At 40.0% G+C, this 144,179-nt stretch overlaps 2 protein-coding genes across 3 annotated transcripts; both read left to right on the top strand.

Moving 5' to 3' along the window:
- Window positions 1-48,686: 48,686 nt before the first annotated feature.
- Window positions 48,687-121,690, top strand: edil3a (EGF like and discoidin domains 3a). Of its 2 annotated transcripts, XM_040195851.2 has the most exons (10): window positions 48,687-49,225; window positions 70,616-70,645; window positions 76,917-77,045; window positions 88,240-88,353; window positions 94,332-94,513; window positions 99,825-99,980; window positions 101,067-101,211; window positions 101,406-101,590; window positions 113,163-113,318; window positions 118,940-121,690. In XM_040195851.2, exons 1-10 carry the CDS (start codon window positions 49,162-49,164, stop codon window positions 119,087-119,089), a joined length of 1,311 nt encoding a protein of 436 aa, XP_040051785.1. In that variant the 5' UTR covers window positions 48,687-49,161; the 3' UTR covers window positions 119,090-121,690. The 2 variants fall into 2 exon arrangements, with proteins under 2 accessions (XP_040051785.1, XP_040051786.1); XM_040195852.2 differs by lacking the exon at window positions 70,616-70,645 and having other exon boundaries at window positions 48,723-49,225.
- Window positions 121,691-137,397: 15,707 nt separating this feature from the next.
- On the top strand, window positions 137,398-140,330 carry LOC144386315 (uncharacterized). The gene is made up of 2 exons (XM_078086999.1): window positions 137,398-140,035; window positions 140,173-140,330. Exons 1-2 carry the CDS (start codon window positions 137,404-137,406, stop codon window positions 140,274-140,276), a joined length of 2,736 nt encoding a protein of 911 aa, XP_077943125.1. The 5' UTR covers window positions 137,398-137,403; the 3' UTR covers window positions 140,277-140,330.
- The last annotated feature ends 3,849 nt before the right edge of the window (window positions 140,331-144,179 follow it).

The following is a 144,179-nucleotide window of genomic DNA, read 5'->3' as shown; positions in this document are numbered from 1 at the left end:
AATGACATGTAATGTAATGTAAATTCTGATTATGAGGACTTGATATTTTTATAAGATTTGCCCACACTGTGTGCTGCAAATATTACATATACATACACCTATATATATATATATAGTAATCTATTTTTGACTATTTTAAAGTACTTATTATAGTATTTTATATTTAAACCCTTAAAGCAAAGATCATTAAATATCTGAGATCTATCAAACTATCATTCATCAGTCATCTATGTTAAACCCTTGAAGTTGGCAACATCATGAAAAAATAAGAAACTGACAGATAAAATACTTTTTTTTCAATATATCTGTTCTTGGGTTGATTTGTACATTAGCAGTATGAACAAAATGAGATCCATAATATGCAATGCATATAGGCAATGGGTAGTGAACAGTGGTTGAAAAAAAGCTATTTGCTCTGGGCTACGTATCAGATGTAAGACACAAACAAATACAATTACAATGAAAAAAAACACACATTCTTAGATAAAGTGCACGCACAGAGGCAACCACTTACACAAGCACTGGATTGAACTCAACACTAACGCAATCACGAACAATGCAGCACTGTAGCCTGAGGACATGAAGTAGACATTTGTTGAAACCTGATGGTATTTTGTGTTTCCTTGCTTACACAAGCGCTCTTTTAATAAGTCTTTTAATAGTAATTATTCCCATCACTGAAGTTCTCATAATATCTTTAAGCAGCAACATGCCAGTATCTTCAACATGTCTCCTTCACATGTAAAGAGTCAAAAGTTTTTATATTACTATTTGTAATAAAAAAATACACAATTTAGCAGTGATTGGAATTAGAAAATAAGAAAGAGACCGGTAGTGATACACTACCATTCCAAGTTCATCTGATTGTGAGGAAAGCAATAATTGCAGTTGCAGGGGGCTTTTTATGTTCTGCTGTGTTGAAGGGAGTGACACAGTGATCGAGCAGCCATCTTGCATGCGTTTGTTGTATGGTGTGGTTTGTTTTAGTCATTTTATTTGCTGTGATTTGATTGGTTTCTTTTAAGTATTATTATTTTATTTCGTGACTAATTACTTTATGGTTAACACCTTTACACTGACCTCCCGAATGTTACAAGTTAGTACCACATGGTCTATTTTCTTTGTTGGTTTTGTTTGATATAGATATTAAGTGAACAAAATGTAATCTTTTTATTGACTCATTTGAAGAGTTAATTTAATAAACCGTTTTCACCACAGTAGTCTCTGGCTGCAGTTTATTCTGGCTCTTCACCGTGTCACACCAAGGTAACAAAAAGTACTAGCATTTATGCTGCTATTAATAGTACCACTAATTGTACTACACATACTACTACTACTACCACGAATAGTATCATGCCTGTATTTTCAGCAATTTAAAAAACAATTCATTTCAGCTTCTACATTTTGAGCAATTTTTGAAATTCCTTTTACTTTTCTCATTTCTGCATTTTGAGCATCTACTATAATCCCCAAAAAAGGCTGACATGAGCCTTTGTTAAGGGTTGTACTCAAGGGAATTTCTTGTTCACATGGACCCGCACAGTCTCACAATCCTATGATGTGTGTTATTGGTCAGTGTATGGGATGAGGTTTCTACGCTATGGTTAGCTTGACTCCACGTAGGCGGGGAGAAGAATAACACAGAGAAAGTGTTGGTTTGCAAGAGTAGGCGACTGGGAGCCTTCATATGAAGCTGCTTTTGAATCAAAGCGCAGACTTAACAACGTGACAACGTAGGAAAGAGAAAACAAAAGGCATAACAATTAGATCATAATAGATGCTTGTTGTTCGTCTGTGCTTGTGGAAATGGAATTGCATCAGCGAGGGAAAGGGGGTTGAAGGGATGCGCCATTGTATCACATCCAGGAGCATATAACACAGACGACTTGCCACTGATGTCACAGGTGGAGGATCATAATGAATCCTATTTACCTTGTGGAATCATCGTGTACCTGCCAGGTCTTACAATGGGTAGCTCTTTATATTGATACTTGGCTCATAGAGAAAACAATAATATAAAAAAATACAAAGTACCAAGTATATAACAAATTTCCAAAAATGTCCTATATAAAGAAATGGGATTATCTATTTTAACTGCCTGATTGTGGCAATGTTTCGAGCATGCAGGGGATTGAGTGTGTCCAGTAAAGAGAGGAAAAGCTGTTGCACTGTTTGAAAACCATAACAGTAACGGCTTGGACAGCCAGCTAAGCACGTTGCTGGGAGTGTTAAACAGTCTGATATATAAGTGGCATTTATACCGACAAACAATTTAGAAATATAGATTAGAGCTGTCAATCTATGTTATTGTGGGCGGGATTAATGCAATAAAACCTTTTAATGCAGCTTTGTTTACTTCCGGTGTGTATTTGGCCCCGACACGGAACCACAGCGTGCTGCAGACTGTTTGATCGGAGAGAAACGAGACGGTCGTTGAAGACGGAGAGAGCTTTTTGCAAAGTGAGACAAATACAGGCGCGACATACAGTGAAGAACTGTGCAGAGGAATTCCTCCATGTGTCAAACAGAAGGCAGCACACCGTTTGCAGAGGACCATAACTGTGTCCCTACAAGACAGCGGTCTGGAAAATGTCTAAATATACACGCTTTCTAAGTAAGCAAAGTTATTGCTAATTAATGTATAAGACAGACATAATATTAATACACTTGATTCTGATCTGGTATCTGTGTTGTGCAGTGACGTGCGGTGAGCTTGGTGGCTGGGGAGGCACTGACTCTTTCAAAGTCAGTGATTCACAAATATATGAATTGAATAAAGTAGCATAAATTCACCATTCAACTGGCTGCTTGCACTTCGACTACTGGTCATGTTTAATATCCTGTATCGTAACAGCTATATTCTTTTATAATACTGGGGAGATGAAATCAAGCGTTCTGATTGGTTGAGAGTGAGTCACGGGGCGCACTGAATCGAGTCGTAATGTGAGGTTCCCTGTATACATTGACCTGAGCGTCCATATCAGTGCGCTGATCAAAATAACAGTTATATTTTGCGCGACCGTTGATTGTCATTTCAGTTTTTCGCAAGAACAGCCCAGAAACGGCGCAAATGAGCAGTTTAGGGAAATAAAACTGGTGCTAAGCTAACAAACGTGAAGTTCCCAATGCTGTTTGTCTGTTTCGTAGTAACAGCAAAGTACAGGGATTTTCTGTAGGCTGCTAAAAATGTGATACACAACGTTTGGTGGCTACAACTTGTTTTGTGCTAAAAGGCAGCTTTTTACTTACTTGCTATTTAAAGTACAGCCTCTCGTAACTTATTGCTTAAATGTTCTTTTATATATTTTTAAATATCATTAAAAATAGGGCTGGTGTTTTATTTTTGTCGTGTGCATGCTCTTACCTTTACTTGTAAATTATGTTAAGTCCTTTCGCCTGTCCTTCTGGAAAAACATCAACCAAGGCCTCTTCTATCTTCTTTTAGTTTCTTCAGTCTCTTAGTCACAATAGACATTATTGCTCGGGGTGAAAGTCGTCTTTGGTTCGATTCAGACTGTATGTTTCCAGTTTTCAAGGACCGATAATGTGCACTTGACGTTCGCTACTTGACTGTTTTAGCTAACACATGCTAACTATGCTATCAATCTGTAACACGTGAAGAAAAAACAACAGCAGAACGATCGCGCGTGCTCACACACGCCCCCTTCAGGCGGGCATAGGTACTGACTTCGCCTCCGCAGCAGTGACAAGCAGGAAGCGGCCAGTCCAGCTGCCTCCTTACTGCTTTTTAACTGCCCCGTTATGGCAGATTAGCAAGACCAAAATACGTGAAATGCAGGACCCAGACTATGGAATGTTAGGACATGTGATAAAACCGTGTACAAACATTGCATTGTGAGGTATAGAGACATTGAATGCACGTGCTCCAATTGAGCAAAAACATGAGCAGCTCAACCGGGTTTATGAGGGATTGCGCAACCCGAGAGGAGGCGCAGCCCGTCGCTGCCTCCAGTGACCGCACGTCACTGGTGTTGTGCATGTAAACACGGGTATTCAAGAAAAAAAAAGAAGAGAATGAACACACACCATTCATCTGCATTACCAACAAATCACGTGTACACGATTAGAGTTTGCCAGCTAGCCACTCTTCCAGCATGCATTTTTGACTGCCAAGTTGTTGTTTTTTTAGTGGCATCAACATCGTTTGCCCTAATTATCACGGCTTGGAAAAATAAATCAGCTTCACCAGAAGCAAACAAACACAATGAAAACAGTTCATGTTTGATTTGTTTTTTTCACCTGTCACTATATCCTGCAGGCCTCTTTGTTTTTCATTTTGCAACTCAAAATAGCTGCCTTGTCTACATCCCACAACCTTAAATTGACAGATCATGGAAAAATGTTTTAGTTTCTGATTGAAAACCAGAGCAGCAGCTGAACTTAGAGCAGAAAATATCAGGCTCATCGGGGGATAAATACTTTAATCAAAACCCTTTTTCTATCAAACTGGCTCACTTCAGCAGGCAGAAACAACAGGCTGTCATCAACAACTCCTATTAGGACATACTGCTCTGATTGAAAGTTTCCCTTTATGTTTGTCTTTTTGTTCATCCACTATTTGTTTATGGAAGTGATAGCAATATTTCATTCTAAATCTGCCAATTTTCTAATTATCTTACGCCCTTTCAAAGCCGGTGCTTCCAAATGATTTATGTAGTCGCCCTGTGCTGATGCAGCAAAGCTTTATTTCATTTCCGAAAGAATTCCTTGTGGGCTTGTGCAACAAAAAGTCATTTTTAACAAAGAAAAAATAGTTCTTCTTCTTACCACTGTTGATCTTCTTCTTACCCCGGGGATATTTGATGAAAAGTTTTGTAGCAATGGTTGTGTGTATTTTTCTCATGATTTTGCTGTTGACAAGACTGAAAGCTTCTTCAGAAAGCATTAATAACACCGAACAAGCACAGGACAAACCTCCAAATATGTCTCAGTAGATGCATTTGTCAGGGTTTATTGAAGACGTTAACTCAACGGATTATCCACTACACATACGTTCACAAATAGAAAAGTATGAGCCTGTCATCAAGGCAACAACTCAACCGCACGTCTTGTTTTTTCTCTCCTCCCAACCAAATAGGAATAAATGAGAATGCGTCAGTCCGTGGTCAAGCTCACATTAGAAGAAAATGTAACCTTCCCAGAAATAGGACATTTTTCATTAAAGTCATATTTGACATCTATAGCAGATAAATTGTTATTGATTTTTCTCGGCTATGTGCTGAGACCACTTTATACCCACTGCTTTTGCTCTGTCTGGGGCGGCACATTGAGATTGACAGAGGCTTTATGTGTCCAGGCAGCCAACTTGGGGACATAATAAATCAGACAATAAGAAATTAGTCTTTTTATTGGCCAAAAAAAAGACTCCCAAGGAGAGAACATGAAAGTGGAAGATTCAAGTATAGCATTGTAAACCACTAAGCTTGTTAAAGCTGTGACAGCTCACCTGGTAGAGGCCAGAGACCCAAATCCATTCAACAAGAGTAACAGGAACACTTCCAGTTGTTTGTCTTTCACAGAGAATCCATTAAAAAGTTCCCTCTTCTCTGGTTTACAGTGCATTCTACTTGTACCCAATAAATCACGTCTCTGTCTTGGGCTTCTGCCTACTGTGTTCTCCCATTTGTTGTGAGTCGTCTCAACAATGCAGCTGATGCAGAGTTATCATATGATGCAAGGGACGATGATTGGAAACATCAATCAAACACAAACAAATACAAAACATTTACCTAACGCTTCAAGAGCAGCAGGAAAAAATATAATAGCTGGAAAACGTAACAATGGATTTATTTAGGCATTCTTGCAAGAAGAAAATACGAATCCCATTAACCCCTCTCAGCCTTGCTCTTTATTGTATGAAGGCCATTATCTAGAGTTTGCTCATTAGGAGACAACCAGAAGAGACTTTTTTTTCTGCCGACCAAAACCCCCTTAAAATAACAAATAACAAATTGCTGGTCAGTTTGCTCTCTGCTTACTTAAGGCTGCACTTAAATAAAATGAAATGCTACAGATGGAGGATCTGCTTCACATTACAGTTATGTTTGGGTACATTCTGCATAGATTTTTGGACACAGAAATGTCTACGAATCCATTTTATATTTCTCATTTTCTGATTGATAGTACTCATGAAAATTCCTGTCATTGATTCAAATAGATTATCGATTAAAAAGCATACAAAAACATGATAGGTATACTTATTTACTTACATTACATATAAAACTGATCTTTGGTGAATGTATGATCAAGTTGTGGTGGAACCAGGAAAAGTAGAGTTTCTAATCATTTTATGATACATATTTTAATTAAGAAGTTTAACTGTAGAATTATTTTAAGATTTTAAGATATGAAAAAAAGTATATTTTCATGGGGATAAGAATGTTTCATAAGTGTCTTCTTCTCCTAGGTAAGGCTCACCAATTGTTAATTGTTTCTGTGTCACACTTCTTAGGTAAAACACAAAAGACTGAGAGCACGTAAGGTGCATAAATGACTGAAATGAGATTTTACAGTTCAAAGTGGTTCCCAAAGCAACATGGTTTTAACTGAAGCAACATTAATCAAATTTCCCACTTGTGTTGCAGATCCAGTGAGAACTTTCCCATCAGCTGTCATCTCTGGCACACATCAATTTACACATATTAAAGATAGTAAAATAAAAGTATAATTGAAGCAACCAAATGCTATGTATCATTAGGCAGTGCAAACATTGCGACATTACACTTTTCATGTCATGGGTGCGTTGTTCCCAGTGCTTAATTCACCTTTCAGAAAAGACGTGACTCAAGAGGGAGAGCGTGAAATTGAGCCTCAGCCAAACTCCATTCTACACTCTAATGTGGACAGTGAATTTGGATGAGTAAGTATCCAATTTCAGAATCACCAGAAATCCACCATCTCACTGATTACGGAGGCATCAGTTTTCTGCCTCTCATTGGTCGCACCCTCGGGGCAGAGATTAAATGTGAAATTATTGGACATCTGTCATATTAAAGAAAGTTTAAATGTCCCTGGATCTTTTGAGACTGCCAGAAATAAAATTACATCGACATGACAAAATGGAAGCAGGTGAGGCGGCCGTGGATCCTGTCAGTGCTGCAATATCGAAAAGTCTTTAATCCAATGTTTTACAGTAAACCCCCCCCTCCCCCTCTCCCTTTCTGTACGTCTCTGTCTCACTCTTTCTGCCTGGCTGCATTTCACTCAAATGCACATTCAACTTCCCCTCTCCTTTGGTCGCTCTTTGTCTTTCTGGTTAATTCTTCCATGAATCATCCTTTGAAAGTGACAGGATTGCTTTCGATTGTGATCTGGCAGCTTCTTCGTTTTAATAGTCTTCATTCCTTGATTCAGTTCTCTTCACCCAACGTACATCAAGCCTTTCTTCTGCACAAATGCAGAATGAGGTGGATTTTGGGTGGACCTTGGTTTAAAGGTCTCCTCGATTCACAGAGCAAATACTTCAGGCTCTGTCTTTCCTTCTCGCTTTATTGAGAGCTGTCTGGAGTCTGCTTAACGGGTGTGAATATGTTGCATTGAAGATCTGTTAAATGATTAAACGCATCTCTAACAGGCCATACCTCGGGGGTCACTCAAATAGTCTTGATTTAAGCTCTAGCATCATTTTGTAATGCTGGATTTATTAAAGGTGGAACGTGCCAGCGTATGCTGTGCTGGTTCTAGAATAACATCAACTTTGCAAGGAGATTGCCAGTCTGCTCTCCGTTTATTCTACTTTTAATAGAGAATTGAAACTGTTGCTTGATCGTGTAAGACACCCTGATGAGGAATGCTTTATTTGAAGGCATTTGAAGCCACATTTCAAAAAAGCCTTTGGACGCATGCGATGGCTGAGTTTACAGCTGATTAAGGAAGGCAGTGCAAAGGTGATTCATCATTATTCTGACAAGCAAAGGACAAAATAGTAGTGAGAGCCCACATTGATGAAAAGAACTGAACTATACATGTTTTCCTTTATACACACCACAATGAAATCATTATTGCAAGATTTTAGATTTTCATGTAAATTAGAGGTATTGTTGTGCAGCCACGTTGTAATTTAAATATATCAACATCCAACACCACTTTGTTTCTGAAAAGCACAGACAATATTTTAATTACCTCGCTCACATTCCTCCTAGAAGTTTGCAAACTAATTACTCTCCTACTTCATCTGCCCCGGGAATCTGCTTCATCAGCCACCCTCAGTCTTTACCCTCACGCTTCTCAGTATGTTTAACAGCAATCAGACAAAATGAGTTCTTCAAAATTACAAGTATGATTGCAAAATAAAACGGCATCCTCTGTATCAACTTGTCCCCATTCGTTAAAGATGTTCAGGAGATTTTTAATATAGAGATACTTTCATGATGCTGATGGTGATGCCTTATTACGTTTGGCTTATTGTGTGAGGTAGAGAATAATATTTAGCTGAAAGATTAAATTAATCATGAAATAAAAAACTGCAGCACTCCAAAATGCATGATTTATTTATTTACAAAAAAAGGTCTATCAATCAGGTCTATGCATAATTAGTCCCTCTATTACCTGCTGATTACATCAAGTCCAAGTATTTTTACCACATTGAATCCTTATAGAGGTTTTGCAGGAAATCACAAGCAACATTTCAGAGTTGATTTGAATGATTAAAAGATATATACAGTATATATATATATGTGCGTATTCCATCAGCTGGTTGGGGGGAAGGCAGGTTAAAAACCAACCATACGTTGGACCCGTGTCCGTGAGCCTATCGCATCATTTAAAGACTGTTCTCCTTTCTGCTGCTGTCAGTTGTCATTTCAGCGTCCATCAGATGCTCCCCTGCTCCACCCGGACTCCTCCAACCAGCTGCAAAAACATGCTCGTCATAGGATGCTTCAACTGTCTTCACCACCACCACCGCAGTCTGAACTCCAGGGGGATTATGCTTTATCTGACCTCATCATCCCACCCCCTGGATTATCCTACGGATGGATGGAGCCCAATACCAAGGACCTTTAAACAATTTATATTTATGCGTGTTTACTAAAGTGTTTTTTAATTTTTTATTCTAATGAAGTCTCACCTGGTTGAAATACACAAATAAGTAAAGTTTTCCGCTTCGTGGAAGTAAAGAGAATGAGTAGATCTCTCCAGTGTGGCACATCATCCCCTCTTAAGGGTATAGACACAGTGGGTGGATGTGTGCCAGTGGAAGACCATGAATATTCTCTGCATGTGAGTTTAGCTAATAGACCCTCCCTGGAATCCAAATGGCTACTGTAAATTGCTCTCAGAGAAAATTCATCACAACAAAATCTCCAGAAAGAACATAGCGCCACTGTATTTAATCATTATGCTTTTTTTCTCTGTGTAAGACGCAACAATAGCCAAGAGTTGTTATTTTTGCAGAACAAAGATCATTAGATGGATGATTAGCACTTGTGTATATTGGGGTCACGGGAGACCAAGTATCTCTGCAGTACAATGCCATTAAGATCTTATCGAGGATTAAGCCTGTGACTTCTGTTCACTTCCAGCTCATTCTCTCACTCACTGCTGTCACTGGCAATTTGCAGAAAGAGAGAGGATGACTTTTACCGTGCCTTCATTGTGCAATTAAAAGGTTATTAGCATTTTCAATTCATCCCCATTGGCACTTTTGAGCCCCCACCCACAAATGGGACACCCTAAAATACATAAAAGTAAAAATAATCAAAGCAACTGCAGAACGTCCCATCAGTCCGTTAAAACGTCTCAAAGTCCCTCACAGACAAATTATTGCTGATGCCCGGTGGTCTCTTAACAGTTCCTTTTACATAACTAAATGTGTTCTATCAAAAGCCCTAATGCACATATAATATAAATGTATATTATATGCAGTACCGGGCAGTGAAGCCTGTCGCTTCACAGAGAGCAGTGATCTGACTCCATCTGGTGTGGGGGTCCCTAGAGCAAAGCAGGCCCCCTTTGAAACCATCTCTGTTTATTGATGAAGTGGGCTTGCAGGGTGACTGGAATTTCAGGGGTCAGTTGTCTTTCGGAAAAAACAAACAGCAGGAGTTATGGACCCCTGATATGTAGTTGGAGGTGGGGGAGAGATGAGGCTTGGGGTTTGATGTATACTCTTGAGAAGGCCGCTTTGAGGTATGTTTTTCTCAGTAGGACGCATATTTTAGGCATCCTTACGAAGTTGCATCTCAGTCTAATTATCTTCTCTGAATAGCATCTCACTGTCCACGCTGATGTGTGGAGGGCGCCATTTGTGCCAGTCCCGGAAAACTGATGTGATATATGTCAAAAATCGGACTGGAGAACACGTCTTACAAACGTTCAACGACACGTGTAATATTCCTACACAGCCGTCATTTTCCTTCACTTCCATAACAAACCACACGTGTTAATTGCGACGTTGCGCATTGACCTCTTATAAAAGGCTGCTTATCATTGTGAAAGGATAATTATCAGTCCTCATATATTCAGTGTGAACACGGATCAGAGCAGAACGACAGAGCAATGATGAATTATTGTTTTTTTATTCAGTACAGATCAAATGAACATGTGTAAAATGCTACAAGGTGCGGTTGAGGTCATTGGAACTTACAGGTGACTAATTGATTTAATCGTTTTGGGGTCATTCTGCATGAACAGCAAGTCCACATCAGAGTTTGACTGGCAGCTTTAACACAATCCAAAACGAACCACACTAAAAAGGAAAAGGCATCAGTTTGTTTATGATGCATACAGAAATGTATACATATATATGGTGAATGTATATCTTTTAGATTTTCATTCTTTTCATCGGAAACATATGAACACTTGAAGAAGAACACTTCTACCATGAGCCCAAGTTCCCTTTGAAGTTCTTTGCTCTGCATCATTTATACGTTGATGAACACAAGAACAGAAAAATAGGTCTCTATTAATATTCTGAAATGAACAACATGCGTTTGTATGCCAGGCACTTATTCGCAAATAATGATGAGAAATAATGAACATTTTTCTCATATAATTTTCGTATGTATTTGTGTATATAAATCCTCTTCATAACTTCAACTTTTACCATACAAGTATTTTTTTTGATATTCAAAAACTTAGTAATTTAATATCATTAAAAGACAATTTCACCATTTACCAATTTGTAATATTTCATCATGTCATATGAAGGACACATATGTAACGTATTGAGCAATTATCATTTTTTGTATCATATTCTTAAAAGCGTGAGTCTGCAGAGGATTTTCTAAGAAAAAGATCGAATAATTTTAACTTTAAGGTTATGATTGTAGAGAACAGATTGTATTCAAATGCCACAGGGGAGCAGACTTCAATCGAATCAGGAAAATATAGTCAGTATTTCCTCACTGTGGTCGGCAAAGGATACTGGAAAAGAGAACACTGTTTTTTTGCCTGACAGTTCTAAAAAAAACAGTCACTGGAAACCTTTTTAAGCGTACAAACAACGAGTCAAAGTAATGCAAAAAAACAGAAACAAACCTTTTTTCTGTAAGCAAACCCATTCTGGCAGAAATATCTTCATAGTTTGTCTAATCCTTCCAGCTTCCTTGGGATGACCCAGGAACAATTCGTCAAGCTATTTTTCAACGTCAGTCTCCAAGGGCCACAATTTACCCAGAAAGCCAAGCAGCGCTGTGATAGGGGAGTAGATCCATGTGTTAAGATTTGCTGCTGAGCCAAGTCGGAGCCAAACTGCTTGTTCCCGCGGCACACTGGCTACTGGGCCTGGAGAAATTGGACGGTAAATTTTACCCAAAGTTGCTGAGCAGCTGTGACAACAGCTGATATGTGGGAAAAGCTCACTAAACAAATGTTGTTCTGGGCTAAGAATCCTAGAAGCCACTAAAGGAATATATATTTTCTCACTTTAGCTGTAATGTTTAATTCATCCCTGCAAATTTCTACATGGCCCTGATTTTTAGTCTATACCTAATAATGAATATGTTTTACTTTAGTTGCTTTATTCAGGAGTTTTACCTGCTCTGCCACATGTAGTGCTGCAAAGTCAGCTCCCAACAAGGGATAGGAAGTAAAACAGAATTTAAGCAGCATACATCGTTTTGGGGCACTAGCAAGGTAAAATTCCCCTTTAGTGAGAGTTTATTTGCCACATTGTTAGTTAAATATGAATGTGCGTGTATTCATTTGCAGATGAAAATGTGACAACCTAAACTTAGAATAGAGTCCTACAATCTGATACAATATTTCAATTGCATACTAAATGAATGGATGAAGGTATGGTGAACATGTTGTGCCTCCTTTTCCAACTAACAGATGAACATTCTTCTTCAGTGTGAGATGAAGATGAAATACAGTAACTGTGAAATGAGTACTTTTTTTTAAATCTTAAGAACATTTTAAAGTTAGTATGCCCTTAAAAAAAGTACCTCTTTGTAGGTCAAACAAGTTCTACCATCTCACTGACTACTATTTTGTGAAACTAATTTCAAGCAAGCAAGACTAAAGGATTTGGGATTGTTTTACGCTGCCTCGCTTTGAAGGTTTAAAGCATCACAGCAGGAAAATGGGTTGTAAAACCTCAACACATCCACCCGCCCCTAATCGTTAGACTAATGTTTTCAATATTTAAAAATATAATGTAAGACATACATGAAATATATATTGTCATGTTAGGAGTTTTTGAACACAATCTAATTTGATCTCATTCGAAAATGAAAACCTTTACTAGATGGAAAATATCTAGAGAGGCAACGATTACTCTGTTGTATTGATATAAAAATCTCTATTTTAAAATTCCTCCTCACATTATGCTATTTTGTTCAACCCACATGTCATTTCATTAGAATAAAAATGTGCAGCTTACTCTAATGAATGGGGTTAGAAAAAAAAGTATTTTAAGCCATTGCTGCTGGCATGTTCTAGTTAAGATTTACCATCACTGTGGTGAGCACCATTAATCAACAGCTTTGCTCTGGGTATCTTATTGTTGTTTTCATGTTATTGTCATCAAAACTCTTGTTGTGCCTTTTTTCTTTAAATTGGATTTAGATTAAAAAACGGAATCTCAAGGGATAATAATAATGTCCTTTCTTAACATTTTGAAGCTGCGATACATTCAGCTCAAAACTCACAAAAGTGGGTTTGCTTTGCAGAAAGCTGTACTGCTGACATCTCATCTCTCCCTTTTGTATTTGGAACAACAAGCCTCATCTTCTAGTTGCTGTTGTTGAGGCTGTATGTCCCTTGAGGTGCTTCTGTAATTCAGCATTGTGCTTCTCCAACCACTGGAAAACAATCTCACTTTTTCTTGTTCCTTTTCTTTACAGTATAGTTCTAGTTGAAGGGGAGAAAAAAAAGAATTCTGACACCGAATGTGAATCATAATTGGTTGTTCTGTAGTAATTAATATCATATAATGCATCATATTAAACAGCATCTCATTAATATTAGTTTGATATGCATACATGTGTACTCCTGTTTGTAAACTCTGACCCAGAAGAAGACAAGGGACATTGCCCTGCGCTTGTGAGCCACAACTATACCACAAGCACTTTTCAATTGTAAAAGATGTAAGACAACTCAAATCCAAAATCAACTTCCGCTCAGTATTTTTTTAGCGCTGTCTCTGCATCACTTTGATCACCGCTGTAGCACAGAGGAGAGGGCTGGACTAACGACACCTGTGGTCGGCTGTGGAGCTGAGATAATGATCATCATTAGTTTTACAAACCCAACATATCCATAAATAGCAATAACAAAATTGCAGACCAGACTGTTTGTGCAGATATCACCAAATTCTATTTTTATTCAATACAGGTACTGAAGGTTCATCGGAGACGCCACGCTGGCTGTAACACACTCTAGCTTCCTTCTTCCGTCACCTTTCCTAACACATCTACACTACCTTCGTTTAAAGTCTCGAGACAGCTCCAATTACAGCCTTCACACAGTCCCTAAACTCCATGTCCTTATTATCACTTTAATCATAATGCAGGCCAAAAATTGAATGAATGATTGTGTTGACCTAGCAAACATTCTCTAATGATATCTATACACTAATTGTCCTTTTCATTTTGTGAGCAATCAGTGCTGTAAACTTACAAGTAGCCTCCTGTAGTGACCCTCATAATGCGCAAAGCTGCATGATGGATGCACGAGCACTGTTGGCATATGACTAAGTGCATCGGAGGATTGAGAGGGAAAGAATATGCAGGGCCCACTTAACACACAAGCCCCTCGATAGCTTTGTTTGAAAATTATTTGTGTTATTTGTGTTGTATTTAAATAACCGTTGATCAGCAAGTTCACTTCTATACACCAGAATTGATGAGAGGTTTTGCATTGACGTTGCATTGAATGTGGGCGTGTAGAGTTGGAATATCATGCTGATTCCTGTGTGCACATTTCCATGTTAATGGAATGAATGAATTTATAAAATAATATTGCATATTAGCATGGATTCGGAATGTTTTATAAATGAATAAAAGGTAGTTTATAAAGTATTCACATAAATGAGACCTCAACATGTTTATAGACTCTATTTAAAGTAAAGGCATACAAATCAGGATACAGGGACCTAGTTATATAAATATACACCTATGTATCTCTGGAATGTTAAACAGAATTATTGGTCTTTAAAGCACCGTTATTGATTATGAGCTTTGCCTTATCTGTAGATTGAAGCACCTTATAGTTGGAAGGCAGCCGGGAGTGAGTGGGAAAAGCATCATAACTCTACGCCAGCAACAGATGTGTTTGCTTTAGCATGCACATACATTCACACACAATTACACCCGTGGGAACACTATTCACTGTCATAGAAAGAAAAAGAAGATGTATTGTTTTGTTTTGTAAAAAAATGGACATCTTGAATGCTTGAACTGCTCAGGCAAAACTGTAATTTGTTTTCTGCTAGGCTGTCACAGGTAAGCACTTGATCCGAATGTTATGCTCTATTGGACGGAAAGCCACCAGAGGGGTTCTCCACTCAGCATGCCAGTGGATGTCAGATACATGGCACAGGTCCACAGCACTCGCTATATTTGGCGTGCACAAAGGTGAACCCCTGACTCTGCTCTTTTCCACTGCCCCTGCTTAATATTTCAAATGCCGCAATCTCACGTCTTTGGCCCGCCAGTAGAGTGCAGGATCCTGAGCTGAGAATTGAGCAATGACTTGACGCCCGAGAGCTGCCCCAAGCAGATTGATCACGGCTTTAGCTGCAGAACTGGCACCTCACTTTTACAAATACCGCTGAAGAGAGATGGATACTTCTCCTATGCTCACTATTTCCATTATACATCTATTTGTCACCGCATTTTTTCGCCAGAGTCTTTATTTTAAGATTTTGAGAAAATAATATTCATTAGCTCAGCTCAGTGTGTATGTGTGTGTGTGAATGTGTGTCTGTGCAAGTTTTGTGATACACCGGCTACCAGTAAAAGGTCTGCATTTCAGCCAAATACATGCATGTTACATATATGTATCAATAATTCTCATGTACAGTATTATATCTATATATATTAAATAAATACAAATGAACAGCTTTACAGGCTTTTGTTGAACCCAGCTACCTAAAGCTAAGTTATTTGTATTGGTCCTTGTGGAGACGAGTGATAAAATGTACTGTACCATGATATATCTGACCCTTGATGCTTGTTTTCACAGCTGAAGGCATTTCCCTGCTTTCCAACTTGTTTTGCCTTTGATTTATCGAGTCGACACGCATGTTCTGATACGAATTAGATCGTGGCCCACACAGCAGTGCAGACCACACCTGCAGCTGTCACGGTCACAGGTCAGAAGAGTCTCCTGCTGTCAGATCAATAACTGGTTTCCCAGGAGCAGAGCACATCCACACTTGATCTGGCTGGATCCGACATGTGGAGAGGAGTGATTATGGTCCCCTTTGAGATTTACATTTTTAATCATACTAGATAACATGACCACATTTCATCGTTTCTCACCTCACTATATTGGTTAAATGTCACTATTAATATAGATCATGATGTTATTGACCAAGTCATGTTTTGGATTGTTTTTTGTTTCCATGTTTCTTGCAGCACTCTGTTGTTGTTGTTGTTTCAAAGTCACAAGGCATACCTCAATTTTAGTATTGTACGTTAAGTATGCTTTAGGACTTAAAGTGTATGGTTGTCTATTTTATTTCAAATGTAAATATACATTTTTGGCAAGGTTTTTAAAGTTACTTTCCAAACAAATGTTTTATCACTAACTTACGTATTTTTCTTCTCCTTCCTCTTATTAAAAACTGAAATTAAAGTGAGTTGTTCTTGTTCCGAAAGAGCTGCAAATGATCGTTAAATATTCCAAAGTATAGTCCCTAGATTTCAATTCAACAAGGGTTATCCAGCAGTGCAGGGAAATTGTTGAATTAAAATATTTAAAAATAACTAAATTGGCTTACTGTTATTTTTTGTGGATTTTATCCACAGCAGAGATTTAAAAAAAATTCTTGCTAGCAAAGCATACCGAAAATGTTGAAGCAGCAGTAAGCATTTTAAAACCAAAGACAAAAAAAGGAATGGAAAGAACACAAACAAAAGCACTGTGCCCTCAAGCAACACATCATACCCAAACAAGTGTGTAGTAAATGATGCACATATCCATGAATGATTAGGTGTAGGCGTGGCAAAGTGTTTGAAAATAATACGGAACTATCAATCTTGGTATATAGAGCAGCAATGCTATGGATAATATGATTTTAGTTTTCCGATTATTATATGCCTATAAAAGTGGTACTGATCAGGCACAGTTCAAACTTGTACACACAAATAGAAACACATTTTATTGTGTACTCAAGAAGAAACTGGCAAATGAAAACAAATCAGCCATCAGCCCCAAGAATACTTGATAACTGCAGGTTGTCGCCGTTTGGACCGTTCATTCAATAAGCTGATGTACTGGATTTCAACTGCAAAAAATATAATGTGCTGACGGGTTACACAAGAGAAGATCAAAGCTTTATTGATTCATCCATGTGAAAAGTCTGCCAAGTTTCCAAGAAACAAATATGTTCAGACAGAATATATTTAAGTGTCATTGTTACGTTCCAGCTCCCAAAAGGGAGGGGAACATGACAACCCACTGCTCCGGCCCACCGGTGCCAGCAAAAGGGGTATGGAGTTGCAGTGCGAGAAAAGGACAAACACCGGATATAGTATAACTCTTTTATCAAACCAAATAAATACACATAAATAAACAATAACTTTCTGGGAAATGGGGAGAGCTGGCAGGACCAAAACAAAGAAATAAACAAAAGGTCCCCACCCCTAACCTATACTAACCCCCCCCAATCGAAAGACACTCTACCTGGCACACGGTCAAGGCGCCCTAACCCAAACTTACAGGTGGTGGTCCGCCCAGGTCTAAACTGGTGTTTCTAGACAGAAGTAAACCTACGGGTGATGTATACCCCGGGGTAGCTCTAAATCTACTCCCCACTCCCTGTGAACAAAAGAGAAAACAAATAATTAGTCAAACGACACAACAATCGCTCTCTTCTGCTGCCACACGTTTCCAAAAGGAACACAAGTTATCTAACACTGAATACAAACGAATGTCTCCTCACACAGGGTACAAACCAAAAGCAACATGTGTGAATATGTAGCAAGCATCCCCCGAACTGGTCCAAAACTGGGCTTTTTAAAGAGCCCAGCCAGCTGCAACCACTGACGAGGGGGGGGTGGAGCTTCGGGTCCCAATCCTATCTGGAAAACAAACACACGCACACACACGTAATCCCCGAATTGGAAACATTATACGAACCCAGATTTCTGGGGACGTAACAGTCATGTATTAATAGTTCACTCAGTGAACATACAAAATCACATTGTATTGCAGTAGAATGGCTACTAAATTACACTGATGAATACAACTATCTTATTTGCAGTATGATTAGTTGATTGCTACAAAAGAAATGAGAGGAGATGGAGGAACAGAAAATTAATCAAATGTCCCATGGTCATGTTTGAACCCAGGACAGGCCTCAAGAGAGCTTGTTAGGAGACAGATTTTTATAGAAATTAAGCAAATGAGGAATAAGAATCCTCTGCTGTGTAGTTGCACCACCTGAGTTATTCCAACCATTTCAAGTTTGCTTTAGGTTTTGCTCATATCGTTTTATCAATTTTAAAATTACATATTCAACAAAGTTTACTTTGATTCTAGGAAAATGTAGAGAAATAGGGATAGTGGGGTTAAAACAAGCACAACAAGTCCACCAGCTCCAGTGTTGTGAACTAAACACGCACCCGTTTAACAGTAATGTAAATAAAAAGGAATAGTGGTTTCAATAACCACAGATAGTTAGACCTCGTACATACAGTAAGTATATCGAATTTGAAAATGACAATAATATGATATCATGCCTTTTATGATTTAACATCACTCCATAGCTGAATGCAATTCATTTAAACCTGCAAGTTAAAGCAGTTGAATTCCTTTTTTCAGTAATTTGGCTGCTTCTACTTATATATGAAAGTAAATAGTTCAAGTTACAAATTTTCGTCATATTCCAAACCTTTGACTAAGGACATTTTTTTCAAATGGACTACGTTTTGTTATTAGCTCTATGAACAGCAAGCCGCTGTGGAGCCATTTATATCCTGGAAGGATAGTTTGAGTAACAGATCCATAAGGTTGACGGTTTAGCAAATGAGCAGCATTTTATGATTTCATTAGTTGGCTTTTCAGCTACAATGTTACAATGATGACAAGTTCAATATTTTTCTGGAAAAAGAACAGTTATTTTATTAAGTTTGCCAGAACCCTTTTTATCCATAACAAGCGCTCATCCAAACCAGTGGCTTCGTTGGAATTGATGAGGGGGGAATTATTTGTATGTAGCCCCTTAAGGATGTGGTGTTTGAAAGGTTAATCTCTCTAAAAATCTTGATTGAAGTCAAATGATTGGAGAAAAAAGAACTAATCTGCTGTGGTGTGTGTGTGTGTGTGTGTCTGTGTGTGTGAGAGCGTCTGCCTCAGTGCTTGTCAACAAAGCGTAAACTTTTTCCATTACAAGTTTAGAGTGAGCAGAGATGGAAGGGGAGTTTCATTACCAGCACTGAATTAAGAGAAACAATGCCATTATAAGCACATCAATGGAACTATATAATGTACCTGTCATCACTAAAGCCCAGCGGAGTGAGACACGTTATCTGCACATACCTTGATGAGACATAACAAAAAAGGCTATGAGCACTTGCATAGAAGGAGGACTAACTTTTGGAAGCACTGTCGCTCAAAGTCAAGTTGTCTTCTTGTCCACTGTGTCTCTCTTTCCAAATGATTTGGTCAAGTATTGCTCTGTCGTGTATTGCTTCATGCAAGGCTGGTTGCCAGTTGCCCCTTGAGTGACGCCTCTGTCTCTCTCTCTGTTCTCCTTGTCTCTCAGATCAGCGGGCCTCTCAGGCAATGGTGAGAGTGTGTGTGTGTGTGTCTGTGTGTGCGCGTGCGTGCGTCTTATTACCCAGCAAGACACTGACACATTCAAATGGTGTTGTGTGGTCTGTTGTGAGGAACCGGCCAATTCCCTCCTCTGGTTTCCCTTGTGATCCCTTTGTCTGCAGTAAAACGAAACAGTTGTTGTCTCTGCGACTTGAAAACATCACTCTGAGCAACCCGGTCCTGCTACCGACCCGATAAATACCGACAAACGGTTGGCGCCCTTCGGTGTCTGATACGAATTTGTCGTACTTTCTACTTACTCCAATGCAAACTCATCCATTGGTCCAACTGTCGATTTTCCTTCGCTTTTCCGGGGTTGGGTGGCGGTGGCAGCAGTTTGACTCAGACTTCCGTCTCATCCGTGACATTTCCGTTGCTCAGCCCACCAACGGAGCGAACCCGTCTTGGGGGACTTGGATCCGTGAGCTCGTTCTTTGGTTGGAATGTAAATCATCATCATTTTTACATGCTTAGAGCGAGTCACATATGGGTAAGAAGGTCAAATAAATAATGGTGTTTGAGTGTTAGGAAAAGCCCTATATAAATGAAATGCATAATTATTATTATTAATGTCAACCACACTCTTTTCCTAGACATAATTAAGTAGTTTTGAAGCCTGTAAATTATGGTTTGGGGATCAATAGTGTTTAGTGTGAATTACCTCAATGTACAGCAGATCATTGACCAAGTGTGTGGTACTTTATTTAACCATGTATATGTAATTTATTCACCACCTTTGTTGGTACATTCATATCCTATTCGTATGTACTATGTAACAGTATCAAAAGCATGGACATAATAAATGTGTATAAACAGACCGTCTACAGAGACTTATTGATTCTAGACACATTCATTATTGGTATTTATGCCTAAGGTATTGATGAAGTTCTCTCTCTACTGCAGAGGTGATTTGTATTTGAAACTCAATTTTTGTGAAGGTCAGGATAATTTATTTTTTACAAGGATATACATTCTTTATGTATTTGTGTAATGGAATATGCATCACTTCACACCAGAGGAATAAAAAGGTGCAGTGGTGAGATTTCCCAAATCAGGTTTTGTGGTAATAAAATTATTTGGATTTGATAAATGGATTGAACTTTTAATCAATTAAAAATGTGCTAAAAAACACTTGCAGCATCATCAAACTAGTGTCACCTTTTAATTGTTGAATATATTTTTTTTTCTTGGTTATAATAATTCAACTGTCATTTTGTTATTTGCGATGCCACAATGTGCGTTCATCATGTATTATATAAGACAATGGTGCATTCAAACAAGAATATTGAGTTGTAAGTGTATAACATATTATATAATTAATATATATATTATTTTTCTTAATTTGAATTATACAATATATCTTAGATTGAGGACAAGCAGTTCATTTTCCTCCATCTCCCCTCTTCTTTTTATTACAAAGGATTATTATATTTGACAAGTTTAGAACATATTACCTGTTTCTGCTGATTCACTCTTCTTCTGGGAAAAACTCAACACTGCCCTTTACAATAAAAACTGTTTATAGATTCCACTGCATTTTCTCACTCAGAATGAGTCAGTCACAATATGAACCAATGAAGTTGATGCTCATGAACTCTCATGCAGTGTAACTTTTTCTTTCCTCAGCATAAAGACACAGCTCGACGTATGACACCATGTGTATAATATATCTTAGATTGAGGACAAGCAGTTCATTTTCCTCCATCTCCCCTCTTCTTTTTATTACAAAGGATTATTATATTTGACAAGTTTAGAACATATTACCTGTTTCTGCTGATTCACTCTTCTTCTGGGAAAAACTCAACACTGCCCTTTACAATAAAAACTGTTTATAGATTCCACTGCATTTTCTCACTCAGAATGAGTCAGTCACAATATGAACCAATGAAGTTGATGCTCATGAACTCTCATGCAGTGTAACTTTTTCTTTCCTCAGCATAAAGACACAGCTCGACGTATGACACCATGTGTATAATATACCAAACCAAACCATAAAATGTGTTATTAAGTTGATAATTACTATAATTTAAATTCAAGACATACACGGTACGTACAGAATACCTAGAAATCATGATGCTGACATCGACGATCTGATATCACCTTTCTTTTTCTCATTATGTCGCTGTCGTCCCAAATACAGCAATATAAAATGCATTCATCAGGAAGATCAGACCTGGGGAGCGGATATTAGATATATATGGAGTAGAGGAAATAAAACAATAACTCTGTCACCGTTCTAGGGCAGTGGGCTGGACTTTATCAAAGGAAGATGAAGCGATGAAGTACAGCATTCAGAGTAAATCCAAAGTGAATGATCTCGTCTGACTTAGTGTTTGATAAAATTAGTTTAGAGTTTAATCATTCCATGAATGCACTTCTGGCTGAATATGGATTTTAAAACTTCTTTCCACAAAAATAGACATGAATATCTTTCAATTTAGCAAAGTATTCAGTTTTGTTTTCTTTCATAGAAAATGCATGTAATGAATTTTTCCATTCGAGGCCGACAATAACCCATCTAAAGACAGAATAATCTTTAGGCCAATGAAATTAAATGGGATTGTAGCGGATTATACAGGAAATAAAGCGGGGAGTAAAATACATTATGTGCAGATTACAGTAAACCCCATAATCTGTTTGTCCTAAATTGGCTTTGTTCATTGGAAGCCACAATCCGTTTGTCCCTTCTGGGACATTGTTCCACTGATCATCAAATCACATCACCTCCGCTTGGCAATGCAGATCAAACATTATTTATTTTCAGTGCGCTGGCTCAATATACTACACAGTTTACAATTCCTCTGTTCCGGTCATCCATGAGTGGCCTCGGGCATGATGAATCAAAGTAATTTAGTATCTGGTTTATGTTGAACATCATTAATGCCAGCCCACTGTTGAAGACCTGCAACTGTTTTGCGGCTGCACTTACCTTGATTTGTGCGGTAGGTTTGATCGTTCGTCGTTACAGGAAGACACATTTCATCCACACATTGCAAACAGACAGCAACTGTTATCATGACTGTGTGGGCCAATAAAATGGGAGATGCAACATTTAGATCGTATTTTAAAGACGGCCGGGCTATAATTCAAGCCAAGTCCTAAACATAGAACATAGAGAAGCATATTAACATTGACGTTTCTGTGTGCTTTTGAAAATTCTGCATTACAACTTTAAAATGTGGCATTTTGACAACAAAAGTGTTGATTTCAAGCTGACAACTATATATCGATATATTATCAAGTAAAAGTTGGAATTCATTACACGTGAATTATACTATGAAATTGTGAGCTTATTATTGTGAAAATAAATAATTCATTTCTTTCTGAATCCACAACAGACACTTGATCTTACATTTTCTAAAATGTTTTTATTCACAAATTGCAGCACTGAATGTAAATGAGCCACTCCCTAATTCTCAGCCCCCTCTGTGTTGTTTTCCTTCACACACAAAAGATTGCTGTGGACTGTTACATATGTGGCAATTCACTTTGCCACATAAGTAACAGCCCACCTGGAATTCAAGGTTGACAAGCAAATAAGTGCCATTCAGCCATTTGCACTACAGGCAACAGCCACCAGTCATATTGCAGACATTTTCCAGCCATACATGAATTGTTGTGATATTCTTTTTTTACAAAAGCAATTGTTGGTGATCACCTATTAATGTCAGGGAACCTTGTGATGATCAGTACATACGTTTACCACACTTAAGAGAGAGGGACACTGACATGCAATCTGCCTCCTGCTAATAAAAGTAAGTTAAATGAAGAGTGTTGCCTGCATACACCAAAGATGTATAGAATTGGAAAATGGGTTCTCTTAGGCAAAGGCAGTGAAGGAATAAAATTGCCCCAGAGGTATTGTCGAGAGGGTTCTCCTATCCTGACAACATTTACATGTATAAGACATTTTAACACTGTGGAAAACGAAGGTGGAAAATATAAAAAACATACACGGGGAAATTCTGCATCTACAAAGCAGACTGGCAGAAAAACTTGAAAAATGAGAGCGGTAATAGGCAGGAGTGAGCATAATATCCCACTGCAGTGGATGCAGACAAGAGCTTTTTGTAGAAAAACACCATTAGCAGTTGGCTGCTCTTCAGCGGGTTACGGGTTCAAGGAGATGCAGGGCAGTGCCACCGGGCTGATGGGTAATCTAACATGAAAATATTATCGCGTAGGAGGCCACAGTTGGTGCTTTTCCACGCCATCTCTGCTCCGCTCCTTTCAACTCTGCTCCATTACCGAACACAAAGACTTCTCCCTTTGTCAATGTTGCGATCCAGACGGAGAGAAGCACACGGAAGTCAGGGACGGGAGCCGGTTTAGGGTGACAAAAGCAAAAGAGCAAGAGCATTAAAAGTCCCATTTCACTGATGCATTTGTTACTTCTTAGGTTAGTATAGCGTGGCACACAGTTAAGCCATATTCATTCAGCACTGTGACTCATGAACCATGTAACTTACATTTTCTTTATTGCATTCTCCTGAGTTGAGTTATTGCACATGTTAATGGGGACTTTATCAAAGACATAATGCACATATATGAATTGTTCGTGAACAAACAAGTCTATTGCAGATTAATAGGTTTTTTTAAATTATGCCTTTTCACAGTTTGTTGCTCATGTTTTCTGCTTTCATGAATTTGGTAAATAATAGTATGAAATAAAATAATTGCTATAAAAAGTATTATTATCATTCACACTCCTAGCACCCCTGTGTAGATATGTATCTTGTGTATTTGTTAATGCATGTCCTTTAAGGTTTTTCATGTTTTATGAGTTAGTGTTTTGGCAACACATTTATGTTAAAACTCTAATGCTAATGTCGAAATAAATTAAACTAAACCCCCAATTCTCAGTCTGAGTACTTTAATCACTAGAGCAGGGGCCAAAGCTATTATGTTAGTATTGGTATTCTAATAAGGTGCATTGACTGATATAAAAAAGTCAAAGCAGGGAAAAATACTTTTCTTAGATTAAGATTAATGCAATGATAAAAGGAGAATAAAATCACTCATTTAAATAACCTTGCTTAAAATAGTAGAGAGCTTCATTAATCTTCATGCCATTCCCAAGGATAAATGGGAGATGTAATTAGACCTAATAGGAATTTCATTTTCCCTCTATGTTGTGCAGTTATTATTCACTATCTGTCCGTAATGGAAAAGGGAAAATTCGGGATTACCCAGAAATAGTCAGAACTTTATTCCATTAAGTAAGGTTCTCATTCATTTTCTCTAATTTTCTAGCCTTAATGGAAACGTTAGCGTTTTAACTGCCAATAAGTACAATGGAAGATCGGCCTTGTAATGCAAAGGACTTTTGACGGGGACTGAAAGAAAAGTTATGGTCCATAATTATTTTAGTTTTTAAACATTTCTGAAGGTACAATTTGAGTACAATTTAGCATCACAGGGAACAATAAACTTAAAATGTACATATTTAAATGCAAACTGTAAACATTTCAGATAATTTGATATGAAAGAACATAATTTTTGCAGTCTCTCAGAAAAAAGTTGTTCTTACAACATGTTGCCTTTTGCTGATAACTTCTGTTGTTAAATGCACTTCAAATTTCTCTCAAAAATAATAATTAGAATTGGATTACCAACATTTAACGATAATAACCCACTCTACAGATATTGGAATCCGCCACTTCAATTATGACTAATTAAATTACGAATGATAAACCCTTATATTAATACAAAATAATGATGCCATTCAGCTTACACAAAAGCCACCATTAGCATATCTAATAGGATTTCAGTGAAGTGCACATTTTTGGATGGCAGGCAATTTTTAAAAAGTATTGAAAACAAAACAAAAAACGAATTAAATATATTTTAGATTACATACTAATTCTAAATAGAAAATATATTGCATAATAAAACTACGTTTATGAAGAATATGACAATTGGTGATAATACAAATGATGAATCCCTCTTAAATGAAAAAGGAAGTAAGTAGAGAAGATGCAAAGGACAGGGGGGGGGACGTCACTCCCTCCCTCCCTCCCTCTGCAGCTCTTCTACGACCAGCCCGAAAATATGAAATACAGGATTCTTTAAGTTGCTTATTGTAATTGGATGCTCTCTGTTGCCTCAGGAATGAGAAGATCGTAAAAAGAAGAGATAAAACCTTGTAGACTGAGCCTCAACAATGTGAGTGTTATCTGCTCTGAGGACGTCCAGACACATTAAGTCATCTGTAGGTTACAGCAGTCCTGGTTGTTTCATAGACGTTTCAGTATTTAAATGTCTGGTGGTTGTCCAGTACATAGCGTAGAATTACAATAAGGATATAACGTTTGATTAACGTTACTTAGCCATAATTTTACCCAGAAGATCCTATTGAACAAGTGAAAGCATGATGGATTATAGTTATCAAAAAGTAATTCAAACAACGCTTGTATATACGTTTTGTACTGTGATACTACTTGTTCATCACCTGCAAACAAACAAAAGTTTATTCTACGGGGTATTGTCAGAGGTGTGTTGCCCTCTACTCGTAAATGACAATTCGGACATACAATAATGGAAAATGCACTTCTAAAAAAGCAGGAAATAAAATGAGATTATCCCCAATTAGAATAGGGCACTTCCGTTGCCTAACCTGTGTGGTTGTGTTTATGTGCAATATTGTTATTTTTTACTTTATTCATCAAAACTTCAAACAAACCAAACCTTTCATTTAATAATTGGGTACAGAGACCGGATTTTGCAGGGTGCAACCCTTCTAGCACCATTAATTCAGACTTTAATTAGACAGAGAGACGTTTTCAACACGCATATTCTTATGGAGTTAACTTGAGTTTTTATTACGAAAGAAAAAATAGTTTAACAAAAAAGTTGTGTTGTGAGTGATAATGAGTAAAGAGAAAAGCATGGACGTACACAACGCTTCAAATAATCAAATTAAGATATTTGGTTGTTTTCCACATTAAGAGTCACCCTTTCTAACACCTGTTTTCTATGCATTTGCTGAACATTGAAATTGTGTTTTCCCCTTGGGAGAAGGAAAAGAGCCAATTCTCACACAAATTTGTTAAAATTACATTTCTTGCATACAATGACTCCCAAACGCTTCATGGTTTAACTCTGGGGCCCCTGCTGCTCATCCATCACCACAGTCGAACATTAGATTTACAAGACTCCGTATTACCTGCGAGATTTCTAAAAGTGATAAATTATGTTGGAAAATATCTTTTATTCTCCTCCCGCCCGAAATATTCGATACTGTCTTGTGTAATTTAACTTTTAAAGCTTTTTAAAAAACACGTTTTATTCCAGCTAGCTCTCCAAGTGTCACTGGGAATTCAATAATCATGCTACGTGAATGCTTTTCTAAAAGAAAGAACACATGTGTGAGTGGCACATTTTCAAAAATATATTATGGCATAAGTTAATATTGGACAGGCATCCGTCATAAAGACACTGCTAAGGCGAGTGAGGGAAGAAAACAATTGAAGCTGGGGAATAAACTGGTCCAGAAGTGGATATGCTTTTTTTCCTTTTGTCTTTCAGATCATGAGACATTTCGGGGTAGGGTGGACTGAAACACTCGTTTGGCCTGAGAGAACTGAGTTATGGTGTGATAGTAATAGTAATAGTAGTACATCTACAGTAAGTATATTTGTAAGATACCAACACTGTCTCATATTAGAGGCTTCATCTGATTTTGCAGCAACCCGCGACTATAAACTGAAGCTTTGCTCAGCTGAAACAGATGTGCGGGAAATTCCAGATCACAAGTTTGCACAACATGATGCAAACTGTGTGACGCGCTCCCTGTATCACACAAAGCAAATACTACAGCAGCAGATTGCATGATAGAAGGTCGATGACAGTACGCTAGTTATCTACAAGATCCACGAGAGCCAGAACACCATGTCCCTAATTCATTATAAAAACAGTTATGATACTTTATAATTTGCTTGTAACACAGTTTATTTATAGTTATTAACATTTGTAATATGCATGATGCATTAATAATGAACAGAAGCTACTCACTGACGACGATCTTTTCAAAAACGCATACTAAACCGCAGAGGTCATTATCAAATGCTTTGTAGTCACTGTGATTATCGGTATTAACAATTAGGAATATTTGATATTTCATAAAAAGATTCTCACATATTCGCACATGTTTAATGCATTATAGACGTGGTAGAAAGGGTTTCCCATGTGTATTGAAAAAAAAAGGATTACGATAAATGTTTTGGCGTTGGATTACCACTGAGATACTCATGCCGACATCAACCAGCGTTCACAAGTGTGCTGTCCCGCTGTAAAACTATTTTTGATAACCAATATATGCATAACCAATATGCATAAGCCTCTTTGAGCTGTCCCTGCTTCTGTACAGCTGCACAGAGGAATCCTTCCCGGCTACCACAGCTAAGCCACTTTGCTCACCTCAGCAGGGAGGGAGGCAGAGAGAGAGAAGGAAAGGGAGACCAAGGCGGAGAGGGACAGAGTCACTCGCTGTTAAGAATTTCTACCCAAAGGCGATTAGGCTCCGATGAAAGAAATCACTATAGGGACGATATATAAAGCAACGGCAAAAGAAGTGTACCAAAAAAATGATTCCTTTTAGAAGTGACCGATTTATTGAACACATGCTTCTTTCTTAGCTGAGTTCTTGTTGAGATTTTTAGCAATGCAGCAACAGTCCACTGTGGACACACACCACTAGTAACCACACATCTCTTCATGTGGCAGGGAATGTCTTACATTCATTCCTGTTATGCATTTAGACTGCCTAGTTACATGTCTAGCAAAAAAGACCACACCAGCCTGAAATACATGAATGACAGCTTGCTTTAATGAGTGGTGCATATTATTTTGTATGCATTGTGGGTGTGTTTGTGTGTATAAGACTCTCCAGAGAGCCTCATCGTTATTAGGATTCTTTTTGTGGCACCCTCAGCATTACAGTGATGCTTTCTTTCAACCCTTTTTCCTACTCCAATCCCTCACCTACACATTGAGTTTGCACTCTATAGCTGACTTAGGGGTGCTGTAAAGACTTGGTTCTGCACCCCTCTGCTCAACACCACCCTGGAGCATTGCTCTAATCTACATCAGGGTTCAGTTGGGGGCGGACAGCATTAGTCACCAAAGTGCTCTGATGTTGGTTACGACCCGTAGCTGTCATTACGGGAGCATAACCCAACAGTACAAAGGAGTACAACGTTGTTCGGAGCACAGGAGGCATAAACAGCATCAACATGTCAGTTCTTTGTTGTGTGTCAGTGACCAATGCAACATGACCAAAACTGCTGAGGGGTCAGTCCATTATGTTACTTGAAATTGTTTTTGTCTGGCAGCTGGACCGTCAACTTCTGGTTTCTATTCTCATACTCTGCATGCCTCCAAAATACCAAGTAAGCAGTCGGAGGGTAATGAACGGCAAATTCTGCCATGGAGGCTTTGTGCTACTTCTGTTTGTAAGTGCAAAATGTTATTGATGGATTTAATTTGATGTTCTTGGATTTTTCATTGCTGGTTGCAGTTTCTCATAACTCTATCCCCTTCATGACACAAGTCATCAAACCAACAGAAAATAAATAAATAATTGATCAAGGTTTACCTGATTAATCTTGTACGAAAAGGTATGTCCTGTTTTAAGTTATTCACAATCAGTGATACGAAAGAAGCATTTCAGAACACTTTGGGCTTCCTACGTGGTAATCTGATAACAATTAAACCACCTCATTGCAGCCTTCGTCTGGTTTCTGTCAAATCCAAATCATTTTTAAACACTTGCTCCCCTTTAAAGTTAATCTGATGCAATTGTTCATACAGTTAAATAAAATTCTGATTCACAAGACATCGGATTCCTTAGTCAAGCTAAATAGAGACCTCTATATCTTCTCTAGCTCTAGCTTCAGCAGAGTAAGTCCTTGTTTGTAAAATACCATTTTACAATGCTTTTTCTCTGTATTTACTTCAGTGTATACCAACCAGTACTAAGGGACCAGCTGTTCTAACTTTGTCTGTTAGGAGTTAGATATTAAACCTGGTTTATTACATTGTTCAGTCAATGTTTTTCACTCGTCCGCTAAGTGAACCGTTTTAGATAAACCAAGATACAAAAAAAATATCATTTCACTTTCAGGTTGAACATTTTTGTAACAGAAATAGGCCTTCTGTATAATGTAGCGTTGACCTACGCTTCAAGCTTTTTTTTTACATTAAGTAGTTGGGAGAAAGAATTGTTCTTTTGTTCTAATTAACTGTAATACAGCGATGACAAAAATAAATCCATGGACTAATTTGTTTTAGGCATGTGGAGATGGGGAAAGATCTTCAGATAGAACAGTCTGTGGGGGTAGAAGCCCTGAAAAACTGCATAAATTACTAGTATACATTGTACATAGAAATCTTTAATTTCATTGTATAACATGACCTAATTTTGTGTACCTGAGGGACCTGGCAGCATCTTTCACTCCCCTCTATCTCCTTTTCTAGCATGCAGAGGCAAATGATGCAGCCAAGCGCTGAACAAGGACCCGCTGATGAACTGAGGCAGAATGCAGGTTAACACAGGATAAAACTGTGGCACGGAAAGTTGTATTCTGAGTAGGGCTGTCAACAAAAACGCATTAATCTATGTGATTAATGTGGCCGAATTAATACCACCACGTGTCAAACAGAAGGGGGGTGAGTGGCCAACGGACCACTTAAAGCACCGCTATGCTAAACTAGCTGCTAGACTAAGCTAGCTGCTAGGCTACTTCCATCTCAACATCTCAACATTACCCTGCGCGACACACAGTCTGCAGAGGACCACCACTGTGTCCCTAGAAGATTACAGTACATAGTGTAGATTTAGTCTTTAGAAGAAAAACAAATATTCATTAAAACAACATTGTAACAACAACATTCATTAATCGCCATTAATCAAGATATAATGCATTATATGCATTATAATACATTTCAAAATGTGCGATTAATTTATTAATTAAAAAAGAAAATCTATTGATAGCCCTAATTCTGAGAACACATTAACGGTCAATAATATATTATATAATCCATCCACATAGGCTAACTGTAAGTATTTTTGAAATTACTCATTTGCCTCACTATAGTGATATTTTTGGTACTTTACCTGTATTTTGATGCTAACACCTTTGCTCTTAGTTACTGTTAATAATTCTCATTATTATTTCTATTCATTTTAAAAATGATACGAATACCAATATTTCCTCGGAGAAGCTGACACAAATATACAGCAACAAACCAACATATCTCTGTGGACCAAAATGTATTTCTGACACCTGATATCTCCACATACCCGGGAATTGGCAAAATCTTGGCAAGAGGGGCCTTTGGTGGGACCATATTCAGACTGTGGCGGCAGGTGTTATTAGGAAGCACTGAAAATACATGTTTGCTTACTATTTGGGTTTTCAGACCCACAAGTTGTTACAAAAACAAAGATAAAAGAGAGTGGATGTTAGGTTCCATGTAAATTCAGTTGCTCAGCACCTCCTGGTTATATAAATGCATTATTTGATCGAATGTTTGCTCGAAGAACTTATCTTATAAGATAATAATTTCCATATGTTGTTCAGCTCCATTAGGTAAAATCTCTGTGAATACAGGTAAAAATATGAAGCTTAAGCTCAATATTGCACAATGTGTAGCTGTGTGTCAGCAGTACAACAGTTCCACTTAACGTGTGCCTAGAAATTACACTTCAAACCGGAGAGTAAAGGACTAAGAACTTGGCAATAAACATGGTAATTTAAGTGTAACCGTCACTTATCTCAAGGAAAATAAGGGTGCACCACAAATTGACTTATAGCATCGACAACACCTCTACAACAAAGTAAGGCCTGAGTTAGCAGTTACAGCCGGCATTTAGGCACGAGGTTCAGTGCCAGAGCTGCAGTTGATTTTATGCCTTCCACCCACAACTTATAAAATATTAAAGGGCTATTTTGATTAGAATAACATAATCATCACTTCTAGCATTTACATATAAAGTGTATGCTCAATGGAATAATGCATCTGCCGAGGGGCAAGATAATATTGTTTACAGAAAAACTGTTTATTTTTGTGGGCCCTCGTTACTGCGTGTGTGTTTGTGACTCATATTATGGTCTTTTTCAATTAAAGACTAAAAGCAAATCTGAATTTGAATAATATAAAAAATAGAAGTTCACATAAATAGGGGATTATGTCTAATTCAGCTTTGGAACATTAAATAAACTTGTTATTCTGCCTAATTGCTTTGTATGTAACCTTGCTAATGAGTTTGAAAGTAGTCTTGCTTTCATAAGGTACATGCAAGTCAAAATAATAGTGTTACATAGCAAGTACAACAAATAAAATAATGACATCAATACAATTATTACATTCAGATTATTCACGAATGATACCAATAATAGGGGACCACCTTGTGATCAGGGAACAACAACCAAACTATAATCAAAGAGTCTCAATATTTTGATGTTAACCATAAACAATAGTGAATGCAATCGTCATGCAATTAAAACTGAATTATCCAGTTCAAAGTGCTGTGTTACCAATATTTATTTTGCATCAACAATATTGCAATTGACTGTTTGCCTATTAATTTATTATATTTTGATGGCTACTTTATATACTAATATCGTATACTTAACTCTACAGTCACACATCATAAACGATTTGATATTGCCTAAAAGCCATTGATTGTCATGCTGTCTGGACAACATGGCATAAAATCCCTTCCCATAACTCATGTATTCCATCCTTTTTTCTTCTGATGTCTGTGCTAATGACACAGAGATTATCTTTTATCATCTGGGGACATTTCTGTCTGTTTTATTTTGATGTTAGCTTTTCTCTCTCCTTCTTATGTCACAGAAGCTCCTGTCTCCATGTCATCGATCATAATCTCTCATTTCCAGCCAATTGTTGAGCCATGGGAATATATGAGGTCATCACAAATTGAACTGTATCAGCTGGAAGACACATGGTCAATTTAATAAGCACTTTGATACCCAGCTATGATGGTTTCATCAAAAAGCTTCAGGGGGAGTAAATTCAATTTCCATTTTATTGTATTTCACGTGTTTTTGAAAATAAAAAGGCCCAGGTGCCAATGGAAGGTGTGGGCCATCGCTGCATGTCTCGCATTCATGATTATTGTCGGTTTGATTACACTATGAAGTCTAATAAAAGTTCTGCAGTGGTGGAAACTGGACGTTTTTTTTTCTGTGTTCAAGACCTCAGTAACGGATGTGATGTGTGTGCTTCCATGGGCACTTGGGTGACACATATACTGGCAACTAAAAGGCTTCTGTGTCACGGTGTAAAACCCGACCTTTTGGTTGTTTAGGTTAGTACCTCTCGGCCTCGATCCACCGGGGCATCATCAACAAAGCCAGGTCTCTTATCCTATATATTGGGATTTTTTATTCCCTTTTTATTTATTGACTTGCTTATTGGCTGTAGGTGAGAAAATGTTTTTTTTACAGAGTTTCTGTAATATGTACAGTAATAGTGGTTGAAATGTATATAGTGCTTACTGCCATACATGGAGGACAAATACAGATATTGCAACATGCTAAACTAACTTTCCCAAACATCTGTTGATGATGCAAATTTGAGAAAATACCTAATGATGTATTCCAATGATCATAAAATCTGTCCCTTATTGTATACACAGCAAATACATCTCTGCCAGATGAGAGATCAGTTGAAAAGCCATTATGCTGCCAATGTATAACTAGCTATCTCTCACCTAGCGTGTTGCCTCCATTTTATAAATGTGAGAGTGTCTGCAGTTTTTATGACACATGACAAATAGGCTGCTATAAAGGTGTAATGCCATATTAATGGCAGCTCCGAGTGGAAAGAGGCCTTTTAGGATGATAATTCACGATAATTTGATCAGTCTTTGACAAAGGCAAGCATGTTCAAGGTGATCAATGTTGCACAGTTTTTAGTTTTGTTATCAAATATGTTCTGCTTGTTTGAATACTAAACATTGACTTTTCAGACCCTCATCCATTGTAGCAAAGTCATTTTCCACAATAGCGTAGATCTTATATCTACAGGATTGTGTTTTGTGAACACTTACGGCTGTGGAACTGAAGTATATTGGGTTATATTAATTCTTTATGACATATTGTAAGTTGTCGTGATGGCACATGAAGTTAAGGCACACATTTATGGGATTCATCATGTCTTTGGGGTTTTGTCTGTTTAGTCATGATAAGAGGTTTTTCCTCACACTTCTGCGGCTGCTTGAGCCAATGATCATTTAATGATGCAATGTTTGGGTACTTCCCTGCCAATGTCCCTGGCCGTGGCAAAGTACCAAACAGTTGGCAAATTGTTTTCCATTTGTGAATTTCGTGAAAAAATAGTTAAGACTCACAGATGGCAGAGCGTCGAGCCCAAACCAAGCTGATCGGATCCGCATCGGATGAGTTCTTAAATGTGAGTAATGAGTATTTTGCAGCATTAAAACTTAATTTAAATTGTCAGGGAGATTAACTGCATGTGCAAGACTTACTGTCAGTCTGTTACCATTATTCCATATGCTATAACATTTGTCTGCAGTTGATTATCGGTCTTGTCTTATTTGATTCAATCTGATACATTATACCTGAAAGTTCTGGGATCACATGTTATATAATGACTCTCAACATTACAACCACGTCTGTTTCTTTCTATCACGTAATGCCACTTATATGAAACTTTTTTTTTTATTACTAATTTGTGTTTATGTTCAAATGTTATCAATGAGATTGACATTGAGGAGGTTGACTCGAACACAGAAGATACACTCACATTCATTAAAACGCAGGCAGCACAATAAGTCCAAAAAGCTCATTCATGTACTGTGATTTGTTTTGGTAGGCTAGTGCGGTAAGTATAAATGCAGTATAAAATGAAAGGTGTTCCAGCATTACGCACGTCACAGCAAAGCCCTGCATCTTCAACAGGTACAAAAATAGGAATATGTGTGTGCTGTGTGCAGTGCTGTGTGTGTGTTTGTGCTTCAACACTGATGATTAGTCCCCTCAGGGGTCGATACTAGGTGAAGTCTGGTGGGTTCTCAAACGTTCTCGCTAACCAACATAACTTTGTTTTGTGCCTAAAGACAGCCAACGCCTTTAGCTTTTTAAGCCAAATCAAGACAAGGAATAATTCATAAATAAGTAATAACTTCAACAGATCATAGACATCTCACATTTAGTTGACGTGTTTTATGCTTCCACAGTAAGTCTCTGCTCTAGCTGCACTTTCTTTCTACTTTTTTTGTGTATAAAGAGCGTTGAGTTTCAGTTGATTTACTGGCAGCAGTCTGCTTGTGACCCTTTGAGACGGTCATAATAAATCTGTTCAGATCATAATAACAAATGGTGACAAGCACATCGCCTCATCAGCAAAGGAGAAAGGGAGTTCTAAAGGCTTATTGGTTTGCGTTTCTCTCGACCCCTCTAAGTATTACCACAGCTCTTACATTGAGAAATGCAGGATAGTGCGTAGAAGGCTTATCCCAAAGTATCTCAACCCAGAAAAGACTAAAATATTTCTCCATCTCTTTATTTCATGATTCACGTCATTTGGCTATCCTAGTTATTAAAACAATGTGTTGCAATAACTTTATTTATCTAACCCTGCATTCATTAAATATCTAGCATGTAAGACTCTGTTATCACTCCCATCGTCTGGTCTCAATTAAACCCATTACTCAACACTGTCCACAACAGATATGTTTCCTTTCATATCCTGGGAAATATGCCAAAAGCGGGTTGTGAGTTTCTTTAAAAATCATTTTAGAAATTGAGGTCCATATATTTTATAGTTCACAGCCTCCACAGGAACGGTCTCAGTGGGGAGGGCAGTGTGGGATACCGGGTGGACACTGATTCCCAGATGTTGGCCGTCTCTCTTTGGGTGTGACCGGGGTTAGCCAAGTTAAAACAAATGTGCATGACATTGATGTCCCGGGTAGGTGCAACAACAGAGAAAAGAGTGTTCACATTCGGGCAAAATTGTATCAGCATATTCATTAAATACTATTTAGGCCTCAATTTTTGCATCATGCTATGGCTATTGTTTCAGCTTGTTCAACTTCTGTTTTTTTAATTTCCAAGATAAAGATGGTATGCTATAGGGAATAAGGAAGTAAAAATCACAACATGATTTTCGAAATGATAAAAGTTGAAAAAGTAACTTATTTCATTTTGACACGCTATTTTTAACTCCACTGTCAGGCACTCAGACTTTGATATCTCCAGTCACCATTCACTATTAATCTGAAGGATTCCTAAATGTGCTTACTATGATCATTCATTCACCACTGCTTCAAGAGAAACCTAATTTGTATAAATGCCAACAGCATAAAATGAGATGTTAAAGTATATCCTTCCATACAAATAAAAGAGCTATCTGGTGCAACTGTAAGACATCAAGGACTCAGTCATCTTATATTGGGTTCATTTTGCAGTCCCCTTTGATTAAACAACTGACTGCATCAGTTGGAAAGCTAATTCCCTCTATAACATGAGCTTGCATGAGCGCAAACCCCCAGGAACATCTTTCATATCAACTTCCCTCTATTCCGTATCCAAGACATTGAGAATTACCCCATGTGGTATCTGACTGGGGAACGAGCACTACACCAAAGGCAGATTCATTTCCATATCCCACATCTCCTGTTTACACTGCTCTCATGTATCTGGACTTGATAGGTCTGAGCAATATTAATCAAGTAAAAAACAGAAAAATGTAAAGCAAGATGCTCGAAGTCCAGCATCTTCTGGTCTGTGTGGTGGAGGCTCACATCTTGAGTAAATATTGCATGCAGATAAATTGTACCAGTAAGCAGAAAAGGCAAAGGGAGGCCGTGCAGCTTGTAGAAAGCAAGTTTCTTGGACTCAGCATTTTGGCTTTGCCTGATGTGCTGAATTATACAGTGCACTGGTGTTTTGAGTGAATCAGTCACATGTTTGCAAGCAGCAATGTTAGTTTGAATTTTTTTTTTACAAGGCATTGACAACATCCACACTAAAAAAGAAAAGAAAAACAACAGAGTGTGCTAGAGGGGTAGATGTATAAAAATGCTCAATACGGGCAGCTTCGAACCGACATTGTAACATTAAACGGACTGTAAAACACCCAGCACTTGAGGCCACTCACTTTAGAGATCTGCCGTGCCTCAGGTCATGAGGTTCATGGTGGCAACTCTGCAAAGCTCTTAATGAGCGTCTCCACACTGAATCTGCCGTGGAAGGAAAGCCATTGCTCCACCGACCTCTATGGGCACCCAATGTCAAAGTCGCCACCAACCCACTTGACTCGCTGTCGAAACGGACTCCTACACAAATCAAAGCGGCTGTCTCGTAAAAAAAATGACGTGTTGTTGTTTTCAAGGTCACACATAATCATGTCATGTACAGAAAACAAGCTGGTGCCTATCTATCAACAAGTTATATGCTTTGCAAATAATGGATAACAGCAGAATAATTTACACATGAACTATGTGAAAGTTTGTTCCATAGTACTTCTTGCTACAGAGAATTTGCTTTTACTTTAATTTGACATAACATGTCACATAGTTGTGCCGTAGCACGGACCGCATGCTGTGTCAATGTTCAGTCTAACATGCACAGAGCATTGCATTAAATCCCTCAAACCACACACATCTGTCTTTCAGATGTCCTGAAAGACAGATGTCCTGAAAGTGAATTGAACAGCTAGAAACCATTTAAAATAGTCCTTTGGAAACACACAACATTTTTGAAAAGCAAGATAAACTAAAATATTCCCTAATTTAGATGCTAGTTGTTTAACACTATTAGTGACATACAAGTGAAATAAATAGTTTGTTATACGACTAAATGTAAATGGCACAGTTGGCACAAAATTATCCCAAAACCCTAATTCTGAAAATCTTGCCTAAACTGTACTAAACTTGTCACGGTGTGGTTTTAGGTCCTGTCTTATTTAGTAGTTTTCTGCTTCTTGTCTCCCTGGGTAACATCACTTCCTGCCTTGTCCTGTCATCGATTGTCTGATTGTTTCCACCTGTCCCCCCCCCCTGCGTTGCGTTTGAGTCCTGCCTTCCTGCCCAAACCCTGACAAAAATTAATCTCTAAAAATGTGTCAAAATCATCCTTTACATAGAGAATGTTTACATATTGTGCTATGATCTTGCAGAGGTTTCACCTGATATTTACACAACTGGACAAAACAGACACCCTTTATTATGACATCTGGATTGTTTGAATAGTCCTCGTGGTTGCAGAGACATACTCTTTTTATCATAGGTATGCAGGCCTAAAAAAAGTCTTGATTCAAGAGAGGTCAATAACATTCATCCCTTGTTATCCTGGAAATAAACGTATTATGCTTCACTTCCTGGTCAGTCTCTGCATCTGGGTCCAACTGCACTAGTATACTAGTATTAGTATATTTAAGCCCATTAGTTTCCTATAAGATACAAAAATACCACTATCAAGTTCAAGAGTTCGAAACCACCGTCCTTTTCACCAGAATTCTATGGCATTGTTTACATCGTAATTAGGTGCCTAGGAAATAAGTCTTTGCTAATCTGGCGTGTACTTCCAAAGGGACACTTCATCCCCCAAGTTAAGCCTTTAAGGCAGCACTTCCTCTTAGGCTGTAGTGAGCTTGTTGGGGGAACTCGACAGCCTAATGCATGCACAGCACTGCTGTGGCCACAAAGACACACAAGGCATCAACATGATATGACATGATAAAAAATCCAATTAAAAGAGACTTTTTGCACAGTTCATTCATTTTGTCAGAACTAAATGTTGAGAGGTTCTAAACCAAAATTCCCAGGATCCATCAAATTGAATTCGCAACAACCGGTTCTCAGGTGAAGAAACAACAGAGGCATGTGGCACCAATGTGAATGAGAGTGCAGATTGTGAGGCTTCAATCTGTGTCACAGACGGACAACTTGTGCAGGATATTCCAACTCTGTGGTGATGTGACATTATGCATGCAGGCCGCCTGAAAATGAGGAGAGTACATGTTTCCCAGGCTTGAACTGGCACTCAGTCACGAGTGCCACCTCATTCCCTCGATGAGCCTCCTTGAAGCGGTGCGCTGCCCAGATCCGATGGTGGGTTTGGATTGAGATACATGAATGTATTATACAATGAACAAGATACTCAAACATGGCGCCTCATTTGTTGCACGGAAATCTGTTCAAAGTGAGCGAGCGTCATTGCTTTAAGGATATTTAATATTAAATTAAATTAAAAAATAATGAATAACTCCAAATTCTGCATCATAAACATATGGATTGGATTAGAAATTTAACATTAGTTACGAGACAATTCATTTCAAAATCAAAAATTAAATTTAGAACGCCACTCCATTTTGTAATACGGGAAAACTTTGTCAATTAAGTTTAATGATCTCAGAGTTGATATGGAGTTTGTGGCCGTGGTGTTCATTGCCATATGTATTTCATATAGACATAAATGTTCGGACAAATTTAATAAAAAAGAGGCAATAAAAGGGTGAATTAATGAACGAGGGATGAACAAATGAGTACAAAGAATATCAAAACATTCACAAATGGTAATAGATCATACGACCAGGTAGAATCTCTAACTTTTAATGTGAATAAATGTTAACAACTAATTTGTTGTTTTGCATTAACATTCTGCACTGATGCACAGTAATTAGGGTTGAATTATATTCTTCATCTCCCTCTCTGGTAACTCTTGGTCTCCGTTTCCTCCAGTATATATATATCTATTATGCTCAGAGAATGACATCTGGTGCTAACAAAAACACCCTATGGTAATAACTATACTAATTTCATTTAAAATTGTTTCATAGAGTTAATACTAGTTCTTGCATAGTCTATTTAATCCTCTATTATTTTGAAGTAGCACTATGTCAGGAGAAAAGGGGTACCGAACAGTTATAAATCACTGAATAAAAGCAGTTAAAACGACTTCAATTAAACAATATAGACAACAAGCGTGTTATCATGATGAAGTAACAAACAGACATGCCTATATATGTATATATATACACATACAGTTAACAGTATATATATATACACATATATATATATATATATATATATATATATAATGTATATATATATATATACATGTGTATGTATATATATATACACATCTATAGGTGTACCTATATGCATAGGACAAATTAAAAGATACAATTAATCAAGATTTCATCACTAATCATTCCTCCAGATGCAATGAGGCACCACATTTGTTACTTGTAGCCTCGAGCACAAACGGACTCGGCGACATCACATCAGATTTACCTTGGTTTCCTGCTAAACAACAAAAAGCTTAATTCTATTTTTCACATTGTTAAAGGCACTTTGTAACATTTGAAGCAGACTTTGATGTTTAAAATAGGTGGAGTAAACCCGCCTACAGCACTTGCATTGTTAGTACGGAGATCGCACATCAGCTGAATGGTTTTCTCCCTTTTCATGTTTTTTTTCCCTTTGGTGTTTTTCCAGAAATAACTAAAGGTATATATTGTTATTTTCCACTTTTCCTGCTTCCTGCAGACATGCACACTTTCTAGACATTTTCCATGTTTAGGTTTAGGTTTTCACCTTATTTTAATTGTAAATGACAGAAGTTATTTACAGCAAATGAATGTCAAAATGTAGCCTGCATATATATAGTATATATTCAAAGAAATGGTGTAAATCACAAAAAAGATACACTACACTACACATACAAAATTAAGTAACTACAGTACGCACTGAATAATAAGCACAGTTACTTATAACAGGTAAAAAGAAAAATGAGAGGGCATTGATGAGCTGTTAAATATTATAAAGCGAGAACATGCTAATTACGTGAGGTCGTTAACATAATGGTTTAAAATATTTTCAAGAGGCTGAGCAGAACCATATAAAGTGTCTCAGTTCATTTTTAACAAATCTGCACTCTGATTATTTTGACAAAAAAAGTAAGATGACACTGCTGGTGGGAACATCGTAAACTAGGCCTACAGCAAGACCCGTAAATTATTCATTCTCCCCTTTTAATAATCTGGGGAAGGAATCAGTCAAACTAAAGAGAGCAAGTGAACTTTCAATACTCCCTTTTTAACACATCTTATTATTTTCATCTCAGATGAACTTTACACGTGCGCTAACATGTTTTATAGATTACACAGAATTCCGATGTGACCGCGTGGTCTGGTCGGTCGACCATATCTAACACAACTATGTGCTAAATGTTCAGGTTCAGTGTTACTCAGAACACATGTAGATACATCGAGACAGACAGACTGTATTAAGGAATACAAAATAAACAAGAGTGAGGGGACTTTAAATTTTCCAGTTTGAGGAATGTACATTACTGTGTAGACAGAAGATCATTCAAACTGAAATCTACACAGGTGCCAATGACAAAGTGGAATTTGAGATAGATAATAAGATATTCTGACATAATGGAAAGATTAAATGTGCTTTATTTAAACTAAACTTTAAAACCATTAAAGGACATATTAAGAGGTGACAGCTAAACAGAATGATTACTCACCAGTTGTGTTCGCAGTGGGATATTTAACATATATTTGTTTATTTTCCTCAACAAATAAAAAGAGCTTTGGGGATAAGAGCTGATCTCTGCTTTGCACAAAGTAGCTCAATATAGCCAAAATTCTCATCATTAAAAACTTGTTTTATCCCATCAACTGTTTGACTCTCAAGTTTGTGTTGCAATTATAACAACTCATACTCACTTGTGTTGAATTATCTCCATGTAAACAGTGAATAAACTACTTCTATGACCCACAGGAAATCAAAAATGAAAACCTTTTTTGTTTCCCCATATAGACTACATACGTAAACCTAATGAGTTTTAGTATCCTCTTGGTATATTCATAGTGTATGTCACTAACTTAAACACACACGCTCACACACTCAAATGTCAGCAACACGTCTGACGCCAAAAACCTTTAGTAAATTCCAAAAAGTGGATTTACACTTGAATGGTGAACATCAGCGAGATCCCTCAGAAAAACATGCAGACCATTAGGTCTGTTAGAGTTTTAGTGTAAACCCCCAAAGCGCTTCAATGCAGTGTGATAAATTATGACAACTATGTGCTTAAGCCCGTAGTTTAGTCCTCATACATATGCAGATCATTATTATTGCCTTGCTGTCATTATTTGTGGCATCAATCAGGTGTATGGATCAGGTCTTTTCTAACCAATAAGCACAAGAACACAATTTCATTGTTAGTCTACCATCTTGCTGACATCTCATTGTATCTCTACCTCCAGTTTGCTCGTGATGCTGCAATGCATCCCTCCACCTCCCCATCTTCATCTGATCCATCAGCTTCATCAACTCATCGTTCTATCAGCCTCATTGATTACATTCTCCCTGTAGGGTCCAAACGCCGAAGACTGGGAAGACTTTATCATCACATAATGTATCTGTTAATGTAAAAAAAGCAGAACATTTTATCTTGACATTTCTTTTTAGTTGTCTTATACCACATCATCAATACAATTTAAATGTTCATAATGTAATGATATACTGTATTTGATGGTTAGTTTCCTACAGAGAGAAGAAGAAAACAAGAGAAAAAAGAAAGCACCACACGAGAGCCCCGCCTGGCTTCCCGCCGGTGAAGCATTTGAGGTCTCACCATTTCATTTTTTCGAATAGATTATGAATCACATCAAAGTACCACTTACTGTGGCCTTATTACACTGTAAAATGATTGCAGTTTTTAAGAAAGTAGCGCTGAATTGACTCGGGTGCTCCTGTGTTTGCCTGAATAAATAGCATCTAATATAAAGTGATTATTGGGTCATGGCTTGCGGGTGTGATCCATAAAGCTTCCAGATTTGATCCGTTAAGCAGGATCCCGGCTTTCAAAACGGTCTCGACTTCATACAATATACAGGCTGAGTCCCACTCTCCACAGTCACGTCACCTTTCTCTGTGACCTGTGTTTTATTCTAATCAATTGGAACAGCCTTGCATTTGTGTGCGCATGTTCGGTGTTCTTATGGTTTCTGATGTCTTTCTTTGCAACTGGGCTTTGTCAGAAGTCTCATGACAAGCTTAAAAATATCCTTACATCTGATAGGAAAAGCATAATTCCTAACGGCGGTTTTGCTCCCACCAGAGCGCTAATTCATTCGCAGTGTCCTCTGTTGCCGTAGCTGTTTTTTAAATCTCCAAGGAGTGAAAAAAAATGTTTGGGGGGGAGGCTTACGCTGCTCAAAGATGACTCTGGGATTGGAATGGAAAAATGTCAAGTGTACTGCTGTGTAAAGAGAAGGATGAGTACATTGAAAATCCTCCTCTGCCTAGCATAGATTTTCTCCCTGCCTGACACAGGCGCAGCCAAGACGATCCCCTGCATAACCTCTGAATTATTTACATACTCCGTTGGGGTTGCATAAACATTACTGTTATATGCCTGGCTGGGTAATATTATATTACAGTATTCAGCCGCAGAAACATGGGATGTTGGAAAAGCCCATAGAGAATAGTGTTTGCAGCATCTGCAGGGTCGATATATTGATGCAAACCCAGGGACCGATGGTGCTCTCATGTCATTGCTGATTCTAACTGCGCTTAACTCATTGGTCATTCAATACTTTTTTGGCCAAGGCAGTCAATAGTGATTCTTTAACACCTATCTTCCCACTGTCTCTACAAATACATCTGCAGTGTGCAGTATGTGATGGGAATTTCATTTTTTGTTTGTTCAAACCAAAACTGTTGAGAGAGAGGTTATAAAGTGAATAAAAATCTGTTGAGGTTGATCATCTGATATGAAATGGCGTCTTTTAAAGGATGATCGTCTCAGGTTACGCTTCTCTATCAATACTAGGAATGTTTCTGTAGTAATACAAGTACAAGGGCATTGGAGTGTTGAACATACCAATGAGCTTGTTTGAATCGTAAATCATTATAAAGAGAAAAACCTTGGATTCATTTTCTAATTCAAAGCCCTGGTCATTCAGCTTCCTTTGTATGTCATTGGCTCACATGTACTTTTTGCTGTGGTTGTGGATCTGTGTGTTTGTGCGGTCAGAGGCAAATAAACATGATTTCATACTTTTGACCGAACCTAAGTATTGGCTATATTTTGGAAGAAGATATCTACAGGGTAACCTGCTCAATAGCCTCACTCCACAGTCCGGGTTCAATGCTGTTGGCTTTAGGAATAGACATTATTAAAAAACCTTTTCAGTGGCTGAAAAATGTGAAAAACTTTGGTTTAAAACATGCTTTTTCTTAGTGAATGGTTGGCCCTCAGGTGTCGCTCTTTTCAGCTGGAAAAGCTCATTAAAGTAATTTCATACTTGCCTACGGGCTTTCTTGGGTCCTGAGCGGGTCACCGCTACCACATTGTTGCGTCACACACCCACGTTGTCCTTACTGTCAGAAACACGTCTGAAATGGACTTCAAAGCGAAGGGACACTTCAAGGGCAAACTTATACTGTATTATTCACTACAGTGAAAACCAACAAAGAAAAATAGCAACTCAATTATTTACACCAAAGAATGGCCGGGGATTTTATGGTGTGGTGGATGCCACAAGTTTACCAGGTCTTTGATGATCAGAGTGGTGAAAGAGGGGGATGGACGGTCCTCCTCATTACTCACTTCGCTGCATTATAAATCCTCCTGTCCCATGCAGGAGGACAGCATATTGATGTTTTGAAGAGAAATATAGTGGCTCTCGGGCTTTTGCTCTGGTTGATTTGTGGCATTGTGGTGTAGAAGAAGATAAAACTCAGACTCACAGTGTTCTCACTGTTGCCTGGTTTGTTTGTATCAGAGCACAACAGTAGTTGCAGTAGAGGGTATTGTGATGGCGGCTTTTGCTTACGCAGGCTTTGAAGTGACGTCTGCAGTGAAGGGTTGACTGTCATCTCTGTAAATTGTTCTTACAGTAAGTCCCAAGCCTCAGCCAGCGAAGAAATTTGTCCAATCCGAGAGGAGAAACGGTCTCTAAACTGCTGCGGCGTTCAATTCTGTCCCTCATCTCAGCAGTCAAATGACGTGAGCAAAATCTGAAAGTGTCAAAACAAACTATAATCCAAACGGACTTCTGGAAATCTAAATAAACAACGTTGTTTGTGATTGAAAGCTGAAAAAAGCCCAACAAGAACTCAACATCTGTTAAAACGCCCCCCTGCTGAATCCACTTGCTTTGAGGAATCGGTTAAAAGTTAAAAGGAGCTCTGCTAAGTCAGACAAACAATATTTGTTTTAAACGTCTGTTTTCACACCTTAAATTTGGTTTCTATTACCTGCCATCTCAGTGATACAGTCTGCAGTGACGGTATTTTCTGACACGGAATTATACTGTGGTGAAATAAAGACTGGCTTGTGCGTCTAAGTGAGTAACATACACTATGGAAAGCTGTAAAGAAGGCCACTGGTGCATCGGTCTGTATACGATTGGTTGCACTCATTAAGTCTGATCGTTATTCGTCGTGTTATTAGATCTGAATTCCTGTCAAATTGAACAGCTCATCTACGTTTGGAAAGGAAAGAACATGGTGAATGCTCATGTCAATCATACAGCAAAACCCAATATGACGATCATTCATTCAGCACAGAATGACACAAACACTGCGTAAGCGGAACATAGTTGACCACTTAGCAAACCTACACAAATAATAGAATTTCCAAGTGCAGGTTAAATAAGAAATGCAGGTTTGTGGATGATGATGAAGACCAGGGCCAGTGTTTTTTAGGCAAACCACCATATTGCCGCCTTGGACATCCTCGCAGTGGAAACTTATGGCACGGGGTGCACCGTGGCAGCTCATTGTAGTCATGGTCACAGTGGGGGTGAGTTATGGAAAAAGTTCCTTCAAAATTCATTTTGGAAAGCTAATTGTTAAAATAGAAGAGTTTGAATACTTTTAATGTAAATGAAGACATCTTGACAGTTTTCAAGTCCTTAATTTATACTTACTCTTACTTACTCAAAATCTAATTTTTGTTGTATTTAACACTCAGGTCAATACATTTGCGGTGGAGAATAGTATATGAATGAGCAGAGAGTAAAAAAGAGCTGGTGCCAGTGGTATCAACTGCCTGGGATTAACAGAACAGAGGAGAGAAAAAGGAAAGCCTGCTGGGGGAACACATAACTCCACTGTGTGTCCCAATGCTGAGAGAGGAAGGGAGAAAAAAAACGATAAAATGCAATATTCTCTTTGGAATTAATTCACTGTCTCTCCTCCAAGAGCATCTAATTTAGTGTTGCTTGCCTTCCTCACTGGCTCAATCTGCCCCTCGCTCCCTCTGTCTCCTGTATTTTCTTCATCCATCTCCTTTAGTATCTCGCTGTTTCCTTCCTGCTCCGCGCCTCCTTTCCGCCACCGCCACCATCACCCTTCTAACCACTGTCTCGTTCCCTTTGCCGTCTCTCTTATTCTCCTACTTTCCCTGCCTTGGGCCTTTGTGAGGCTGCCTTTGTGGCGAGTGCAGAGAGAAAGCGGGAGACCTTGAACAAGGCTCGAGCAGTCTGATTGGGAAGGAGAGCGCGAGAACCTGGAGACGCGAGAGAGCCGGAGCGAGTTTATATGAAAAACCTCTTCTCTCCCCCTGTGAGAGACAGAGGGGATGAGAAGGAGGGCGTATAGAAACACAGACAGGCAATGAGGGTGAAAGTGATTAGCCCCTTATCCACTGTTTTAAAGAGGTTGACCTCATTAAAATGGTGGTTATGGAAACGCTGTGGGCACGCTAGATTATAAAGCCTCATGCTATTAGTACGGTCCTACTCTGAATTCGTAGAGTTTTCACCCATTAAGTTTTGATTTTGGATAACTTCCTAAAAGGTCCTACACCCCCACCCCCCCCCCCTTTATTGGGTGAATAATATCTTAGTGCGACTCATCGTGCTGATTATTGCAGGATGAGAAATGCCAGCCACTCCTCTCCACAACCCTGACTTTCGCCGGACACAAAAACGCGGCGCCCGTGTTGGCGGCTGAAATAAAAGCAGCCGCAAATGAGTAAAAAATTAAAAGGTCACTGAGTTTTCCACCCCGCTGCTCATCCTAAGTGGCTCCCCGCGGCCCAAATGAGGATGGATGTGGTCCGAAGAGGATTCACCGGTCCGAGCTCAGCCTCTGCACAAGGGCAGAGGAGGCAGGAAGAGCGGAGTTAGGAGGAGGGCTGGCTGTGGCGAGATTTTGGCAGAGGATTTACACAACACCAGTTGTACGAGCAGTGTTCAGTGTGCAGACTGGCAGCAGAGATGGGAAGAGGTCAGGGAGCCTGCACGGATTCACCAGCAAGCCTCCGTGATTCCTCTGTGATCATCTCCTCTGTCTCTCTCCGTCTGCACACATGCCACTGAAGGATAATGAGGACTTTCGTGTCAGTTTTATAGTTGTATTTGCACTCAATACAAACTAAAATATGTTGTGTTAATCTGATTTAAAGAGTAAATCCTTATCAGACTCCAAGCAAAATGTAATTCAGGTGAAATAACAGCATAATGTTTAAACAATGGGGGGTGCTGAGTAAGAATAGAGGGCACCGTCTCATGGAGACGATAGTAGACACTTTGGAACTGCAGATGATTTATAGGTCTTGACCAAGTGCATACAATTATAAGACTCTATCTACATTAAACTGCAAGACACTTGATATCTTTCATGATTCATGAAGAGGAGCTCGGAAACATCTCAAGGTCAGACTGATAACTATGAGATGTTGGATGATGACGTCAGCTTAAAATTGAGCCGGCGCCCCGCTGTTTTTTCAGTTCTAAAATGATAAACTAAAGGGAAATAAGCATTAAGGAGTCAACAGTGGATGATATCCCTTATAAATGATGCTTTCCCCCAAACAACCAATTGCTTAACATTTAAAAATGTTCTACAGAAGAGGAGAACATTTGTCCTAACCAACACAGTAAACACTTCTAACGCTCGCTTTTTGCCATCAAATGCTATGCTTAAGAGTTAAGTGAGAGCCCAATAAATGAGCAAAATAACATTGGGAACATTTGTGCTATTTAGTCATTTATTATTTGAGTCAACAAACAAAGGTCAATTAGTGTAAATTTGGATTTGCTAAAGTGAAATTGTCTGATTTATTTAGCTCCAAGTTTCCTCAAACTAAATAGGTTGCCTTAAATATCATACATGGGACATGAATCTGTTTTGTGCACATTGGATTGCAAAACAATCTAATTTCGACGATGCTTCTGTGAGTTAGCAGTTTACATACTAGTTCTTACGAATCAAAGGATTTATGAGATTCTATGTAGGTCATCAAGAACAACCGTTTCAGTTTTCCGATTATGTGTAATTTCACTAAGTAGGTGAAGTAAAAAAAAATGTTTTGGACATGCGATGGCTAAAATGGCGATGTCATGGAATCCATGTGAAGCACTCTTAACCTTTTAATATCCTTGAAATTGAAGTGACTTGCATGTTTATTACACACTCTTAGGTGTTTTCCTGGAGCAACAGACAATGTTATAATGATATAATATATACATAATATTAGAGGATGTCCACATATTATACACATTATGTGTAGCTTTTGTTAAGCAACTCATTGTATGAAACATTTTAATTATTGCCTAATTTAATCTTTTGCTTGAGAACGCCCTTTAGCGCTGGACCCACATATAAAGGCTTTCCACAGAGAAGATACTTGAAACAACTTTATCCAATTTACTGGGACTTGAAGAGTAAGCCATGTGGAGTGGAAAAAAAGAGGTTAAGGGAAGGCAAAGGCATCTGATTTAAAGCCTGAAACCCGGCAGTCTTTTTGGAGCTGCCCTTTAGGAAGAAAGGAGGAGAGGAGAGCCTCAGTCGGTTTACTGTGATTGACCATCAGGCGTTTGGAGCCAAACGGGGGGGACTGTCCTTGAAGCTGTGTCAATTTACACCGCGTAGCCCGGATGAAGAGAGATTGCACCTTCAGAATAATAGCTTAACTTTTTTTTAATTTTCCAAAAGTAACCCAGACAAAAAAAAATCGTTACGTCAGCCATTTAAGGACACATCACTATCTTACGTAAACCTTCACAGTGCACGTCAATTAATGTGAAACAGACTGCATGGAAATACAGAGAAATATTGGCTATAACGCGTGATGTGTTATAGCCAAACTCTTCTTTGTGTTACCAATGGGGAATATTTTGAATCCAAATGAAATGAATTGTGTGGTTTTATTTTAAAGGTCTAGTCCGGAAGTGGAGATTTACGCAGCTCGGGGAGGCTTGATGTCGGATGAGCAGCGGGCGCACACGCCGCCGTCTTCACCACGTCGCTCCACTGCAGTAAGAGCGCAGACGGCAGCGGAGAGAGAGAGAGAGAGAGAGAGAGAGAGAGAGAGGAGAGAGAGAGAGAGAGAGAGAGAGAGAGAGAGAGAGAGAGAGAGAGAGAGAGAGAGAGAGAGAGAGAGAGAGAGAGAGAGAGAGAGAGAGAGAGAGAGTGGGGGGAGGACCAGGCAGCCACAGTTTACTTGTTCCTGCTCGGGGGGGGGAAACAAACCCAGGTGTCGAGCTTGTCTCTCCGCTGACTTTAACACAGGTGGACTTCATCTGAGAGGACACGGAGCAACAGACCCCAGGTCCCACCACCCAGCGAGAGCGCAGGAGACACAACTTTCGGGCTATTTCTCCGTGATTTCTTTTTTTTTTTTTTTTAACACCACACCTGTGTAACCTTGGGAGTCAGCGCAGTTTCACAGTGAGAGGATGGGACCGCTCCTGCTTTCCATCGCCCTGTGCTTGGGAGCCGCTGTCCCGCAGCATGTGATGGGTGAGTTGGAAAGTGACTGGCTGCCATTAGCCGTCTCCAAACATTTAGCGTTTTGTTGTTGTTGTTGTTGCGTAGGAGTAACCCCCAAAACTGAGCAATCGGAGCGTCTTCATGTTTCCATCCGGTTATTTCAAAGAGGGAGGCCCACGTCCATAGCTGAGCGAAATGTAACGTGCGTGTGTGGAGAGTGTGTGTGGTTTTGCGTAATACCAGCAGCCTTTCAGCTGGGTTTGGCACCGTTCTTAGTCCCTGCACGGCTCGCTATGGTTATTTGCTTGGATTACGTTGTTGGGGACACTTGTTTGAGTCGATCAAACAGACTAATTAATGGGGTTTTTCCCCGTGCGTAATTTCTGTTTGACAAAAAGGGCGAACCAGGCGCGCGCATTCCAACGTAGCGCCGTATACATCGCTCCATCATTTTGTGCGCCCTCGAAGTGATCCTCCTCAAGACGTTTATTCGCTCCTGCGTGCTCCTCTCCGGGAATAAAACCCGTGCGTCCAGATATAAAGCCCTATAGTTGGGGGAAAAAAATAAATTACGTACATTCTTCGTCCGTAACAGTAACGGATAAATGGAAAGACTTCTCTAGACAACGTGGGCTGTGGGCAGACAAATGCTTTCGCTCGGTGGGGATGTGCTGGATACAGAAAGCCTTCTGTAATAGTTGGATCACGGCACTATTATTGACTTTCGGAAGAGAGAAGAGTCAGTTGTGCCTTCTAATGTAGAATTTGGCCCAAAAACGGTCAGACTGCGTTATGTCGAGTGGAAATTGCTGTAAGCTTATTCACCCTGACCCACTGGATCAGCATTCAAATGATTGCCCCCCCCCCCCCCCCCCCCCCCCCACCCTCCCCCTCCCTTGCCCCTCCATTTCTGGTGATAGGAATATTTAAGCTTTGGCCCTTGCTGCATATTTCCCATGAACAGTACAGAACCTGTGGGAGTTGTGTAAATGAAGCGGCGTACACCCCTTACGGAAGTGGGTCATGCCATCCCTCCTGTCGCTATTCATTTAGCAACATGCTTGCCTCAGGAGTCCCACATGTCAAACAGACCGCAGACTCCATAGCAGCAGTGTGCCGTAAGCAGAGTTCCTAAGGTTATTGCAGTGTCAACCCAGAACCAGTTGCTACAAGACATGACACTCCCCGGTAGGCTGCCATAATAGAGGCAGAAGAAAAGCAGGGAGTTTTAAGGCCTCGGGTGCTACTTGTTTCAAGGCTCAATGATTAATTTGGAACAAAAAACCTGAAGTTGTCCCTCGATGAATCACTCATCATCCAAGTTGAATTGGTTGTGTTGCAGAAGTGTTTTTTTGTCCATTTGTTTCCTGTAACCTCATTCACACACAGAGCTGGTTTAAGGAGGACATGGAGGTGGATGGAGGGTCTAAACAGTACGCGATCTGTCTGTGTGCATCTTTACAGCCCTTCTCGGTCACCCTGTTTTAACAACGCAACTGCTCCAGACTGGCTCCAAAAGTCCAGCGGCATTCAAACTCCCCGTCATAAGGAGTGCAGGAGTGTGGCGGTTGGAAATCTCTTTTACCGGAGCTATGTTATACTTTCCCTTTTGTGGTTGCAGGTGTCTTTTTGGAGAAAGCTGCTAAGAAACACTCTATTCGGGGTGTCACAGGGTTCCTCTTTCCACTAAAACAATTTGATGTGGTAGAAAAATGCGCCTTCAGGTAAAACAGGCTGTATTGTTCCAAGTCTGTGTGCAATACATCACTTCCTGTGGTTGGTTACTGGTGCTGACTCTCACACATTGTTTGTGATCAAGCCTGTCCGCCTGGACACAAAGCACACCACAGCACCAATGGGCCCTCTGCATGTAAGATGCTTTTGTTCTTGTTTAGATAGTCAGTTTTAATGCATTTTAATTTTAGTCTCAGTCTTGTTTTATGGCCTCGCAGTTACAGCCTTTTAAGCAAATGAACAGACATCTGGAGAGGGGGGGGGGGGGGGGGGGGGGGATGCAACTGTCCGCTATCTGGTGAATCGCGATTAGTGTTTATATTTTTTGGTCACTGTTCATTTCCCTCACCTAACACAGTTTAACACTATGCACGGATATGAAATCACCGTGCTGTGAGAATGGTTATGGCTTTAGATCGGCCTGATCGGTCGCTCAACAACAGTAGATTTAGGTCAGTTTTCCAACCAGATGGAAAGAGCGACAGAAGGCTTCTTCTTTGTTAGCAGGAATGGCATCTGGTACATTTGGATAAACAAAAGACCTAGCTCGAGGTTTTTGAGTTGGATGGAAATTGTTGTCTGGCTGTAACTTAATTCTGTGTTTGGTATCTCGTGGTTTGACAGCAAAGTGCAGAGTAACTCACTTACCTTTTCCTCTGACGCATTATTTTACTACACGTTATGTATGGTGGGATATCATTTATAGAGTCACATGATGTATTCACCACTGCAAATGTACAACCTCAGAAGCAATCCATTTCGTTCATGGTTTAGTCAAACAAACAAAGGAATCTGTCTTAAGACAGAAATCATGAAGTTTTGAAAAAAATGCTTCTCAAATGATTTGCTGCCTTTCTTTATCTCACCGAACTGAAAATCATATTTTTGCCTTTGAGACTGTCTGTTGAATAAAACAAGCAACCTGAATATATTATTGCATGCAGATGATAGTGATCCATCTAAAAGCTCATTAAATGTACTGGCTAGTGGCCACTGAAGATTACGGTGGACGTAAAGGTGACTTTTAGTAACAATGACAGGCAACCTCCATCTACAGTGCCCTTCGCTCTGGTTTTAAAGGGCACAGTCTTCAATCAGTCGAGAGGTCAGACCTCTCAGATCATCCGACATGATAACCCACGGGATAAAAGCAACTTATTGGCTAACAACATGCACACAAGGGAATAAAATATGTGTTATCAAAACGTAAGAAACAATCTTTAAAAAAAAAACTGCTGGCTGCTGATTTTTATTTTTAATGGAATTTGACTGCTATTTATACTCGGTCCAAATCTAATTTAATTCCATTTGACTTCTCTGATCACAAGTTTAAAGGATAGAGTCTTTGTCTCTGTTGTTCCTGCGCTTCTGTTGTCCTGCCTACATTTTATGTTCAATGTATTTGGAGCGTACTGGAGTGATGGTCACATGGACGTATGCATATGCAAGTGCTAACCAAATAACTTTAAACTGGCCCCTGAGATAAGGGAAGCCCAATTGTAAAATGTGTTGTTTGATACTGTTAAAAGCTTTTAGTCAGAAATGACTGTGATAGAGTCAACACAAGATGTTCGTTTAAGCTGTGCTTTAGCCCAGTACTAGATTTTCAAGATGGCTTGAGGCTTAACAGCTCTGCATTTGTACATCAAGGCAGTGAAAAGAAATAATGTGAAAAAGAAAAACACAATAATCAGCAGAAAAAGATCCTCTTTTCACACAAGACTACCGTTTTCTCCTAATCATTAAATCCATGTCTCATGTCTCCATTCACAAAACTCTTATAAACCTTGGATCTGAATTTTTCCCCGACAACTTCATAGTGTAACATCCGCTAGAAGCAGCATGTTACACTATGATGCCAAGGAAGTCTTTAAATTCTATAAAAAAGAATCCCTTCAAATTAGTAAATATATTACATGCATGTTTTGGTTTGTACAGTAGGGTGATTTCATGTTGAGTTCAGGCCTACTTCACTTTTTAAGCTAGATCTCGAAGGAGCACATCCTTTGAGAAATCACCACATGCTAGTTTTAATTAATCCCACTGGATCACAATTCATGACTCAACCTTTGGTGGCACAAGCTGGCGCACACTGCAGGCTCACAATGTGTGGCACAAACCCCATAAAACATTGCACATAATAATGAAGTCCCATCATGTTGTGTTTGAAATGGACTGCGACATATTGTCTGGGATTTTCCTCTGTTGACCAAATAAAAAATATATATTACATTGATAAAAATGCCTTCCAAAGCCATCCAGATAGAACACATTTAGCCTGAAGTACATAATGTCATTTTATGGTAGAATTGGCTTAAATTGTTGTTAAAACAAATCATTTTTAACATGCCACATGCAGCAGATACAGGTGCAATATAATATAATAATATATAATAATAATACTGTGGCTAACCACACTGTTGAAATTATATATGGATGAACAGGGGAAGATGAGGATCCTAGTTTAATGTGATGTCGCAGTTGCCTTTTAAACATTGCATTAAACAGTATTTACAGAAATCCATCTTGATAGCCGGAGGTATTCGGTAATAGAAACCACATTTGTAGTCATTCACATAAACTTGCTTCTGGCTGTGACTTCAAAAAAATGGCTGCTCCTTTTTTCATATTGTTATATTATATAATTGTATACATTTCACATAATTTGTGCCATCTTATACTGAGTATAATTACTGACCAACTCAATTATTTTGTTTTAAACACAAACGTGGCTTCGCGTTTAACAAAGTGTCGATACTGCAATGACTTCATTACATTTTTCGCAATAACTAGCAGTATACTTATATACTTTGTAACAAAGCTTTATGCTTTTATATTTAAGGTGATCTGGTTGCTTTGTGCTAATTGCATTAGAAAAGTTACTTTCAACTTCTCCATCATCCACACAGCCGGGGTTTATTTACCTGTACTCAACCGAAATACAACATATTATCAAATAGGATATACTTGTGTACTTGCCTGTGTTTGTTTGTGTGTGTATGTAGAGAGCTCCCCCACTTTGTCCTTTCCCCACTGATTGGTTAGCTTTGTTAGCCGGGTTAACAACCACTTCGGCTCAGGTTCGCTCGCTCCTTCATGGTGGGTTCGCCTTTGAGATAAAAAAAGCCCATCCTGGAAGGGACCACTAGCGCCCCCCCAGGGCTTTTCTGCCAGTGCAAAGCACTAGATGGACATAAACCTTTACCCAACACTGGATTTGACATTACTCTATTCTCTCTCACACTACTGAAGGAAAGGAACAAAGTAAACGTAGGTAGACTACACAGTAATATGTTACTTTGAAATTAAATAATTGATATATTATATTAAATATTGACAGTGACCAACACTAATAAGCGTCAGATTGAGTTGTAATTGTTTTATTTATGTGAGCCAAGCACAACATTTGTTTTGCGGTGGTACTGAAGCTCTCCGGACCCTCCCCTTTCTCTTTACAGTAGAGCGTACAGCATGAGGCCATGAGCGGAGGGGGTCCACCTCTCCACAGCGGATCAATAAGCAGAATAAATTATTTGGGATTAAGTACAGAACTGCAGCAGCCTGAAAATCTGAAGAGGTGTGAGCAGTTTGAGCCTGTTTAAACTCTAATGGGAGACCTAAGCTTTAAGACAGTGGGATTATAATGAAATGACATTTGAGAGTTTGAAGCTTGGACGGATGAATGACATATAGATCTTTTAATGTCTGACCGTTTGATCTTTGCTCAAAAAGCCTTCCATGTCTGACCGTTTGATCTTTGCTCAAAAAGCCTTCCCCAGACACATTTTTGTAATGTAACATCCCCTGTGTGGATATATGAATGTCTTTTTGCTGGTAATTTATACATTTCTTTCCATCTATCTTTTTCAACAATGCGGTTGCATCATCAGGGGTGTATAAGCCATCCAGTCTCATTAACTTTACAATAAGAGGATACATTCAGGGGAATCAAATAAATCCAAAGCACGCAACATTTATGCGTCTATTTATTGAGCGAGTATGTTTTTTTTTTTGCTTCTGCTTACTGGAATTAAGCCTGTTTTATTCAGAAAAAGATTTTGAAGTTAAAGCAATGAGCTTCGCTTTGGTCAAATAAAGTCTCCTCATCGGGCTCTGGAACGCCACTGCAGCGGCAATAAGCCCCGTCTACGTATTTGAGATCAGATGGGTGCAGGTGGCTTACATTCTTACTTTGAACAAGCCCCAAGGAGATGTAGGCTACTTATTCCTATTCAAGAAGCATGCCTAAATCATGAGCACTCCTGTTACAGTCTACACACCAGGGTCTAAGAGAAACTTGAGTCATTGCCTCTTTTCTTATGTTTGACTGTACAATAAATTGTACAGAATCTAATAACTGGTTCACAAAGAAGATGGTTAAGAAAACGATTAGGTTCCTTTTTTTGTGACAGGTGGAATCTATCTGTCTCTTCTCTTTATCTGCATCTGTTGTTCTGCATATGTCTTTCCCTTATTATTCACTCATCCCATAATCAGTGAAGCGTAGATAGTAGCCTCCTTTCAGGATTCGTTGGTGCATATCTTTTCATGCCCAAACATCAGCATTTCAACTTATGTTTGATTATACCAAAACCGTGTTTTTGTGTGTGTTTGTGTGTGCAGTTTGCTGGGATTGTGTGCTTGAAGCTGGGAGAGCTAACCCAGAAATGTCACCACACAAAGTCTAGGCAGCAATTCTGGCTCTTAAGCGCAGTGTGTTTGTGCGTCTATACTTCACTAATTTACCATGAACACAAAAACAGCATCCCTTTATTTATCATGTCAGCCAGTGTGCTTCTGCACTAAACTGTGCTGAATGCCAACAGGGGGCGGTTTAGTGAGTGATCAAAATCGGGATGAGCCCATCTACGATAATAAATGGTTTTTTTTATTAACAATCGGTATTATACTGCATTGGAACTGAAAGTGCATTTTTCAACTCTGATATGAAACAAACTGCCCTGAACTGGCGCTGTTTTCGAAAGGGTTATTTGAGGTAATGGCATGCTGTATGCTGCACATTGACAAGTGAAGGAAGTGCATATTTTTCTTTTAAGTGCAATATCTCCAGACCAGATGTTATAGATCACCGTTGGAGCTTTTAGTACCAGGCAGAAAGAAGAGCTGGGAGCAAGGATACACATCGCCGTTTTGATTGAAGTATAATGAACAGAATTACTTTTCTACTCCGAAGTAGAGTTTATAACAACGTGTGTAGTCTATTGTCACTAATCCAAAAAAGCAGCAGCTCGTGGTCTCCTTGTCAAAAGTTGAAATAAAGTTAATGCAGTTAAACAATGATATATATGTTTCTGCTATTAAGCTCAATTGACTTTAAAATGAGAAAACCAAGAACGATCTAATTGTTGCTGTGGCCAGACTCTTTGTTTGAAAGAATAGGCTGGATTTATTACAGTGTTATAATATATAAATGTGTCTTAGTACATTCCCCTCCATGGACAGCAAAGAGCAACAAGCAGTCCCACAAGCAAACGTAGGTAGACGACTACTACGTAAATGTTAGCTGTACATGTGTTTTTCCCATCATGTATCTAATACGTCGGTATTTGTGTGTGCCACTCGGGAACCTGAGCCTTGGGCCTTGAACACGCTGCCTGTGTGAATTCAACATGATGCAATTATGATGCTGTATGAACATATGCAGTAAACAGTGTCAGTCCTTAGTACGAGGCTGTATTTGCTAATATGCATATTTGCAAGACTTTAAACATTGTAGGAAAAGAATGAGAGCAATGCAGAAGGAAAGAGAAAATAAACTACTTCAGTGATAATCCAAAAGGAGAATATGTTATACAGCTACACTGTATGTGGATCGTCATTTGTTGTCACTTGGTGTAACAACGTTTTGATCACAGAGAGTTTTTTTTAACCAGGTTTGAAGCATTAAAGTGGCTTATTTGAAGCCGATCTCACCCTCTCTTTCTAACTCTCTCTCCCTGTCTCCCTCCAAGTTATAATTATAACACATAAAATCAAGGTTATACGGTGGCTGCAGCAACTTGGAGAAGATTGGTCTGTTCTGAATTCCACTATTTCATAGCCTCTGTTTGATTCCAGACCATGTGCTCATTTTGCAGATGCATGCTTGCTTATTTAGAGCAATCATCCCCAAAGACTGGGTTGGCAACCAACAGATTTTATTTGGGTCCTTAAGAAGAATATACAGATTTTTCTTTTTCTTTTAACATGTACATCCGCGGAAGAGCTTCGAGCCACGCAAGGGAGCCTGAATGTTTGACTGGTTCTGATAATCATGGCAAATCATCTAAGGTTGTTGTATCTTCTGTTTTTTTACTGGTTAAAGGAAAAACTTGACAGCATGTTAATCTCACTTAAATGCATTATTTGGTGTCATTTAAAAAGTGTGTGTATATGTTTTTCAATGAAACATCCATATAATTAATTTATCCACCAAACATATATATCTTTGGAATTGCAGGTGTATCTTATTGCCTTTTAATCCTATTATTTGTAATATAAGGCAATGTGGAATTTGCATTTGAATCCGTGACTTGATCAGTGAGTCATTTACTTTCAATTTCCAGTTAACTGTCTATTCAATGAGACACGAAAAAACGACTGAAAAGTATAGCTACAGTATTTTGATGTTGAGTACTGTGGCTGCACTCGGGACCGCACCCTAAGCCTTACGTCATCCCTCCCCAAGCTACTCCACGCTGAGCCTTGACATGGACAGTACTGTGGCTCGCACCTGCTACGTGGAATTCAGTGATATAGAAGTAAGCAGGACGATGAAGAAATTCAATTCCTCAAGGTCGGCCCCTTTATAGTACACACGATGCCCAGCTCAGGCCCACGGCTGTGAAGTTTGAGTGGATAAGGACCAGAGGATTTTCCTAAACACTTCTTCATGTCCTTCTAACATGAGTAGATAGAGTCATCTTTGAAAAAATAAGCATGTTATTTTCACAGTTACGCGGTGAGACATTGGAAAGTGGAGAAGTGCATCGTGTTACAGGGTGTGTTATTATGTGAGGGAGGACGGTCCGAGGAGATTTAAAAGGAAATACGCCCTTTTCTTCTGTCTACAGTTATTAAATCAAAAGATTAATACCATACTGATTTGTTTGTTCAGTATGTAGCTGCAGCCAGCAAACCAACAGCTTGTGTCCCGTTTAACATTTGTACAACATTTAAAAACAATTTACCATTTAACAAAGGGTCATCAGGGAAGAAGTGTTTTGTGAAGTGTCGTTGTCAGCCTGAGCGTTCCAGGCAACCATTGGAAATTCCAGATCCTCACAACTAAAAAAACCCCAAAAATAGTCACGTAAAAGTAAAATGGCAGAGTGATATTTGCCATCCCCTGGATTAAAGTATAGAATAAACAAACAAGATATGATGTGACAATTATTATTTTGGCCCTTTCAAACAGAACTTTTTAAACCACAATTCCACGACGCTACAAGCTAAGCTAACCGGCTACTGGTCCCAGCTGCATGTAGAACAGACGTGAGGTTTCAGTCTTCTCATCTTACTCCCCACATAAGCAAGGGTATTCCCCTGGATATTTTCTTTAATGCAAAGAAAAGTTGCAGACTAATAGGTAATGAAACATTTTCCAGCATTGTATAATTTACGTTGCTCTCTGAAGCTGTCTGTCTCTCTGTCTCTCACACATGCACACGTAAAAAGACTGAACATTTGAATTCGCCCTACTACTGCATACTTTGTGAATTTTTAAGCAGATGGTTGTTCAGTCACAGACTGTATTTGTGTGGCATAATTTCCCTTTCATCCAAAATTCCACATGGAAAACATCAAGACAACAAGAGAGCTAATGAGGTACATTTAGCAAACAGGGCTTCTGAAATGCCTTCATATGCTGCTGAATATGCATCAATCCTCTTAATTAGTAATGCAGTATTGAAGTTAAATGTTTTTTTTCCTGTGGCCCTTTTTTAAAATCTGCATGAGCACTTTCCTTCACAGATACCTTCCTCTTCAGCAGTAGCTGTGAAGATTCAAATGAAATGTGAGCTCCACGTTTCCATACATGTTTGATGAATCGTTTTATGCCACTTCTGGGATACAAGCATGAATACGAGATATCTTGTTGCGGAAGAAAAAGGTACAAAAGATGGGAGGTTTCCAAATTTGTAACGAGGCTTTCCCGGCTGACGAGCAAACTGGGGCACATGTAATGAGCGTGCACAGAAACGAGGGGGCTGTGGGGGGGGCAGCGAGGGCAGAGAGAAGCATGTCGCAAATATGAAGCCAAACATGAAGCTCTGCAGTGAATGTCAGGCGGGAAGACGGGTTTAGCCGCACTGTGGCTCCTGATCAATGGCTGCTCCCTTCACACCTAAAGTCTTGTCTTTGCTCAGAAAGTCCTAGGTTGAATTTAGCAGAGCATACATTGTTTTATACGTCTACGATCATTTTTAGATGCAGGGCAAAAGAGCTAACTGTGCTTCTCAGTGAAGACAAGCGCATGCTAAAAAGGAACGTCAGGTCTAAGAGAGGATCATTACTGAAGCCAGAGACCATTTAATATCTGTGATTTGTACAACACAGTTTGGCAGTGACATATAAATAAATCCTTTGACAAGATGCAGCTATATACGTAGATGGAAATAATAATAATAACAATAATACCTTTTTTTTCCATCTAACAATTAGAAAACTGCAACCATTTCAAATTGAATGTGGAATTTACACTCTCTGTGTACGGCAGTGGAATCATTTAAACTAATATTATGAATCCAGTGAAATACTTCTGAACTATAGCTGAAGCTGAAATTCGATGCATAAAGTATGTTAATTAAAGAAATCAATCATATGGCCTTGATATTATGTTTTCATGCTGGTCTTTAATTTGCAAAAAGATTCAGACACGGCTACAATTTATTTTGCTGATTTATTTTTGGTTTACCATCGGATTTATCGTTTAAGGAGCAAAAGATTCTTCCTTTTTATACATTGATTTTGCAGTCTAGGTTATCTTCACTTAATTATTTATGTCGTATTAGAGGAATCCTAATTGTCAACTGCCGTTTTATGGTTAAACTTGCATTAATAACCATGTAACAATAAAAGCCTTGTGATAATCGAGTGTGTTAATTAAGCTTATATTGACCTAAAGAGATGGTAAACTTAAAATAAATAATCACAGCACTTAACTTCTTTATCACTAACCTGCTGCAGCCACCAGATAGAATGAGACATGAATGATAAAAGTTACTGCTGAGACTTCAGGCTCAAAGGCAGATGCTTTACATGAGAAAAAAATGCTCCGGTCCAGAGCTTTGCTTCAGAGATGCAGTTTTCAACATGCACTAGGCATTCATAAATAGGAGCATGATCAGGCAGCCAATCACCTGTAAAATGATATAAGATGGTGCTGCTACATCCGATTGGGTTTCATAGCGATTTAGAACGGTAGCTTGACAAATCTCCCTTTACAACCTTATGTGAAATTATCTATATATTATAGTACCATCAAATCAGCAACTATATTTTCCTCATAGCTTTGGAAATACTGTACATTCTATTTTTAGGGACAGGTTAATAATCGCACCTGTTCTACCGGAAGAAAGCTTCCGTTTGTCGTCTCAGGTTGCTGCAAAATCCGGTGAACCCTCTAGACGCCGGGCTGAGTGCATTATCGCTGCCTCTGGCCAAGGATGAGGAAAGGTATCGATCTTATCCTCAGACAAAAGCCCTCTGTGCACCTTTTGCAAGCCTTAGAGGTGGCTGAGGCAGGATGCGGTAATGAGAGCAATAGAGGGCAGAAAGGTGGACCAGCTTAGTCCTAACAAGGATGGAGACCTTTACACTAAAGAATAAAAAGGAGCTTGGTGGGCATTTTGTTTTTTTTTGTTTTTTTAACCCCTGTCTCTGAGCACAGTGAAGGTCTTACCCACACCGTTCATTGTAGCATTGGTGCACTCATCTCAACTTAAGGACCCCTGTGCGAATATATCTCCGCTATTTGGTTTACTTCCAGTGTGACGTCATAGTAGAAGTGAAGGTGGTCTCACACAACCAAAAGCATATCTCTGAGTAAGTGATTTGAGATTAGCCAGACCGATACCTCTGGCCCGGAAGAAAGATTCCCACTTTTTTGAGTGGTTGGAGGTTTTTGTGGCAAAATAAGTTGTTTTTGTGTGCACAAGCCTTTGAGATGATGATCATGTTGGTCGAAGCCTTTAACCACAGAGCGACCTAAGCTCCACCACACCGTGCTCAATATGGGTGGCTGATTCTGGGCGCTAAGCGTAAGTATATGCATACGTGGGAATGGTACAAACGGTTATTTCAGGCTCAATAGACAAATTAGATTAACTTTTTCACATGTAAGTCACATGTAAAAGTTTACCAAAAATTACCTCTCCACAAAAAAACTGCAAAGATTAATTTTGCAGCCATGAGAAAACTGCAAAATCAGCAGTGAAATCACTTTAATTTTAAATTTCCGTATAAAACGTCCCTGTCGGACCGAACTGTGAGATTTCTGTTTGAAATAAGGAAATTACTAGTTGGACCTCTCTCTCTCTTCTAATATCAGCCACCTTTTGACTGAGTTCTACTACCTGCAGAAATCTGTTTAATTCAACTAGTGCAAGACGTTTAAAGGAATGTCGCTCAGCAAACGACTCACCTCACAGGAGCACCAAAGATTTCTCTCCTGTTTAACATGTTCTCTCTGTACTTGGTCCTGCCAAAAGCTTTCACAGACTTGGCGGCCAGCGTCCTCTCCGTTATCAATACCCATTTATCTGTTTCATGTGCTGCCTTTTCTCAGACTCTCGCCACGGCGTGTCTCCTCTCTGGCGCCTTTAAAATTTTATTTATTTATTTTTCTTCTTCTATGTGCATATATTTAGTGTTCCGTTTCTGAGCAGTGATGTTCAGCTTATTAGGACGACGCCGCATGTCCTTCTACTCTTCCATAGATGTTTAGCATCTCTAAACATCTTCTCTTCTCTCTTCTAGCTTCTCTTTCCCAGAGGCCAAAGCAATTTTATTCCCTCCAGCGATTACATCCAATTAGGAGGAGTGAGAGTTTCACCCCTCCTCCCTTCCTACGCTAACAATGTGCAATACAGTGGAATGAGTCTGGCTTTTCTCTTCACCGCTTTGATGGGAACAAATTACGCTTCAGATATAAACTTGGCAATGAAACAAAGATCCAGTTTACTCTTTCAAGTTCGGCTTCCTTGTCATTTGGGGAACAACAAGATGCACAATGGAAGAAGAGATTGCTTGGTGCGGAATGATGTTGACTTTCATGCCGCTGTTCTCTAACAACGCATGAGAAAAGAACTCGCTTGCATTGAGTTAGAATGATACTAGTATAGATATATACAGTATTTACATATACATGGGGCGTACATTTCAACCTTTTAGCCTTTAACATTTCCATGAACTCTGTCAGCTGTTCTGATATTATTCATGTCAGTTCTGCTGTGATGTGATTCCCGATGCGCATTCCTCTTTTCCTCTCGCACGCGTCTGAACAACCTTCAAAGGCTCTTTGGTTGCATATGACAAGTTGTCAATATTACCTTTAAACCCTTTTCTTTGGAAAAATTCATTGTCTACAGATAACCTTCAGTTAACATTGCAGAAATATTTCTGTCTGTGTTAACACCTTCTTCTACCGAGAAATGGAAATATATCGTCCATCCGGACCTTTAGAGTTCCACTTCAGATGATTGAAGTAAAATGAGCTTTGTGTTCACATTTCTGGAACCGGCTTGTGCAACATATCCCTTTCTGTGCACTTTGTCACTTAGGGGACTTTTAGTAGTACGGACTTTGGTGGAATCCATACATGACGATGAAAGGGATGACAGCGTTTTCTTTAAGGCGTGAAATGGTTATTTAAGATAGTAGCGACTGGGCTTTTTCTCCATGGCTTGCACATGCTGCAGTCTGCTGTTTCTGATTTCTCCTTTTCTTCTCATCTGCCTTCCTCCATTTTTCTTCTCACGCTGATGCAGTGATAATCCCAACCTGTATTTCATTTGTACGCAAAGATCCAATAAATTATATATATATATATATATATATTTATGGAAGTGAGGGCTTCTCTGTGGTCTTGCATTATGTTTTATTTGCTGTTTTGAAAGCCACACAAAGCGAAACCAGAGAAGCTGTACTTTTGATCCGACCACAATCTTTTTTTACTGAAAATGCCGTGGTTGTATAAAAACAGCTTTTACAGTAACTTCTCGCAAAACTTTTTCATAAGAGTAAATCAATACATTTCAAGCAAGTAGTTGTAGCAACTTCTCCTGGGATCATCTTTGTGTTTGATACAACATCTACAATACATATTTTGGTTATGAGATCCTTTTGCACAGTAGGGCTCCAAAATATTGAGAAATAGTTGCTCTTCTGAAAAGGAACACTTGCTGCATTGTTCTGTGTCAGCCTCCTTTCCAAGGCATCTGGTAGTTGCAGTGGTTACTCAGGTTGGAATACTGACCACCCGCACATGTTCTGTAAATGGAATCTTTTTTTCATGGCAAGCACCGTGCATGTGTTTCGGATCTTTCGCCTGAGGAATCGAATGAAACCTCAGAATGTGTAAGAAAATGTCAAACGCCACCATCACAGACTGTATTTTATCGACAACTGTCACAGGAACATGGTCAATCTTGACCACTTCTCTTGAGGTAGCCTCCTAGGGTATTAAATGTTGACACTGGCCAAAACACTACTGAGAAAATATATTAAAGTGGTTTAGCACACTGACCTTTAAAACAAAAAGAAAAAACATTGATTGTGTGTCAGAAAAAGACATTATGAATCAGGCTTTGAAAAGTCTGCACTCTGTATTCAACACATTACAAAAACACTTCCCTTTAGAAAATCTGATCCAAGGTTTTCGCTTGGCATTCACACAGTCTGTGATAATATGGCCTTTTACTATTTGTATAGTTTCTATTAATCGTATAACAAATATGGTTTAGTTTTACACCAACTCAAAATCTTATAGTAATATTGATATTGCGCCTCAACACAAAATGTATTTATTGTAGAGCCTTTTCAAACCTAAAGGTCCAAAGAAATGAGCTCACAAAAAACGGATATACAGTGATATACCTACATCCTGTTTTCCTCACTTAGATGAGCTCCCAATACTTGCAGTTGATTGGTTTGTTGACGGGCTCCCTGGTACTTTTCTATCCTCTACCAAAATAAAATGAAGCATGTCAATTGGTCTTCGTTCCTGATTTAGTTTTGCTGCATTGCTTTTTTGGTTCTTGCAAAATACTGCCAGAACTGTATGTTTGTACCATCCAAATATTATTTGCACATCAGAAATTAACTGAACAGCTTTCACTGGTTGGTCTAGAGAGCGATCCTGGGAATATATATATATATGTATATATACTGTATATATATATATATATATATGTATATATTACACATCAAATGTTTCAAAAGGACAAAATTACCTGCTGTACAGCATTACAGATGGATAATGATTATTCTTCATTTACTCTAGTTAAGACTGCACTTCATTGGACTCCCGCTAAGAAAGCCAATTTTGTAATCTTATTAACTAGGATTTTGAAAAACACATCTTTGCTTTGTTTGAGATTTCTTTAATAAACAGTTTATTAACTGTTTTGGCAGTAATTTCCCCACCATATTGACCAAATGATTTATGTTATATAAAAACCAAACCCCAGTTGCGGTGTCTGTAGGTAATATACAATGTTTTTATTTTCAATTTTTCACAGTATCCCTACTTTAATGTATAAAATTACACTTACAAAAGGTTGAACTGGCATTTCAACCCTTCACAGTGTAGTTTCAGTTTCAAAAATATAAATTTAGCCACTCACATTAACAAAGGAACAATATGGCAACAGCAATTGGTGGATGGATCTAAGTTGACTTTTTACCTCCAGTCAGTTCAGCTTCAGTTCTGAGACACGAGTTGACACCGACCTGCAACAGAGTTTTCTGTGTGATTCTAACTGATATCAAGAGAAACCAGCTCACTGTGAAAATCAGGAGGTTAATTGAGTAAACAAACAAATCATTACTACTCGAGCCACCAGGCTATATGCAACTGTTTAAGAACCTTTATCTCGATACCTTTTACCAACAGCCTTGAGTGCAGTAAGGGCTTGGAGTTCAGATGTTTAAATAACGACTGCAGGGATAGCAGTTAAATCTGGATTAGCATAAGCCCTTCCACTTAATTAAGGCAGATCAGCAGGGCATAGATCATAGCTAGTGATTAAGGACAGGTTGGCTCTAGTGGTTTCAAATATTTTCAATTTCAAATTCGTACGTCTCAAAAAAATCATTTTAGCAAAACGAAAAAATAAAGAGTTGGTACGGACATAATGTCATGTAACGTTGAAGCTTCAACATGGCGTTGACATTGCCAATGGCTGCGAGATTTATAGAGTGGAGTGTTGATGTATTTCTATAATGTGGAAAGTGGTAGACTTGAAATGAATGGAGGTGTGAAATGATTTGGATCCCCTACGATGAACCAGGGGAGCTAACAGACATTTAAAAAATGGAATCATAGCCGATGAGCGGAAAGAAAGAAAACCCTTAACGCCCGAGAAACCTGCAGTTCATTAACTGAACTCATGGAATGAGGAACCTCACTACATCACTGAGCCGCACAAATAAATAGTCTATTGGTACAACAAAAGGAGAAACGAAGGAGAACTATTTCTTTGTTCTGTCAAAAGTTTCAAAACAAAGTGTTTCCTCTCGTCTGTATTTGTGTTCAGTTTTCCTGTCTGTTAAATTCTGACAAACGAAAAGCGCGGCTTCAGCTCTTGACGGCTGTGAGTGTCCTAGCAAATAATGTCAGCGTAAGTGATTTTTCAGAGAAAAAGTACAGACAATAAAGTGTCTTCTTTTCTCTCAACAACCCTTGTGGTGTTAAATGTTTTGTAGTACAGTAGACAGATTTGATAGGCTACTTGTTAGCTGCCACAAACAAGGATATGACTGACTGGCTAAGCAATAAGATTGGTACACTGGTAGAGGTACAACACGATGTATTGAGTCTTGTGTTTGTGAAGCCTTTATTTCGATTTTCCAAAAAGTGGATCCGTATTGAAAGTTGGCAAGATATTTACAGATTTGGACTTTTTTCCGGTATTTTACAAATACGGACCGGTGAGCAGCTTTTTCTTCATTTAAAAGAAAAGTGAATCTGTTTAATACTTTTTTACATAGGCTACCTCCATATTGTGTTGAAATGCAAGCTGCATTGGTTCTTGCATTGTCGATAGAAAATCATATTTGTGACAAAGACTTTTTTTCTCTCATAAAAAATTTGAGAAGGTAATTCATCTGTTGATTTTCTTTAATTATCAAATAAAGTAGGAGGTGATTAGCAACCTCTGAGTAGCAAACTCAGATTTGAGAAAATTTAGAAACTCAAGATACATCGCTAATCGTTTTATCAGTTTAGAATCGATAATCGGTTTAGAATCGAATCGTTGACCTCTGAATCGGAATCGAATCGAATCGTGAGGTGAGAGAGATTCCCACCCCTACTTGTAACCCTCACAGATGCAGCCAGAATAAAGGGTTGAGTAGAAATAAAATCCACACAGAATAAAGGGTTGCATTAATCATTTTCGACACTTTTTCCAGCGTTGTTTCGTTAGCATTATCATTAATCATGCAACCCTGTAGAGCTTTAGCAATAAAGATAAAAGTATTGTTTTGATACCAACATCGTCAGGGTGAGATGTCAACACAACGATTGCAATTGTAGTGATGATAACACTACATCACATAGTCGTGGGAGTCAGGACCTATTTTCTGACAGTGTGTTTGATGGCATTGACCTGGTGGGTGTTTTTTGCACACAGGAGGGGTTGTTAAGTTAAATTTATTACACTAAAAGGTTTTTTTTATGGCTATTGTTACATATGGTAAGAGTGGTTGTCTCTTAGATTTAAGTATAAGGACTTGAGTAAAAATAAAAATGATGGCTATTTGGTTTGCCTTAATGTGAAACACGGTAATAGATAACTGCTTCTTTGGTTTGATTATATTGGCAAAAGCTGGATATTAGCTGGGAAGTATCAAACCATAACAATGATGGCTGGCCAGCAGTCAAACTGAGCTCCATCCGACATGAGGACTTTGCAAAGCTTATCACTCTTACCTTCATGGCCAATTACCCCCGCGACAAAGTCAAAAACAATCCAGGTAATGGATCGTATTCACATTTAGCAGTGCAGCATCAACGGTGACGGTCGACTGTCACCGTTGATGCTGGCGGACCCGACACCACTCGCTGGGTCCGACCAGCCGGTTTGCGTCTGTCAAGTGTCGCAAATTATGAATCCCAAGCAGTAAAAGTTTTGTTGGTGTTTTGTTGAAAGTTTCTTTCCCCTATTTGGAAGTCAACAAACCAGTTTAATTTGCCACAGGACTGTGTCCAATTACAGTGTGACTCAAGCTGCAGTTTAAAAGGTTGCACATGTTTGCAACTATAAATGAGCAGCATTATTACAATCAACTTGCCAGGCGGCTGCAGAATGAGATCGACATAAGTCTTCGTAGATATGTTGACATTGTAGTTCCAGGTAAGAGTTACCATTGATGTAAGTAAGACAATTCAGAAAACTAAGATTAACACTCACTAACTTTTAAAGGTACTCAAATGACTCAAATTACATAATATTTAGAAAAGCAGACAGGACTGCTGGAACAGTTGCTTGTTTATTTTAACAAAGCTGTACAACTGGCAATTACTGTACGAAATTATACCTGCTCAATTTAGCTTTGTCTGAAAGAAAGAACATCTAAAGTGTTTTGTTGCAAACGAGGATTTAGTTGGTGGCATGATAAGTGTATATGTACTACGGATATCACCTTTCCGTGTCCCCAACCCACACAGAAATGGACACACCCACTCATTCCTTCTCTAACCCCCAGCAGATGCTCATTGCACATCTGCCTTCCACAAAACACCACCCGCAGAAGTGCTTGTTCTGTCATAGCGGTGCTTTATTAACATGAAATCGTCCTACTCTTGAGTGGGTGGGTAACTGTGAAATGACTCACAGAATAAATAATACCAACAATAATTAGGGAGGCATTGTTGATGTTCTTTCAACTTAACGACGTGGAAGTGCAGTAGTAAATCCCTAAATATCATCTGGAGTGTCAAACACTATCTCTCTATGTAAATAACACATCCGTTCTCGTCTAACTATTTTCCACAGCAGAGAAGGAGTGCAGGCTGAAGTCCTCCAATAACAGGTGGCTCTTTCACACATGGTTTAGGTAGAAAAAACACTTGAAATAAGTGATTTAAATGTTTTGCTTTACAGCTGTTCTTGCTCATGAGGATGCCTAAAGTTTCTTGACAAAAAAACATGACTTGAAAGTAGCAATTGAGTTTATGATATATATAATGCACTCATGCACACATTGCTATTTTAAAAGTCAAAAGCAAGATCATTTTCCCATACAACTATACATAATCAATGTCCACTTACTTGCCATAAAAGAACAATTTTGTGTGGCCCTGAACATTAAATAAAACGTTTTATATGTGCATAAGCATCCTACGTGTAGATATAAATATATATTTGTGTGTGTATCATGTGGGTGTTTTGAATGATTTCAGCACTTGTTCTGTGCACTGAACACCTTTAGGTCACAACAGCCGTTTGCTGAACAGGCTGGCTGGTTTCCATTTAGATTATGGATGGTTATTACTGCCTCACAGCTGTCATTCAGATCAAACCCATATGTTTAACCGAGAGAACCTGCTCCTGGGAATGAGAAGGGGTCATTTAAATAAGCCATCTCCAGAACCCTCCCTTTTTACACGTGTATTAATGAAGCCTCGAGGTGTATCAATTTGCCAAATGTTTTGGTGTCCAAAATAAAACGTCTCTGTCTGACATCTGTCTGACTATTTTACTTGACACATGAGTCACGTGTGTGTCCATCTCTGAGAGACTAGACGACAATGGATGATGAGTGCTTTTCCTTTCCATTGGAAATAACAAGTGATAATAAGTGAAGGTAGTGTTTTGACTCATCCAAGGAAATATCACAAATTGAATCCAAACATTTAGACAATTTACCCAAGAAATGTACAATTTAAGCTCGGTATTCCACGCACTATTACGATCCACCACATGAACACATGAAGCCCTTTTACGCGTCAATATTTTCTCAGTGTGGGTTTGAATAGTTGCCAATGCTTCTTCCTTTGTCTTTTTTGTGTGCACTCATACGGAGTGTGTGTCTGTGGGCTTGCATACGTGCGCCAGTTGACCTCGATGGGAACACAGGGGAGGAAATGGCAGAAAGAAAGCGGCTCTGAGTGAAGCATGCAATGTGCTTGGTTTTGGGATTTACATTGGTAAAAACACAAAGGGGAACATCTACTGCCAGGCACATGAGGGGTTTGGAAAGTGCTTTGTGGGTGGGCTCTTTAAGACTTGAATGTGAGCTTTCGCTCACAGTTAAAGAAGCGTTGAAGTGTTGCAGTTCACTCTTTAATTATGTCTGTTTATCAAAGTGTTGTTGAAGTGAGTCTATTTTAACCCTCAGTTTGCAGCTGCTGGGCGAAGATGCATCGCTACTCTCGGAGCCGCAATCATTTGTTCCAGAAGTCCCTTGCGTTTTAAATGCCGTCAGCTTGTTCGACACTTAGTAGATACACAGAATAAAGACCCCCCAGAAACAAGGTACCACATTTATTAGAGAGGCAATTCAAAAGTTTCATCCAAAGACACCACAGGGAGTTCAGACTGTCAGCACTGATTTTTGGTCTGTAGAGAGAAGAGAAATTCTACCCTCTGCGTGTTTGTCATTGTTATGATGAGAAGTGTTGAATAGATAAATTTATTTTTTAGATGTATTCAAATGAATTCGAAGCTGAATGAAAGGCCGGCACATTCAGTCAGCCTCATGATCTGAGCTGCCTTAACCCTCTCCTTATGCCACACACCAAACTAGTATGCAGCACTTTTTTGAAAAATCATTCTTTAATTAAGCTGGCATTGGTATCCAGTATCATTAGTGACTGAGAACAAGCTCCTAGGGAATTGTTTCATGCTGTAATGCGACTCTGATGATCCTCTACAACGATAGCAAATGTTGCATCTGACGCCGTTGGTCTTTTGCTTCTGTAGCTGTGTCCAACTCATAGTTACATATTCAGAGCAATTATATGCCTGGTGATGGAGACGCAGGGTTGTGGTAACGATGGCAGACAGGCCAGTTCTCCGCCGTGTATCTGGACTAGGATTTAGGAGCCAGGGATGCAGTAAACAAGTAGGAATGCCGCAGGGTCGGTTCCTACACTGGTCCAGAATGATGAACACGCATTAGCCAAAGGCCACCGACCGCACATGGAGCTCTGTAGAAGTGTATAAGTGGAGGGAGTGCAAAACTACGCTTGATGGCGGCAGTGTGGAGTTGCTCTCCGGGCAGGTTGTTTTACCCTACAGGTAGCAGGTGTGTCTAGATTATGAAGGCTCCCCTGGAATACATGAGACATGTTAATGCACATATGGTTGTCCGCGGTGCAATAAATAATACGGTTGAATCGGCAGCGACGCTGTGCATCCGAAGCACTGAATAATACTGTGACATAGTTTCGATGAGGCTAATTTAATTTTTCTCTTTTTCCCCTGGTCCCTCTTTTTCTCCTCTGTGTCTCAACAGCGGCAGATGGTGAGGAGCCAACTTCAGCAGGTGGGAAATTGTTATGCTCGGTAACGTGATTTCCTTTCATTTGTGTACGTGTGTGTGGGCGTGCGAGTGAGAGAGAGAGAGAGAGAGGGGGAGAGCGGTTTTTAAATCTAAACCACGCCCCCTCCTCCCTTCATTACCATTGCTAATTTTTATATCAGCTCACTGATCGTGCTTGGTCAGCAGCACTCATGATTCTATCATTTGGTAGTTCAGTCCACACTTCAGTCCTATTTAAGCCTCTTATAATAGTGCGACTTGCGAAATGGCTCGTCTTTGTCTGGCGCTGCTATGAGATGGTTTTCAGAATATCACAGACCAGTTCAGCCCTGCCGCTGCGTTACCCTGATTGCTTTTCTGAATGCCTGAGCGTGGTGCATAATTTCAATAGGTAATTGGCTCCTGGTGTGTGTTAGTTTTAACTTTACAACTCATTTGACGGTAGCATTAACACAGGTATTTCAACATATCAACAGTTTACAGTCTTTTATCTAAAGTAAATGCCTTGCGTACTTAAATGCATGCCGTTAGTCTGAATGCCGAGTAAAGTGTATCCAATGTATTCAAAGGCTTTTGTGTGGCTAAAAGTGTTTGTAATGAATAGTAAAGCAAATATTTTGTAATTATCATACAGAAACTTACAAAAAAAAACATCTTCCGTAGGGAAAATACGTATTCATTATTAAAATAACTAATGTGGTGAGAGTTTTATTACAAAGGCTAGACCACAGTGGGCACCAGTAAACAAGAACCTGATTTATCTTCATCAATGATATAATTAATATGTCACATCACATCCTTGGGAGGCACCACAACTGAATACAAGAATACTCCTTAGTGCATCTCCGGGATCTAATTGTCTTTATCAACGTTTCTTTCATCAATAGCAATATCTGCTGGTTGGTTTGAGGTCAAATGAGTTTAAATAAGAGATTTATTTAGATAAGACATAATACCCCACAAATCAAAGCAGTTTATTCTTGCTATGCTAAGTTTAGAGCAATCTCATACTCTACTGGGTCATTCAGAAAATAGGAACACAAACTCAAACGTGCATGTGTGCACAGAGACATCTAGTACATGCACTGCACACATTTCAGATAACAAAGAACAATAAGACATAAAATACATTAACAGATTCAAAAGTGACCCAAATTAGGTGCGGCTTGTGACCATTGACCTGAAACTTTACTCTTGAGAGGAAAGAGGACAGGGCAATGGGGAATGGCAAATTAGCCATGACAGGTTTCACAAATTCAACATTTTAGCTTCTTTTTCATAAGGAGTTACAGTTTATAATAGCATGAATATGTGCATTAAAGGGGACGATCTAAAGCACGTTTGGCCTGCGTCTCTTTAGCTCCTGTCTGGTTCTCTATGTCTATGTGGATTTGACACAACTTCAGTATAGTCTATGAATATTAGGCCACTATCTACATGGCATTTTAAGCTATGATAGGCTAAACATCAAAGAACATCAGATTACATTTTTGGAACAATAAATTAAAATGAAAATTGCTTGCATTTTTTTTCCAGGTTGAATCTTTTCTTTACATCTAGTGGCCTCATATTGTATCAAATATTCTACAAAAGGGAAATGTCTTCATAACAATGTCGGTAGCTTACTGCGTCTTTACCTTTTTGCTGCAGGAAATCCCATCAGCTCAAATAATATGACAAACCGCTATAAATGCACAGCAGTTGCATCATGCCAATGAGAACACAATAAGCTTAAAGGTTAAGTGGATAACCGGCAGTCCCTCTGCAGAATACAGATCAGGAGTCCTCCACTGAACAGGTTGCAGCCAGCCTCTCTCTGATTTTTTAAATTGTATTGAATCACGGCTAATCTGTCTTGCAATTACAATTTGGGAGCGCTCACAAATATTACAATCAAAAAAATTACTTTTGCCAGGTAGAAACAGATCAGCTCAGATATTTTTGTGGCATTTAGTCTTTGAGAAGAGAACGTCAATTTCTGCATTGGGCTCATTGTTAAGAACAGTGGTGATCCGCAGCGTGAGTTCTCCTTTTGGATATTTATTTCACATATTCTTAGCCATTTTGTTTCTGCGTGATTTCCTACTTCTTCCAACTCAAACTACATTTTTCTGACATTATCAAAGGATAATGGGCAGAAATGGCAGAGTGGCAAGGGCACAGGAGAATAGGAGGCCAATGACTCACTAAAAGCATGAACGTACAGCGGCTCACGCTGTAATATTGGCGGTGCGGTGCCAACTTTCATCAGTCGAGGTGAAGGATGGACGCAGTGACCATGAGTCTGTGAACCAGTGAAGCCGGCATGGAAAGCTCGCCTGGATTAAAATAGATTTGACACAATTAGGGCATGTCAGATTTCTCTGCCGGGTGCACATTCGGAGCCAAAAGAGCTTCAATGTAGGTTTCAACCTCGAGGCAGGTATTTTATTTAAGATTTACTCAAATGTTACCTCAGAACTTTGGAACTGGCAATTTAATATTATGGTTATCTTTGAAAGCCTATTAAATTATCTCCTTTTGAAGTCAAGGCTTCTTTTTTTTTGTAACTGAGGAAGTGTTGCTAAGTCTGAGATAGTGTCGCTCAGTAGAGAGGTCAGCGGCCAAATCAATAGCAGATGCTTGTTTGTATTTAGTAAGGGTACTAAATGCACTTTGGCTACCTCACCCACGCCACTTGGATTCAACGTTATTAAAAATATTCTATAATCCTTTGTCCGAACTCCTCGTGACCCCAACCAACACAGAGGAAGCAGTAGCAACTCTGCTTTTCTTTTCCCAGTGAAAATAGCTTTTTATAGAGGAATGTGTTCTCAGAGTCTCTCCCCTAGATAATTGTATCCTTCTTATGAAATCAAGTGTCTGAAATAATATGTCTACAGCTTTGGGGCGGGGGCTGGCGGGGTTGCTGCCGACTGTGTTGTGGACGGACGGCGTGCACCGCCAATGTTACAAACACTGTGTGCAGTGTGCCGTTTTTAAAAAGGCAGGTTTATACTGTTAACTTTAATGTAATTAGAGTTCGCTCGTGGATTAACAAATGAGCTAACGTTTGGGACGTGTAGCTTTAACCTTGAAAAAGTCAGACCTCTGAAACAAAGGATGCTTCCCTGTGTTTAACCATTGGTCCGCGCTTCACAGCTGATTGATTGGACTTTCTTTGCAGCCAGAAAAGAAATCACGGCGCTGTAGCGGCGAAACACAAAACGGGCTCGCATCAATCACCGAGCGAGTGCTGGCTTGTACGGCGGAGCAGCAGCTGACATTCGCACACCAAAGCTGCCAGTGTTTCCTCCAGACATGAATCACGCAGACATGCATCAAACAAGCTGCATGCTGAGTGGGGGGAGCATCTGTTGACGGCGTTACGAGATATCCTAAAACCCACTCAATGAACCCCTCCCCTTGAAGATCCCCCCTGGAAGAAATTTACACATAATGGATAAACCCTTGAATTGGAAGCCAGGTATTTTTGTGGTTGTGAATGTCATCTAGTCAGTAATTAAAACTAGACTTTGGCATCCACATATTAATGTGTTTTGTTTATTTTTTCAAATCTCAACCCTTTGAGGATATCATAGTGTCAAAAAGCAATCAGGAATGCTGTTTTCCTACTTCCAATGTTGGTTTGCATCCTCTCAATCAATCTTTATCAATCAGTCTTTGATATGAAGATTACTTTTTAATCTTTTTCATCATTTTATATCTAAAGATAAATTCACGATTTAAATCTACCCTGCATACAGAGCACACTCTTTTGTATGTCTTTCTGCAAAACTCCTTTCGTCCTTGTTTTTTATTCTGCTTTATTCGCTCTACATTAGGGAGGCTGTCAGCGCGCCTTGCTCTCACTATAGATCATTACGTCAAAACAGCCCTAGAACCTGTTCTCCCCCCCCCCCCCAACCCACCTCAGAGAGCAGGTCCTCTGTGAAAGCTATTATACGTTTCTCTGTTCAACTGATTAGCCACCTCTCTCATTATTACTAATACAGGTCCTGCCTTTGAAATTGGATGACTTTTATAGGATTAACTCCTTGTGAAATGCAATTTATTACCAAAGAGAGAACGACGATAATAAGCTTGCTAGTGGTGTTTATGAATTTCTTTGTTGACTGAGATGCTTTTTAGTCATACAATTTCTGTGTTGGGGCTGAAGTCTTAAATGGGGAGGAGATGATGTAGTGTCCAATCCAAGGACGCACCTGTTTACTAGACGTTGTCAAATGTTGTGCTCACGGCTTCTCGTTTCTCAAATTGACTTGGGAGGGCATGATGAGGGCGTCCTTGAGACGTAATAAGAATATGTCAAAGAAACGTCAAAGCACAGTTTATCTGTTGTTTAAAAAAAATAAGTCTAGAATAGAAATTCGATCGAGAGACAGGCAGCTTAAAAAAAATGCTTTAAAAAAGCAAGTTTGTTTTTCATCTTCTGGTTCTTTAGTCAACATACTTTTTCAAGCTTCAAACTGACCACAAGTGCTCACAGAGACCACCAAACGTTCTTCTCACATCCTCTTAACGTTTAACATGGGCTCTGGAAAGGTTTTCATTAATAGCCGACTGCTAAAGTTTTTCCATCCAATATGAAACCACAAAGTTTTGACAGCACTTTTGACAGAACAACTCAATATTTAAAAGATGAGACAGCTATTGGCAGGAACCTGAGTCATCAAACCAATAACCTCGCGTCAAGGCCTCGCCATTTGCATTCAGCCCCACTCTTGCGGTTGATCCCAGATCCATTTCGGAGGGCAGTAATATGACACCATGTTGTGGGCACTGCGGATTAAGTAATATAGTGTGGTGTAATAACTTTAACCCAATGCTGTTCTGATCACCATTGGTCCTAGATATAGAATGACAGACAGTGCTCCTCTGAGTTATTAATCATTACCAGCGGAAATTTGGAGGTTTTATTTTTTATGGATATTCTTTTCTCTGCCAAATCTTCAAATCGTGAACTCACTAGCAGCTGCAAAGCTACTCAATGAGTTTTATGGACGTTCTGCGGCTGCAACACAAGCACCCTTAGATTTTCAGTAGGAATGCTGCTGTTTTTATCAATGTTATGAAACAGCAACATTTGGAAACTTGGACGGAGGCCGATACTCAGTTATTTGAGGCATGAGTACACTTGAGTTGCAGCACAGCAAAGTAAGAAACAGAACTACCAGCAAACACTTAATGAAAACTATGCAAAAACAGACACATTCATACACGATTAAAAGCCCTTCTTGAGTACACATTTTTATTAATTAAGTAAATAGTAGTATTCTGTATTCTTTGCATAATTTTCCTACTCTGTGAACTTTCCTATTAAACAGCGAAGGTGATGATAAAATCATGGTTGATTAAAGGAGCTGCACTGTAACATGTAACCTTGTTAATCTTCACTAGTCGAAGCATTTTGTTAGAGTTCAGTTATACAAACCCACCTAGAAGCCAATAAACACAGTTCCAGCATGTGCCCTAAATACACAGCACCTTGAGAGAATTCATTTCTCTACAACTAATCTTATTCATTTTTTATTACTTACTCAAAGAAATCACATATTGGCGTTATGTCCCTCTGCAGTATTACAGTATTGGCCACTATTTGTTAAGAAACCATTGAAGAAGAACACCAAATAGCAGCACCAGTGGCAGGAGGTCAGTTATTAATTATCCAGCTGGCCTGTGCTCACACCCAGCAGAGCAGTAAAGGTCTATGCAGCCACCCAAGCAAATACTGCTTTGCTCTGTGGAATAATCCACTATTGACCAATGATCACGTAAACTGAGCTGTGTATATCTAGAGAGATTTGTCTGTGTCTGTTGTGTATTTCAATCGTGTTGTCATGACACAATTGTAAATATTTCTTTAGCCTGTGCCTTGGGCTTCTCTCCAAACCACAGAGACCAGCAACAAGCAGCGAATACCCCCCCGTCATCTTCAGCTCGCCAATCAAACTGGTGTATTCACAAGGTCCAGCTCAGGGTTATTTATTGATTCATTCAAATGGACCGGCAAGGTCCACTTTTGATTTATATAGATTGACATGACTGGCTTGGTGAGGTTGTGTAGAAATAGCAACATATGTCTGTCCTCATGACAGGGCTCATTTTATTCATGCTCATACTGAAACAACACCAGAGCAAATGAGTTGCTTGGAACATTGCGTACTTGTATACACAATAAATCAGAAAGTAATAGTTGAAGCTCATTAAAGCCTCATGGCTTTGACAGACTTTAACACAAAACTGACTTTTTAATTATTTTTTTGCGTCGTAGGCCCTTGTCATCCAAATCCTTGCCACAACAGAGGAACGTGTGAGATCAGCGAGACCTACAGGGGAGACACCTTCATTGGTTACGTCTGCCAGTGTCCACCGGGCTTCAGTGGAGTTCACTGCCAACACAGTAAGTTTAACCACCTTCTCTCCATGCCTTGAAAAAAAAGAGGGGTACACCGCTACATCTTTTTCAAGTAAAAGCACTGAGAACTTGTCAGTATGGGGGGGAGGGGAATACTCGTGGTTGGGGGGACAGGAAGGCTTTGGGTGTTTTTCCTCTGCAGAGTAAAGGCAGGGAAGTCCAGACAGGCAGGGCCTGCGACGGGAAACCAGTCACAGGGGGAATGAGGCTAAAGTGAAGCATAATGCCCAGAAAAATCTGTCAGCGAGTGAGTGACTCGGTTTTAAATACAGAAGAGAGTGAGAGCAGTAAGGTGGACAGGTGAGACTGATTGGGTAGACAGGTGAGAGTGATTGAGCGGACGAGGTGGATGTGACATGCAGTTGCACTGAATAAACTGATAATGAGAATGGGGGGGGGAGCTGAACTGTGACAGAAGTGAAGTTTGTCCATTTACCTTGAGCAGTGAATACATGAGGTGACAGGAAGTGAATCACTTTTTAAAAAGACTAGTTAAAGTATAGTAGGTTTGGTGGAGAAAAGAATAGCCGATCTGGAGCTATTTTGTTGTGCGTGTTCTTAATAACAGTTGGTACAGCGGTTTACTGTGTACAGTAACAACAAGGATCGGCCATTGGGAGATGTTTTGCTCTTTAAAAATGTCAAGTGTTTCTTTCTAGAGCCGACACTTTTTTACTGTTCTTACCAGTTTTGAGACAATTTCACAGCAGTGTCGATGCTTTCTTATGATGGTACTGCAGATGATTTCCTCTACCAAAAAAGTCTGCCAGGGAGTGAAGCGTGTCAGTTGATTTTTAGTTCTATATAACAAGCGTAATGAACATCAGCAGGATTAGCATAATAATATAATAATCTTGCTTTAAAAATCTTAATCTTTTGAATAGATCCAGGAATTTGAAAAAGGGAATAAAGCTCTTCGTATCGTAAGTGCTAAATCTTGCTTAGTTCTGCAGAATGAAGAATAGTCGCTGCCATGTGTGAGCGTGTGCCTCACTGAGCATTGCATTAGCTTGCACGGCGCAGTTGTCCTTCATTCCAGCACAGGTGTGCTTCTAAGTAATGGATTAAATGTATCATGGCGCAAACTGTGTTGTGAGATCGATCCTTATGAGAGAGAGAGAGGCGTTAACCAGTGCTTACAAACCATTTATCTCGGTCTTATAACTCTTAACTCTAAACTAGAAAAGAGGCCTTTTTTTTGGGGGGGGCGTCTGTTTCAGGCATTAATTATTGTCATACATATTTCCTTCTATTTGAATGAAAAGCCACAAAACATAAAATCAAATGGAGCGAGTTGCTATATCGACAACATGTTATTGGGTTTGTCTCCGGCCTGAATTATGATCAATTGCCTTAAATTCATGTCATCATTTATTCATTATTTCCTATTAAGCCCTGAGGGCGGTGAGACAGTGGTTTGGTTTGGGCTGAATAACTGATGAAAAACTTTGCCAGTTTTCTTCTCACCTTCATTGAATCAAAGACAGTGGGTGTCTGAGAGAGAGGAGGAGGAGGGGGGTGGGGATTCAGTTGATAATCAGATCTAGCTTATGAATGATTCCTGCAATTAAATGATAAAGGCTTGCTCATAATTGCTCTTTTAAAATGACAGCTTCAAATGGCTTTGTTATGGTATGGTTTTAATGGAAAGAAAGCTCACTCAAATAGATATAAATGAGAATAAAACATTTGTTGGATACAAGAAACAAAAAATGGGTATTTAACTCCTGCTGAATCTTAATATATGTGATATTCTCATGAATATCACAGTTGTCTAGGTGCATAACTATGTGAAGATGTTCATAACTTCATAACTTCTTAATGTACTGCCTCGTGAATACTATGAATTCATCCATACATGAATCAGTCCTCTGACCAACAGGATGAATGACTACCTGGAATCATTTCTAAAAAATGTAAGCAACAAACCTTTTTCTCAGCACACAGTATTCAGTATAAATTGGATTCAGGACTGAGGCATTTTGTAGGATTTCCCTTCATCTCATGTGATATCTAATCCTTTGTTTTAAATCGGTGCCGGCCCACATACATGTTAGCTTTTGTACAAACCGTACAGATGCAACACAACATCTGCGAGAGACAGCCCTGGCTTTGACTGTTGCTCTTACTATCTCCCCGCTCAGTCAGTGCCAAATCCCATTTCACACCTGTGAACATTATCCTAAACACATGCACTATCCCGCCTGTTAGACCAGCTTTATGAGGCACTGCCAGGAACGTTGTCGACCATGGAGCGCTGGAATATGTGAGCGCTCTTCTAGACTTCTTTGATGAGCGGATGATGTATGAACTCAACGTTGTTGGGTTTCTTTTTTTTTGAGCGGAGCCTTCAATGACTCATCTTGAGGTGTTGAGATTTCTATAATGAGGGCAGGCGTCGGATAGTCGTAGCTGAAGGTGTTGACACGGTGTGCAGTCACAGCGGCCAACAAAGTTTTTTTTTCAGTCAGCTACTTTTTATGCAGTGGGATTTGATTAAATATTGCTTAACTACAGAGGTGTGTGTTGCTTGTTGCATTTATAATGTGTTTGTGGAAAATTATTTAAGCTTTAGCATTGGTTTAATAATGTGCTATTTAAACAAAGGTGAATACCGTTTTATTACCAGTTTTAAATTGGTTTTACAAAGTCCAAGTCGGATGAATGTCACCACACAGCCTTATTATTACTCCCTTTCAAACAGTGTGGCTTCATGCACCAGTGTTGAGTAGTTGAGTAGCATGCTGATGGGCCAGTAGCCAAACATTGTATTGACCTGTCACATTGTGAATACTGGGACTGATTGCATCAGTCGTCATGAGGTTGCAGATCACATTTAGGGCACATTGTTGTCAGCCTATCAAGAACAAATCAAGTATAAACTGTCTTGTTTTTGTGAACCAAAAATCTTCCACATGGACAATCTTCTACAGCATTTTATTTTAATCTGAGGCCGTAAAAGTAAATCTTATTTTTGAAATTTGCAGTTTAGATACAGAGATATGTCGCCCCGTTTTCTCTTTGAGTTGTAAAAGCTTGATTGAAATTTCAAAGACGTTGGTAGGAGCCAGTCGGTTCGGGCTGTTGGTTACTGAAACATCACTCATCATACCAGATAAAACAACCAGCAAAGTGTATTTGGCTGAATGATCTCTGGGATGATTAGTGTTCAGTTTCAAACTCTTTCTCTTTCCATCCTTGCTTGGCCTGCAAGTCCCTGTAGCGGATTCAGACTTTATCTCTGATCAATATGTGTCTGTGCCTTTCTTTTTGAAACACTGCAGCAGCACAGGACTGATTGATGCTAAATGTAGGAAGTATGAGGTATTTTTCAAAGCTTGGCCCTGTATTTGATCATGAATTGACAGATGCTTCCTCAGCCTCCAGCCACAGGAAAAGACGCTGGTGGTTGTGACTGTGTGTAAGAAAGAGCCTCCAACATGACTTACTCTGTGGTTCCCCACTTAGCGTGCGTTGCTGGCCTGTTTATTGTGTTTTGGAGGTGAAAAGGAGCTACACAGTGGCACCTAAGTGTCCTTTTGCTAGTTTATTTCCACTAGGCTCCCAGACACTTTGCGTTGACTCAGGTTTGTATGGAGGGTAAGCGATGGGAAGAGAGAGATCTCACTTATGTTCCGGTGGCATCTGTTTGATAGACACCAGCACTACAGCCCAAAGCAACACAAATAACTATCGGAAGGACATTGTTTGTGTGCATCTGAATCCTTTGACAAAAACAATACAGTGTATCTGTCTGGTACAAGGCGCTGGCAGAGCTGCCAGTTTCTCCCAGCACCCCTTTCCACCCTCGTGAGCACCCACCACTTTACCAGCGGTGGTTACCTGCACCTCTTCAAGCGGGAAATAACTTGCCCTCTTCCAACTTTCCACTGCCTGCAGGAGGTGACTTTGTAGTGATGGAATTCCTGTTAGCTGACGTATCTGCCATTGCTCCAACGGAGGACGGCAGGGGGGGTGGAAAGAGATTGGTGGGCTCTCCTTCTTACTGTGAGGCTGCATGGGTAATGTCACGGTAAAGGCTGCAATGAAGCATGCTAATTACCATCCTCTTTTGTAGCCGTTGTTAAATGTTTATCTTTTTTTTTTTTTTAACAGCGTTTTTTGAAAGACCGGTATGCTTACACGCAGTAAAAATTGATACAAAAGCTGATTACATGGTTTGTTCCATGAGCATGTATCAAGACATGCTATTCAGCTGCCCTTATGACCCTACAGTGTCAAACATGGGGACTAAATGGGTATTTGTTAACCACTACTGTTCTGTTACTGTTATTTTGGAGAAGGGATGAAAGTTCTGAACCCTTAAAGCAAACTCATATTTCCAGCAAATTAGCTTGCAAATTGCCACCATTTCAGCTTCCTTTTCATCTCAGCAGTAAAGCTCCACAGTGTTTTTGCTATTTTGTTTATACCCCTGGGGACAAGTTGTTCATCTACTGAAATCCGCTAACTGTCTTGGATCATATGAGCAGTACAGCTAAATTGTGTTTCAGGGTGTAGGTTTCCGGGGCAAGCTTAGCTAAATGGATTAGCTAGATCAATTTAAGTACAACTAAAAGTTAGTGAGAGAAAGTTTGTTAGAGAAAAACTTTTCCGCGGTGAAAAGGTTGGAAGGAGTACTTAGACCACAGAAACTCAACCTACTTTCAAAATAACTAGAGACGTCGCATTAGTCAATTTGCTTAAGGTCAGTACTATGAGGTCTAAATCTTCTTTGTTTTAACAGCCCCTGGGTTACAGGAAATTATGCTAATCTGCAGACCTTTTTAAAATAAACGCATACATTATCACGGATAACTTAAAATCAGTTACACTGGTTTGGTCTTTCATAATGATGTATACCTATTAAAAAAATATTACACTCATTCCGGTCAACGTCTTTTATTTGGGCCAAAAACGTACATAACATCTAACAGCATTTCAGTAGTATTTCTTCAGGAAATTCCTCCAAAACCTCCCATTGTTTACCTGAATAGTATAGATTCACTAACAGAAATGCCCTTAAAATGATTGTTAACACTGGCAGCCTCAAGGCTCTCCCCACAGCTCCATCACTGGAACGTAGAGCTGGCTGGAGGATATTTCCAGACACCCTTTCAGGATTATGTTCACAAGTCCACAGCCCACTCACTCCTCACAGTCTGTGGCGAGTACAAAGCTGCATTTACAGATGATTGTAGAGAAGCCTGGGGGAAGGGTTCGTACTTCCCTAAATGTCCAAAGCAACAACCACAATCACACGCTGCCAAACCGGCAGACGCCAATGATCAACAATTCATGGAGAGCCAGTGAGTGCGTCTGCATCCTCTCTCTCTGTCTCACAGGACTCGCTGGAGGTCAAAATGGAAAGATGGATTCCTTTCTTCCTTCAAGGCACCCCAAATTTATGTCACTGCAAAGTGGTGACCTTGTCAAAGGGCATTTTGGATGACAAGTTGGGAGAACAAGGTTTTCAGGGACCCCTTCTTGCCACGGACAGATATTTCATTTAGCTTTTAGGAAACGGCCTTGTGTTAAACAGATCAAAATGTCCGTTTTCCTTTAAGCTCATTAAATACATAATGGCACCAAACAATAACAACAAGGAGCCACGTGCGCGTGGCCCTGATCTCGTCAGTGTTGGGCTCCTGCAGGCCCTCATTTGTAAGTCGTCTGACCCATCATTGATATAAAAAGTGATATATGCCTTTAGTAAGCACTCGGTTCTGCAAATCCTGCCAAATAAAAACTGCTGTAGAAATTCACTTTGAGCATGATGACCTTTCTTGTTTGGAAAATTACAGACCGCAATGCAACTCTGCTGTTAAGACCAATTTAAAAGGCACAGAATGCCTTCAAGCAGTGGATCCAGTATCGAATGGTACTGGCACTGTAGAAAGAATATTGAATGTGCTTCAGGAAGTGTTTTTTTTGTAGCTTTGATTTCTTCAGGCCTGTTAGTTGGGATTAAAAGTTTAAATGACTGTAAATGAAAGCCTTGAAAATAAATATGTTTTTTTACGAAGAAAAAAGGCAGAAAAAAATAATACCTTAACAAAACTTAACTTTTGGGAAGAAAAGCATTGACTTGTTTGTTTAATTTAGTGGGTTTCCTTTCCCCCTTTGCTTGTTACAAGTCCCTGGTCAATCCCTCCTGGGGAGGACGTGTAGGGAACAAGCAGTTACCAGGGCCTAATTGCGTAGACACCTGAGCCTTGCTGTCACCTTCTAGCCTTTGCAATAAGTATGGACCTTTTGGCAGATGGCCGCGGCATAAATAGAGATGCATTTCCGAATCCCCTGTGGCGGAGAAGAGTTTGACTCATCCCTGTCCAGGGCTTCTGGCAAAACAGAAAACTAACAAATGTTTAGCTTTGAATAAACACAATTCAGAAATGTAAATATGTGGCCAAACTAGTATTAGTGTTGTTTTAGTTTGAGATAAATGTCACCAAAATGAAGATTAAGAGAGAGGTTGTATACCACAAAATATTATTGTGACCGGTGCCCAGCAGAGAAATCGGAGGCAGCCTCTCATTTATGCAGAGACATGACTCAGCGTAGACAAAATGATTACGATGTGTGTTTGCTCGTTATGAAGATTATACGACTTTTTTCTACCAAAGCATTCATAAAATCTCCTCTAGTACCAAAGTGAGGATCAGCAAAGAAATTAATTAATAAAATCAGTGTTAAATTGTCCCCTGTTGAAACCATCGAAGCATGCTCCCACTCTCAATATTGAACTCTGAGTAAGTCATTCGTAATAAGACCTTTTTCTTTTAGTGGAAATGAGTTTAAATATTTAGTCAAAACCAAATTTCTCCCCATTTCAAGCCCGTGCAAGCTCTTTGGCCTGCCTCCACTAAACCTCTGCTTCTTATGCTATTTGAGTGTGTCCCTCAAACATTCTAGTAAGTGTGCCTCAGTGATGCTAAAGAGCTTTTAGATCACACTTTAGGTTTTTGTGAGCTGGATCATTATTCCGCTCACACACCTACTTTGGAGGCTCCATCTGCAAGCACAAAATGACACTCAAGACTTTCCTCCAAGTATCAATCCGCCCCCATGCTGAGGGTTCTTCACATTCTGCACACCTTCACTTTGACAGAAGCGCCCCCCCCCCCCCCCCCCCCAGTCTGAGTGTGTTAGAAATGATGAGTGTTTTCCTTTTCAAATACTCAAAACTCTCTGCAATGCATCCTAAGGTACCTTTCCGAAGGCTTCTGCTGTGAATAACCTCTCAATGGGATAATCCCACTTCAAAGAGCGTGTCCTCCACGTTATCCTTAATCCTGAATTCACAGCGCCATGCCGCATCACATCACCTGAAACACGCAGCATATGCAGCTACGTAAACTAACGTGTGAAAGATGAGATTTTTCTTTACATTTCTATGTAGGAGATTGATAAAATCAGTACGCATGGGCATGCAGAAATGTGTTCAGAGAGAACACATGTCAAGGCTTCGTAGGTCAATAATAAATGTGTCTTTCAGCTGGTTGTGACCCGCCATCAGACGCCAGACAGGAATTCTACTTTATATTTTGATCGTCACTCCACTGACATGGCTAAGGCCAGGATAGATTGACAGGACAGATTGACAGTGGGGACAGGTCCTTCCATGTTCCATCCTCTATCTCTATCTCTACTTGGAGAGACAGGTCTTGTGCCGGCCTTGTGTAGTGTGGATGTGACACATTTCACTGCACCAGTGCCTGTCAAACACAACATTCAAGGTGGACCGCCAGATGCAACTATGAGGACGACGAGTCGGCACTCGAAGTAGTGAAGGCTATAGATCGATTCATCCTGAAGTTCAGTTCAGAGTTCATCGACATACGTAGATACTGTCTGTACAATATGCGTGTATGCACGTGTGTTGCATCTGCAGTAAATGGGAAAGAACATTCAATCAACAGGCGAGATGACATTAGCAAATGCAGTCAGATACTATAATGTATGTCTGCACTTTAAATACTGTTTTGCCTCTAAAAAACACAAAAATCAATGTGAAAAAGCAATATCCACGGGAAAAAAATGTGTGAGGATATAATCAAAGTGTAAATGAGCAGAAAAATCATAGATGGAATGAAAAGAGCACAGCCCAAGATAAGCTGCTCTTCTCATAACCACACCTCCATTATCAAACACGAGTACAGTACGTTTCATTGGGAAAACATTTCATGCAATGTTTTGCTCCCTTGGATGTGTGTCCTTGGTCACTAACTGACGATGCCATTAGCTGTTCAGTCTGTGTGTGTATGAGTCTGTAATTAGGGCTGTATGTCACATCTTTTATTGATACTCTGATATTACATGTTTAGACTTTTTGTTTTGAAATCATATTTAACTAAGTGACCTGTCACACAGATCATAAGCTAATGATGATAGTAAACATTATTCATGCAAAGCCTTGCACCCTAGTGATTGGCTGTGTGTTTTTTTTAATTAGACCTGATAAATTCATTCAGGTTGTCCTTGGATTGCAAATTTTATTTTTAGTATCAAATCCAACATCAGCAGCATACCGACATGAGTCACAGTGCATCGGCAGCAGCCTGTCCGGTGTAAATCCCATCTGTTATTGACAAAAAAAAAACGAACTGATTACTTGTTTGGCAGTACGAGTGTTCCAGGTCAGGGGTTAATCACGTGGCAGACATAAACAACCAGTTGTCCACTTCATTGCTGTCAATCAGTAGAGGTCTGTAGAGGTCACACCGCTATTACTTACCCGGATAAAGATGTCAAGAAAACCTTCTTGCTTCCAAAACATGGGTGGGTTCAGTGGCTCCGTGTCATACAAGCCGATAAGAGAAGATGCGACTTCCCCAGAGGACACTATGCATGAGGGCTAAACTGAGCCCAGATGGAGAGATGTAACACGATGAGACATCTCCACATGAAAGCGAAATCTTCCCAAACCTCAGATTAAGTGGCGTGCAGCGTCTTAGCAGAAGAAAAAAGAAGGCTTTACCCAGATGTACCCAACATCTGGCTGTAATTTAATAAAGGAGGTGGGTACGATGTAGTGGCTATAATGCTTAGACATTACCTTTAATTCTGCTGATTAAGTTTGGAGGCTTTACATCTGTGAGCGCATTACACGCAATTAGTAGGGATTTCATCCAATCATTTGTGTGAAGTATGTTGTTTCTTCAGGGCCAGTTTAGGCTTGCGAGGTGACGCCGAATACAAAAATTGTCATTTTCAGGTGATTAGAGAAAAAATGAAGAAAAAAAAAACGTAAGCATGATACATTTGATATCTGGCATTACATCCTCCAAGATGTTCCATACTGATGAAATGTCATTATTTCCCACCTCGTCTTGAACATACACATCCTGCGCGGTACACGATTTGCCGCAATGCCGCTGCTGTTGAATGAAGTGGGAAGCAGATTGAACGGCCTGTGGGTTTGAGTGGTGTAGCAGGTGGAGGCGTGCTGAGGTCAGTGCAGCCGGGCAGAGAGGGGGCACCCATAGACCCTCCCCCATCCCAATGCACGTCTCCTACTACGCTCCAAACACACACAAAAGCCAATTTAGTGCTCACAGACATTACAACTTCCCGACAAATAGCACTATTCATTGCTCCAAAGGGGTTGTCTGCGAGCAAGGGGTAATAACAGTAAAGTATATGGTATTAATCACATTAGCAATCTTAATATTACTTCGTCTCACAACAGCACAACTATTTATTCATGAAATGGCAATATGTTCATTAATAAATAAGTTACATTTCTTGACTGCTGGAATAATGAAATATACGCCTGTGCAAAATCATGCAGTGAATTGCCTGGTGGGCCAATGGCAAATTGTATTTGGTCCATTGCTGTATGTGCAGCAGGTGGACAAAACATAAAATCCTTCTGGTAGTAAATTGTTAAGTCTAATACATTGTTGGTTGAATCACCATCCCTCTGGCTCAGTTTCAACAAAAGTGAACACTGGAACCTTCACAAGTAGTTTTATTGGAGAGCCAGGGTGTTGGATCCTATCAAATTGTTAGCCTTTTAGTTTTATTTTGCCCATCTGCCGTGGACTTCTTTACACAAACTGGCTTGTTAAATCCGTTAAAGCTCATTAGGATAATTCCCATTAAACTAAAGTAATCAGTTGCAAACACTGTTCTGCCGTAAGGCTTTAATGACTGATTAAATGGAATAATGATAGAACCTGACTATTAAGGGAACTCCTTGGATGCACGCTTGTACCCGGGTTGCGTAAACACTGAATTCATTTACCTGACCACTGGGCCTGCACATTTTCCTCTCGTACGCTCTAATCTCTTCTTTTTGAGTGTCTGTTCCCCCAATCCTCTTCTTCTAATCACTTAACTATCTTCTTTATTTTGTGTTTTCTCACTAAAAACACCGCTTTGAAGTCTTCCCCATGTGCTTCTTATGAAAGGAAAGGAAAAGTTGGAACAGTTGTGTCTTCTCAAGCCACTCTTCAGCTCAAATCTACAGCCACATTTGTATCGTTGAAGTTAAGATGTTCCCAGATGTGTAGCAGTGCTGCTGTGGCATTTACTTACACATTGATCCACATTCAGCTAATGCATTCAATGGGTCACATCTCAATGTTAACAAGGGGCATTGATAAAATCACATTTCCATCAGTGTTCCACTTAGGCAATACTATTCCTTTGAACAACTCTGCTGTGAATTGCAATGTTTTAAATGGCCTGTTGTAGCCTTGATTAACAACTGTCTCAGTGCGCCCCACTAATATAGTGGTCGGAGAAACGCTGCTATTACAACGGATTGTGACACCTGATGATATATATTGTTAATCGGTTCTGTGCTACTTTAATGGGAAGACTAACAATATGTACCAAGCCGATCACAAATTAACTGCCAGGGATACAGCACTGAAAATGAATCGAGTTATTTAAACTGCAAAGAAATTACTCTAGTTTAGTTGTCAAGCCAAACATTTCAAATCTTAGTTATGTGTTATATTATAAGTGGTCCTCAGAGGAGCTATTCCATTTATTATTTTCAAGAAAGCGCTGTCCTTGTGAGATCTATAATGAGTTGATCAAATGTCACTTTAATAAAATGCAATATATGCTCCCTGCCTTTGCATTTGAACGACAACCAGGTTTGTTTAATTGCAGATGTCTGCTTTAAATTGATGAAAGTACTTTCTTCTTCTTGCTGCTTTTCCAGATATCAACGAATGCGAAAGGGATCCCTGCAAGAACGGGGGCATCTGCACAGATCTGGTTGCCAACTATTCCTGCGAATGCCCAGGAGAGTACATGGGGAGGAACTGTCAATACAGTGAGTGCTTCTTTCTTTGACAGCTATCCATTGATTATTAACGCCAAACAGTTTGCGGGTTGGCTAATTCCTGTAAGAATCTCTGTGGGTAGTGTGCCCACCTTTGATGAAAACTTTTCAGAAGTCATTCAAGGTTGTTTTGAGCTTTGAGGACATTTTACTTTAAGGACCTTTTCGCGGGTTTGCTGGGTAGGTTTTATAATAGCCAATACTGTTATTATTGCAGGTAAGAATAAATATGTTTCAGTGAAAAAAAGATGCAGTAAAGGAAAGTCACCATATTCAACATTTGACAGTGGCAAAGAAATGTATCTTAGAAAAAGCCTGAAATAGTTTTTGGGCGTTAATAGAATTTGTCTCACACAACCTTTTAAAGCTGAAATTGCCTCCGTATATTTTTTGGACATGGCTAGCGTAGCACGATCACTTATTATTTCTAAAGCACACGGGGGGGGTTAGCGCCACATTATCAAATATTTGACTTTAAAGTGAGAGTTGAGAATAATAAGGACATAGAGCTTCTTCACATTTAGCTCTAATCCTATTTCATTCTTCACATTCCACACAATGTTCATGTCTTCTGAATTAAAGAGAAATAAGCATTACAATAAACTCTATTAACTTAACTTAACAAATTGAATCCAAACTTCTACTTATATTATTTTAGATGTTTTTTACCACACAATTAACCCTAAAAAAACATCTGAACATTTAAATGTTGAGAAGTCAAGGCCGTTAATTTCATTCATCCCTAATTTCATTCTTCTGCCCAGTGGCTGTGTAGAATGTGGGAGCACATCCACATTATCACAAGTAGCTATTCTTTTCCAACACCCGGAGAGCTTGAAGTGCCCTTGTGTGTTCATATTGCTATCGTGGGGATTTGGTCTGCTTACTGTTGGAGCATATTAGGATTAATGTAGCAGTGGACCCGGAGCCCGGAGCCACGCCTGCACTGCTCCTCACAAACAAATCCATTGTCTATCTTATGTCGAGCACAGTGGTTCAAAAGTTACTTAGGAATTTTCAAGAAAGAGTTTGCATCGAGAGGAGATAACTTTCTAAGGGTTTATGGTAATTTTATAAATTGAATCCCAGAAGGCAGGATAATTAGTGTATCAAGAGGAATTAAGAGGCACAGCCTGACTGATAAGGTTGGTGTAGTGAGTGAAGAACTCAAGGAGGAAATATCTTGCTAATTGAACATATGCTAAACTCCATTATTTGTCTAATGATGCTCTTATATAAACTCTATTTGTACAGCCATAGACTCAACCAGTGGCAGCGTAATCTATGTTTTTTTTTTGTTTTTTTGATGTGTCCCCGAAATAAATGCCATAAAGGGAAAATACTGACCTGCTGTTTAATTTGATGTTTACAACCAAAATAAATGTTGAGGCTGTACAGGGAAATAATTACTACAACGTTCAATCAATGTACACAGCATTAAAGACCCCTACAAATAAACATTAGCACTGTTACCTTGTTTTGTCTGTTATTTAATGCACTGGGGTTTAGCCAAAAATAAATTCTTCCGATACTGTCCAACTGAATTCTACGTTTTTGGAAGAAGCTGTTTATGTGAAAAAAGTTCTGAAACAAAAGACTGCATTACAAATAGGGAATATTACAACATGTATTCGAGAATGAGTGGTTTCCTTCTTTTTTAATGTTTCTTAACTACCATCTTTAAATTAAGGTAAACATTCAATTCAATAAAATGTTAAACCTATATTTCCCATAATCAATGATGTCTTTCTTTACATTCTCTGCGCGTGCCGAATGCCCACATCTTCAAACCTGACACGCTCACTTTGTAACACAGTTATTCAGGTGAAGACTTGTAGCCATCCAGCCCAAACTGGGATAACCCTGATGGCTTCACTGTGACATCACAGGTTATTTTCTCGGATTTAGCAAAGCCTCACGAGGGACCCAGAGGACAAGCTTGTTACTTGAGATGAGTAAAGTGGTTTTCATGTATGACCTTCTGCCTTTTTCTGTTTAACTGTATCATTCATTGAATATGTCGCAGCCTTGTCGTAGGACTTAAAGTGACTGTGTGCTCCCCAATAGACCATTAATAGAAAAATCAAGAAATTATCTTCTTTTTTTCCATGGACTTGTCCATCTTTTCTGACTTGTTCCTTCAACACACGTTATGTGCGTACTGCATGTATTGGCTGTTGCAGACTAAGCAGCTACATATTTTGGGCCGTACTATAAATGATTGACGCGATGGCAGCAGCAAGCTTTTTGGCCGCTGTCTGTTGATTCTGTTATTGTCCGATTTTGTTGAAATAATTACAGCACCTTCAGTATCTACAAATAAGGAAAAAGGTCTACAAATACACCTGCTGACACAGATTTGGGATTGTTAATGCTGTATTGGCCCCCGAGACTCCCATTTTCAGACAATAATATAGGTTAAATGGTCAGTTAAAGATCCAATATTGATAAAGGGTGAGATCTGTTCAGGACCAGAGCAGGTTGCACCAAGTTACAAATAGCAACAAGTTGTCCTCATCAAATACTATCTATTTCTGTCTGCTAAATACACAAAACAAAAATACTTTTCATCATTGCCTCTTTCCAACGCGTGCTCATTAGCATTGCTGTGCTCGCATTCATTTCAGTGGGGCTGTAATTTGTTGAGGCTGTAGGTAGGTCTTGTCTTGTGGGAGATGGATTCAGCTGTCACATCCCGGTTGTGCTGGTGTTAGTGCCGCCTGCTGTTGCGGAGCTGATGTACGCTCAAGGGCCAGCAGGCCAAGGCCCCCGGGGGGCTCGCCGCCTTTGCTGCTCTGACAGACAACTGGCAGGCAGCTCGTTAACAGGGGCCCTTCAAAGCCGCGAGGTGAGGAGGACTGTGACTTTGGGACACTGTCTTGCAACAACATCCACATAGAATACCTCACAAGGCTTCTGCCGAAGTTTGCTTCTTGCCCCCTTAACCTCAGGTTGAATGCAGGAAACCTAAATTCCCTTTCCTAATAATCAGTGTGACAGTCTGAGTTATGGATAAGATTGCATAATGGGAGGAACCAATATAATTTGAATTTTCAGATACCTCGCTGAGGAACAAATCTTCTTTGTAAATGTTTCACTGTCAAGGAGGAAGAGCCACTATTACACACAGATATTCGTCGTCTCTTAATTAATATGATTTGCCATCTAGTGCTAAAATGCAACATTTATTAGCAACATAAGTTAATAAGGGTTCTTTCTAAGTGCATCCATTAGATTCAAAAATCGAAAGGTTCTCGAAGCTTCACCAGCAGGCTGTCGCATCCGCCCACATCCTCCTCTCAGTCTGGATGCGATGAGTCAAACCCGAGGAAGAGCGTTTGAAGCAAGAATAATTTGGCATGCTAGAATATACAAACACGTCTATGTCGGTACAAACACACTCAACAATATACTTTTGCTCTCTCCCAGCCTCCAGTCAATCCCCCAGGACTGTCTTCAGAAATGTTTCACTGACTCCCTGCCTCACTCTTGCCTAGAGTCCCACTGTTTCAGCAGATGGAGAATTTTTGCAAGGGTTGTTTTCATCGTTCCATTCTTCTCTGACTCTTGGCTTTCTTCTGTGGTGAAAGTCTCATCTTCACATCTCCACAGCACTGCCAGTTTCATTGTCTGCAGGAATGTGTGTGTGTGTGTGCTTCTTCTGTCCGTGTGTGAGCTCAACTGCTTAGCTGCTTTCCTTAAATAGAGCAGGCATCAGAGCCTTTGGGTGGACGCTGCTCCAGGCTTCCCCTGAAGGCTGGTTATAAACCGACGCCAGTAGTTCACTGGTTATGAGCAGGCAGAGCCTCTGGTGGGGTTTTTCACTCGATGTGCCCTCGTTCTTTCGGGACAAGTCCCCTCGGCTTTGCCAACACTTATTGTTTTAGGGGTCTTAAACACAGCTATTACTGTGTAGACGCGCTGCAGTAGACAAAGAGGGGTGACCGTGGGTCTCTTCTTCAATCACGGAGGCTTGATCTATGCTTCTGGTTCATGTCAATCTGACATTTAACCCCATGTTGCTCTTGTGGACTGTGCCCGCGGTGTGTGAATACTGTATGAGTGCTAGTTAGTTAGCTCTGATGAGCAGGTGGCACCCAATTGATCAGTGTATGAACAGGTGGGAATTGGGGTACAAGACATGTTGTGTTCAAGTGCCTTGAGATGTCAGAAGAGAACAATAGCGCCATTTACCGTGTTCACAAACAAAATATAATTCATTCACCGTGTCCACTGTTTTATTATTACATTATTATTTTACCCCTGTTGTTGTTAGAAATGAACACAAAGAGCAGAGCAGGATTACCGCCCGAATCCTTTACATCACATGCAATTGTCCGTCAATTAAATTAAATTCTTCAGCTGTGATATTTTCTTCTCTGTTAAACAAAACCATCATTTCTTTCAGAAAACACAATAAGCCTCACACGGTTACCTCTGTCACATCTGTTGTTTATTGCCGTCACGCAACAGAAAAGGCAGTGGGAAATAAATTCCATTTGCTACTCAGTTTATATTGTTCCTTTTGACTTTCAACTCTGACGGATAATTACATGTTCCAAACTGCCATTTCTGTTTTTTTTCTGTGTGCCACACACGTCTAGTACACTCCAGCACACACTACAGAATATCTACCCAATGTCAGCTGTTCTTCAATGGGGACGATCCTGAGCATATTATGCAATGGATGTTCATATTTGAAATGATTAATTGTTGAGCTAATTAGTAAATTATAACACCAATGTTACAAATATGATATAGATCATGACTGTACAGTAGTCCAATCATGATCATTCAAGATAAGTATTGTTGGATGCAACATGTTCAGTTATAAATCCTTGCATTTATATGCTTCACTTAGAGACCAATTACAACTGAAACATCTGTTACAACCAACACATCACAATTTAAATACAGTTGTGATGGTGTTTTTGTTTGACAGGCACTGTGGGATACACAACATATATTCATATTCAGGCTGAAGGATTCTGAGGACCTTCCGTCACATCTTATTCTCTTTCAATGGTGATTTGTCACCACTGTTTGGGACATAAATTAAGCCCAGTTGAACTGGTGCTGTAATTTTCCCGGCATGTATCGGTCATCTTAAACCCACATGTCACTCACATGCATGTCCCATCTCAACTCAAGCGGACATGAGTTTTGATAGAAAAGCAGATGCTTTTATGTGTAAATGAACAGTTGCACTGTCAAAAATATGTTTTTATAAAATGTTATTCAATACATCTGTATCATTTGTATGTTTTTTCTGTTAGTGTAGAATTCCCAAATAGGCTTTTTATTTGTATGGAAACACAAAGACGTAATGGCTTTACACAACAGCCAGAACTCCTTTTAGCACATTTTCGCATGTCTATTAAAATTCTGTTGATGTGTCTGGACATACGTACCAATAAGGATTAAGAGGGAAAACCAGTTGCTCACAGAAGCTTAGTGTTTCTGTCTGAAGACATCATCAGTCATGCCTCCCTCACTGTAGCTTGTAGGATGTCTAAAGCTCTTACAGTTTGTCGACTTTGGGGATGATTTTATCCAGAAGTGTCAGCAGCTCCTTGGGCGGAAGCCGAAGGGCCAGCGTTACTGATGGAAGAGATGAAGGAGCAACCTGTTAGCCCCTCAGATGTGGACAGCATGAAGGCATATACGAGTCTTCTTCAGTGCTGAACGTGACTCAAAAGGATTTGACTATGATAGAAAGTGTAACAACTTTGTGATGAATGAAAGTCAAATTGAAAATGAGAGGGACAAGAGTCACTAAGATATAACAAAACCAAAAAAGGAGAAGCTGCAGTTTTAATTGCCATACATGACACTGTTCACACAGAGAAGATTTACATGTGAGGGACAAAAAACGTTGACATGGTGGTATTTATAGTAATAGAAATACACATATGTGCTAAAATGACCCGATCACACTCATGTGTCTCTTTCTCCCTCCCTTCACTCAGGATGCTCAGGACCACTGGGCATGGAGGGCGGCATAATATCCAACCAACAGATAACAGCCTCCTCCACCCACCGTGCTCTTTTTGGCTTGCAGAAGTGGTACCCGTACTTTTCACGCCTCAACAAGAAGGGCTTGGTCAACGCCTGGACTGCTGCCGAAAATGACAGATGGCCGTGGATCCAGGTAAAGCACGGTCACAGGACAGGACGCACACTGAGACGGGCCGGACACAAACGAATGAACACATACAGTTAATTATTGTCACACTTTACTTTCTTGTGGGTTCTGGCTTTAATCTGTTAGATGTAAGCGTCTTACGTTATAGCATGACTTGTTTGTAATTAATATTTAGACATAAAAGTGAAAATCAACCTTGATGGCTTTGAAGTTAATTACTTGGTAGAACAGATGTCGGTGTAATCGAGCACGATGAACAATGTAAAGGGCGTCGCTGTCTTCAGCTGGTGGATGTTGCTTCTGTGGTGGTGATTGGAGTTACTCACCTCGGCCATCTCCAGTTTTGACTTTAAGTCTTGACGTGCTCCCAGTTGTATAGTAACTGCATTGGCACATTTTTTGCCATGCGTCTCTTCTCTCTTTGTTATGTATTTAGTAAATTCAGATCAACCAATCTCTCTGCTGTCAAAAGATATATTTGATACATAATGAATAATAATGAATCCCCCTAAAATCCCATTTATTTTATTTTTGGGCCGTTTTAATGCATAAATGTCTTTCCTAAAGCGTAATATTATATAATTATAACCCTAGAGATTTCATTGCATTAGGCAATGATTTAAGTGACGTTGTTGAAGCTGCTGCGGCTCCCTCAACAGAAATGATCTGGCTCCAATTTATTACCTACGTACAACTAATTGTCTAGATTGATGAAATATGAATGAAATGGCTCTGGTATAAAGATCAATTGTCAGAGGAGCTTTGAATACGAATGTCCCCCAAACTAAATTGTATTCATAGCTACAATATATACATTTTTTCACATCTCTCGTTCGGTCTAAATGCCTCGTCAAGTCACAAAGATACTTTCATCCCACAGATTTCAGATTATTCCAGATCGAAACATAGACAGATACTGAGAGCAGTTTAGCATTAATATATTTGATTAACTATCAAAGAAATAATGGCTTTTCAGCTGCATTCCACTTGTCTTCCTCTTAAATCACTTCAGTGAGAACAGAAATGCTGACAGCAACCTTTTGAAGGGGGCCTTAATCAGAGACGTGACACGCGGATAGTGAACCGTGAACAAAATGTAAAAAGGAAAACATACCACAGTGTGACGGCGTAATGGCAAAAGCAAAGCCTCACCTCACAACGAGAGAACAGCATCACGGGGCAAAAGCGGCCGCGTGAGACGAGAGACGGAGCGGCAAGGAAACAGGCGACACGGCTGAGGGAAACGAAGCCGGGCACAGGGAGCGGCGGTGGCGGCGGAGAACAGGACATAAAACATTCAGGCGGTTTGTTTGACTTTAATGATGCCACGTGGGATGTTTGCGCGGGACGCTGCAGGCAGGCATTGTGTGTTGCTACAGAGGAGGCCTGGAATGATTGGGCCGTGGGAACGGAGGTGTGCGCTCGTGTCGGCGTTTTGGAGATTACGTGGCGCGACTGCCTTTGCGCGTCTGGCGTCATGTGAGACGGGTTATTCTGTGAGGGGCAGAGGTCAGATCCGTGCAGCTATTCAAGAAGTTTTCTCTGCTGTATGTATTTCTGGATATCTGCCTTTCAAATCAAACAGAGCAATATATTTTCATCATAGAAATGCAAACAAAGCATGAATTCACTGAATATATCTGGTTTGTATTAAGGTTGTTTGGTGTGTTTGAGAATTGAGATCGCTACTGTTTGCACATTTATGTACCGTCTGAATATCAGTTTTACACGACGAGCTCACACATAACATTGCGTTTGAACACTCAAGGGAAATATGCTGCACATCTGCCCAATATCAGCAAAATATAGCTGCAGCCAGCTGCAATAGAAGGATGAAAATCACTTGTGAAGCTCTATAGTCTATAAATAAATTATCACGAGGTAAACTGTTAAGGGGCGGCACGGTGGCGTGGTGGTTAGCACTGTTGCCTCACAGCAAGAAGGTCCTGGGTTCGATTCCGCCCAGTGGCCTTTCTGTGTGGAGTCTGCATGTTCTCCCCGTGTCTGCGTGGGTTCTCTCCGGGTTCTCCGGCTTCCTCCCACAGTCCAAAGACATGCTCTGGGGATCAGGTTAATTGGGGACTCTAAATTGCCCGTAGATGTGTGAATGTGAGTGTGAATGGTTGTATGTCTCTGTGTAGCCCTGCGATTGGCTGGCGACCAATCCAGGATGTACCCTGTCTATCGCCCGAAGTTGGCTGGGATGGACTCCAGCCCCCCCGCGACCCTGTGTGCAGGATAAGCGGTTTGACGATGGATGGATGGATGGTAAACTGTTAATGGCCTCATGTTGCAGATCTCTGTAAGTGGTTTTGCATGTTTTGGTATTTATCTAATGTAACCTGCTTAGAATCTTAAGTCTGTGTCTTTATGCCCCTTTTCATTGCACTGTAAACATTGTTATCAAAACCTTCAGATGGACAGTCTTTTGTGATGGTTAATTTAACAACACATTGTAAATTTGAATGTTCTGGTACCTGACTATAAGCTGATGTAATTTCTGTATCAACCCAATGAGTGCGTGTGTGTATTCTTCAATATTTCCCACCGCATTGCCACAGGGCTCTTTGGTAGATCGAGGGCACAGCGAAGTGTAATTGTTACCATATCTGCAATTCCCTTAACATTTGTCATCTCTGTAGTCAACAGAAGATATTGTATCGCCTTGCGGGCTCCTGACTTTTTAATGCTTGTGTGTGTTAAGTTAGAATGAGGTCTGGCTTGTTGGTATGATATTTGGTTATCGTTGATGATCCTGCCAATAGAAGGATCTGAGCTTGCTCTTAATGCACACATTCTGGAAAAGGTGAAGCTGAATGAACGCTGGAGAGCATTTAATGTAAATATAAAAATGATACTATTGTGCAGAGGAGGACTGATGTAGGTTAGTGAGTCACAATAATTTTATGCATTTAGTGTTTTTCATTCATTATACAGTATTATACGATAACCTTTTTCATCAGTTAATCAACCATTCTATCTATAAAATGTCAAGAAATTGAATAGCTATTCATCCGAAGAACCATGATCTTATTGATCGTCTCTTAATGATGGTTGTAAAAAATGCGCGTATTATTTGAAGGATGGCTCAAAATACAGAAGCTCTACTTCTAGAAGCCTTTATTTCATAAGCATACAGAGAGCAAACACTTGCTAGGGACTAACAATTCTATCATTTGTATTTCAATTATTGATGAACGGGCATCAAAATATACATAACGTTAGAAAATCATGCAGATTTGGGGGAATATTTAAATCATAGTATCTGTATGTGGACTGTATATGATCTTGTAATCGAGCGGAACGACCACTGAGCAAAAAAATAAGTGTATAATACAAGAATTATGTCAGCTTGGTGACAATTTATTTTGGTTGATTCAAAGCTGTGTTCTAAATGTGTTGTATTATGTGTAATCAATGTGCCTCTCACACCTTCTATCTGACGAGGTTGTCTATGGAGGATGTTTCCAACTATCCCTCACTCAACCTCAGAAATGCATCACTATTAGAGCTGAGGTGACAAACATGTGTTTCTGAGTGGTCATTAAAAATGGGAAGGATCACCCCAATTAACCCAGCCGTGGCCTTTCAGTGACACGGCTTCTAATTAGTGCGACAAGTAACCGTCTCTGTAGAGGAAATGGAAAAGAGCAAAGCGATGCTTTGAGTGACAAAGAGTGGTCGAAGTCATCGAAGCTCTGAGGCACTAAGAGGGGTTCCTCGTGTATAATTAACTCGATACGTTGGTTTAAGTGTGTTGCTTTTTTGCGGTCTCTACAACCGGAAAATAGTCAGGAAATTGAAGCTGCAGTACAAATATTGTTCGCTGCTCCATTATGTTTTGACAGGTCAGACCATGTGCTGGATCTGTAAGATACCTATTGTGACCTAGCTGAGGTCACAATACTGTAAGTTGTTTTTATTTTGAAAGAAAGTAACTTTCAGCGTTTGGATTTCAGCTTTTACTCTGAAATATTTCACTTGCCTCATTTCATTGTGAATTTCCTTATTTCATAATAGTGCTAAATATTCCTGCACAGGTAAATAAACTGAAGCCCCTGAAATAACATCCTTAATGTGGTCACATTGTCCGTGGAGTTAGTCTTCATCATGGATTACCAAAGTGGCTCATGTTTTTAATTAAAAACTGACTTCAGCTTGACAAACATTAGTTGCAATATAGTTGTGTTTGTTTGCAAGTGTAGATATTGGGTTTTGTTTTCTAGAATTCCTTAAAAGCGTATCTTAAAGAAGAAAATGTAAGAATAAATGTGATTCTTCAGCTGTAAGAGACAAATTCATAATGAATTTAAATTCAGTTTCCGTGTGCTTTTCTTTCTTTAAATTTGGCCATTTCAGGTTATTGGTCCCTCCCTTCGTGCGCACTCAGTATTGTATTCTTGCTTCCCATCAGCTGCTACAATGGAAGACTAGACAGCTGTGTTCTTATTTTCTCGGGGCAGGTAGAGCCAAAGTCTAGTGTAAAGAAAAGAGAAGAGGAAGAGATAAAGAAAAGATGAGGAAGAGGCTCCTGTCAATAGAACAGGAATGTGTCAAAATATATATAAAAATATATCTTTTTAACATTTAGACTTGCAAGCCTTGTAAAATGTATCATGGGAGAGTTGCAGATCATGCATGTAAGGATCCTCTTGGAGCCAGGCATGATGCTGTTGTCATCATTACTATGTCATCCACCTATTTTAAACCTAAATAGAACTAATCAAAGCCTTACTTAGGCTGTATATGTGCATATGTGCAACTCATTTATTTAAGTTATCCGTCTGAATATTGTAAAAGCAGCATTACGAATATGTAGTGATGAGCTCCGCTGGATTATAAACAAGAATACAATAAATAAACATGCAAATTCTAAAACCTATTTTGTGAGAAGAAAATGTGTGGAAGTTGTGCACTTTTGCTGAAATGGACTCATGTCAAAGTACATCTTTAGCTGGTGTGCAGCAAGTCTTTCCTGCTTAGATAATAATTATCCTGCTTTGTGTTGCTAAGCAAGATCTGTGGAAACATTCATCACCTTTCTCTTTCTTAGCCTGTCTTTTCCTCTTTGCACCATATTGACAGTGTGCACAGGGTTAACAGACTGGAACTAGAGCGTGGGGATTGATTAAATGTTCCATTTGATCACAGACTTTCTGAATAAGATGGATGGCCCTGACAGTAAAGATACAAAGGGGTGACTTGACGTGCATGTGCACACTTTTCGTACACACCCACAGAAATAAATGCACACATTCAAACGGTCTGGAAATAAAGCAATAACATCCTGATTTTGCCTTTTTTTTCGACTCCACAGATAAACCTACAGAGGAGAATGAGGGTCACAGGTCTAATTACCCAGGGTGCAAAGCGTATCGGCAGCCCAGAGTACGTCAAGTCCTACAAAGTAGCCTACAGTGATGACGGGAAAACCTGGAGAACCTACAAAGTCAAGGGCAAAGATGATGATATGGTGAGACACACACCTGGTTACACAAACACAGCGCATACACACCCAATGTCATCTCCCCCCTTTCTATCCTTTAGCCTCTCACTCCGTCATACACAGACAAAGGTACACACACGCCCACGCTAGAGAGTGTGCACTCACTCAAGGGCACGGTGGAGGACATGATGAGATGGCTTTTTAATTAGCTAGCACACACCGGGCCCCGTCTTTCTGCCCCTGATGCCCCGCTCCTCTTTTATGACTTCTAGATGGAATTTTTATACTATTTGGGGATGACCAGCCGCAAAGAACCGGCCACAAAGCCGTCAATCATTCTTGACAGGAAACCTCCGCCCCGCGTCCATTTGGCAGCGCTCCGAATGACGCTGGCTTCTAAACTTCTTTTCAGATTTGTAACACGGAACGATGAGTCTGGACTTTATCCTTCTGCGATTGCAGTTTGTTTGTTCTTTTCCATAGTGCACTTCACTGTATATATATATTGTATTATCCTACAGAAAGCAAGAACGTGAGGGAGACTGCTTGCAGTATTTGTGAGGTGGAAATTGTAACCGTATGAGCAGATTGGGATAAATAACTGCGCAGTGAGGTCTGTCTGTATATTATAAGTAGTCACATGCAGTGACTCCTGACCTAATAGGAATCAGGGCTTTTTGTTCACATTGACCTGTTGCCTCCCAACGACAGCTCCTTCTCCCGCTATTCCGTGGAACACACTGCACGATGTCTCCCTTCCTTTCTCTGCCTACTATCTGGGCCTCAAACATTGCATCAATCACTCGAATCAAGAATCTCTCTGTCTGTCTAAGTCCATCATGCCTGAGAAAAACTCTCGAGAACGTATGGCAATATAATTGGAGAACTAATTCAAATCGTACCACTATTCTTATGAATTGCGGGCTGAAATGGTGCGAGAAATTGTCTATTTTTCCCTGCAATTGTAGCTCATTGACCTTGAATGACAGTAATTTGTCGAGTCTGAAGTAGACACTGGAGACAGTGTCGGATAGACTGCTGCATTACGGCAAAACTGATCTGCTTCATCATCCTCCCGTCCCCCATCATCTGTTATTTCATCCCCTTCAACAGATTTTCAGAGGAAACGTCGATAACAACGCTCCATCAGCCAACTCCTTCACCCCTCCCATTAAGGCCCAGTACGTGCGCATTTACCCCCAAGTGTGCAGGAGGCATTGTACCTTACGCATGGAGCTGCTTGGTTGTGAATTGACAGGTGAGGGAGCTGGGCATGTTTCCTCCAACTGTACACACGGTTTTATGATGTAATGATCTGAAAGTACACGGCAATATACCCTCTGCACATTAGCGTCATGCTGCAATTATTATGTGTTAATAGCATGGAAGATATACTGTTTTTAGAAGAGAGGGGTTTATGCGGTCAAGGCAATTTAATTGTTTTTTTGCCAGGCTGCTCTGAACCCCTAGGAATGAAGTCAGGCCATATTCAGGACTACCAGGTCACGGCCTCCAGCATCTTCAGGACGCTCAACATGGACATGTTCACTTGGGAGCCTGGAAAGGCTCGGCTGGACAAACAGGGCAAAGTCAATGCTTGGACAGCCGGACACAGTGACCAGTCACAGTGGCTACAGGTGAGATGTTACCTATTGCTGACTCCTACCTTTCTGTTGCTACTGTCCATAACGAATCAATACGGCAGGAAAATTAACAACAAGCCCGTCAAGTTCTTGCAGATGGCTTGTTTCTCTCTGCTGTAAGATCATTCGCATAGTAATTGATGGTGTGTACATGGTAATGCATGCAAATAGATTCAATTATACAGGTTTTTATGGGGGAAGACTTCATTGATGTGCACAGTTTAAGCTGTGGAGGAAGTGTGTATCACAGTCCTCCCCTATTAGCCAGCAGTCAGTATTATTCATAGAAACAGTCAGTAGGTAGTCATTTCTTTTTCCTTCATGCCAGTCCTTTTGAATCTGACACCCACACACACGCCTCTGTGAGTTTGGCCCTTTTATCTTTGGCTGAAGTCCACGGTTTTCTATCTCTATGAAAACAGCCAATCCATTTGTTTTCATTGCAGTAACTGATGGCTGAAAATGTCTCCTGAAAGGGACAAGACACGTCTCTTAGTGAACGTTTACACCCCAGTCTTCCTGCTTTACAATATGTGAGATTGATGGCGGCCTGGGGAGCTTAAGATACATTTCAATCAGACTCAATCATGCCCAGTTTGCCCTCAGGTACATATGATTTATTATTTTCTTCTCATGAGACAAAAGGCATAGCATGCTCTTTCATAGTCATGAAACCAAATCTAACTTCCAGCTGTAAACCTGATAGTATAGAATCATTTGTGATAAGGATCGTCTTCTCAGGGTATTGAAGATCAGAGTGATTTCTTTGATTATTTGTTCTTTCTACTGCAGTCACTCTCAATGCATACCGCCTCCCAGCACGTACGCAGTTAGCACTTTGTAGTCATGCTGACTAGTCTGTCGTCATTAGATTGGCCGGCTTTTGAGTCAGATATGTTTTTTATTACGTTGAGAGCTTTTCGCCCCTGGACCAGGGTATGCTGCACTGTGTGTCGGAGGAGACAGGTGCTTAGTCAGGCCCCATCCAGGCCGGGGAGCTCGGCTAAGCAAAATTGATTGCTGTGGGTCAAAGAAAACTTGTGGTCTCGTATTGCATGCTGTGCCGGCAGGAAAGGAGAGATGCTATAAACTTGCATTGAGAAAATCAATGGCTTCCACTGCCAAGGACCATTTCTACACACACAGGCACATACAATATCTGGCTTTTAAAGAGTAGACATACAAGTAAAAGTGCTATTTCACATTTATACAGCTACATTCTGTCTGCACTGACCACTCTTTTTGTATTTTGGTGATCGTTACACATGCATTTGTTTTACTCCCCAAATGATTGTCTTGGTTTCCATGGCAAATAATTGACTCTCAGTGACATTACTGAATGGCCTTAAACCTCACAAATAAGTGGAACTAATCAATATTTATGACAAGTATTATGATTTATCAAGACAACTGCTCTCATGTGCAGTGGGGCCCCTTACAAAAATATCCAAATGGATTTGATTTAGGATTTGACAATCTCTCCTCCCAGTAGCAGACAGATGGAATCAGACAGTCAGTCATCTTTTATACCGCTTAGGGGGGCGGGTGGGGGCGCGTTGGGTCTGAGCTCAATCCTAGCGAGCATCGGGCCAGAGACTCAGGTTTGAATCTAGGACCCTGCTGTGAGGCATATATGTGTATGTATATATATATATATATATATATATATATATATATATATATATATATATATATATATATATCACAGTATGTAAAGAAAACTATTTTATTTCTTAATGACAAATTTATTTCACAGTTACTTTTGTGTCCATGTGTTGTATTTAAATGAATGGGGCATGGTTAACTCATATTTTCCATTTAAAGCACATGAATTAGCTTGCTAGCAACCCCTGCATTACTCCCCAGATTCTCCATTGCTTTGAGACCTCTGGGTCCGAAGGCTTATGATCTGGCGGGGAGCCGGGATGGTCAATGATCAGACCTCTGGTGCCGAGCTCTGGACCGGCAGAATTCAAGTTGCCACTTAAAACTGTAAAATCTTAACAAAATCACCCGGAGGGGGACACTTTTACACTGAGGGAGACTGAACCCTGAATCTTTCAAGAGGTTTTCAAGTGAGGAGCTGAAGCTGGCAGAGTGAAATGCAAGTGTTGCAAGCTGGCATAAGCTGATTAGTTAATTATGCACATTAACATGTCCACGTGGCAGAGAATGCCAGTTGCTTTTCAATTGCACAGGGTCCTTTTTAATGCAACACAGGCAGCTGAAAATGCTCAACTAAGTAGTGTTCCAAGACTGTGTGTGTGTGTGCAGTGTTTTGGGGGATTATGGTAAACATTCCTCAGACAAAACAACAAACACGGTTGGGATGGCGTAATTAAGTCTCGTCACTTCATATGTCGTAACTGCATTAGAGTCAAGAAAGTACTTTGCAAAGATTCACTGTCTGGATGATTATGATGTTCTGATTCTGGATCATATCTGATGTTTTGGGTGTCAATGATGAGGAATCCAGGTCAGATATCAACTGACAAGAAGGAAAGGAAAGCTAGCTGCAGAGATTAAATATATATATATTTTTTTGCATATGACTGTACAGGTTATGTAAACATTGAGATCCCTATTTTTCATATATATATATATGTGTTTAGAACTAAATATATATATAGAGATTTTTTTTTTTTTCATTCTAAACATATAAAGATATGTAAAGATATCAGACTACTTATGTTTCTTGTGTGGACATTGATAATGCAAAATGTGTCACTTTATTTGCAACTTGTTTAATTTACAGTATTGGTTTCCTGCTAAAGGTTACAAAACAAGCTATGAAAGTTATTCCGTTCTGTTGGTTCATATTTCATCTGCTGTCTCCCAGGCTTCCCGCCTAATTATCTCTTTAAAGTGATAAATATGTGTGGTGTGTGGCTGTGGCAACCTGATAATCACCTTTTTCCACTTATGAGCTGAGACTTTTAGATGATTAAAGCTATACAAGTGGTACATGTGTGATATGTGATGTAGCTTTGCAGGCTGCCATTTTAATGACAAAGTCAAGTGAGGTGATTGAATTTCACAAGCCATGCTGTATATTTTGATAAAAGGAACAATTAGGTTCTTGATGGTTATAGTATGACATATGCAGTACAGATTCCTTCCCATGAAGAAGAATGCTAGTAGGCAAAGGATGAACTTCTATCAGCTCTATCAGATGTTTTCCTCCACTTTTTTGGCAGGATTAATGCCTGGCAGAATAGTGTGACCTGTGTGGTCTCTTAAATGGTTTGCATACTCCAGAAAAACAGTAAAGCACATACAGTAAATAGACTTATGCAAATTAAGTGTAGCAGCGAAGAGAACATGTAGAGGGGCAGAAGCTGACCACGAAATACTCATTCACAACAGTTGAAGCCAATTAAATATGTTTTTACATAAAACAAATATTAAATGGAATACATGTTGCAATGTTAATGTATTCCCATTTAAGTGTAGCTTTTACTGTTCTCACAGCTCTTAAAAGTTATATCAAATGAATGTTGTATTTTCACTCTATCTTACCTAAAACTTTTCACATTTTATCATAAAGGTCCAAACACCATATTGTGAGGTTTGTTGTCAAAAGTATTTTAAACATTAAATCAGTGCAAGCTTAAATTTGTAAAGCTTATAAGCTTCTCTTTTTCATATTTTAGATGATCAATCATGGAACAATAAGTTGACATAATGTAAGATTGATTTCCGCTTTGTGTTTTTTTAGCGTGTATTTGTTGAAATGCAGCATTTCTTTCCAGCAAATCGCTTCCTCAAATACAAACTCTATTTCCTTTAATGGATAGAATTAGCTTACTGTTTGTTTCCTCCATCCAAAAAGGAGAATGCCTTTAATTTGTGCCATTGAAACACTCATCAGTGTCAGTGTTTGTGCAGCAGAGACAAAGTGTGTCCTTGTCTAAAGAGAGAAAACCAGGCATGCAGGCATTGTTGCATGAAAGGATTTATTTGAATTTGCAATGATCGTGTTTATATCCCAAGAAAAAGTGACTAGTGCATGGATTGTGAGAATGTGTGTGGAACTTTCAAGGGTAAAAAGTCCTCTGCGTCCTTCAAGCTTGCCCCCCCCCCCCTCCGTTCCCCCTTTTTCTCTCAACACAACCCTTACAACAAGGAATTGTGAGGAAAACATGCACAGACCATTCTCTTAAATCCATCATTTGTAGTACTGCGATACTATATCTCTCCGGTGAAGGCACTTCTCCCTATCGATCTTTCTATTCAAAGCTCTATTTACACAAAACCTTTATTCTGCAGCTCACCTTTTTATCATTATTTGTCACACAACTTTACAAGGCATACTGGATCAACGACAACAGCAGCTAGAGCAAAGTTTCTTGCTGAACTGATTAAAGAAACAGAACGTTAGAGGGAAAATGTCTCCAGGTTGTTTCTGTTGCAATCAGTGAAAAGCACACTGCTATTTATCCACAGCTGTGATGCTGTGAAAAGTAGGAAGCGTATGAACGCACTGACTTCAGCATACCTTTTTATCAGTCGCTCTGCACCTACATGTATGTGATAAGAATTTCACACGAACTACCGACAATACTAATAATCCAACGCAGAAGGAACTGAGCCAAAAGCATCTTTTTCTTTTTTTGTTCAATACTCAAAATCTGAGCTGTGGCACTGAACACTGACATAAGGCTCGAGTCAGGATGACTGATGTAACCATGACTGCAAATTGCTTAGCCAGCCTTTGCTTTTGGCAGATGTGCCAGCACGGTGCTTGGAAGGTATGATCAAATGTTTAATCGTGCAACTTTGTACACTGAGTGCAGGATTATAATGCTTTACAGTTGCATTCACTTGAGGCTGTTGTGGGTCATTGTCCGACCGCAGAGAAGCATGTCGTATGCGACCCATTTGATAGTGGATACGCAACTGTTGTCTACCTAGTTGGACAGTGTTCTCAAATTTGAATAGGCACACACGCAGTAGGGTTAAAAAAAATGCTGCTATGGCTGATTCAATCATCTTGCGAAAATTTTAATTCTAGGAGAATTTGAGAAAGAATCCTCACTCATTTGAAAACATGCTTGATGTAAATTAACGCATTATTGTCAGAGCCTCATTTCAATTCTTTCCAACGTGGCTCTATTCTATTCAATTTCCCTGCAGCTAGTGTGCTCATTTAATTAGCTTCTAGATTAAGTTACTGAAGCGATGGCAAATGTATGTGCTTCCCTCATTCAATTGGGTGGTTTTTAGTGTCCCCCTCCCTCCAACTATATCCCTAATGTACAGGTCTGCTCGGGAACCCGTGTAACGTTACCCTTTTGTCTTCATTATCGGAGGAAGCCATTTTATCCTTCAACCACATCCTGATCCTCATCTCAGGCTCTATACCTGCTTTCCTCTCACTCTCTTTCAGCCTCCCTTGGAAGCATTTATCGTTTTTGTCTTGGTATGAGGGATTCATGCGTCTGCAGCAGCGCCTGTTCTAATCGTGGGATCTGCAGGAATTGTCAGAAGCGATGGCGCCTGTACTTAAATCAGCGCAGCAGAGATCGGGTCCAATGTGTTCTGCATGTTTATCTTCTGGTTCCAGGGTGTTTCGCCATTTCTCATCTTCATGCTGTGTACATGTACTATCCGACAATATCACGATTCATTAGTAGTCCATAGTTAAGCAAAGGCTCTATATGAAACTGGACATTGATTCATATTAGGTTAATTATAACATTGCAGTGTCCATAAATGTCACCTGTATTTATTGCGTGTGAAGGACACTGTATTTCTGTGTGCGTGTCTATGTGAGCGCACGTGTGAGAATTTCATATGAATATTTCATGTCCCCTGTGAGATGCAGGAAAGGAGAGGTAGGAGCAATGATGAGCTGTAAGTGCAGCAGAGTCGTAAACGATTTTATTTTTAACTCACCTCTTTGATGCACCTTTACAAATCTGTATCCTGATTTTTTTTCTGAATGGGAAAACCATATTTTAGATCATTTCACATTTTACCCTTGCTGGAAATTCCAACAGGAAAACCTTTTTTGCCCTCCTGCAGAAATAATACATTTGATTTTCTGACAAAATCACACCGAGAGACCAACTACTTTGGATTTTATCAGCGAGTAAGTGTCCTTTAATGTCCACTTTGTAGTCACAGTGAACATTAAACAGAGCGTGAAATCCCCAAGTCCCTTACTAGCGCAGCGTCAAGGTTGTTTTTTACGCATGTGGATCCCTCAATCATCTAATGCTCACACAATACGCAACTGGCTAACTTTGGATGCTGTTCTCCTTGCTGTAATAGCTCCAAATGATTCAGACCTCCACGGTTGATTTCCTCACAGTTTATCTTGCCTCGGCCAATTCACTCCATTGGTCCTACAGCCGTTTAAAACCTAACTTGATATGCTGAATAGAGGCTACTTTTCTTTTTATGGCCGGCTGCTCTGAGTTCCCACTTAGAACCTCAGGAAGTAATGTTTGGGCTTTGATGTGCTTTAGTGCACTGGCTTCGATGGAGCGCTCTCTTTGTTACGGAAGAAATAACAGCAATCAAATAATAGTTGTATGTTCTTTCTAAAGGACTGAAGTTATTGAGTTAAATCATAGACGGAGAACAAGGTGTCTACAAAACAAAACGGAGACCATGCAAGTTACTGTCGCTAGCTTTTACAGGACAGAGGTATTTTTTATATAGACTTTCTACAATTTTTGCATTTATAATGAGACATGAGCCTCATCAATACTTGTAGCTCTGAGAAACCTTTCAATTATATCACCAGTCCCTCTATGGGAAGTAACATTTATTGTGTCCCCCTCAGAAACATGACAGAATATCCTTTTATAATGGGAAGCTCGCAGGATATTCACATATGTCCATTTAGTCTATTGGTAAACAAGACAAAGGTTTAACGTTTCCACCGTGCTGGCCGTATTGTTAGGCTGTACTTAATAGCGATGGTGCTTGGAGCGACGTGCTAATGTGAAATGTTTATGATGTTCACCTTCTTAGTTTGGTGTCTCAGCTTGATAACATTTGTGATATTGAGATAAATGCCAGGTAATGACAAATGTTTTCCAGGTAGTTGGTCCCGATCCACAGTATTGGGCATTTAAATGCTTAAAACTCCCTCTAAATGGAATCTAATAGAATATCTGTACCAAATTTCACATCAGACGCCGCATGTCAAACTAATGGTGGCACTAGAAGAAATCCATCTGATTGGTATTCAGGTAGATATTTGACTGGTTCTACCGGGTACCATTGATATCAGTTCTACATCCCATGACCAAAGTAGTAGATCAATAGACCGACCACCAGACAGTCAGTGGCATCGTCAGATGCCGCTATCATGGTTAAAAATGTGTGACTGCACTGTGAACACTGCGTTTTGGAAAAAGAGATCAATTCTGGTGTTTGCAGATTGCCTGGGGTTCTCTACATGCAGGTGCCATTCATTATGTGTTCAAGCATGTTAGACACACTGTGAAGATGGAGAAAATCTCAATGTTTTTAGACAGAAGAGGAAAGAATTTAATTCCCCTTTACATGCAACATTGCTTCACGCAAGTGTGCTGGCATGAAGACCAGTGAAGAGGAGGCGAGAAGGGGGAAGCTGCTCAATGTATAGCGATGTCGTTGCCACGTGAAACTGTTTGGCTCAGAAATGTGTGTTCTTGCCACAATATTGCAGCGCAGTGTGAGTCATTGCACCCAACTAATTACATCACCGGCATTTTGGCTTTAACCAGCCTCTTAATGTCCTGTGAAACAGGGTTAAAAAAGGGTATCCATTCTCATGCCTTCTAGGTGCAATGGATTCACTTCCCGCGTGAAACACCTGTTCAAAAACATTGTCTCTTAGTCCATTAAAAACGAAGAATGTTTCGAGTTCATTCAGGAATGTGGTTGGTGGCACAATGTGATGCCGCCGGGTACTTTATCGCTGTGACATTTCCTTTACTAAACCAACGTCTCCTGAATCCCACATCCGACAATCGGCCCACCAGCATTCACTGTTTGAGGGCTCAGAAGCCTTGCGACATCCTCAAAACTCCAAAAAAGATACCAGAGAGGCAATTCATCACCTTTGGTGTTGAAGTTGCGCCCCCACTGCGTTTCCACAGCATTGTTTTTCTGTAGCTGAACTTTTATAATTAGCGGTGTAGCCTAAATCTAGTGTTTTTACATGAATCACTGCGACTGCAAGGGACATGGATCACGCTACCTAGTGCCCGCCTGAAGGTGTAAAAGTGTACCTTCTCAAAATAGTTTAACTTTAGCGCTCTGGATTCTACATTTTAATAAGCCATTAAGGCATCTTTCTTCAACAGGCTAAGTCTATAAACGGCTACTGGCTGTTTGTTTTATACATTAATAAACAAAGAAAAGAATAAATATTGAGTCAGGCGAATTGCGTTAGTGGGGCTGTCGGTACGCCGCAACCTATTTCAGTTTGTTTTCCCCATAACTACGTAGCTCTGTGAGAGTGGAGCTCATGAATTCTCCTAACCATCTTTCCTTGACCCTGTGAAGTTTTCCACAGAGGTCAAGGAATAGTGGTTAGTGTTTAGTGGTTAGGAGGTACGTTTCTTCACTCGGCCTGCTTGTTCGTCTCATTGATCGGCTCTGTGTTGAAGGGCCGGTTCATCCGACACAGAAAGGTGTCATGACACAAACACGCTTTTCTTTGCACTCAGGAGAGAAGTGCTCTTCTCAGTCAGCCATTAGACTGGAAATTGTTTTCAGCTTTGCTTTTTGTCATTTGTTGACGTCAACACAATTCCTCCTTTCGATAGTTTATTTAATGTTGAGCAACAACGTGAGATTAATGTAACATATTTGTATGATGTTTAAGGAAAGTGACCGCAGGTTTTAAGCAGCAAAGAGACAGGGTGTTTCCCCAACCAGGCTTTAGCCTGTGATGATATCCCTGTTGCTCTTCATCCCTCTACGACTTGTGTGCATTCAACACTGCAGCATTTCTGCACAGGGGTTGGGAGGATGTGAAGAACGTATAGCACATGCACATTAAATGTCCCACAGGCTTTTGGAGATTGAATGAAGTCTTCTGCTTAGGTCCATTAGCACAACTGGAGGGAGAATGTCAGCAGGATGCCATGAATGCAACTGCTTTATTCAGACAAAAAGGAAAGTGAGCCTTTTTTGGCTCCATCCGTCTCTTTTTCCTGCACGGGTAAAGCCACTTCAAATGGGGACGGGCGATTTACAAATCAACTCTCTTCTCAACGAGTATGAGTGTTAGTCTGGCAGAAGTGAACAAGTAAATGTAAATGGCGCACTCTCACTTTTCAATGTCCTGCTCTTTTTTGGGGGGGGCGAACTGCAGGTTTAGATTTGAGCTACATTAATCTTTTTTTTTTATTTTTTTATCTCAGACGCAGCGAGCCAAACCCTAAAATTGATTCTCATGGTTTATTTCTTTGAAACATGTATGCCACGAGCGTTCAGCGAGTGCTACAAAGACTTCACACGGCCCCTGTTTGTCTGGGTTAACGGCTCGTGGAGGAGGGAGCGGATTTGAGAGCGCGATGGAAGAAAAAACAGCAGGTAAAGGCTGAAGGGGAGGCCTTGCTTTAACAAGCTTATCTCGCCCCCTAATTCAGTTTGGGCCTTCAAAGTGCTGAGAGCCGCCGTCGCTAGGGGCGGTTGTATTTTTTGACCGCTACCTGTGACAGCAATTAAAGGTTCCCCTTCAAGCCTGCCTTTGTTTTCGGTGGCAGACTTGACTGCAGGAGTAGAACGAGATTACCTCAACATTCTGCAACTGGAGCATAATCAAAGCCTCACGATGCGAGGTGTCACGCCCGTCTAAATTGACCGGGCAGCCTCTTGCCGCTGTGTTTTTTTCTGCCCCGCTATATCTTAATAGGTTGCTGTGACATTTTTTGTATTGTAACAGGGCTGTTTAAAAAGGTGCTTATACACATTACAGTGAAATATTTCAATTCCAAAGCAGAAGTGAGCATTGCTTTTCAAAAGAACAAAAACACAGATGTAGAGACTGCTACGATTTGAAGGAGGAACTTCATGAATAGTATATTCGCAACAAATGAAGCGTGCATATGTGCTCTGCAGCATCTGCATAATTACATACCTATAACCACAGCGGACTAAAATTATGTCTGCACGCAAACTTCAATGCCTGCTGTCCTACTTTCATTAGCTTAACATCCCACAAATGGAGAACGGGGAGTTCATCCACTCGGATGCCTTTTTAAAAAAGCCAAGAGTTTGCCTTCGACTTGCTACGGCATTTTTCTACATGTGTGACAGGACCCAGGTCTATGCCTAATTATGTACAGAGCAGGGGGGCTGCACCAAAGAACACCCATCTAATACCCGGGGGTAGTTCTCAATCTTACAGTTGCTGGGAGAAAAGAGAGGCTGTAATATGCTGCAGGCACTAACGACGCAGTGTGGTGCGGTGTGGTGCAGCTTGCAATGATATGCACGGTGGTGTTGTGCAATCGGTCTTTATTTGGTGAGAGGCATGTGCCTCTCAAAACTGTACACGTATGTTTGTCTCTCTGGCTTCTACAATTGTATCTTAACATATGGTTATGTGTTTATATGTGTATATGTGTGACTGCAAAATGCCACTGTTTTTCATCCTTTTTTGATTGTGATTGGGTGCTTGGATTCGGCTGCTACCTGAGACATTTGTAGAGGGACATTTAGGCTATTGAAAATGCAGTGCCATCAATTATTCACATATTTCTTCATTGGTATCAAACAGCATGCCCTTTATGGTTATTTCACACACTTAATGTGTCGTTTGTTTTTCCTTTTAGTGTTTTGTTATACAAAAACAACATGTATTTCTGCACCGTTTCTTTTATGTGGAATTGAAGATGTAACACCTGCTGGTTAATGTTTGTGAAAGTCCGACGGGGGTGACATTTAATAATACTTTTTATGTTCCATCACAACGTGAGCTTTTCTGCACTTCTGCACACCTCGCTCTTACATTTCGATTGTTTAAATATAATATACACTCGACATAATTAACATGGTGGAAAAATGTAAAAGCTTGACCTGTGTTTGACATTATTAAAGTATATTTTGCCTACTAAAGTATAGTTGGCCAGGTAAACGTGATGGAGTTATAATACTATATATTCTTTTCTCGTTCTTTTTGGATTCAGCTTGTGTATGTTTTGAATCTCCGCTCAACAGCGTTAAAATACTTTACCAAATAATAAAGCCTAATTGAAAGCTAGAGTTTCAATTGGTGTGTTTACTGGCCAGCATCCATGGCTTATAAATTGTTTGCAACAAATCATAACCTATTCAAAATGAACCCAAATGGAACAGTCTGGTTCTCTGAAGTTGATGCAGCGTATAATTTCTGTTTTGCTGAGGCAACATTGTGGAATCAGCTTTGTTGTTCAATATTCTGTGAATAATTGAAACTGGCTTTTTGCACACGGTGTCTTTATGCAGTAAATCCTCTGATGACATCAAACCAAAAAGAGATACTAACTAGATTTTTCATCTCTAAAACTTACTATGTCACTTTTTTCTTGAGGAACTTACCATTCTTTCTTTCTTTGTTTCTTTCCTCTCTCAGGTGGACTTGCTTGTGCCTGCCAAGGTCACGGGTATAATTACCCAGGGAGCTAAAGATTTTGGCCACGTTCAGTTTGTTGGCTCATACAAACTGGCATACAGTAATGATGGGGAGCGGTGGAAAATATATCAAGATGAGAAACAGGGGAAGGACAAGGTAAGAAGCTTTCACGGCCCATGATGACGGAAAACACATGCACATTGCATGCTATTGGGTCACTTTTACCAACATTAGCTGACAAAACCGAGATGAAACACACATAATTTGTCCTTTGCACTTAGTAAACATAAAAACAAACAAACTATAGAATCAGAAATGCCTGCCCATGAGAACTAGGAGTGCTGACACTTTTGAATTAGATATCACATCATGGGGAAAAGAGACATTTTGGGTAGAACGAGAGAACAGAAATGATAAATAAGGAAATACAGAAACCTAAAGCAACACAGAGCTGCAAATCTCAAAAGGCATTCTATTATTTGTGTGACAATGTCCTTTCCAAAACCTCTGCTTTGGTTCTTCTTCTCCAACATCCCTTTAGCATTTTCTAATTTGTGGCTCAAACTGAGGCTGCCTGGTCTCTCCTCCGGTTTGGGATCAGATAAGACTGTGCTGTCACCAGGCCTGGCCAGTACTATCCTGAAATTCTTGTTTACGGCCCTTCAACAAAGTACATGTCCATTCCAATCGCCCACAACAACAGAGACCGAGCACGACTGCAGCAGCCTCTCTGCTGATATCAGGAGTGCTGCAGGCTCGCTGTTACAGCTGAAGCTACAGCCAAGTGTCTTTCACATGCTGGTGGCGAGAGAGGTGCTGTTTACTGTCCTCTGTTGTCATTATGTCAGTATTGTTGTCAAGCAATACTAATAACTTATTCTGCTTATGCATGTACTGCTAAAGTGTTGACTATGGTAAAACAAGACATAGAATGGAATTCGTACATTCATTTTGTACCAAGCAAATACTGCAGAGGTGATTTAAAGTGTTATGTATTATACAAGATCCTGATGCAACAGTATAAACTACTGTATCATTTGTTTAATTTTGAAAAGAATTACTAAATTTTTGAATTCAGTCATTTTCATTAGTAAATATAAAAACTGAAAATCGATAAGATAATTTTCTAAAACTATGAATCTATACATTTTGATCCACTTAATTGAAAGAGTTGAAGTTGTAAAATATATTTTTGTGAACATTTGGACCGGACTAACCAAACCTGAGTGCTGAGTCCCTTTTCTTTCTATTTGATTAATAATTAATGATGGATTGATAAATCTTATATCCATATAGGTCAATTTGTGCAGCTTCTTATTTGGTCTGGGCCAGCAAGGCAGACCTAGAATGTAATATGACGGCACTTTGTTTAGGCAAATGACACCTCTTGATGGCCAGCTGTCAATGCATGTCCGCATACTTGTTGTGGAATCAGTGCAGGCAATGTCCGGAAATATATTTCCATCCCCGCAGCTCACATTCCTTGCTTGAGGGGTTTATAATTTCAACACCCACAATTATCTTTTGACACGGGCCACTGCATGCTCAGCATGGTTTTCACTCGAGCAATCTCGATACTGAGCACTGGATGTCTTCAGAAGGCCTGGAGAGCATCAGCGGAGATAGCAAAAGGGAAGGAGAGAAAAGTCCTGGCGGCTTCTCAAGAACCTGGTCTGTTTATTATGAATACATTTTTGTTTTCAGAGATAACTCATATGGATTTTGAAATCTCATTAGATTAGATACAAGCAATATTTACAGCCGTCCCCTGTGCTGTTTTTTGCCGTATGACTTGGAGGTAAACCAGGGATAGGCAGTCAATCGGAGTGTGTTTGCTCGGTATTAGAGGGCAGCCGTGTTAAGCAAGGCTTCTGAGAATGTCAATCAGTCGGTCCCTCGACGGAGCCCGGGGGCCGCTCGGATGTAGGATTCTTCAAGGTGTTTTCCCCCCTTCAGTCAGCTGAAGCAGCCGTTAATGCTAGAGGACACGTTTGGCCGCTGGACCCCCGAGGCTCCTCCTGCCACCGCACAATGCTCAACTTGGCAGGGACACGGCAAAAACGTGAGCGTGTTTGTGTGTGTGTGTGCGTCTGCACAGAGGAAGAGGCTTCTAAGTATTCTTCTCAGCTCCCCCCTCCAGCTCCTGTGTGGCAGAGGCTGCAGGCAGTTAGATTTGGATTGAGAGAGGAGGCCCTGTCAGAATACAGATGTTGTCACACTGTGCAGCGCACATACGCACAACATTGTCCCTCTAAAATAAAAATCCATGGAGTGCCTTGTTTGCCTTTTCCGCACACATAAATCTCAAATCCCGTGTGAAAATAGTCGAGAAAGAGAACTTGTGAAAGAGACAAGAGTTGCAATCCATTGTTTCAACATAATTAAACCCTGATATATTCCATAGTTTTACATACTGGCTCGGCTGCATTCCCAATTGCACACGCCGAGGTCACTACACCGACTAGTCCTGCAACACGGTTCTTTCCTGGATGTCAATATTTACACAGTCAGTTCACGGGGGCAGTCAAGTGCTAAAGCACTTGATTAATTTTTGATAGTGGTGACACAGGCGTGATTAACCATTAGAGCTCTCAGCTACCTCCAAATCAGAGGTTAAGGAATGTGAGATAGCTGAGAATTCAATCAGTTTAAGATATGCAATCTTTTAATCGCAACCATTGGAATTCGAATGAATCTCATTACCATGGACGTAGCATTTACATTTCCAAAAGTTTGGTATTAGCTTCTGTTTTTGAACTTTGAGCATTGTGTTTGGCCATTTACACAGAAATAAAAGTTGCATTTACAGGTTTTTGATCTTGTTTCTCTACGTATGTAGCATACTTATATTTGCAACCCTTGCAAATGTGGTAGCAAAGCACTGTTTGAGATGCTTTTGGAAATGTCAGTTGATGGGTCAAGCTGCTTGCACAGAGCTCGGCTCTAGCTGTGTTGAATTGTCTATGTTCAGTGTAGTCAGTTAAATGGCAGGCAGTGTTGTGTGCTCACTTTCTTTATGTCCATGAGTTAGCATACACACTTTGTGTTTACCAAGCACATATTAATCAGCCTGCTTGTCCTTTCATTAGTTTTTTCTTCCAAAAAGCATTTGTCTTGTTGTGATTCTTAACACATCCCGTTCCAGACGGTGTATTTTAGAGACACTGCCTTTGTCACTGTGCAGGTCCCCAGACAGTCTAGGAGACATTCTTGTCGTATTTCAATCAGCTGCTGCACTCATAGTCTTCCTGTCCTGCCTCTTTTTGTGTTGTCATGTGCCCAGGATGTCACATTACATTTGAGTCAACACTCTTGAAAATAACACGTTTCTCACTTTGGTGACAAATGTTCCACTTCTGAAATACAATAAAAAGAACAACAGAAAACGGCAGTATCACAGACAGACAGGCAGCTTTATTAAAACGTCCATGTGTCTTTCAGCATGTGTTTCAGACAAATTAATATCTATAAATATTGTAAATCAATCTGGGGCCTTTTTTAACAAATTTGCAGCAAGTTGGATGCAATTTGAAACATGAGATAATTTCCTCAAATCACTTTTGAATGTGAACCATGCACTTAAATACCTTTTGGACGTCACTCATTTATCTGCAACTACAGTGTGTTTGGCCTGATGTTGCTTTGCTGTCCATAGAAAAGAGCCTGTGAGCCCCGTAGGTTTAGTTCATGAGAGCCGGTTTGGACACACTTTCTCATTGAAATTAATACAAATATGTGTCCAAACTTTTGACTGGTACTGTATTTATCTTCACTGATTTGGGAAAATGTGTGAAAAGTGTTTAATTGAAAACAGAGAATTTGGGAAAGAAGTTCTAAATATAAACTTATCTAAAAATACCATCTAAAGATCTGAAAGTGTACTTTAACACCTTGTTGGTATTTTTTTTTGGTATCTCCCTAAGTTATTATTAGACATTCAACTTTTCAAAATAGATATTCTCACTGTAAAAATATGGTTATGCTCAGGTACTCTTCACCACCATTAAATCACATTTTTGTAATTATGGAATTTCAAGCTTTATAATGTTGATTTTATTCGACAGCAATAGAGAAAGAGGGAGAAATGACATGGAATGCCGTTTGCTTGTCAGCAAATGCAAACCTTGTCTGAATAGAACCTAAACCCCACACAACACAGATAAACAACATGAGAGAGAGAGTGGGTCTCACTGCTGGAGGATGAGAAAGAATTTAGGATGAAAAGGTGGCGTGCAATGGTTTGTGTTAGACATGGCCGGGTATCATATGTCCAGCTGCTAGTGGTTAATAGATGTCTAAATGGTTCAAAAATGTCAGTGTCAGTGTATACAAGATGTTTCAAGCTGCAGCTTCTACAGAATCTGAGCAATACTGTATCCTCATTTTCTCATGAATTCATCTTCCTAATTTTGATTTGGCCTTTGCAAGTGATGATTCGGGTATATAAACCAGCGCTTCAACCACAATCTTTTCTTTAGTTTAAAAAAACCCCCGCTTTTCTCACCCCTTTAGCAACGCTATTAATAGTAAACGCTATTACTCTATATTCTACAAACTCAAAACACATTCTCCAAAACACTTCAGTTTTTTTAGAACTTGTAATAAAACGTTATTTTGATTGCTAAAATACAAACCGTATCGTCTATGATTTTTTGAGAGATAATTAGTTGAAGGTTTACTCTGAAAAGGTCATCTTCTGTGTCCAAAACCTGCTTGGATTTGGCCCACTGATTTTCCTTTCCACTCAACAATGAGGCCCATTACATCCAAATTACGCAGACATAATCATGTCTGGTTAATTGAAATGATCATATCCTTCAATGAAGCAGTCCCTGTAGGTGTATTTCTTTCTGATAAACTTAATTTCACTGTCTATTAAACAAACACCAACACAAAGCTTCTAACAATAAAGGATTGGGCAAACGTCCCAGTAAGACAATTAGCTCATGTGCATCATTTATCTAGTTAACACTTGAACTGTTCTCTTAAGGCCTATCTAAAGGCGTTTAAATGTCATTGACTTGGTATGAAAGTGGAGCAAACAGTGACCCGTGTCCCCTAACGACTTCAATGTCGATCCAGAATTAGATACCACTGGGTTTTTAATCCCTTCATTGAAGGACATGCAGGCCACTACACAATCTGAGTGGCGTGTTGATGCAGAGCAGTTTGTCACGCAATCGTTTTGAGTTATGAATAGAAACACAACTTTCTCCTCATAGAAAAATGTACGGGAACCATCAAAGCCTTTGATTGAACGGCAGGTTGAATAAGAGACATGTATGATACAAGTGAACAAAAACGAGACCAATAACGTGCATGTTAATGACACAACTTATTAAGTATGAGAAACAACAGGTTTGGTGGGACTTTCGGTTCTATTGCTCCAACAGCCCAAAAATATTTCTACTGGGGGAAAGTGTTGATGTGCTCACATGTGTGGAGGGTTGAAGAAAGGAATTCAGAGAATGCAATGGTTCTGGCAGCGTTTGGATTGAAACTTTCATCGGCTTAACTTCACTCAGCACCTGCACTTGCATGAGACCTCATCAGTACCTGCTGCCTGTAAAAATACATGAGATTGTGGTTGCTGCGTTAATTCACTGAAGATATTTGCTTATAACATGTAGACTTCTAAAGCATTTGATCGCCATATTTCTAGTTTTAAAAGCCTTCAAATATTGCGCTACCATTGACATTAATGTTTTGACTTTAAGTTGTCCATAGTTTCTGCTTTGAAAATGAATAATTCATCCATAATAATGCTGTCATTAAAGGTATTCCAAGGGAACTTTGACAACGACACGCACCGAAAGAACGTGATAGATCCACCCGTCTATGCCCGACTCATCCGGATCCTTCCCTGGTCATGGTACGGCAGGATCACTCTGCGTGCAGAAGTACTCGGATGCACGGAGGAGGAGTGAAGTTCTCTCTTTCATCTTTATTGCCACCACCCCCATCCGCCCCCCCGGTCCCTTGGCAAACTGGTGTACCTCGCCCAGTATTTTGAAAATAAACTGTGCAACCTGTAAAAAGAAACCAATTTCCGATGGATTTTTAAAGAATATGTGTCTGTTTGTGGTAGGTTGCTGTTTATTATTTTTGTACAATGATTTAAAACCTGCCCTTTGTCTTTGCGTTTTCTCTATAAAGTGATTTTTCTGTCTTTTTATTCTTCCCAAGATTTATCATCCGGTTTAAAATGAACTTCTGTAATATATGTGGGTGGGGGTAGGGGGGTGGGGGTAGGGTGGAGTCAGAGAGCGATTCTCCCTGTGGTGTTAACTTGTTGCCATGGAAGCTATTGTACAGTGTCACCAAGATGTGAAATCTGTCTGCCGTGCTTCATTGGACATAATCAGCCAACGTCATAGCATTACTAAAGTGTCTAAAGTACCATGTAGAGATCACACCATATTGTCACTCTCTCAAATCGCTTTATGTATTCTTTACTTTACCACTTCCTTAAGCCATGCGTTTACCCTGATGTACACTGGCATTACTTCATCAATCAAAACACTATTAATGCTCTTGTATTATATGTAAAAGACTAAGAAATTGCATGGTACGTGAATTATAAATGTATATTATGACAAATCATTTAAAACCTCCAGCCCTGAGAGCAATGGCTTTTTATTTAGGGACCTATTTTTATGTGCATTTTTGAATAGTTCTGAAACATTACAACACACTGCAAAAGTTTACTGAAGACAACGGATATTTGAGACAGTATAGAGCACTGCGGTTAACCTGGCACTGCAAGGCTGTCTCTAGCTCTCATAAGGAGTTTCATCTTTTTTGTATTTGAATATCCCAACACTTTTTCTAAGGTATTTGGAATTATCGTATGTGCTTGTTCTTTTTTGTATTTATTTCAATTTATTTTTCTCAGCTGTCAGATGCTTAAAGTATGTGTTTAATGTCTTTGCGTTGTCTTAGAGGTCTAAGTTGATCTAAGTTCAATCACAAAGCTCAGGATAGATGTCATTGATAATAATAACCCACAAATATATCATTTTTGGCCACATATTAAAAAATGTCCTGTATTATTACTTATAAAAAATGAGAAATGAGTAAAGGCAACATCATGTGTTTGCATAATCCCAATATCTCTTTATTTTGAATGGTAATTCCTGTCTTTTAAAAAAAAAAAAAGCAAATGTCCAAGATTAATAATATATGAATACTATTCATAATCTCAAAATCTGCTATGATTATAGCAGCAAGGAACTTTACCGGAATATGGACAGTTATTCTCATCGCGTCCACATATTCTATTTATGCCGTTTTCACTGTATGGATTCTGCTGCAGGCTGTAAATGAACCCTGCTCCTTCACTAGTAAACTAATGGCGGTAAGCAAGTACCTAAGGTATTCCAACTATTTGAAACCTTGCAGTCCCATTTTACACAGTTTAAAAATAGACCTGGATTACTGCAGTGGTTCCCACTTTAAACTAGTATTCCCAAAACCCCTGAGTGCTCAAATAAAAGCTTAAGGGAGCTGATGTTGTATTTGATGCTCTATTTCTCACTTACAATTTACCCACTTTCAGTCACTTCACTATCCAATCAGCTGTACTATAGTGATATGATGAATTTTATCACAGATTACATTTTCTTTCAGGTTAGAATTTAAACACAACCTAAATAAATGTATTGCACCAACCCTTTCCAAATGATCCTGTCTGACTACACTGGAAATACTAAGGTGACGCTGTTATTTTAAAGAAATAATATACAATAAATGAAACTGCATTTCAATTATTAATCTTTTGACTTTCTAAAAGCGCAGCAAGAAAATGTATCACAAACATATTTTGTTCCTTACTCTAAGTTGTGTTTCAGGGCAGACGGTCATCATGAACGTTGTTGAAGTTGACAAATAACCATGAAAACAAAACAAGCATATTTGGATTGTCACCTGGATATTTGAAAATGAGAACAGTCTATTGTATTCTGGGTTGGAAAATATCAAAAGGCTAACTTGGAAAAATGTAGTTGTGCTATGTTGCCAAACTCTGTACTTTAAGGAAAGACTTTGCTGTACATTACCAACATGTGAATACTGTTATTGGTGTGAATCATTGACTGTCACTATTTGCATAATAACGATATCTTGGCAAACATCTTTCATGATTGATCTTTGTAGTTGGCTTCCTCTCACCTTTCCTGCTGCAAAGCTTCGGTGACGCACGATGCGTTTGAACAGAAAAGCATAACAAACATGTCCACAGGCACATTACGTTCTTGCATATCATAAAGATCTAACAGGCTTTACTTTGAACCTTTGATTTTCTTGTGCATGTTAAAACTTCATGCAGTCTTTGTATTTCTGTGTCCGCAGCTCACGTAATATTTCTTTCGTCAGTCTGAGTGTCAATTCCTATCTAGAAAATGTACCTATCATAACGCTGGTTAGGTTCGAGCCTGCAGAGAGTGTGAAACTATGTACAGTCCAAAAAAAAGATATCGCTACGAACAAAAGCTCTTTCAGTTTGACAAATAAAAACATATCTGTGAAAATAGCGGCTTTGCTTTGTTTTCTTCAAAGGTCTGATCCTCTCTCTCCTTCTTTACGCCGCCTTGTTACTCATCTTGATGAAATGAAGTGCGTACACGTGTCAGATGTTCATGCAGCCCAGATGATCAATACTAACCGTTGTTTTTTCAAGTCTTTGTTTGTAAAACATTGAGGTTATTTTGATTTTGACAGCCTATTTCTGCCATTGCTAAAATAAATACAGTTGACACTTATTCTCTCCTTTTCATACATATGTGTCTTATTCCCATATGCTGTAACTATGTGCACACTGTGGTTATAAGACGGGTTTACTTTTACCAAATGGTTTGTGATTTGAGGACAACTAATGCATGGTAAGCCTCAAGAGTTGCTGAATAAAGTTGTTCTCTACATCCCAATTTAATGATTCAATAATCGTAGCTGAAGGTGAGTCATTAATGACGTGATGTGTGTGATGTGTATGCTCATGATGTAGCATGAGCTAGCAGTCAGTTAGCTATCTTACAAAAGGTCAAGGTAAAGAATGATTTTCAAAAAGAGACTAAATCCACCTACGATCACCTTGAAAGAAGAAGTTAACATGTTAACAAGTGTCAGGATAATAATTCTCAATTTTAAGGGGTTTTAACTATTTTTTTGTTTGGTATAGTTCCTTACAGAATATCAGAATATCCACTGGTATATAAATATATAGATTATAGGTGTGTTTCCCAAGTAACAGCGATAAATCGGCGCAGCCAGGCACAACTACTAACTATTGTCAATGTGCAATGCAGAACAAATTAAAGACAGGACATAAAAAGAAAAGGCACATCATTAACACAAAAGACATTTAGAATATTTCAATCACATACATGCTGAGCAAAGCTCTCTTTTGATCAAGCCATTTCATTTTCATCTGTTTATACATTCATTGCAGTAAGATTGATGTCATTACTGTACATTTATAGCTAACTTATTTTCTCAGTTCCCACTTCCTACCTTCTATCTACAATATTCTCATGTTTCTTCATCTATATTCAAAGACTTTTTTAATGTAACAAGCTATTATGCATAGTGGAGCAGCCACTGATTGTTTGCCGTCTTAATTCAAACATTTTTTATCTTTTCTCACGCAAGCAGGGTAATTATGTTACTGCGATCAAAAGGTAAGTCATATTCATACAGAACCACTGATTCAATTTAGCTTTGCAAACTGAAGACGTGAGTTGACAGATGAAATCACCACTGCACCGTGTAAACCTGACGTGGAAGTTTATGCTAAGAATCATTCCTTAAAAAAAAGACTTTCTCACTAAGAAAACTATTTTTTATGGTTTGACTGTTTAAAACGTGTTGCTTCTTTACTTGTGAGACTGTTCTTCGTTTTAGACTAGAATCCTAATTTATAAACAAGGATTGCATTTATCATTGGATTTATGGTAACACACACAAACCCTTTGGATTAACAAATGAGCAAATCCAGTGCATTAAAAATGACACAGTAATATGAGACGATAGCACTGAATCCAAACAAAAGACATCAGTGGTTAACTAGAGGCAGTATTACTTTACTTAAAATGAGTACTTCACAAACTGCTAAAATATTGCAGAGGCCTCACAGGACCTACAAATATAACATATTTACAAAGTCTTTGAAGGATTGATTTCAAACACTTCATGTGAATTGTTTGAGGTTTCAGGTGGGAGGTTGGATAGTAGAACCTGCATGTAATGATTCACAACGGTTATTTTTAAATAAAGATAGAAATGTACACAGAGAGTGCAATGTAATCTGTAGTGCCCAAAAACTATTTGTAGAAATGTTTAGAGATTAGATTTATCTTTCTCATTAGGGCCGCGTCCACCTCCATGTTGCAAAGGGTTATTATCCAGTGAAAAAAGGACATGGCTGTTTCACATTAAATATGCTCCTGCGGTTCCCATGAGGGCTGACAAGGTCATAACGAGATTCACCAGGAAAACCTGCGAAAAGAGTAAGTATATCAGGAACTTCCCCCCACAGTACAGGAACAGTTACCAGTTACAAGGTTGTGTGATTAAAAAATAAAGGTCCACCCACTCTCCACAGCTTTTCTCATCAAACTCGTCGAATGTGTACAAATGTATTTCTCTTCACAGGAGGTCACATGAAAGGAAATCAAGAGTTCTGCCAGAAAAATTAGAACTATTATTCTTCAAGTGAGGATGTCATAGTTTTAACAAAACGTAACTGATTTGGATCATCTTTTTTGACAGTCAAAATGAGCACTTGTCGTATTGCTGGTAATGTGCTTTGTTCCGTGTGACAAGTCTCGCAAACACTCAGTCACTTTTTACCCCATTTTTGAAAGCTGTGATTACAAATTGAATCATGCCTCAGCCACAGCGCTTGTATCTGGAACATTACAGCACCACCCAATGTTTGTGCTATATATAGTGTCAATATAATATGGAATTTGTCTCTGCCGCTCTGTTTGTCACAATGACTATTGAGGGCAAATGAGCTGCAAGTGCCCTGTGATATCTCTCCTGTTATCTTGTTTGTGCAGTCTGTGGGGAGTTTTTTGGCAGAATTGGGCTATTCTTGTGTGCGCTGTTCACCTCTCTAATGAAACCCATGCAAAAGTTATTTTAGGTTTAGTTATTATGCCTTTAGGAGATTCAAGTGGAACAGAAATCACAACTAAAAAGCTTCTGCAAGCATTCAACTGTAGTCATTCGTGATCTAGGTCAGCCCAAATACCTTCTCACAATCTTTATGAGGTGATGAAACGATGCATTAACAACAGCCTAATTAAGTCAAAAGAGACATGGAGTTCTTAGACTCGTTGGATGTAAACTTTGCTCAAAGTCGGGAGGTTGTTTGCTGCAGCTGAAGCAGTTGGTAAGCAAAGTCTTCCCTAACTGTGAATCAAACCGTGGCCACAGCAGTGAGGGCTCCAAATCATATGCACTCGTCCATCAGTGACCTATGAAGACAATATAAGACATGTACGAAGACAAAATGGGACAGATTATGACTGTAATAGAACTGTCCTCACATTGTCGTAGATTAACTTTTGCATTTTGCGTCTGTAACAAACAGCCACGTTGTGCAAATCTTAAGCTTTAAACTTTAAATCCACTGTATTCTTTTGTCTTGTGTGGTTAAGCGCCCAGCGGGACCGCTCTTGCAGAATACCGAGGAAGGTTAATGGGAAGACTTCCAAATGATTAGCAAGGGGAATGAGACAACGGTTTTAACTTAATTAAAACAGTTTCCTTAACAGCCATTCTCAATTCTGAGAAATTGTGTGGGGTTTTGGTTTTTTTTGCTTTCTCCTAGCAGAACAGTGTATATGAGATCTCTGGAGACAAGGTCCTTCTCACTCCGTGGTGTAACTGTTCAATGGAGGTGACAACAGCGCTGCAGTCGAGCTTATGAAAGCTACATGAGCCACATGAGCTTCCAGTCAATGTCAAACAGGAGCGTGAGATCTTTAGAGGCTGTGAGAGTCACTTCTTTAACAAATTGCAGAAGCCTGAGCGGAGAAATTGTCCCACTACTCGGTACTTAATTCTTAAAGCTCCGACAAGACAGTGAGAGCTTCAGACTGGGGGCAAATAGATTAGTGTGCACTTCCTAAAGTCAGCTGTTCATGCTGTCTGAGCTTTAAACGTCACCTACCTTAACCTAAGTTTGTATTTGTATTAACCTTTTCTCTTATAACATCAATCTAACATGAACTGTATAATGTTACAGATCATGTTAATGAACAGATAATCATATAGTTTTTATGTATTTTGCAAAAATAATGTTTTTTAAATACACATTTCCCCTGCATAAACAACTCGATGTATTTACTTCTACATCCAATTTAATCAGAGGGAATATTGAGGGCATTGTATCATTATTTTCTTGTGTCCCAACAGAAAAGCCTCTTTCTGTCACTCTGAGGAGAAAACTGCTGTCAATGCCACACACGCTGTTCCACTGCTGCCACTACTGACTTCTGAGTATTGGATTTTTAGTATGTATTTTTTTGTATTTCTTTTTGGAATAAATTATGGCAGCTCTTATATTTTGTTGACCCTGTAAGGCTTCAATGTTTTAAAATGACTTCTTTGTCTAGTAGTTCAAACATTCATGCTCTGTGGACCCAATTAGAATCAAATAATACAAATAAGATCCCTCAAGGTGGTGATAGTGTGGTTCAGATATTTTCAGCGGTGATATTTTGTGCTGGGAAGCCTGAAGCATTCTCACTGTGTATATTCTGTAACAATACTTTGACCATGCATCCTTTAGATCTGCAATTGCCCTTTATTGTTTTTTAATAATGCATTTTTGTCTCTGAAATAACAAGATAACAAGACCAACAGCTTTAGACATATCTAATATTCTGGCTGGCAAATGCTGGTATCTTTTTTTATTTGACAGTTTATTTTCTCAGTCACTCCTCTTTATGTTGTATTGTATCATAGTTTTTTATGATTCCTCTTAATAAGTAAGATTATTAAAAAATATTCAATTTTGTCTTGTTGTTATTATCATTATTTCAAACTTCAAAATGTTTAAAAGAGCTTCGCCAACAAGTCAAATGAAACTAAAGCTCTTTTTTTCTTGTTAATGTGCCGTGTTGAGCCTGTCCTCTAGAATCACAGCTGAATGGATGCCGCTTTATGCCTATTTGGAGGGTGGTATTGTTATCTAGAGGAGAAACACACTATCTCATTCATGATCAGAATCCCAAGGACATTAACACAGATTGAATACCTCGGTCGGATGCGATGGTTTCTTTGCTGATAACACACAGATGTACAACGTCCGTGAATTGTCACATCCTGCCACTTTGGTGTCACGAGTGTTCTCTTAGAATTCATGATTTTGAGATGTTGAGCATATCCAAACAAATGACAAAATTCTGTAATGGAATAAATAAATAATAAATAAATAACTGAAAAAACAAGTCGCGGGCGTTAAAAGACAGATTTGCAGAATTAAATACAAGGAATTCTAGCAGACTTTTTCTGAATCATTGTTGAAACAGCTCTGCCTGATGGAAATTCCACCAATGCCGCCACAAAATGTTAGTGAAAAGTGGAGAAAATGTGATTATTTTTTTTGCTAAAACTCAGCACTAAGCTCTTATTGGACGAGGGCCGTAGACACACTGGGGGTCTCTGTGCTCTGAACGGAGAACAGTTCCATCCCGAGCACTTGTCAACCCACATTGATTTGTAATGAAAGGATGCGCACAACGTTATTGCTTTTAAGTCAAAGACTAAATGACAGCCTTTCAACTTAAGCTGGACAAACAAATAGACTGTTTTGCTTGCTTTCGATTTTGTATCCTGAAAGGTGACGGAAAACTTCTGTGCCCCGTCGTCTCCTGCCTCACGTTGACATTTGCCGGTCGTAAGGAAGACAAATTCCGTTCACTTCCTGAGAATTCCCCTGACAAAAGGAGAATTGATTGCCGCTTAGTTTGGAGCAGTGGTGCCGAGTTTAATAGAGAAATTCAAAGAAACATCACCCTTAACAGAGTTATCTCAGAGTAAGAGGCTTTTGTCGAGACAGAAATGGGTCAGAGTGTTTATAACCTTCTTTTGTTTGCATTTAAGTTTGCAGTTTTGTTATAACGGGTTATTTGTTTCCGGACCTCCAGGTCTGCTGAAGGCTGAGTAGTAATTACCGTTTGCGTTCCATCCGGCTGCTGATGGAGTGTCGTTTTGCTACATCGGTCACCACGAGAGAGGAGCAACTTGCCAAATCCGACTTCCCCATTCGTGTTTCTATGAGCCGGAGTAACAGTTTCCATGCCTTACTGGTTGTTGTTGTTGAGTGTTTTCTCTTTTCCGTTAAGTTTGATTATTTACTAATCTACGTACCCCGTACACAGATAGTGTTAACGATGTGCACAAATGTTGGATCAACTACATTCTCAGACACACGTGGTGTAAAAGCAATCGCCTTCTGTTATTAACAATACGTATAATAAAGCTGTTGTTGGTTTCAAATATTATTGTCATGAAGTGTTAGAAGTTAATAAACTATTATACCTTTTAGAGCAGTTTTTCTGGAATTACTTTGTGAATTTGTACGTTAATATGAGCTGGAAATGTGTCCTGAACTCAGAATCAAACTTTATGACCAAACACCTCCTCACCTCATGCGCAAAAAGTTAAAGATTTTTTCTAATTGTATTGGAACATTAAATCTAGAAAAAGAACATTTTCTGCATTTTTTATATCATATCTGTTATTTATTCCAAAAACAGTCAAAAATAAGTTAACACTATCTGCATATTCATACAGTATGTTTTGTTAACTCCTTCATGTGAAAAGCACAGATGTCCTCCCTGGGAGTCATGTGATTAAACAGACAGTGAAATCCCCACAGAAATATGAAATCCGGCCATTTGCATAAGCTTTTTTTATTTACATTTGGAGATGGCAGAGATCATACCAAATTGACGTGAAAGCCATTTGGAACCATTTGGACGCAGCGTTTCACTTCAGAGAGTCTTTCAAATCAAGCGCTCTCGCATCCCTGCCAATGAATGCTGCATGTCATTAAAACGTAATGCCAAAACACAGGACGCGAGTCAGTGGTGTTATCAAGAGTGAGAAATTGTGACTTGAAATCCACATTAGGAAGAAGAAAAAAAGAGGGAGGAAATGAAAAGGAATAACCACTGAGCTCATCTCTGCAGTTATTCATGCATATATTGAGTGCTGAAATTGAGTTCTGTGAAATTTCTGGTTAATGGTTGTAAGCAGCAGGTAGATTCTTGTCACAAGAGCACAGCCAACATTATTCTGATCACATCAGAAAGGCGCATTCACTTTGGCCAAACACCAAAGTGAAAGCACTGTTTCAAAGTTTCATTTTATCTCTTGGGTTGTTTTAAAAGAACCTTGAAGTCAGAGCCGGAGAAGGCTGACCTGAATAAAGAGCAATCAGGTCCGACCTGAGCCAAACCCTAAGAAACCCTTCAAGCTTGAGAGACAGGAGAAGATCAAGAAGGAGAATATGGGCCAGGATGTGACTGGGAAGAGGAAATAGCTTTGATGCCTGCAATCTCAATCTGGTCAATCAGCAATCAGAGTGCACTGGAACACTAATGAGGGGTTTCAACACAGGAGTCAGCACCGCTGCTGGTGATGCAGATGTGATATGACAGTTAATTCAACTACAGGCGGAACATTCTCTTGGCCCGTGTAGTGCTGTGACGGAGCCAGCTGTAGAGTCTCTCTGATTATTGAGGGTTATTTGGGGAACAGGGACACATTTTATTCTTGTAAGCATAATACCAGAATCAGAGGAATATAGCAGTCAAGGGAGAAGTGATAGAAATATACGTCACTGATGTTTCACGCATTTCCTCAGTCTGGTTGCTAATAGCAATACTCTAGTATACATCGTTTGTCTAATACAATATACTCTCTATTTCATGATTCTTCCTTGTTTAATATTTGTGAATAAAAGGCCTTTTTTTGTTAAAACCGTCTTCATATCACGCACGTTAGCATGTCAGATGAATGCACCAGTAACTGGCCCTGCTGGCGTGCGGGGAAGAGAGATCTCTTGAATAACCACAAGGGAAGGAAAATCATCAACAAGAACAGTGCAGCAGTTGTCTTGTGTTTTAATAAAGCAGCCTGTTGGGGCAGAACCAGCACGTCTGCGCTGCCTGAGCTTCAAAGCAGTGTGTGTTTTTTCAGCTCGAGCAGCGACTCCAGTGCCTCAACAACCCAGCCTTATAAAACGGGCAGTTAAATCCAACAATTACCCTCCGCACAGCAACATCTGTCCCCAGCAGCTGCCCTTGTTTGTGCCCTCGTGTAGTCAGGTCGGGCCACCTTCAAATCGGCCTATTTTGTTTGGCTTTGGGTTTCAAACATCACCAGGACAACTGCTGCCAGTTGTTCAGGCACCAGGACGTGATGACGTGCCTCGGCTGCATCAACCCGTCGTTTGATCTGCACTACGTGTAGCGTGTTTTTGTCAAACAAGATCAATTTTATAATAGTTTTCATTTTGCTTAGGAGTACAAAATTCTCTTTGGGTTTGCCGCAGCTCTAAAAAAAAAGGCAGCTGCATCACTTTAGCCTTTAATTAAAAGTCTGTTGTTTTCTTTCTACCCAGAGTTGATCTCTCTCATATTTGCCAACTCATCTTTACAAAAAAACAAAAGAAAGAAAAAACAACTTGTTTTCACGGCAGCACATGCACCACCATCACCTCAGTGTCCCTTATAGATTTGCTACGTAAAAGACACTTGCTCCGGCACGGATTGTAAATCATGAACTTTATGAATAAGGAATGGATTTCTGTGAGAACGTTGTCAACATTTGAGAGGTCAAGTTATTATTTTTGCAAAAACTATTTGTGAATATTCAGGAACGCTCCAAACAAGAAACCAATTCCGCTAATTCAAAGCTCCTCCCTTTATGGAGTGGAAATCCAAATCTGACGGGACTCAGCATGCCGGCCTTGTCCACCAATGCATGTGATAAGCGATACATATGCAATTTACAACTTGTTTGTATAAACAAGCGCAGCTCATATGTGAACACGTGTCGGCGTGAGCTGTAAAGGTTGTGAATCACCAAAGCCAGTAATCATGGATCCTCATTTACTTTTTTTAATGAGTTATTTGCACGTGGAGAGTATTTCTGAAAACCAATCCCAGTATTACACAGAGGAAATATAATTCACTAATTGTCAAAATGCTATGCAGTCTGTATATACAGTATATATATATATATATATATATATATATATATATATATATATATATATATCACATTATTGAGATAGCTAATGTGAGAGCGGTAGCAGCATGTGGTGTTCAGGAACACGTTAACTCTCCCTTGCAGGCCTTTATTGAGAGCTGCCTGTGGATTCTGATAAGACGAAACAAATTAATGACATTTTAATTATCAAGTCATTTGGATTCCCTGCCTTTGTTTTATAACAAGGACAGTGGAATAACCTTTGGGTTGTATACAGTGGCTCACCCTATCTTTGCAGGCCCTCTGTCCTATTAAAGAAAACCATTCAGAGTACAATGCTAACGTATCGTGTTATTATCAATCAAAATGTTGTAACTGAAAACCAGCGTGACAAAGCGATTCCTATTTGTTATCCTATCCGTATATTTTCTTTATGAGAGGACCTCGTTGTCAGCTCTCTGTATCTATATCCCGTTATTCTTGTGTTGTAAGAATAACGGTGTCTGACAGCAAAAGTCTTTCACTGAGATTTCACATCTCAAGTCAACTAATCACACTTTCACACTTGTCATTTCCTCCTACAGTTCAAATACACTTCATTAGTGCAGCATCACAGTCACCTATCATAAATACAGCAGTATATTCCGTGAAACACCGGGAGAGAAGTTGTCTCTCTTCACTGACGTGTGAGAATGTGATGATTTCCAACATGCAGGGTAACCTCTATGTGTGAAAGCGTGATGTTCAAAATGATCTTATGAATCCCACAATTGTCTTACGTTAAGCCCTCGTGTCTTTAACTACGCAGCGTCTTAACCAAACATGTTGAATGTCCTTTTCATTCCCAAGCTCTACTTCCACTTGAAATAACCGAGCCTGCAGGAAATGGAGTCGTATTTTTTGTCGTAACTCCTTGTTGAGCGTATTGCCAATTACTTATTTTAATAAAATCAAAGTAACTTTATGAAGAACTCTTTGCGTCAGATGGATTTGTTGTTACGGTTTATTAGAAATGCATCAGATAAATAATACAAATAAAAAGGGTTTTGTGAGTTCTTTGGCGCGTAGGATGTCTTAAGCCATGCTAGCTGTATTTTAAGGATGTGTTTAATAGCTGCAATGTTTTGAGGTGTACATCAGCATGGCAACATGTTCACAATGCTTGATGTTTTATTGGTAGTTCTTCACCTACACACATTATGGTGTGTATTCAATTCCATTTCAAATTGAATAAATGTAAATTAGACACAAAAGTAAACAACTTGTGGGGATCATCAGTGGCTGTAAAAAATCCACTGAACTCAAACTTGTATTTTAACATACTGTATATCCTTGTGGTGCGGTTACAGGAAAATACAGTTCATCACCCAAGTGAAGTGATTTAATTATCTGAATCCATTAAATTCTTGAAATTTATTTTCAGTAATAAAAAATGGTTTGCTTTTTCTGTTTTAAGGAGTTCAAATGATTTAAACCATTACATCAAAAAGTGACTGTGAGATCCAAGACATTTTATAAATGGAAGGAAATTGCTTTTGTCGTATTTTTCTGTAATCTACTTGTTGTGATTTTTACATTGTGAAAACATATTCGGCATCTGATTTGCAGAAAGCGTTCTCTCTTTTCCCCGTATCATCCGTATTGCTTCACTCAAAATGCGTCCAGCTCGTTGCCTCAACAGCATCATGGACGACACGAAGAAGGCGTCCGGGGACGTCTCCTCGACGTGGACGGCGAGGGAAACACTTACAGCAGAGCACATGTTTCTTTAAGACATGAAAAAGAAGATGAGGTAAAAATCTACATTTGCATAAAAATGACATTAGTGAAGTAGCAATCAGATGGTGCAGGGCCACGTTGAGGAGGGTCATCCTCCCGAGACAAGACCAGGGCTATATCTTTAATTGAAAAGAGAAAGGGGGATGAAACATTTCATTAGATAAGATGCACGGGTCCTTTCATCTTTTTCTCCATCAGTCTTCTCATATTGTCTTCCATTTCTTCCTATTATTTTCATCCCAAATCACTTTTGAATTAGTTATTAATCTCCTGTTTTGGGCATTGCTTGTTCTGGGAATTCCATACTCTGAATGGAATAACTATGAGCTGCTGGAAAGAGAGATTTTAAATGTAAAATGCTATAGGTCAGCTTCAACATGTAAAGCATGCAACGCATAGATTACATTCTTAGTGGAAGTAAAACATACAAGTCAGTAGATGTGGGCATTGTTTTAATCTGGTTATGCCAGATATACAATTACTCCTTTTTAAAAAAAGACAAAGATGCTTGTGGGAAAACACCCAAGAGGATTTTAGTTGCACACCTCGCTTCAGGGTATTCAGGTGTGTGTTTAAGAATACGAATGTGAACATCCTTTTTGTAATTAAATGTGTGTGCGCGTATGCGTTTATCTGGCCCCGTGAATGGAAAACTACGTATGTACCCGTGTGCACTCAGAGATCCCAATGAGCAATCCCTCTTATAATTCCAACATGATTAAAGAACCTTTGGAGTTGCGGAATCGATGTGGCCAAGAAGCCGATGCCGCAGAGGGCGCGTATCCTTCCATCAGGCACGACGAGAATAGGGCTAACGAGCTGCGGCCCGCCGCGGTATCGCGTTGGGCCACATGGTCCTCTAATGCTGCAATGTGAAGAAACGGCTGAGGCACGAGGACGAGCCCAAGCGGCAGGATGAATGCCACTAATTCCCCTCATCTGGAACCGGAGATAAGAGACAGATTGCGATTAAAAAGCATGTTCAAAGACTGATTGTGAGGCGCCCTGTGCGTGTCCTAACTTCTGTACTGTAGGTAGCACCTCACAAAACATCCAAGGGAACGTCTACTTGTGGTTTGCGTGTGTGTGTGCGTGCGTTACTCCCGTCCTCTTTGTTTTCTCTCTAGTACCCTGTTCAGAGTCTTTTGAGTCTCTGCTAAGCCTCTTTCTTCCTAAGTTCCGCACGTCAGCTATTTCCACCCTGCTTGGCTTCACTCGGTGCCTCAGCTTCGCTCATCCTTTATTAGAGGTGGTTTATTACTTTTTAGCTGACGGGTGACATTACCAGTTTATATTTATCAAGATGAACAGAAGTTTGGGTTTAGTGTAAAAAGAGGTGTTTCTTCCAAATCTTTTGAAAAGGGAATTCACAAAGCCGGAATATTCTCCCTGAGCTCCACAAAGACCCTAAATGTATCTTTACCACTAGCTGCTCTTATTTTATTAATTAATTAATATATTTATAACAGGGTAACCCAAACTATCACCTGAAGTTAGTTAGCAAACAGCTAACAATTTACACCTCAAGCAGATGCATGACATGTTTCTGGTCACCTCGTGTTTAAAATTCCATTTACTGCGTGTTGTTTTCCAACAGCCCCCGAGGGACCATCTGTGTCTTTAGCTGCTAAACAATTCCGTGTTCACCTGATTGTTGCTCGTTTGGTGCTGGAGAGGTAGTTCATCAGAGCGTTGTGCATTGAAAACAGCTTCCAGCTCACGCTGCAAATGGATTCATTGTGGAAAACAAAACAACAAGCTGAAAGATGCTAAACGACGTGTAGAAAAAGCTGGTCGTCATCAGGTTTTGAGCTTTTCAGCTCTCACAGATTGACAATTTAGAAATGTCAAGTCACGCAGTCGAACGAGGAATCAAATCAACCCCCTTTCCATGGAATTGACTTGACTCCAAGGACATAACACAAACTCCTGTAGCCAATTAATTTACATCATTAATCCTCTCCAGCTAATTAAAGACATCATCTACACACATCGGGCAACCGAGGATAGCGAACGCGCTCAACTCGCAGAACCAGACGCGAAACAAAGGGCGACAAACGCAGGACCCGCAAGGTGTTTCCTGTGGGGCCGCGTGAGCACCGTGACTTTGCCGGGTACTGTTAAGGGTTCGGGAACAGTACACTGTGCCGCTGCTGCTGACACCGGGTCAGTAATCTTTGATTACTGAAGCGATTTCACTGCGGCTCTCGTCGCCCGGCCCCGGGAACAACAGAAGGAGAGACTCCTTTTAAAGCTGCTCTCTGCCGCTGGGCAGAAGCACCGCCGCCGCAGACGGCCTTCTGAGACTGAGGGAGAAGGGCTGCCAAGTCGGCTGTGATGGCGGTTCGAGCCTGCGAGCTCACAGTGATGTGTGCGTGTTTAATATAAACCGCATGCTGTTATGTGCCTGTGTTCCTGTTAACGCATTTGAAACTGTATTGACTGCACTCTGTGCTTGTCTCGGTCTATTTAATAAAGTCACACAGGCCACCGTTCAGCACGGCTCTGTTCATGTGTAACCGTGAATATCTTAGTGTGCTTTTTATATCCAGCCTTTCCTGCCTTCTTCATGCATTATGCATATCTGTCACCTGTGCTCCGTCTGAGCGACTAACTCTTTCTCTCTCTGTGTATCAAAGAGTTTTTTGACCTGTAGGGGACTCTTCTTCAAAACGCAAACACAGACACACTGTAGTAGTTTAATAAATTCAACCTTAATTATCAATTTGTTACCCAAAGCAAAGTTTATTTTAGTGATGTTGCTACTATTTGCTTTTCTTTAACTTTTAGGATAATGTTTTGGAGTAGAAAGTCTAAAGGCAGTGGGTGTTCCTACATGTGTACCAACTGCAACCGATGGCTGCTCCAAGATGATGTTTCTGTTTGTTTACCCATTTAAATGTGCTTTACACAAAATTAGTGATTGCATTTTTTATTATATTCAATTAATTTCTTCTGTAAGAATATTAGTGTTAAACAACATGAAGATTGCAGCCTTCAGAATATTTTCTTTACAAAAATATGTCTAGAAATAAGTAAAAAGAAAATATGAAAAAACAAGAAAGGACTGCAACCGGAAAGAAAATTTAAGAATACTGGTGCGATTGCTACAAAGTACGTTATGAATTACTTAATCGGAAGATTTTAATGAACAAGGCTAACATACAATTAAATATTGCTCTTGAGACTGCGATTAGTATGCAGATACTATGGAACAATCTTGAGATGATATCTTCTCATGAGACAGCTTTGTCTGTCATTTGGCTGTTCTGATCACTATTTGTTACTTGTTACTCGGCCATGCTCACCTCTGCTGATTGTGTTAATAGGTCAAAGAAAGTAGTGGATTTTATTGTGACTATTTTCATTCAGCTTTGTAGTATTAGACTTCTTCTGCTATTTATGAGTTTTTTAAATAAATTGAATTGCTGCTGACTGTAGCGTAACAAGCTACATTCAATTCTGGACAGAAACCACCATTTAACATAAGATTTCTAAAAGGTTTGGACACATTGGACATTACACAACCCAACTTCTATTGGTTACATATCATAAGTCTACTTGCTTGTTATGAAGCACGAGCCATACATCATTCCTGCAATGCGGACTTATGCAGATGGACGGTATTGTCAGTTTATTGCGCACACAAAACTGTATAATGCTGGTTCTCTGTCTGTATTTTTCAGTTTGTGCTGCGGAGTCAAACAGACGCATTGCATCAAGGTCAAATGGTGCTGCTCCGTGGCATACATGGATTATGGCCTGCAGCCATGAATACTGTAGGTCAATAAAGACTCCGTGGACAGATGTTTCATCGTGGCTCTCTGCATCTGACACTGAAAACCTTTTGCCAGTTGTTACACATCAGACGCCGTTTTTTTATAGACTTGGGTTTGATTTGATTTTACAGTTCACCAGAAAAACCATGATAACAACAAAAGACTTGTCAAAACACCTCCTTCAAACAATTGGAAAATCTCAGCCAGTTATAGAGTCACAAGGACAAATTATCTGTGATATTTCCTCTTTTCCAACGCTTATGTCATCATTTATATGTAAATGCAGAATTCAAACCAGACTGTGAAGCAGTATCCGTGTCAAAGTGTGCACATGGATGCAGTTGATACACCTGGAGGCGAAAAAAGGAAAAACTAAACATCCGATCTTCACTCGGTCCAGATGGTCTCCTATTCATACCGAGCGGTTCAGTCTTGAGTTTCTGGTTTGTTTATACACACACGCAACACTCACGTATTACACCCTGTGGCAACCCACGGGTGCAGGTCCCTAGGAGCACCAATCAGCACCAAGGTCAGGTGACTAAAAGGGGATACGCCCCGCCCCCCCCCCGGGAGACAACGAGCGGCACAGCTGCGGCTCATGAGGCTGATGAAGGTGAGCCCCACTATAAAGGACCAACCGTTCCAACAGCCAAGGAGAACTAGACGTGAGTAGGAGCTGACGTCAGGCCGAGGCCTGCGCTAACACATATGCGTTAACCCCTAAGGACTTTTCTTCTGTTTTCCCTGCAGTGAGGAGATCGAGTGCTGGACCGTCGAGCGGGACCGAAGGACCCAAACCCTCCAAAGAGGAAGAACTTACTTTGGCTTTTTTTCCTTTTTGTTTGGACGTTTAGAAATAAATCAAACCTTTTTTGTGCAACCACTCGTGACTCCCAGCAGATTCTTTTTGCCCACCCCCGTGGATTGCCACATATGGTGGAGGATGCGGGCGCATCTTTAGTTCCACCGCTGTAACCCCGAAAGCAGGAGACTATGGGAGAAGCAATGGAGGCCGCGATGGCCAGGCTTCTCCAAGCCCAGGCGCAGCAGGTGCAGAGCATGGCAGCCCTTCAGGGGACATTCGACCGGCTGGCTGAGAACTTAACCCCAAGGGCCCCTCACGCGTCCCCAACAGCTCTACTCACAAAGCAGACCCCCGGAGACGATGTGGAGGCCTTCCTTGAGGTCTTCGAACGAACGGCAGAACGTGAAGGCTGGCCGGAAGACAGGTGGGCACACATTCTGGCGCCTTTTCTGACAGGGGACGCCCAGAGGGCGTACCAAGACCTCGGGACCAGGGAGGCTACAGACTACCCAACGCTGAAGGGGGCCATCCTGGCCCACTATGGGCACAATTTAGCCGGCCGCGCCCAGCGGGTCCACGATTGGGTGTACGACCCCCAGGGTCCCGTGCGGAGCCAGGTGGTGCGCCTGGGGAGGCTCACCTAGGGATGGATAAGACACGGGAGAGGATAGAAACCCGGTTTTACTGGCCCGGCATGAAAAGGGCAGTCGTGGATTATTGCGCCGGCTGCCCAGAGTGCCAACTAGTGGCCCCCCGGCCCTCAGTGAGGCACCCGCTAATCCCCCTGCCAATTATCGAAGAACCATTCGAGCGACTTGCCATGGACATTGTAGGTCCACTGCCCAAAACTAGTAGGGGTCATCGATACATCCTAGTGATCATAGACTATGCAACCAGATACCCGGAAGCTCTACCACTGCGAGCTGCCACCGCCAAAGCGGTGGGTAAAGAATTGTTCTTATTGTTCAGTAGGGTAGGAATAGCAAAGGAAATCCTCACTGACCAGGGCACTTGTTTCATGTCAAGGGTTTTAAAAGAAATGTTAAGACTGCTACAGGTGAAGCAACTACGAACATCAGTTTATCACCCCCAAACGGACGGCCTGGTAGAACGGTTCAACCAGACGCTAAAACGGATGCTTAAGAAGGTAATGGAGGCCGATGGGAAGAACTGGGACCAATTGCTACCCTACGTTCTGTTTGGGGTAAGAGAAGTGCCTCAGGCGTCCACAGGGTTCTCCCCGTTCGAGCTGCTGTACGGGAGAAGACCCCGCGGACTTTTAGACGTCGCTAAGGAAGCCTGGGAGAGTCAGCCTTCACCCCATCGCACCATCATCGAGCACGTGGACCAAATGAGGACCCGGATGGCCCAAGTCTGGCCAGTAGTGAGGGAACACCTGCAACAGGCACAGCAGGCCCAAGCCAGAGTGTACAATCGGGGTGCCCAGGTACGTGCCTTCCAACCAGGAGAACGTGTTCTTGTGTTGGTCCCCAGCGCAGACTGCAAGTTCCTGGCTAAGTGGCAGGGACCCTATGAGGTGGTGACACGGGTCAATGAAGCCAACTATCAGGTACGTCAGCCTGGCCGGCGCAGGCCCCTACAACTCTACCATGTTAACCTTCTTAAAAAATGGCAGAGTCTTCCAGGACCGCCGGCGCCACCCACCCCGGCCCTTACCGCTCGGATCCCGTTACCGAATGTGCCCATGGGAGACCATCTCAGCCCGAGTCAGCTGCAAGACCTACGTGAGGTAGTGTGGCAGCACCTGGATGTCTTCTCCGACCTGCCGGGCAGGACCGCCGTGGCCACCCATGACATAAGGACCGAGCCAGGAGTAACGGTTCGGGTGAAGCCGTATCGTGTCCCCGAGGCGAGGAGAGAGGCCATCAGGCAGGAGGTGAGTAGAATGCTCCAGCTGGGGGTCATTGAGGAGTCCCACAGTGCCTGGTCCAGCCCAGTGGTACTGGTGCCCAAGCCAGATGGCTCTTACCGTTTTTGCAATGACTTTCGTAGACTCAATGACGCCTCCCAGTTCGATGCCTATCCTATGCCCAGGGTGGATGAACTGATAGACCGGCTGGGAACGGCCCGTTTCATCTCCACCTTGGACCTCACCAAAGGCTACTGGCAGGTGCCGCTGACAACTCGGGCCAGAGAGAAGACGGCCTTCGCCACCCCCGAAGGCCTATATCAGTACACCGTGTTGCCCTTTGGTGTCCATGGAGCCCCCGCCACATTCCAGCGGTTAATGGACAAGATTCTCCGGCCGCACCAAGGGTATGCCGCAGCCTATATCGATGACATTGTAATTCACAGCGACGACTGGGAGACTCACCTGAGCCGACTGAGAGCTGTTCTGGGGGCCCTTCGCGGGGCAGGCCTCACGGCAAACCCAAAGAAGTGCCGGCTGGGCCTAGAGGAAGCTTCTTACCTGGGCTACCGCATAGGACGGGGCAACGTGCGACCCCAGGATGCCAAGGTAGAGGCCATTCTCAGCTGGCCAAGACCCAAGACCAAGCGCCAGGTCAAATCATTCCTAGGTTTGGTGGGGTATTACCAGAGGTTCATTCCCCGCTACGCAACTATGGCAGCCCCCTTGCATGACCTGACGAGAAAACGGGGGCCGGACAAGGTCAAATGGAACACCGAAGCTAACGGGGCCTTTGAGTGCCTACGACAGGCTTTGTGCACCAAACCGGTGCTAGTAACGCCTGCCTTCTCTCTCCCATTCCTAGTCCACACAGATGCGTCGGAAGTGGGACTGGGCGCAGTACTATCTCAGGTACGAGACGGAGAGGAGCACCCGGTGATGTATATCAGCCGAAAGTTTCTGCCAAACGAACGCGCTTACTCTACTGTGGAGAAGGAGGCGCTCGCCATAAAATGGGCACTGGACAAGCTTCGCTACTACCTCCTGGGGCGGAGTTTCACCCTGGTGACCGACCATGCCCCCCTGAAATGGATGGCGCAGGCAAAGGACTCCAACGCCAGGGTCACCCGCTGGTTCCTGACCCTCCAGGACTATAAATTCACGGTGGAGCACCGACCAGGGAAGGAACATGCTAACGCGGATGCACTGTCCCGGCGGGACGTTTGTATGTGGGCGGGACGGCGGGGTCCCGGCTTTCTGCTGGGGTGGGGGAGTTGTGGCAACCCACGGGTGCAGGTCCCTAGGAGCACCAATCAGCACCAAGGTCAGGTGACTAAAAGGGGATACGCCCCGCCCCCCCCCCGGGAGACAACGAGCGGCACAGCTGCGGCTCATGAGGCTGATGAAGGTGAGCCCCACTATAAAGGACCAACCGTTCCAACAGCCAAGGAGAACTAGACGTGAGTAGGAGCTGACGTCAGGCCGAGGCCTGCGCTAACACATATGCGTTAACCCCTAAGGACTTTTCTTCTGTTTTCCCTGCAGTGAGGAGATCGAGTGCTGGACCGTCGAGCGGGACCGAAGGACCCAAACCCTCCAAAGAGGAAGAACTTACTTTGGCTTTTTTTCCTTTTTGTTTGGACGTTTAGAAATAAATCAAACCTTTTTTGTGCAACCACTCGTGACTCCCAGCAGATTCTTTTTGCCCACCCCCGTGGATTGCCACAACCCGCTTTCAAATTCAGTTTCAGCCAGTGCACAGCAATAAGCCCCTCGTCATCTTGTAAATTGGTTTGCGACTGTGATTGCGTAATGATTTAAATACTTGAATACTTAGGCTGAAGTTTTTTGTCTCTTCACTCTGTAGTAGACTTTGCAGAAAATAGCACGCTGCTGAACTAGAGTTCAGGACGGTGAAACAAAATGTGCCCAATTTATGTTGAATAGAGGCCAACGATCCAAGCTCTGAAGACGGCGCATTTATATTAATTTCACAGATAGCTTCAAATTCTAATCGGCGTATTGTGTTATGTTAGGTTTTCATTTGCACCATTTTGGATCCAAAAAGGAATTAAACCAAAAAATAAAAGAAAAATTAGCATTTTTCCTACAAACAATAAACCCAGTATCTCTAGATCTTGTGCATAATTGCATGTCACAATTCTAATGCTGCTGACATGTCCATATAAAACATAAAAAAAGTTTAAAATAAAAAATGAGTCCCTCAATAGTTTTCATCTACCTCTGGGCCCCTTTGAAGTGAGGCTATTTCGATAGTCTACGCCTCCCTATGACATAGAGCAGGTCATGAGATTAATTGCCTCGGCGTTCCTGGTGATCCCTCTCCAACCCTACAGTTCTTTAAGTATGGGCATCACACACCCGACTGGAATGTCATGGTCAGGAAAGACTGAAAGCCCCCCCGAATAAAACATCCTGATGTTGGAAATAAGGGAAAGAAACCAGACATCAAGAGACCTGCAGTGTGACATTTGACGACCTGTGCAGTGCAGCTACAGAGTTCGGCCCCATGCAGGATATTGGATGGTTTCTCTACTCATGTGTGAAAGTATAGCAGAGCTCCATAGCAGCTAGAGCAGGAAATGCTTGATGATCCACATCTTGTAGGCCTATAGTTTATTTCTTCTCGGGGACAAATATCGGTGAATGAAAATACAAGACAAAGAAAAAAATCAATATAATTATTCCCATCATGTTTCTTGTTGGAAAAAAAATAAAAACGTACAATAGAAATGCTGTTTAAAAATATTTATTTCAATGCCAATATCAATGTTTGCAGGTTGAGAAAAGTTATGAGTCACATTACTTGTCCAATCTCGTTGCTTTGCAATTCGTTTTCCCATTAACTCTTGTTGATAAGGACACGGGCCTCTGAACTTAACATCAATGATGTTAAAAAGCCAGACGCCACCCACTCGAAGATTATTAACAAATGGTAATGCGCCGAATGCTTGTCTCATAAATGATGACATAAGCGCCGTAGTTGTCCACTGCAACGGATCCCGACTGTGCGACTCTGACCCGGCGTCTTGCCCCATGGCCGTGCTGCAGCGTGGTCAATAATGCAGTGCGAGCGGTGGGAATGAGTTAAGAGTGTTCCTTCGCACACTACTTTACTCCTTCTTCCAGTAAAACACAGCAAGAGGTGAAGGTATCGGATAATAAAACCTTTGCGAAAGACGACAAGAACACAACAGATGCCTTGAGGTCCAAACGTGTCCATCGTATCAAGAAACTGCAAAAATGCAAGAGTTAAGTTGCCGAAATTGTATTTTATCCCCAAGTGTGTTATGCTCCATAGTTCACCAGAGAGAGTCGAAAGGATTCCTGTAAAATCAATCCAACCGTGTACATTTAATATCATGGTTAAAGAAAAAAACTGTTATCTCCTCTAACCAGACCATGTGACGTTTAGCTGGATGTCACTGACCTCACAGCTGCAGGAGCTGTAGGAGGACTGAAGACCCACTGGGTCTAATCACTACCATTAGGTAGGATTTTCACAGCGGAAAACACGCTAATGGGATTTATAATCACCTAGTTCAAATGCCGTAGCAGGAGACAATTGTTGTTTTGGACACATTTTAACCGGAGAGGATGAGTGTTTTGTTCAAAAAGACGATGCCAACAAGCTTGTTTTCATGCAGATTTATGTTCAATGTTTTTTTCAGTAAAATAGCTTTTTGGGAGAATATAACTCACCTCAGCTTCCCTCCATAGAGAAATCCCTTATCCAATGGATCAATCTCATTAGAGAAAAAATTCCAGACTTTAGATGTTTAAATTCAGTTTTTCATCTGTCCAGCATTCAAATTAGAAGATCCATGGAAGATTATTACTATTAAACAGCAATGGCTTCAAACCAAAGTCACTATTCATTCCCCTTTGCCTATTCAGCCATTTGCTATTATCAAGTCCATTTCCATTAAACTTTTTTTTGTCCCTTTCAAATAAAACCATTAAATGTTTCCTTTGTTGTGTGGTCTCTTTCTGTCTCTCTCTCTCTGATGTCAAAATAGGAATATAGTCCCAGACAACGCTGAAGCACTTTCAGGACTGCAGACTGAGAAAACACAACGTTTTACTCCTAACTGTGTCCCAGCCGGTCACAAATGATTATCCAAAACCATTGAATGGAAGAAATAAAAGAAAAAAAGACAGCCAACTACTCAATAAGCCACTTTTCAGAAATGCGCATCTCAAAGGAAAAAAACCTGCAGTGTGAAGTGTAAAAAGTGTTGGGGTCAGCTTGGTTGTGAACGGCAGGAAGGGAATTTAGGTAAAAGCCATTGCCATTGAAAACATTTGAATAAATGTTTGAATTTTTGAGGAGCTTAGAAGTATATGTGAATTGTTGTAAAAGGAATTACTCACAGTAAAGTTTATACTCGTTTCCAGTTCCTTTTTTCATTTATCGTATATTTTAAAAGTGAGCCAAAAAGTGAGCCGATGGTCACAAAGCAGTTTTATTCTTTCCCTTGGTTTGTCACAATGATGTTAGTTAGATTGACAGCTTGTTTGCATACAACCAAATAAACTGCTTCAATTTGAACCACATTTTCTTATAGCAAAAAGCTCATTGTTTAATTACGCGGCCACAGGCGGACTTGTAACAGCAACCCACATTGTTTTCCTGCTAAAGTTTCCTTCGCATCTTTCTTATACGGTTGCAAAACACGTCTTGTCCTGCACCATAGTTTGTTGAACGAGCAACTGAACCAACATTCGTCAAGGAAAAGTGCACTGCTAATGTCTATTTGCGTAGACATTTGCATACCAGATGTAAATGCACGTTTAAATATAATTTTGGTCAAATGCTGGCGGGATTTTTTTACATTTATAAATATAATGATTAGTTGAGTTTCCGGGAGGCATATGATTCCAACACATATAAATCAGCAACTAAATTAAATGACAATTAATTAAATACAAGAAAGATGATTACGTTCGAAAGGAGGGAGGTATTTGCAGCAACGCAAATGCAAAAAATATTTAAACTGAGTGTTGTATCAATGGAGTATTATTTCTGATTCATTCTCTTTAGGCATGACTCAAATGTAGATCATAGAAGAAAAGTTTAAATAGTATGTTGTATATTTGTCTACCACATAACATCCTATCGTATAAGCTTTTCACGTTTCGCTTGTAAAATCCTACGATGAAAAACAAAAGCAGATCTGATAAATGTACCATTTTCTAGTTGTGTATAAGTATAGTTGTTCAGTTGATATAGACCATTAAATCTGAAGATTTGTTTTAGCGCATCTTCAGTGCGTGCCATCCTACTTTGACTTTCTTTCAGTATTGTTACAGCACACATGTATTTATGTAATAAGACACGCCAGTGTACCGTTATGTAATGCACCGCGAGGTGGGTGTTTCTAAATACACTTCCACTGGCATAAGTAAAAGTCCCTCTCTCCACCCGGCCCTCCCTCGCTTTCATACTTCTTCGATGAAGCCAACTGTAAAGTGGATTAGAATAAGAACATGCATGAACTCCGGCTATCAAAGGAAGTGCTTAAAAATAC

This window comes from Gasterosteus aculeatus, chromosome 13, assembly GCF_964276395.1.
Source record: "Gasterosteus aculeatus chromosome 13, fGasAcu3.hap1.1, whole genome shotgun sequence".
Taxonomy (NCBI): domain Eukaryota; kingdom Metazoa; phylum Chordata; class Actinopteri; order Perciformes; family Gasterosteidae; genus Gasterosteus; species Gasterosteus aculeatus.
Note: the sequence above shows the minus strand (reverse complement) of the source record. Positions and strands in the feature narration are given on the sequence as shown.

What these genes read in the sequence shown, in the direction of transcription:
- edil3a (XM_040195851.2), top strand. Translation starts at nt 49,162, where the DNA reads ATGGGACCGCTCCTGCTTTCCATCGCCCTGTGCTTGGGAGCCGCTGTC. An exon ending in AGGGCAAAGATGATGATATG is followed by an intron (nt 99,981 to 101,066) that starts GTGAGACACACA and finishes CCCCTTCAACAG; the next exon opens with ATTTTCAGAGGAAACGTCGA. An exon ending in GCTTGGTTGTGAATTGACAG is followed by an intron (nt 101,212 to 101,405) that starts GTGAGGGAGCTG and finishes TTTTTTTGCCAG; the next exon opens with GCTGCTCTGAACCCCTAGGA.
- LOC144386315 (XM_078086999.1), top strand. Translation starts at nt 137,404, where the DNA reads ATGGATAAGACACGGGAGAGGATAGAAACCCGGTTTTACTGGCCCGGC. An exon ending in GGCTCATGAGGCTGATGAAG is followed by an intron (nt 140,036 to 140,172) that starts GTGAGCCCCACT and finishes TTTTCCCTGCAG; the next exon opens with TGAGGAGATCGAGTGCTGGA.